Raw genomic sequence first — 121,896 nt, 5'->3', positions numbered from 1 at the left:
TTTGCTACTTTGTTTTTTATTAGTATCTGGATGAATTATAAAAGACAATTACAACTACTTTTCTTCATGCCTGTTTTGACAATTTAATCAGTCATTTATTTGAATTATACAAGGTACAACTCTGGAATGTGACCATGAACTTGTGCACCTTCATTTAGTGCTTTTTTTTGCAGCTTCTTACATCATTGGCTGCTGTATTATAATTGTCTGTGTTTCTTGATGGTTCTGCTCATCCATTATTTCTGGTTGTGGAGTAATTTAACTGTCCACACATCCTGTCCCCAACAAGATAGACTTATGGGTGCTCCTCCTGAACACAGGCAGCACCGTACTGCAGCCACCTCTAAACAGCGTATAGCAGTGATCCACAGCAGGAACAGGACAGCACCTCACATTGTCACTGTCACACCAGTCCTTATTCACCGTAAAGCCCACGCTTCCACTGTCTACTCAGTCCTCTGCTCTGTCAGATTGTGATGCAGAAAAAGAGTCACCTGGCTAGATGGCGCTGACCAGGATTTAGCAAAGTTTGCAAGCCAAGATGAATCAAAGCATATTACAGTTCCAGATATCCCGCTGGAAACTGATGGAGGTCATCTTGTTTAGTTTCCAACACTTTTACAAATGCAAGCAGTTTGCTTTTTTAGCTGATGCCCATTCTTTGCTGCAATGTTTAGTAATGTTTACATTTGAAAAACCTGGCTAACTAGTAGACGTCAATAGGAGGAGAGTTTACAGACCTGATGAGTGACTCGCAGATTAAACACAAATTTCAGACAAATTTAGGAAAGCTGACAGAGAGAAGACTGGAGACGTCTGGACTTACATCAATGTCCATGCCTATGTTGATTATACAGTATATCATTTCAAAATCAAATGCTCAAAGGAAAGGATTTAAAAACAAAAAACAAAAAAGGTTCAGATCAAGTCTCACAATATTCCTCATCAAGACGGCCATCTCTATTATGCATTATCAAGACAAAAATATCTATCAGGAAAGCAATCCATCTCTATTATCTATATTTTACTTCACTTTTCTTTTACTGTCTCAAAGTCACATTGACAAATTGAATCCCAAATAAAGAGAAAGGAAATAAAGAAATTAAGTGAATAAATCACACTTTTTCTTGTTACTTGTTATATTGTTCACAACATAATAAAATGTCCAAATGAAAAGTTCCCTCCCCATTGGCTGCACTTGACAGGTATTAACTGCTGGTGCCAAACAAAGCTGTTAAGTGCAGAGCGCTTGAAAGGAATCATAGTATTCACATTATGCATGTGTCTCACTGTTAAGCCCATTCCTTGGACAACAACACTCGACCACTGACCCCAAAAAAACACATAAGACACCTTAAAATATATGAGATTTAGTAACATAAGTTGTGCAAACAAGACAAACATAAGTTGTGCAAACAAGACTTCCCAGACCAGCTGCACCTCGCTGAGCAGTGCACTGCGTTAGGTAATGCAGCACACCTGTGCAGAGCCACAGGGGGGAGAAAGGGGACAAACACATACAGCCATCCGTAATTTTCCTACAAAAATGTATGTACTTAAATCAAACAAAGTTTATTTCTTAATCCAAGATGATCCATCTTTCACGCACACATCTTTCCATCACAGCAGCCTAAAAACCATCTAAAATGTAAAGACAACAGAATAGATATTTAACATACATTGTCTGAAAACATGGCTCTATCTGGCAGAAATGTCACCTGTGAAAAGACTGTGTCTCATATCAAGTGGGATGACACATTTTGATTATAAATTATACAAATATACTTGGTTTGAGTTTTGCAGTGTAAAATCGTGTGTGTGTGTATGTGTCAGTGCACCTTGACCATATATTGTTGAATTCATCTTAGTGTACTCTGAAGGAATATTTCAATTTCTCCTTTGTATATATGACTTTTTCACATATTCATCTGAATAACAATGCTCATTTGTCCTATTAGTCTACAGTTGCTATAACACAGTATAGTTCAGAAGCAACTTTGTTTAAAATCCCGAGTGCTGAGGAGATCTTTCCTGGGAAAAATTCTCCATTGCACCAGAAATTTTGTATTTAAAGTTTCCTGCAGCAGCAGCAGGAGTTTATTTGCAGCTCTTTGTACTGGCATTCCAGGAAAGAAAAGAAACACGTGTCAATTATACAGAGAAAAAAAATGTATTGACTGAAAAATCAATGCATAAAATATTACAGTTTGCCAGGTGAGGAAAAACATCACAGGTATCACAGTTTGGATTCGCAGTTGTCACCATAATCAAGAAATTTAATACCTTGGGTTTTACCAGTTTAAACGACACCTGTTCAACATTTAATGTGCCAAACAAGATAAAGAGAACACTTTAATAAACACAGTGTGAAACTGCAAGTAGATCACTACTCTCATTGAAACTGTATTGTAGTAAAAACGATTCAATTAGGAGAGACTCAGTCTGAATTAAGGAATATTTATTGTTATATTTATTATTATGTGCACAAACATATGAAAAATGCAAACAGTCCTTAGTGATTAGACCCCATCAAGACGTCGTATTTTTAAAGAGGGGTGGTGAAACTGTAGTAGAATAGAGAATACCCCCATGGAGTGTAGATGCTGCTGTTGGAGGTGATGAGATGAAGAAAGTGTCGAGGATGCGGATGGGATGAGTGGACTTTTGATGAGCTTGACCTGGGTGCTGGATGATGATTGAAAATGGATGGGGTGGAGGAGAGCGCGATTATTCTGCCTAAAATGAAAGCAGACACAAGCAGAGAGGGGAATATATTTTAAGTTTGACAGCAACATGATTGGCTGGTAAAGATTGTGGCAAAATGTGTTAAAAACTTCCAAACAGAATTTTCGCTGAGCTTCATAGGAGAAAGATGTTTTGAAAATGAGCGACACTGTCCTTTAAAGGGATACCTTGCTGATTTTCAATCAGCTTTGTATCAAAACAAGGTTGGTAGTATGTTTTGATGAACTGTGGTGAACATCTTCATATAACCAGTGCCTACATATCTCTCCTCCTGCCTGGTGAAAGTCCGACAGATGATGCAAAACATGTCATGCAGCGGAGATTCTCTGGCTCTCCTGGGCTTTTACTCAAACTGTACTTCCACATATTCTAATGGCCCACCGCACATGCCGAAACAGCAGACACAAAGGCACCGTGTAGACCTGGTATTAGCATGCGTTTCTGTGATCTGAATGCGAGCGGACAAGCAAGACACATCACCGCTCATACCTGTCCCTTTCATGTGTCTCTAGATGACCACTTGTGTTCGGATTTCATTACTGCCCCGCACACAGTTAATACGTTTACACTTTTTCTCGCTTCTCTGTAGCATGCTTGCTTCTCACATTAGCAGTTGTGACAGTGCAGCTGGAGATATCGCTGTCGGCAGTTAAAAACACGTCTCCTTCCACAGGACAAAATGAGGGATGATCTTGCAGTATTTAAAATGGATATGTTACAGCACATTAGCACACTGTCACCATAGCAACCATCACATCCTGCACTTCGGCAAGTGGTTTGAGTGATCGATTGGAAATGTGCAGCCATTTAGACCTGTATTTAGCGCTATCCAGTTATGATCAGATCATGCGAGACGCATGCTGATGCCAGGTCTAAACAGAAGTATAGTAAGAGTATAGAAGTGGATCAACAGACAGACCCGCCTCTCTCTCTCTCTGTCAAACTCGGACTGAAATCTGATCAAACTAAAAAACTAGGCAGTGCTGATCAAATATAAACCAAGATTATGTTACTGCACTGCCTATTTCACAACGAAAATGATTTTAGGAACACATTTTAGTAATGTGTTGTTAGGACAAGAGTTTGTGAGCAGGAGAAATCCTGTAGCTTACAGTTTAACTTTAATATGAGTGTTTGTTTCCAGCTGGCCGCCATTGTTTCACACATATGAGTTTGCATTACGTGACCATCCAGCAGGAGCGTTTATTGGTCTGGTGCGGTGCAGTGCATTCTGCCATTTGTGGGTTTTCTACCTCTTGATCAAAAGTATCCTCTTTCTCTGTTTTCTCTGGACATGGAGCATAAATTCTATGTATTTCTAGCATTTCTAGTATTTGCATATTTCTACTGCATAAACATCTTAGTTTTATTAAAAGGCCATCTTTTCAGCAGGGAAATACTTCTTGAATGGTAGCAATTAGCTTTTACTTATAAGTGCATGCTGGGAAAAATTGTTTTAAAAAAGGAATGTTAAATCAAATTTTAAAAGGTTGTACGACACTAAAATGTGTTGACAGGCATATTTATGCAGACTGAGAAATTTAATTTTCACTTTGAATGAATTATACTGTTGTGAAGACTAAGGCACAAGTAGTTTTTATCCATCTTTGCGCATCATTACATGTATCAGAGGAACCTGTGAAATCATTAAATTCTGTTAACTGGCTTCAAGCTCTATCTTATACTGTTGTTAGTGCATACACCTTTAACTTTTAAATTCACATTCATCACATTTGAAACAAGGATGAATTTACAATGAAATAAGCCTAAAACACTTCCATATGTTCAGTTTGGAGACTTTACGGAACTTTAAAATTCTACTTTTTTGCTCTCAAACAGCCAGTGAGTCAGAGGTGGAACATTGTGCCTCTCTTGTTGCATCTAAGCTGTCACCAGAGGAGTGCGGCTCAAACCTCTGAGAAGTAGCAGGAGATATTTACCCATACTGCAGAGAGCGGCGCTAACAATCCTGTGACAGGTTGTGTTCCTCCCTGCTGGGTACATTACATTAGCTGAGATGAGTGAGGGAGTAGGGAGGCACCGGTCCGATCAGGCACAATTTACAGGAATTATCCGCCACTGTTTTACTTTCATTACCACACCTCTATCGCCAGTGTTTGCCAGTGAGCGTTGTGTGCTGCTCAGTGGTGTTGGCTTATTCAAATAAATGTGCAGCTGGGGCAGACAGTGCTGCAGCTCTGCTGAAAATTAACTGCCTCCTGTAGTCTGCAGTCTAACCTAATCACAGAGTATAATGCACTATGCCGCATCGTTCGTCATCTCTCCTATGGGGGTCTTTCTATATATAGGTCACACTTTGGCTGCCCACAGGTCTTCAGGATGTTGTAGGTTTAATGAGACTGATCAAATTGAACATTTGATATTGTGCTGACCAGCGGAACAAAAGCAAAAAATAACAATAATAATACTGAAACACTGATTCATCTGAAGTTTTACTTGAGTAAAAGAAGAAATATTCCATCAGAAAATGTACTTAAAGCTGTGGTGATGAATATTCTTACAGGTGTAATGTGTGCTTGCCTTCTGGTCCTTGTCAACACACAAGCAGCTGAGTTTTGTATGAGTTGAAGTTGATTAATGGGTTTTTTGGTGGACCAGAAAGCACAGCATTAAAATAATCCAGCCCATAGTGACAAGGTGTGCACCAGGCACTCAGTATTGGGCTGAATGGTTTAGAAGGTAGAACAACTCTGGGGTTTTCATTCAGTCTCATTTTCAGAAGAGGTCCGCTGTCGCTAACAGACAGGCTTTGATAAGAATTGCCATACGGTACATTTCCCACACCAAATGCCACACAGACAGATAGCAACAACAGTAACACAAGCTAAAAGGAGTTGGAGAAAACTATATTCATATATCATAGATGTTATGCCTATCACTCACGTGGCTAGAAAAATTACTCAGATTTAATGCTAATGAGTCTTTGTCTGCTGCATGTGTAAATTGTTTGCTCATCTTCATCATAACAACTTTATAAGGTGATAATATGTTAGTGCTGTGTTTACTGATTGCGCTGTAAGGCAGATAAAAAAACAACAACAAACGCACACACACACACACACACACAAGAATGCAACCATGTATGATGAAATAAATGTACAAATCGCATGAAACGTCTCATTTCAGAGTGTTACATTACCCAAAGGTATACAAAGTAATTTTGACGGTAGAATTTTAATCAGCAATGTACCTAATAACCTCAGCTGTTGAATGAATGGAGTGGGGGGAAAACTACAATATATCCTTCTGAAATGCAATAGTGTATGAAGTGGCATAAAAGGTGCTTTAAAATGCACTTTATTGAGGTCTTGACTTTACTTTCCACCAGAATTGACATAGTGAATGATCACTATAATTACAGCCACCCTTTGTCAGACTTGGGTGTGTAAACATGCAGAATTAGCAAACTACTTTTGCTTTTAAAGTTAACAGTTTAACATCAACATTTTAAGATTCAACATTTGGACATCTAATTTTGTATGTATTACTTAATTTGCAGTTTTTACAATGCAAAATGTATGCAGGCTGTCAGGGGCGGATTATCAGACAATGGGCTCCTGGGTACAGATATGCAAAAGCCTCCCCCACCTCTCCGAAATAGGAGCAAGACACACATTTTTTAGTTGTTTAGCTTTGTTTCATGTTTTTTTGTGCCCCTTTGTACTTGTAATGCATCTTTTTGTTATCTTGTGTCTCACTGGGGTATATTTGTGTCACTTGTAGTCAGTTTGTGTCTCTTTGTGGTTGTTTTGCCCCCCCCCCCCTTTTTTTTTTAAATACTTATTTTGTGTCTCTTTACGTCTTTTTGTGTTCATTTTGAATCTCTTGCTGGTCAGTTCATTTTAATTCTAGTGACATTTTGCTGGCGTGGCCCAGACACTGGGCTAGTACCCAGAAGGGCATTTCAGAAATCCTTCCATGAGGCTGCGCACTTAGGACTGCATTACCTGAAACATGTTTTTTTCTTGCTTCTTATTCTTATATTTACATGCAGATTTTATTATGTCCTCTATGACTTTTCATGTGAAGCACTTGGTGCATGTGATTTCTTTGTTGTAAAGCACATTGGGTTGCATTTCTTGAAAAGTGCTATACAAATAAAATGTATTATTATTATTGTTATTATTTATTACTCTTTGCATATTCAATTAATAAATTCACAATTAATAAGAACTCCAAATCATCTGAAAACTCTTCATTTTGAGTTTACTCCTATTTGGAGCTTGCCAGAGACAGACAGGTCTGCAAAATAATTAGTTTAACAGATCACTCAGACATTCAGTGGTGGGTCTATAATAGGAGTCAGGGTTATTATCAAATACAAGGAGTTTGGGTACAAAGATGAGGAGTCGGGGCTTGCACCATTTCTTTTGTAGTGTTTCAGTAATATCATCATTAGTGTCAGCGGTTATTTGCCCCCGAGTCAGACAAAAAAAAAAAAAAGAACACTTTCCCAAAAGAACACTCTCTTCACTTCACGTAACAGCAAACGGAGACGACAGCACAACACACCCGACTGCCGGAGTGTTACTTCCCTTAAGCAAAGTTTGCACTGAACTCCATTCATCTCAGCTACATGCTCCAAGAGGCTCCTTGCAACCAAATCTATTAGGACAGGTTAGCATCATAGTCAAAGCATTTTTCAGTCCCCTGGAGTGAGAGTCATTATGCTGTAACGCCACTGAATCATGTATCCTCGATGAGTGCTAAGAAAGGCGTTTCTTATTTTGGGACAGCGCATTCCTCAAGGCTAGCTGAAACTGCAATTTACCAGGATCTTAACAGGATTCCCCTCAACTTTCAGTGAATTCTCAGGGGAGCCACAAGTCTTGGGAGCCTGATCTATCTCTTTAGAATGTCTGCATTTTTCTATAGCGGCCATGACTCAGTGGAATTAAACAACCTCTGCAACACTTGTCGTCCATCTATCTGGGTCACGCTGATGAGCTCAATCTGCTCTTTATGCATCTCAGGAAGGGGGAAGTGGAGATTTGTCATGTGCTCACAGACCAACAACGGGAATTTCGCAGCCTATATGCACTCTTGTTTGAATAAGCAAACAACCCAATAAAGAAATAAATAACCCGCTGAGCATCTCATTTATCTTATTCATTTTCAGAGCGGTAGATGCTCTCTTCAGGCTCCCATTCACCCCTGAAATGCTCCATATGGAGGCAAGAGCTCAGCAGCACTGCGTCGCTTGATGTGAACGCCCTTCTGGGGGAAACCTCTCGAGGTATTCATTTTTCATAGCAGCATTATGCTACCACCCTAATCCAATATTAGCAAATTAGATGACTAATGATTCATATTGGAAGTAATTGAAAATCAGCACTTTCTCTTGCCTCTTTCTTGAAATCTAATTAGCAGAGCCTTCATTTGAGTGATTGAACAAGTGTGTTTGCCTGAAACAAAAGCTCTCACTCTCCAGAGGCAGGTTTTTACAGCATGCTGTCTTCTCTGACCTGAGAGGCTGACACTGGGGATGATCAGAGAGAAGCATTATGGGCCACTGCAGGAGATAAAACTGTATATGCATGATTACAACCCAGAATAAAATGTTGGCACTGTGCATTTCTGCAAACCTTGAATATGTTACATTTGTATGGTTAATATGTATGTATGTATATATATATATGTAAAAAAATTCTTAAGTAATGTTGTATATGAGCTTACTTTGTCATTGGGGTGGGGTGGGGGGGTGTAGCTTGGCGCCTGACGCTGGCCAAGCAGCAGCCCAATGGTACAATGCAACCAATGTTATGTTTTAGTAACATTTTCAGCAGCAACTTTTCTTTCAGTTCCCAACGTTCTTCTTCAGTTAAGATGAGATTCTCTATAAACATAAAAAAATGTTAAAAATGTTTTTTTTAATTGTTCACATATTTAATTTTCATTAAAAAATGGTCTGCAATCTTAGTCCTTAATAACATGTTCTGAATGTTGGTTTAAAAATGTTCTTCCTTTGTTCTCATGTAACATTGTAGGAGCGTTTTCTGCCACTTGTCAACGTCACCAAAAGCAAAGCAAAATTATTAAAGCAAAGTTATTTGATGTAATAAACATCAATGACACATTCCTTGAACATTAGATTAAAATGTTTTCTTTAAAACATTATCGCAACTTGTAGGTAGCATTAGCCAATGTTGTGGGAATGTTCCCTGCTACCTGAGAAACCACTGTTCCAGACTAACAATAAAACTGTCTTTTAAACACCCCCCAGCTGTTTTTTTCCCATAGCGATGGTGCCACAATAAACATTTTTTTTTTTTTTACTGAGACATCACTGTGTTCCATGACAGAATAGTGCCCAGAAAAATATAATTTTTAGAAGAGACATTTCTATGTTTTCAGCTGGGATAGTGAGGGAGAAAAGGAAACGCCTGCACACTTACTCCATCCCACACAAGTTTATCAAGACATTTCGATCCTGCTTGGATCTTTGTCAGGTCAAATGTTTTGAAAAGCCTTGCATCTTCACAATATGCGTATAGCTATCCTTTTTCAATTCAGCTGGGATAGTGCCATGAAAAAGCATTCTTTTACGGAAACATTGCTGCATTTCTAGCTGAGAGTGCCATGAAAAACAGTTATTTTTTACCAAGACATCGCAGCATTTTCTGTTGGAAGAGTACCATGAAAAGTGGGTGCTTTTTACCGAGACATTGCTGTGTTTCAAGCCAGGATTATTCCATGAAAAACGGTTGTTTTTCACCAAGACACTGCTGCATTTTCTGTCAGTTGAGTGTCAGGAAAAAACACATTTTTTAACCAAGACATTGCAGTGTTGTCTGCCAGGATCCTGCTGTGGAAAAGGCTCATTTTCTTCTAAGAAATTGCTGTGTTGTCCTGCTGGGATAGCGCCACAAAAAAATGCTGTATTTTAAGAGGTTGTTGCATTTCCAGCCTTGATTGTGCCACCAAAACTGTATTTTTAAAACCCAAACATGATCTTTTCCTGACTATAGCTATGTGTTTTTGGTGCCTAAACCTAACATGATGTTGGGTATGTGGATTATTAAGAAGCACACATGTCCAAAAGGCTACATTTTCAGCACTGTGTGAATCATATAGGGTACCAGGTAAGATGGAAATTAACCTTGGGAGTTGCAGGATAACAGGCAGAATGAGGCAGAGGAGAAAAAATTGTACAGGAGCTCAGAAAGGCGAAGAAAGGAAACAAAGCAAGAGCAAACACCGGGGAGAGACTGCAGCACAAGCTGCTCCTGAGGGAGCCACCGAGATGGGTTGGAAGACAAATCAGGGCCACAGAGGTGATTCTGCAGCTGCACTTCTTCCCCCTCTCCTCCAGCCACGGACATCTAACGCGCTAGATTCCAGCTATGCAGCCTGTGACTGGAATTAACAGAGTTCACTTGTTTATTTACAGAATTCTTAACATACCCAGAGGGCCGGGTAGGCTGCAACTTTATTCCTGCATATCTTGATGAAGGGCAGAATCAGTGAGCCTTGGCTCATTCTTCACAGAGTTGATCGAACAATGACAAGAAGCTGTGCCGGATAAATTGGAATCCTACTGGGTCTATGCTGGAGACCAGCTCACACAGCGTTAGGAGAAAAAACACACGACCTCACAACTAGGCCGGTATCTCGTTAGGGTATGTCCATCACAAGGCTATTCTGGGAACAATAGTTAGGCTCAGTTGTGGCTAAAAATACACACAATTACCTCAGGGAATCGTGCATGTGGTGCTTTTACTTTGCAGAATTAAAAATGGTACAAAAGCGTTTGAGAATTGAAGCTGATGAAAGGTAAACTCAGAGCAGTTAATCTATCCTGATGCCACAGTGAGAGGAATTACACGGTTCACTCTGAGGCGTCCTCTCCCTCTGCAGAGGATGACATGCTGCAGTTGTCAGTAATCAGAACAGGAACTGGTGGCGCAGGAGCGGAGAGGCTAAGCAAACAATGAGATGGAAGACACTGTTAGCAAAAGGATCGTGACCTTGACTTTTGTGATCAGGTCATTTTGAAAGACGGCATTGACGCAGTGTGGACAGAAAAATGCTGCTACGTCCCAGCGTTTGTGTGAAAGTTCAGATGTCGCTGTGAATCTTTGTGGGCGTACCCCAAAGTTGCCTCACTGCTGGTGAAATCCTCACAGCAACTTCTACCCTCCTTTTCTCGGGGTATGATACATCACTAACAAGAAACACAGAGCCGTGGCGTCCGCATCAACAACAAAGGCGACATCAAGTCAAAGACCTAAGTTACATCATTTTGAAGCCTTTGTATGAAAACCGGTCTGATCATGTGTGCTTTTTTTTCGCTCTGGAAAATAAAGAAAAGTGTTAGCGGGCCTCAGCTCCCAGCACAAGTTGAAAGGGTGGGGAAGGCAAGAGACAGAGAGAGAGAGAGAGGGTGCAGAGTGAAGACAAGGCTCTCACTAGTGCAGCGTCGGGAAGGATACTGGCCCTCAGGGAGAGATATGGTGGTGCCGCGATGACATTTTTAGGGCAGCTGTGAGAGTTATAGATGAGTATCAGATGTTATCCATTACTCCCTGGGAAAACTTGATGAAACCAAAAAACACAACAACAAAGGACAGTGTAGAAATAAGAGGAAGGGAAAAAATCAAAGAGATTTAATCAAGGATCAAAACAAAATATTGAGTACAATCAGCTCCCTCTCCGAGCGCCGCTCACTGTAAATGTGGCTGCTCTGCAATTATGTTTGTGATTGTAATCAAAATAAATGTGTTAATAAAATTACAGATAGAAAAAAATTACATATTCAGCACTGAATGTTAAGGCACTGTGAGATGTTTTTCTTTTCCCGTCTTGTTGTTTTTTTTACAGCCCCCTCAATATCCGTGAGGCTTGCTCTCTTGCATGAATAAACAATAGAGGTGAACGAGCAAACATTTTGGTTGCACCCTGCTGTTAAAAGTTGAAAATGAATGCAGATGCAGACAGGCTGTCTTGTTTTGTGTGCTACATGCTCTTTCACCCTTAAAACTCTTCAGCGCATAACCTCCTTTGCAGCTTTTTGGCTCTGCGTAACATGTAAACTGATAATGTGCATTCACCCGTGTTATTATTTTATGACTCAGGGATATGAGACCCATTTTCACTTTTTAATGTGTATTAGTGCTGAAGAATGACCTGCTCGTGGCTGTCATAATCACTGCATGTTTGGCAAACTAAACTTTTTGCAGAAATGTTGTGGCATATATGTGAGTCACGCAGATTAACATTTTCTATCCCTCAGACCTGCTCAAACAGCTTTATGTTCTCAGTTGTTTGCAGCAAATCAGCTGTCACCGATACAGAGACGCAGCACAGCAATATCTTTGTAATATTCATGCTCAAACATGAACTTCAATAAAGTCCAAAACCCAGTGGGAGAGGGGGAAAAAAAAGCATCATTCTCTTAAGAAAAGCAACTAATTCTCACGTCTCACATCTGATGTAGTTGACTTCAGTCCCTTCGCCATGTCATCGCCATTTCACCACGTTTCTGGCAGGAAACTGACTCAAACTGTTGCTGTGCAACAATATTGAGCTGAGAGACAGTGAGTTCTCCAGCGTCAACCTTTAACTCCCTCGGCTCTCGGTCGCAAAGGCAGGAGACATGACCGCCAAGACGATGGACAGTTTTAATACAGCAGCACATGCCCTCTGGGGAGTCGAGTGGTTACCCCTGCAGATATTATGGGCGGTGAAATGAAGCACATCCATTTCCCGCAGCCTAAACGATGACATGTGGCAACTGGGGCCTCTGATGGGGTTTGGTTGTTGCCTTGTCTGTCGTGCTGATTAACAGAGCAAAATGAATGCTTGGAACCTCGTCCCCTGCATTCTAGTGAGTGAGGAGTATCGATTTTATCCTTACAATCATCGTGACTTTGATTATTTTTGCTTACAGCGCAGCAGACAATGCCATAACTATCCGAGAAGAGAGCGCTGCTGTTAAACTGAAATAATGGTTGCTATGGGAGAGGTGTTATGACTGCTACTGTATGTCATTACAGCCTGCCGCTGTGTTTACACGCTGAACAGAGAGGATGGAGATTTGGACAGGTAACTGATAGAAATTAGTTGCTGGAGGAGTAGTGGCAAACATCAGTGGTGACACAGAGAGTGCACCTCACAAGGCACGATCATAATGAGTCTTTCCAAAAACCGGTCTTCAGTCCCGAGGCTGATTCTGTCATTGCATGGCAGTGCTCCTGTTTCTCCTGTGTGTTTCCCAATTGCTCTTTTGTCTTCCATGTCCCTGGTTTGTCTCTGTGTGTTTGAGTCTTATTCATGTCTGGCTGTTAACCTGGACCCAGCCTTCCAACCACAAACTGTATAAAAATAATGGTCAGCCATTATTTTTACTGGTTTGTGCTCTCCCATTTTGAAGCCTTAAGTTTGGTATTTTGGCTGTCTATTTTTGGAGCCGGAAACATGGATGGATTGTGGAACGTAAAGGTGTCAGGGAGCCAACTGGCCTTCACCTGCAAAATGTCACTCAAGTTAACATGTATCATCCAGGAAGAGACTTAAAATGACTACAAATAGATGCAGAGCTGCAAAGAGGCACAAAATAACCACCCCTGCTCGAAAATGAGCCTAAAATCAGCTTATGCTTGTAACTGATAGCATTGGGCCTCATGTAAGAAACTACATATGAACACGTTTTTTTTATTTTGCTTGTATTTAGGATTTGTTTTTATTTTGTTAGTACCCATTGATTGTTGGGATGCACCAATGTTTTCTTATTATTGCTTTTCTCTTAGGTAAGAGAAAATTTTATGAGTGGCCCAGAGCACTCGTACCAAGATAAGAGAAACACATCTCGCTTTCACAGGCTACAAATTGTTGTCGAACATAATGAAGGCAATATAATATAGAAATGAGGAACACTTAAAAATGCATTAATAATGTTTAATCAAATTTAGACAGGGTTTTAGAGGAATAATAATGACTGAATTATTATATCTCAGGGATTGTAAAATTGATCCAGTTCACTGTAATTTCAGTTACTATGTGTTCCTTTGCTGACCAGAGCTGAACTGTAATTAAGTACATTTACTCAAATGCTGTACTTGAGTACAAATCTGAGGTTACTTTTATCTACTTGATTATCTTAATCTCATGCCACTTTCCACTTCTGTCCCACTACACTTCGGACCAAAATGTTGTACTTTTTACTCCAATACTATTATTAGATAATTACCTTTCAAATTAAGATTTTTTTTCACACAAACCAAAAATATGAAAATATACAAGTACAGCTTTAACAATTAGTTGATTAATTTGAAAATTAATTGGCAACTATTTCTTTTGTGTAAGTCATTTTTAATGCAAAAAAACCCCCCAAAACATTTCATGGTTCCAGAAATCATGCATTTACTTTATTTAGGCCTAGGAGGGATTTCTACTTTTTCTTGAGGTTGGTACTTGCTACCAACACACTTGTTTGCAATCAGCTCATCGGCTCTCCTGACTCCAGGCTCACCACACACACCTGGCTACAATCAGTGTATCAACCCTGGCTTTCCTTCCACTCATCACCAGATCATTTTTACAGTCTCCGTGGCAGCTACACTCAGGCACTACTCCAGTGACTCTACTAGTAGATTCTACTCATGTATTTGTTACCTCATCTAATGCCTGGTTGTTCCCTGTGCTCCTGGAATCGTGTTCTCTCGCCTGCCTACCTGCTTGCCAACTCATTCCCACTGCTTCCTCCGCCGCCATGCTGCCAAGCCAAGCAGCCACTTTCCATTCCCCTCCTCCCTCCTGCTGCTCTCCAGCCATTCACTCACCTTGGTCATCCTCTGCTTCAGTAACTCCTGCAAAAACCTGGAAAACTTTATCTGCCTCCTGCTCCGCGTTCTGCGTTTGAGCTCACTTTCCAACAACTCCTCACAGATCCTTCAGGGTCAGCGGAAAACTGTGCACGCACACACGCAGCCATGCACGCACAAGACATACAAACACAGCGCCACCCACATAAAACAGGTTGGGATTACATTCAAAGCATTTCTTTAAACACACCCTCTATCCTGCTGCAGCCGCTGTCTCCCCCAGGATCAGACGATGCATAATCAATGCCCCGCTGCGGTCCACAGCCGTCACATCGCCACTGCTCCTCCTGCGGCAGCGGCTCTCTGGCTCTAACACTCCAGAGAGAGGAAAAGCAGTACACAGATGTATCCAATTAACACCTGCTCTGACGGTTTGCCGCCTTTATCTCTGTCACGCTTTTACATCTCCCCCTTTGCATATTCCACCTCCAAGCCTAATCTGCGACTTGCCAACACCTCGCCCATTTCTGCCGACCCTTTAGCTGAAGGGTTCGGTTATCTCGGTGGATTTGGGGTAAGTGTGGGAGGAAAGTGTGCTGCGGTGCATCATGGGTTCAGGTGTGCCTAAGAATAAATACAGAGGGGGAATGGAGGCCTTTGCAGGGTGAGATCTCCTCAGTGGGTACTTCAGTAATCTTTTCACCATCTTTGTCCAGGTAAGACAGTGTTAAATACCTATTTTGTCAATTATTTTAGCCCACATGCAAGTCTGGTGTGACTGATGTTGAGCTGCAGCCCTCTTTGAATCAGTATAGATTCTTTCAAAGGGTGCTCTCACACCTACGCTGTTTGGTTCGATTAAAACAAACTCAGGTTTGTTTGCACGATTAGTACAGTTTGTTTGGGTCGGTCTGAATGCTGTCAGTCGAACTCTGGTGCGGTCCAAACAACCAAACAGACTCTGGTGCGATTTGTTTGTGTTGAGTAAGAAACACAACAGTCACAGGATTTTATGAAAGCAGATATTTTAGCATGTTTTTAACAGCTAAACCCATTATAAACTAATCTACTTATCGTAAAATCTGTCTGTGAATTATAATTGATCCTGATAAAATCCAGCACTGCTGCTAGAGGCACGCACATCAGCGCAGCAGCATCGCAAGTGTGCTTTTGTGTTAACACGGTTATTAATACAGTCTATTGAACTTGCTGAGTAAAGTTTTTCAAACTTCAAAACGTTTATTTAGACATAACTGTGTTCAACAATGGGAGGGGGGGTCTAACTGGTCTTTCTGTCATCAGTATCAATGCAGAACTGACTGAGAAGCTGTCATATAATGACCTCATCAATGACCTTGCAGCGGGTAATGCAGATGTGTGCCTCTGTAGAGCCTCCAGCAGCTGCTGGAAATGTCTGTTCTGTAGTTCCTCTGTCGTAAAAAATATATGCAGAGTTAATAAAGGTTTGTGATTTTTTTTCTGCTACGTGCGAGCATCACAACTTTAGAACATGCTATCAATTTGTAGTCTAATAATAAACTAATGCTCAATAAGTAATTTCTCTGTGAGTACTTTATGAAAGAACATAAATATAAACACTAAAATCATTAAAGTGCCATTGTATAAACTTCTGTTAGTCAGCTGAATTTGATTTCCCCTCGTAAAACTGCCCGCTTTTCTTTATCTCCTCCAAATCAATAACGGACAACTTTTTGCTGGGTTCACCTCATTAGTGCAATTCATAAAACGAGACATTTACCATCACTGTAGATCTTTGTCGCACAACAAACTGAAATGCAGCATCTTCTTCTGCGAAGAAAGCCTTAGGTGAACAGACAAGTTTCAGTAAGTGATGCATGGTGCACACCTACATCAGTCAGCGTTTGCATCACGTTGCCTCTCATGTGCTCCGCTACCACACAGTGACATTGGCACATTGGCGTTCCTTCACCAACGGCAAACCTTTTACAGTAGAGCAGTCTTACGTAACTGCAACAAAAGGGCTTTGTGCTCCTTTTGTTGTTATCTCGGATCACTGAGAATGTCAAGGCAGATCTTCTTAATAAGGCAACGGGAAATGCGGTTTTGTTGGTCTTTGCTTTTTAATCTGCACACAACTGACTCAGAAACAATTCACGTCTGCTTGGTGAACAACACTTAATTTGAAGTTGAAGTGAAGGGCAACATTGCTAAGTGAATGTCACGACAGTTAGAACTTTAAATATTTAATGTGGCCAGTGTCAAGGTCATTTGGTATACGTATGAGATATGGAACTACTGATTATTGACATTAATTATTAACCAAGCCATATTTTTTTCAATTTCTCAATTAATCTTTTAACCTGTCAGATGTCAAGAAACAGTGAAAAATGTCTATCATCAAGGGCGTAGGTTTCATTTTAACATGTGTGGGGGATGACACATGAAACTGAGGGTTTGGGGTCCTCTCCATTACATTTTAAGCATCAAACACCTAATTTCTTGAATCATGCTGATTTTTTGCATCAATTTTTGCCCTTTCTGCATCAAATTATATTGGAAATGTCTGTATTTCATCAAAATAAAATTGTTCTGCTACTTCATGTGTGTTCAAATGCACATGTTCTACTGCACATGGAGGATATCCCAACTGACTTTGAGCGAAAGGCAGCAGCCAATTTAGTCACCAATGAGTCACCAATTAATAATCTGTCATACAAGAAATGCAGCCCAATGTGCTTTACAACAAAGAAATTACATGCACCAAGTGCTTCACATGAAAAAACATAGAAGACATAAAACATGAAAGTAAAAAAATAAGCTAAAATACATAGAATGCATTTTCACATGGATAAAACCCACTTGATAATACTCGTAGTAGTAATATTAAAATACGAATACAAATAGAATGCACAGAATGCATAACATAAGATGGAAAATAAAGCCCATTGAGATAATATTAATAAAAATAAAGCTAAATTCAGTGTATGAAATGTATAAAATTAAGGAAAATACAACATTTTAAAGCATTACAGCAATTAACCAATTAACATCAACCTGCATGTCTCTGGACTTTGTGAGGAAGCTGGAGAAAACACACACACAGACATGGAGAGACCATGCAAATTCCACACAGAAGGACCTGAGCTGCTCAGCTGTTTCAAACCCACAACCCCTTGCTGTGAAGAGACAGTGCTAACCACTGAACCGACATGCCACCATGGTGCATTTACAGCTTTTGTGTCGGCCTGTTTGGATTTTACACATCGCCTTTTTACTACCTGATTTACTATACAGTCTGATTAAATTCATTAAGTGACTCAGTGAAAATGGGGTCTGACTGCTGATAATGACTGTAAGATGGGGTTCAAAGCTCTGTTAAGTTATTATCTCAAAGGCCAAGAATGAACCTTTACACTCAAGATTAATTGACCATTTTCCTGATGAATTGTTTTTGCACTCATACTAAAGCCCTCCATAGCCTACTAATACTAGTATGTTGTTTAACATATTTCCCCCCACATAATAGTTAAAAATATGGAAAAGGGCTTGAAGCAGATTTGTCCCTAACAAGAAAAAAAAAAAAAAAAAGTTCAGGCTCTGGCCTCTATGCTGCCCCCCTCTGGTTGCTGTAAGTTTTGATTTTGCTTTATCCAGCACCACTCACAGAGGTTTACTGGTGAAAGCCCAGATGACTAGCACAGTGTAAGGTAACTTTGGAGAGATTAAGCCATTTTTTGAGCCCCAGTCAGACTCAGATTCAGCTGAGGAGTCTCTTTTGCACCAAAACCGACAGCTGACATATGAGAATGGTAAGACTTAGCGTCTTTTATTTGTTTATGTTGTGTTGCTAGCTTGTTAGCTAGCTTGTTAGCTAGCTTGTTAGCTAACTTGTTAGCTAGCTTGTTAGCTAACTTGTTAGCTAGCTGTTAGCTGGCAGTGGCTGTTGACCGCCTTAGTCGTTGTGAAACATACAATAATATCCGTTATGATGTTTTTTGCATTGGTAAGTAGTGGTAGGAAGTTTCAGGGTCCGATTTACATCCAAAGAACATGTAGGCTACACTCTACCATGTTTGTTGTCAAAACTTTCACCATGCTAATGCTAACTCTGATCTCTGTAGCCTACTGACAAGTCTGCTCTTTGCTGGAGGTTTCTTCTTTCTTCCTTTTAATTTTTTTTATTTGCAATAACAAAAACAAACAAAAAAAAAAAAATCACAGTGATGACATACAGATGGGGTAGGTGTGGTTACAGGTTAAATACATACAGCTAATCAAAGCATTGGGATTAACTGTAGTTGTGCATGATCAAGATTTGAATGATTATTGTAGCAAAGTTGTGGATAAATTTGGGGCTTTTTTTGTTACTTTTTTTCTGAGAAAGAAAAAAAGGAACTAATAGGAACATATTTGGAGGAATGAGCAAAAACTGAGGTGTGTCTGCACTTCTATGATTGTGTGTCTGTCTCTAATTTGTATATTTTGTTTCTTGTTTCTTTTCTGGTGCTGCGTGTCCCACGCTGTTGGCAATTTAAGGCCCTTGACAGCTTTTTTTGGGCCTGTTCAGCACATTGAATGGGAGATGGCAGAGCCAGCGAACCAGTGAGGCAAGCAAAGAAACTTTTTATGTGAGGTAAGATTATTTTATTTAGCAGTTGAGCTCTTTAAAAATGGTTTGTATTTGTTGTTCACTAGCACACAATATTATCGTATGTTCTTTCAACATGGGGATGTGTTGTTTATGTGCTAACGAGGTAACAATCGTCCAGGTTCATTGTTTTAATGTTGAATACAGACTACCACAGACTACCTGCTGGAATTAAGTTATTTCCTCTCTAACATGGATGCTAGTTAACTGTAGTATTTGCGGGGTATTCAGGTGCCAACTTTTTGGCTGAGACACAGGTGACCCTACGGTAATGCAACAGTTGTGGGCTTGCATCGGCTTTTTTTTTTTCTCCTGAACTAGTTTGCCTTGAATACCTCTGAATCTCAAATTTTAGGGAAATGCACATAAATTGCCCCTCCAGTAGAGGAATATGAAAATGCCTCTCTGGAGACAAACTTTGCACAAATACAAGTCAGTATGATTAAGGTCAGACATTTTAGGGGACATAAACATAAGAAAAACACATATTTGAATGGAGGGGGACTTTAAATTGTTGTTGAATATATATTAAATAAATTACAATTGTGTCTGTTGAACAATATTTTGAAGTTTCATTCTTGAGGCTTGACAGTCTCAGTCTTGTCCTCCTCTTTCATACTGGCTTTCAATTATATTACTCGAGCTTCATGACTTGAATGAACAAAGTGAAAAAACATTCAGTGAGAGCACAGAACTGTGAATTCGCATGCTGCCAATGCCCTGTCATTTTCCCTCATGCTGCTTTTCAATTAAGAACTGTCAATGACTCATATCAGCAGTAATCCCTTTAACATCCAATTGACTGAATATGCCCCGTCGATACCTTCATCCTAAGTCATTGCATCTATTCTAAGGACAGCAAAAGTCTCCTGTGTTTACCTCTCACAGCAGATTGGCCTCTGATCTCCAAATCCCTTGTTTAGCTTAAGTGGCCCTCTTGGGACTGCGGCAGTCGGGGATGAGGAGACAGAGAGTGATGGAGCGACCGAGGGAGGCCGCGCGTGAGGTTGTAAAGATGGGGAAAGATAGATAAATGAGAAAAAGGGACGAAAGGATTGAGAAAAAGAGATATCCAGCGAGGAGAGAACAGGAGAGGCAGGAGGGAGGAAACCTTTCAGGATGAGACGGCCTTGCTTCCCTCTCCTCCACCACCACCTCTCCTTCTCCTCTCCCAGGCCTGATTGAACTGCCTTGGTTGAACTCATCAGGTATTCACAAAGCCCCCTCTCCTACGCCCACCTCTCCTGCGCTCTCTGTCATGGATGGAATGAGAGGCTTAGGTCCTTTGTGGATCACTATCCCTGTCATATTTTGTGAAGACACCGCCTTCCACTTCAGCTGGGGGTGGTTGAAATAAACTGGGAGGAGGAAGGAGGGCGTGGTTTGATCCTCGTTTCTCCCTTTATCTCCCCCTGTAATGCATGTTTTCTTGTGGCAGAGGTAAGTCAGCTGGATACACACCTGAGTTGCAGTGATGTGGGAAGACGGCAGCGGAGTGACAAGGATTTGAGGTTCGGTCGTGAGCAAACAAGCACACGCACAGAGCGAGGTGCGATGAGACTTGACAGCATCTCTTCTTTGTTTTTTGATGGATGAATATTGTTTTTGTTTGTATTTCATCTGCTTATCTGCGGCTATGCCAACTGTTTCCTCGACGCTTCACACACAACACACGACACACACACACTCACACACACACACACACCCTCCATCCTCCCTTCGTTCTCTTTTTGCTGTATTTTATGTGTTTTTGATCGCCAAGGAGATAGCAGCACCTGCACATCATTTCTGTTTCTAAATGAAAAGCAATGGTATCGACAGGCACTATCGTACACGGACACCGCTGCGACAGAGCAGGCAGGGGAGCATGAGGGGAAAAAAAAGCAACGGGGGCGATCAATAAGCCAGTAATGAGGGCCCAGAGCAGGATGATCATGTGAGGGGAAATAACGTGTTGTGTGAGAGAAAGGGGAGAAAAAGAGATAGGGAGGGGAAGAGAAAAACAAGGAGGAGGAAGAGACCAGGCCATGCATGATACATGGTGGGAAAAAAATATGCTCATTCATACGTGCGTGTGCATGAGTCCCACCAGTGACGCATTATAGTCAGATTATTGATTGTTGTTTTCACTGTGACCCCACAGCACCTGGCAGTCACCACAGATGTACTGTACAGCACAGTTGTCACCGCTCTTCCATGCCCCGAGGTACAGCAACACACACACACACATCGACACAATGAAACCCTCATGGGCTTTGCAGGATAGTCCAACCGAGTCTCTGCTATCGACCTGAACAGGGAAGTCAATGGCCTTCTCCTAAATTATCTTTAAGTTTTAATGTCTCTGCAGCCACATCACAAAGTAACTCGTAACCTGTCCTACAAACCTATGAACAGATTTAAGTGAAGTCATTTTATTTACACAGGTTTTGAAAACGATTTTCACTATTTTCTTCCAGAGAATTTGCCCTTAACCTGTGCATTTGAGAAAACGGTTCTTGTGGAGCATGATCCAGAGTTTTGCAGAATTGTCCATCTCCAAAGATTATATACCCTTGTCCTTGATTACATTATATTATGCAAGGCTGTGACTCAGGTGGTAGAGCAGGTCATCCATTGAAGGTCGGCAGTTGGTTTTACAACTAGGAAAGCACTATACAAGTGCAAGCCCATTTTAACATTATATGTAAAGATACATAAAAATGTGGGCACACGTCTACCTACATGGCCAAATGCCACTCGAAGTAATTAAAGAAGTACGTCCTTATACTTTAGTTGAACCAATCCCTTTAACAAATGACAATAAAGTCATTGTTGTCATTGGTTGGTCACTGTGATGCTGCAGCACCTGAGGCACCTGAGGGAGAGTGCCCTCATTGAGTCCTTTCACCACAAAAGAAATTAACTGAGAAGAAATTTCCATGTGAGCTAATTACAGAGGACACAGATTAAGCATTTTTCCATTTAACACCACTGTAGTAATTGGTTATTCACTGTGTGTTCATAAAATGTGTGTATGTACACATATGTGGGGATAGTCATTGTTGTTATAAAGCCAAGGTTTAGTCACATTTATAAATCAACCTGTTTCAAGTTTTTATTCTATTAAGCTCGTCAAGCACAATCAAATCATGTTTACGATAAGGGGACACAAATTAACTGTAACTCTGGGTCGATATCAGTCACTGGTGTCAGAGCTGAGTGACAGTTTAGTGTAAGAGTTCAGAATTACATTCCAGGCATGCAGCTAAGGTAAACAAAAATACAAGTGTGTGTCTTAAATTGGTCCTTGGTCCAGTAGGTCATGAATCAGTCTGTGGTGAATTGGATTTCAGGCACTAATTAGGTTCCTGTTTCATTAAACATCGGGACACTGATGAGTCACAGTAGCAAGGTAATGTGGTAACGATGTGACATAAACAAAACTCCCCATAGTTAGGTAGACTGCAGTGTTAAAAAAACAAAAAAACAGTCCGTGACTGTAAAAACACCTACATTTGTTTCTCGAGAGAACCATGCGGGCTTGTCACAAAGGTGACAGAGCATGGAAAACACATCTGCAGCTAATAAAATTAATAGATAAGCTTGATTTACATGAGCTAATGAGCAAACTTATAGTTATACTTCAGACAGAAGATGACACTTCAGTCATACTGGCTTCATCAGGCTCCTGAAGAAGTGCTCAGTCCTCGGAAACAGGCTGAATAGAATAGACTGAATAGAAAGTAAGAAGGTTTAGGAAATCACCTTAATTCCTTTAGGGGGATTCTGAACCTCTGTTGGTCAAAGAGTCAAATGTAATTCATTCACTCAGAGACTCGCTTTTCTTTGGGCACTGTAGGTGTCAGTGGCAGTCTCCAGGAGTATGTTAATGAGGGTAATAACGACACCTCAGCACACCTATACAGGCCACCTCGACATCTCTGGAGGGTAGGTTAAAAATAAATCACTGGCCTTATCCCGTCTGAGAGGCTCCCTTATGGTCCACTAGGCCTACTTATAGTACCTGACTCTTCTAAAGTCAGCACCAGTGTGAAGCACAGTGGTTTTAATGTGATGATTAAACTGTATATATTGAATGTATATATTGAAGGTACCTCATTCATTTATCAAGCAAAAGTTAGTTTGGTTTGGGAACTGAGGGTGGAGGGAAGTGGCTGGCCTCCAACAAAACAGATGGTTGGTTGTTTCTCTGCTTTGGTCCAGACTTAAATATCTCTATAATTATTGGATGAACTGCCATGAGGTATTGTTCAGACATTTGTGGTCCCAAGTGGATGAGACCTGCTGACTTAGGTGATCTCCTGACTTGAACCTCTAGTGCCACTAGCAGCATTTACAACGTGATTTCTCAGAAATACATGAAATGACCAGGACCTCTTAACACTGCATTGAATGGGTGTGGCACGCAATGTGGGGAATTTCATGGTGGCAGCATGGTTGGGTTCGACACCAAAACTACTTGGTTAGGTTTAGAAAAAAAATATGTTTTGGGTCAAAATGACTGTTTGTTATATACTGGACCAGTAGGTACATCTAAAAGTGATGTAAGTACATCATGTAATATGTTGTAACCGCATAAAGGTCATAAGTACTGTATGTAGATTAAAAAAAGTTAACATTGACCGACTCCCAAAGCAGACTTTCCTGCTCTTCAAACTACTTCTGTAGTTCTAACAGTAACTACCACCCATTGCATGGTGTAGTTGAACCAGGAAATACATGTGTTTGTCACAAAAAAGGATCCTGATTTATTTTTCGTCAGCATTGTTTTTATGATGCTGGCATGCAGTTTTAACACATTATGTACCACCATCATGTAATGGCATTTATGAACAAATCTGTGCAACACTGATGACATTCTCATCAGCTATACTATTCTTAATGCTGCGTCTGCTGCTCTCAGTGTCAAGTATCGCCCGTATTGGTTTTTACCGTAGTTAGTTGAAAACCCAGTGAGTCTCATGAAGACACCAGGAGGGTTTGATATCACTTTAGTTTGATATCGAAAGCAAAGGGCATTGACACATTGTTGGTATTTGACCCGCTGGCAATAACAACAGGCTGAGGTTAGCTTCATCTGCTGTATAATGTGTTTGGAGTTGTTTGTCAACCACTGAAACCAATACAATAAAAACTGTGTTTACTGGTAGCCCCTTATATAAAATGACCATCTAATTTAGTGTTAATATTGAAGTTTATTTAGATGTAACTGGGAATAATGGTAGCTTTACTGGCAATTTGCCACAGCTGTGTTGAGCTCTTTTGGAGTTCTTTTCAGCATTCCAACTCAGAGTGGCAACGTTTTTTCAGACTCGGTTGCCTATAATTACAACTGAATGATAAGATGTGAAAGCGACATGCAGCCTCACAGGGCTGCTACAGTGGCTGTAGACTCTCAGTCTTGTTAATGAGTTATGACACTTTCCAGAAAACTCGCCCAAAACTGGCACTAAGAACTATCCACCTTTTCCCCTTCACAAGCATTGCAGCACTGTTACATCTTAAAGAATACAGTACAGAAAAACAAAACGTACATTATAAACTCTGGCCTGAACATCACAAAATTCATAAAAGGGACCATTTGTCACAGAGCTGTTGTGTTGGATTGCATTGGGTTGGACAGGTGGCCATGATGTTGTGTCCACCCCCGTATCTTCCACATGATGTTTTGCAAATAACTGTTGTTTAGTTAAAAGCCAGTCTCCTGAAAGATTGTGAAGTCCACACAGGCAGCACTGTCACAATAATGGACCCTGACAGGCATAAAACACAAGCTTGTCTCATTCAAATGAGGCAAACCTGCGTAGTAAAGGAAAGCAGGGTGTCAGTTCAAATGCTCAAATGACTCTTGGATGCATTTTAGCAATTGTTTGTGTTTTTTAACAGCTTGATAGAGGGTTTTTGAACATTAAAAGAAAGTACAATACTTTTACATGCAGTCAAGCATACTGTCACTCTAAAATAAGCCTGCATGAAACATCTTTCACTATATGCCAGATGTATATTAGATTTTATAAAATGGAACCTCTTACTCTTCTCGCACACAAGTTGAGTGTTTCACCTTCTTATCTCCAACGATCAGTTTTAATAAAGTAGGGACATGTTGTCGGTGAAGTGGAAAACGTTAACAGCTAGAGTTTAAAAAAAATCTATACTCATACCTTGAGGAGCTGTGTATTGCATCTGTCATTTAAGATCAAGTTCAAGTTCATTTATTTATTAAGTATAAGTCTTGTCTTGACAAGCAGTTTGCACAAGACAGAAAAATAGAAACTGGCTTAATTTAAGTAACTGACACCCACAGCTCTGTTGTATTGAAGGGTTTGAGACTAGACAGAGTGGCACAAAGCCAACTTTATACACACCGCCACATGAGTATACTGAAAGAAAATCAGCTCAAAGAAATAGGGATGACAACAATTAATGTACTATCAAAAATGTGTCCGACACGTGAACTGTAATGGATCAATCAATAGGCGATGCAGTGCTGTCAAAGTATATGCAATGTGTCGCTTATGTTGAGCAATGTTTAATGTTTTTTTTTTAAATGTTTTTTTCAAATAACAATCAATTCATTAATTGCCTTACCAATAATTGATTAAGGAAAGTACTTACGATTTGCAGCCCTACAAAGCTACGTTTTAGAAAACACAAAATAAACAACAACACAAACACCAAAAAAGAAAAGGACAAACAAAAAAACCCTCTGCCTTTTCAAAAATGCCTCAGTGAATGCATGCTATTTAAATTTTTCAAGAATTAGGTCAAAAATATGTTCTAAATCACATGGGTTACATCTGATTTTGAACGCAGTAGGTGTGACTTTAATTGAATTCTGTATTTCCAATGCATGTTATGATAATTTTGTGTATGCAACAAATGCCTGTATGTGTACTTGTTACCTGCGAGGCTCTGTTATGTATTACTGCTGTGTAACCTCTCTAGCAGTATGTCACCAGAATAGCATACCAGATTTCAGAGGACAACAATTATTTCATGAACATAATGTGCACATGATAAAGTATTTCCACAATGTATGCATTATATTACTGACCCAAATATGCTACATTACACTGTAGGGGTGTGCTGGCTTTTCAGATAATAATTACCATGATAGAAACACAAATACTGTAATTGTAAGGATTCATAAATGATAATATAAAAAATAATAATAAACTTGATTTTTTTAATAGCAGCTTTTGTGCAGGAAAAATAAAAAAACAACTTTGATCAAGATTTCTCAACCAATATGTCAGAGCAAATATAGATGTATAATCAGCAGCAATTACTGTAACAATAGCATGTTCATTTTCTCTGTGCGAGGTCTAATGAGTCATTAGCTTTCTGTCTTTTTAAAAATGCTGAGTTTATTTTGAGGGGAATATGAAGATCTCATGGCAATAGCAATCAAGGCATTTCACTCAAGACAACACATCTTGCTGGCACCAGTGGGGAAGTTGGGGGCTCAGTAAAGTAAGTGAGATCCATTCTCCGGGGATCATGAATGTGTGCATAACATCTTATAACAGTAGTTCTTATAAATGTTGAATTATTTCTCTAGATAAGTAAAAACTCAGCTCAATGAAGTCATATATTGAGCACCATGTAGGTATACCACATGTGGTGGCAATTCATACAAAAGCTGTTGCAACCCAACTACCAGCGTGAACGTTGGCAATGTACGTTTCTCAGATCACAGAAATATTACATTTGTACTTTCATATCTTGTGGATATGCTTAAGCATCATGATTATTTATGTTCCAATTTTTTGTGACAATACTATGGTGAACATGTGGTTGTAGTTTCAGGAGCAGAACTACTTGGTTAGGGTTAGGAGAAGATCATATTTTGGCTTGAAATACCCAATTTTGTCACTAAAAAAAAAGATGGAACTGACCCAGCCTCTCACAAAAAAAAAGAAAAAAAGGCTTTTGTGGCTGTAAACATGGCTGTATATGTCCTGACCCTTATTAAAAATATACTTGCTTTGGATGCTACAAACATGGTTGGAAATGTCTCAACCTTTTGCCAAAAAATACATGTTTTTGTTACTACAAACATGGCTGGAAATGTCCTGACCTCTTGTTAAAAAAACCTGATTTTGTTGCCATAAACACGAATAGAAAACATATACACACTTACAAGCTGTGAATTTAATCTCATGCTCTTTTCTGTTTGTGACAGGGAAGTATAATTTATTTTTAAAGACTTTTTTGGTACAGTGATAAGCTTTGGGTTTAAAAAAAATAATGAATTTCTGTTAAATTTACCAGATGTTTTGATTGGATGGCAAGTAAGTAAATGAAGATTAAATGAGGAACAGCATGCTCAAGGAAAAAGCGTGTAATGAGCAATTAATAACCATAAAATACCAAATGTGTAAAGTGATAAATTGAATGATGGGTTGACTAAGTGTCACCCAAAAAAATTATGGCCATAATTATATCCATTATTATCCATCATTATTCTCTGTGGCTTGTTGCAGTGTGGTCATGTTTGAATTGTGTGAGTGTATTTCAGTTAATTGTTGAAATGCATTAATGTGTTCTGTGTGGTCCTGTTTTGCACCGCATGTGTTGTTCTTTGAAGGCCTGTTTCTGCTGTCATGTCTGCCTCTGTTGTTTCTTCTGCTGTTTTGATGGAGCCACATACAGAGATTTGAAAAACAAGAGTCAATCGTCCATGGAAGTTATAAAAGATACAAAATGCAGGACTGCTACGCTTGATGCTACTTAACAGTCTAAAGAGTAGAACTCAGCGACCACAAATTATTATTTAAAAAATATAAATTGCCTTCCTACCAGCAGAGACACAATCACAGCTAATCTCCCACCGAATCCTCTCTCCGGTCCTAATAGCGTGGCATATCGACTTTTCATTCCCACCCTGCTGTCTCTAGCTCCAGCAAGATGAGTCACATCAAATCAAACCCCATCAAACGTCAAGCTCATAAATGAATGGAGGTGTCATGAGTCAGATTCTTTATTATCAGGAAAGTATTACGTTTTTCCACCTTTCACACACATCTGCCCAATTTCTCTTCCACCGGCTGCCTAACTGGCATTCAGTGGTTTACTTCAGAGCAACAGAGAGACACCGTCAGGGGTCATTCAATCATCAGGTGCAAAAAATGTCTGCTGCTGCTTTCTTCACAAGCACAGATTTGATAGTTTTGGGCAATCTGAAGGAGGGTGGAGTGTTTGGATTTGAACCATGCTGTTGATCAAGAGAAATTGAGCGCCTACAATTGCTTAGATAAATGTCTTCTAAGACTTCAGGCATCGTTGACTCTCTCTCTGTATCCTCTCATTAACTGTGTTCTTCACTTTCCAGTTCATTTCTCCCTCCTCTTAAACCACTTTTCTCCATTCTGAGACGTTATGAAGCTCCCAAAGAGATAGTAACCGAGCTGCCACCAGCTGAAGGGAGTCACTTTATGCTTCCGTTTACAGATCACTGAGCGGGGAACACAGGAGAAATTACAGCCATTGAAACGGATTGAAAAACATTCATAATGTATCCCTGGAAATTCACATAGTAACAAGTAAACATCGGAGGGAGGATCCCCTTCAGGGTTAAAAGTTTCAAACACAGATGTTGGTATGTTCAACTGTACATAAGCCAAAGTCTCTAGTGTCTAATTGACATGCTTTGTACACACAGTCATACAACCCAACCACCTCAAAAAGATTGTTTTGCTGAACTATAACAATCCCATGCTACGTGTGCTTTTACTAATGACAGAATAGAGTCCGCCAAAGGTTGCTTGTCAAGAAATGCAAACATTTAATATGTCAAGCGTTTGAACACACATCCACTGTTTCTGGTAAAGACTTTTTCTTCTAGTGGCCACAGCGTTAAAAGTTTAAGAGGAGCCAGAAGTCAAAATCACAGAGCTTATGTCTAAGATATAGATTAGCGTTGATATAGCTAATTGCTAATTGTCTGCAGCCATGACTTGCTTTAAGCACAATGCAAATCATACAATTTATGTAGTATTGTATTGTCTGATGCATGTATACTGTATTTATGTCTATATTATCAATTTTTCACTAAAATTAGAGAATGCACGCAAGTTTTTAGGGTTCAGGTTAGGGTAGGGTAGGATGAGATTCAACTTTATGCGTTTGAGTCCGTCCACCTTGATGCGCCTGGCTCACAAAACTTGAACCAAGCTGTCACAAACTGGGCAGTGTAGTTCTTAGTTTTTAGAAATAGGTTTTGGCTAACTGTTCAAATGGATTAACAGAAAGTTTATGAGCCGGCCAACGCCCATTCAGGTGCATTCCATAAAAGGGTTTGTCACCAGTGGGAAACCCATCAAGCTGCCAGTTGGGTGGAGCAGCGTGTCCCCCAGTGTCCTTGCCAGATCTGGGTTGAAATATAGTGTTAAGTACACACAGTGGCTGCATCTTGCAGAAAGCAGTAATCATAGAACGGCTGGGATGTGCTGTTCCAGGGACTACATGTGATGAAATTACTTTTCCGGAAAGTTGATACGTGTCAGCTCTAAATGATGTTCACCAAGATGCTTTTGGTGTCCAAGCTAACACAGAAAACTATAGGTACAGATATTTTGATGCACAGTTACAGTTAGGGACATTTGCAGTGTAGTTATGACTCTTGTAACACAAACTTTGCTCAAATACACACATGAATGAATTAATGACTGAATAAATAGTTGCCAATATTACCAATGCCACAAGTTGACCTGGTTTGAGGACATTGGAATTGGAAAGTTACACAATTGTTCTAAAGTGTCTGAATAATGTTTTTGTTTCAGTGCCAGGATGCATAGCTAATCAAAATAGGATCAGATGCACTTTATTGTCAGTAATACATTGCTGACTTGTGCTGTTTTGTTGCATATTGCCAGTAGATATGTAGATAGAGTCACAAATTTAGATGTTGTTTCATGCACATATGACACTGTTGTTCTAATTACAGAGGCCAGCATGCAGAAACAGGTCTGAGATCTGATCTTACAACAGTAAGTCAAATAAATGTAGTTCAGCTGTGTTAGTCTACATAAACATTGAACCTTATCATTTATTAACTGGCTTACAAGCATTTTGTGCTTTAGAAATATGGAAGAATGAGGGCACTGAGATTTTTCTCTTTCAAACGGATCCCTCCGTCTGAGTTATTAAACCACAGAGCATTGATTTCCCTTCGGAGTATGTGCAGTATTTAGTGCCCAGAGAAAGAAAGGGGTGAGTTCTTGACATTATTAACAAATGTGCATTGTGCACAGGAACTGACTGATAAATTGTTACCTGACAGGTCAGTTCAAGCTATTTGAAAAGAAGTGGGAGGCACAGGAAATATTGGAGAAAAATATATCAGGAAAGCGTGACCCAAATTCTAACAGCTTAGAATCCCGAATCAGAGCCAAATAATTCACAGAGTGCAATGAATGTGAAGGGGTTTCTCTCAATGACTTTCTGGCAATACAAAACAACAATTCACAGAGGAGCAAAAATACATGTTGGCACAGGGACACCAGGATTTATTCATGGAAATTCTGCAGCTTACAAATTTTTACTACATATTCACCATTCAGCGATAAGTTCAGGGCCTGACGTTTTTACAGTACGGTGCACCTCCACTAATGTGATTTCCTACAGAGGGCGAGGGAACGACACCTCAAGGTTACATATGGAAACTTTCACAGTTTGCATGTTTTCAAAGAAGTAAAATAATAATGGTAATTTAAAGCTGCACACTAACTTCTTTGGCCCGTTGGGGTCAGCAAAAATGAGCTGAAGACAGTGTAAAAAACAATGAACCAAAAGTCTTTAATGTTCTGTAGAAATACAGAGGAAACACAGATGAAAAATAGCCTCCTGGCTAATTCTGGCATTTTTAGACCTTGTGTATTTATTAATTTGCACTGTCCCCCCTTAAATACATAAATAAAAAAAATAAACAAAAGGCTGTTTATTGCTTTACTTCTCAGTTGAGCTGTAACTTTACTTAGCTCAGTGGTGCCAGTTGAGCTAGCATTAGATGCCTCCTTCAGCACGGTGATCCCATTGGCGGTTGCAGTTACATAGAGAGAAAATAGTTCCATTTATTTCCATTATATTCAAGACAAGGCAAAAATCTCTACAGCAGATATCTCCGACACTCTACAACTTACACCAAAACAATCTAGATTGATAAATAGCACCATGAAGAGGAAAAATATGTTTTTGATTTGGGGTTGAACTGTCCCTTTATGTAAATATAATAATTACAGTGCCACGCAAATATTTTTTTTAATGTCACAGCTCTGTATTGATTTATGCGGCTTATTAACAAAATTTTAGCCTTGTTGGCAGAGTGTTTTGTACTTTCCAGAGCACACAGTGAGTGTGAAACCACGCACTCCTCTGGCACTGTTGTTTCAATTTAAATGTAAATTAACTTCTCATAAGCCCTTTTTAAAGCAAATTTTTGAAAAACTGTGTTGGTGTTTACAAAGGCAACATAATAACATGATCTTGCCATATACAAGAGCAGCAGCTAATTGAAACTATGAATCAAAGTGTGACTGAATGACATTCCCGTTTTACGGCGCTGCAGCACAGAAGGATGAATGCCCTGCACAAAGTCAAAAGGTAATGTGATACAGTTAATAATGACCTCATTATTATTCAATTTTTGCATTATTAGTAACACAGAAACTGTGCCAAAATAGTCAAGGCTTATTGGCTCTGTCGAAGTATTACAGTTGAAGTGACAGCTGGAATAGAAAAAAGAGCATTACACAGCGTGCTTGTTTTTTGCATGTTGGAAAGTAAATGGCTGGTTCCTCCTGGTAGTTCCACTCTCTTATTCTTCATACTTTGTATTGACTCATGCTCTGTGGCATGCTAATGCTGCGCTAAGTTTCTTCTGCAAGCTGCTGGGGGGTTGTGATAAAGAGGCTCGGCTGTATGAGGGGTGCTTGGCTTTTTCTGGTTGGTTGACTTACCAGAATGTTGTTCTGTTAACTAACCTCAAGTAAATGGCAAGCGTTCTCTTGTGCCCTCTTTTGCTGTACTCTCTTGCTGAGAATAATCCGCTATTATACATCTGTAAAAAATGCAAGCCATGTGCCAAGCTGGAGGCTCTCAGAAGCGGCTGTCATCATATCCCACTTGATCTAAGGGGGTAATTCACCTAAATTTGCAATTTACATTGGCAAATAGTCTCACTGATTGACATTTAGAAACATTTTGTTTGAGACAAAGTATTTTAAAGTCCCATTTGGTCAACCATTAAGGATATGGAACTCAATGAATCGATTTTATGAAGTCTGATTTGCTTAAAAAATTATATGGGCTGAGTATTAGTGTTAATGGGATGCTGAATTACATAGTCAAGAGTTTAATTCACTCAAATGCTGCTTTGTCAGATTTGTGAAGTTTCTAATTCAGACTTTAAACTCGCTATAGTTTCTTAAAGCTGCACTCATCTGATGTTTTTCACATTAGTAACCCCCAGAGGAGTATCACCCATCTCTACATTTTCCCCTCAGCTCTAAAGGAGCCTTTTAGTCTGTGATTTTATCATTGTTTTGGTTGACCCAGATTCAGAATTAAAGCAGCTGTATGTAACATTCAGAGCATATCCAGGACTGCACATGGTTCTCAAAAAATGGAGTTAGCTGAGCTGCAGAGAGCTGTGCCTGCAGCTAATGGTGCTAACTCAATAAACCATGCTAATAACAGCAACAGTGCTGGCAGAGCTAATGTTGTTAACTGGCAAAAAAACAGGAGGGTGGGTGTCACGGTTCCTCGATAATGACGCTCAGATATCGGTGGTAACTGTTGTATCAGGACAGTACAGAGCAGAGGGGATTTTTTTAGCCAGGGGCTGACACATATACACTAACATACACTTTCAGCTGGTGTGGCTGCCACAACAACCCATTTCAGATTTAACAACACACAAAGAGGGAGTATGACTTCATTCTCTGCTCAGAATGTCATTACTTGACTATACCTTTACATACCAAATAGTTGTTTACGTTTATGCTCTGAATGTCGCATACACTGCCATTAGAGCTTTAAATGTTTGAGCTGTTGAAGCTAAAAGAAAATATATTGTTTGGTTTGGTGGGAACAAAACAGAGCTTAAAGGATAATGGACTTTGAACTTGTATTTATTAGGTGACCAGGACTACTGGCAAGTGTTTGCTAATTTGTTTACCTTAATAATGTGGTAATACATTAATATAAGGGGATATTTTGTAATTGGCTAAAATGCAATCATAAAACCAACTGGCTATCATTTGATGACAGTTTAGATATTTACTGGCGACACTGGAACTCCAAATATATTTGCCGTCGCCTCTACCAGCTAAATCTTTGTCAGACTGATACCTGATGGCTTCTGAGGTTGCTTTAATTTTAATATTGCACTCATGGGATTGCAATTTGCTTACATACAATCAACAGTCAGTTTGTGCAATAACTCTTCTTCTTTACATAATAACAAAATCTTCATCATGCAAACATATCTTAGAGCCACGTCCAAGTCGTTGAGCATTGTGATTTTTTGTTTTGCTTTTCATTGTCCCCTTGAAGAATGATTAATTGGCCTGCAAATCATTTTAATTCTGCCAGTGGCTGCTGCTGTCCATTTCAGCCACTCAGAGAAGTGACTGCTGATTGAGGATAGAAACTGACCCCTGATTACTTGATTTGCTGCGCTTCACTGAGAAAAGCAATCTCCTCATTACTCCTAAGCTGTCAGTGACATCAAAGAGGCTTTCCAGACTCTTCCTTTAAACAGGAAAAGATTCTGGTCTGAGTAATGCGGGTTTGTACTTCTATAGGGAAAAATTAAAATTAAAATCTACTGCAAATATCTTCTGGGAGGCAAATTCAATTTCAGATTATGCACGTATCATGTCTCTCTTTGTCATTACTGAGTGTTCAAACATCTCTTTTGTCTTTGTCTGTCTCCTGTTCTTTATCAGAAGGGCAAACAGACGTCGTGTATACTTGATAAATAACCACCCCCCAAATTTACACTTCCCTGGTTTAGTGTTATTCCGATGCAAATCTCTGCAGATCTGAAAAAGTGGGGATCAATTGCATCATTGTCTGTTTTCAGGGCAGCTCAGGTGCAGCTTTGTATTCTCTGCCGGAGCCTTTCAAATTCCACAGAGGCTGAGTTAGTGTTAAAGCATAGCAGTGGCATGAAGTTGTGAGCTTTTACTTGTCATTGAACCATTCTCTGAAACTGCTGCTGCTCTCAGCAGGGGACCAGAGGTAAAAGAGGTGAGGGGAACAGTAACAGCTTTCAGTTCCACATTTGAACTATCTAGCCTTGTAAACAATCCCTCCAAGCATGGAGAGTGACATTTGAACGCCATTGAGGCACACGCAGGGCAATAAAGTATCCTGTGTTGACCCCTTGCTTATCTCCCCCTGACCATAAAGCAATGAAAAAGTCCTGTTTGTCATCCAAAAACAGCAGATATTTACTGCCCCACAGCCCAAAATGACAATATTATATCTGCAGGGGTTTGATACTCTTGTTGATCATTGACCATAAGTTAATGTTTACTTTGTTGACATTTTTGGCTTCAGAAATCAAATGTAAAACTTAATGTTCCTTGCTTTGGACAATTTGTGGATTTTGAAAATAACATGTTTTTCTTCTGTCTTGTTAAGAGTGCCCACTAACTACTACCAAAAATCAATGGGTACTAACAAAATAACCAATCGTGGATACGAGCAAAAGTAAGAGAAAATTTGTTCGAATATCATTTCTCATATGAGGCCCATTGAATTCCAGAAATCAGTGGGTACTAACAAAATAAAAACAAATTTGTGGAAATGAACAAAAGTTAAGAGAAAGTTTGTCATATATTATTTCTTGCATGAGGTCCATTGTTTTAGAAGTCACTAGTACGTTTTAAGTCTTTGCAGATCTTGACTCAAGTCTTACGGCAAGACTGTCAAGTCCCAGGTCAAGTACCAGACAGACTAATGATATGTTAAATTTACTGAAATCATGATGGTTTTTAACAGTTGTATTTTTTGTTAAAACAAGTTTTCCCAAAAACTGTTTGTATGTTATTGTACATATGTAATGATCCAGTAATTTGTGCATAACCCATGTATTTGTGCTGTGATCATGTGATCAAGGCCCTGACAGAAGTAGAAAAGAAAACGCGGTGCTTTAAGTTATTTTAAGGTATTTCCTTACCATGTTTGTCTTCCTAAACCTTGTAGCTTCACTTGACTAAACCTAACCTCCGTAACTTCACGTCAATTACGTAAATTTACATCATGGACGTAACATCAGTTATCTGCCACGAATTCATGAGATACTATACAAACAGTTGTCTGAGGATATGTTACTGCATTCAGCTTTTTGTTGACCACAGTGCAGTTTTTGTACCTGAGTACAATTATCTTAGGTACAATTTCTTCCAACTGGTGCTCGGTAATGGAACTTTTAACTTGCTGCGGATGAAGAGCACTGATGTTGGTTAATTCACGAAACGTAGGGAAATGAATTGATTAATGGCAAACTTTTGACGTGACATACCTTTTAATCATTGGACTTGGTGTCAAGTTTTTTTTTAAGTCAAAAGTCTAAGATAGGTCATGAGTCATTGCTGTTAAAGTCAGGTCTTTTGATTTTGTTAAGTTGAGCCTAATGTCATTAAATTCGTGACTCAAGTCTTACTATAGTCCAAGTCATGCGACTGAAGTCCACACCTCTGTTTCCTATCTAAAATATTTTCAGTAAGCCCAAACCCTCATACAGAAAATCCATTTCTGAGGGCTTAATGACGATGTGTCATTGCACATTTTTAAGCTGAAACAGCAAAGCGGTTTTATATGGCATTTTTGGAGACACATTATCTCTTGGTTAGACATTTTTGTTGGGTTTCCACTCTAATTAACTGGCTTATTTGCAGCAGTTGCTAAGTCATATCTGTTGAGGAAATATGACTTTAATGTTTTTGTCATTACAGGACGCTATAACTCAGGAGGTGATCAGTTTTATCAGCGCTGTCGTGAGCCACCAACAAAGGCCCATTAAGGTAATAAATTACATAATTTCCCTTTAGCCTACTACTAAAAATCCTGACAGTGGAATAACTGGACAGAAATGGATTTTCTCCTCAGAAAGTTTTTTTGTGCTCTGAAAGTTATTTCAGTTTAAAGCCCTGTGGATGTGAAGCAGTGCCTGAAATCTTTCCCGTTTAGCAACGTCACAGAGGCCATTTAAAAGTAAATCGTACTCATGAGAAATGTTGGAAGCTGTGTTTTGTTTCTGCACCTCCAGGGAATAAAAACTACAATGCAAAAAGAGCTGTCTACCCACATCTGCAAAACTGCCACTGAGCCACGGGGTGAGGTGGCAGAGGGAACAAAAGTCGGAGGTTAGCAAACAAAAAGGTCAAAATGGGTTTGTTTCAAAATAGAGGCAGAACCCGAAGCCCGAAGTTTACTTAGGCTGAATTAAAGATCTGTCATAACACTGGGTGGAAAGCACTTGAAAAGCAAGATATCCTCAGATCTCGCTGTGCTGAGCTCCAGCTATGCACATTCATAATGACACAGTAGTTTTATCTTGTGCTTTGTTGTTTTAATTAGCCTCATAGACATTTGTCTCAGTAATATCAAAGTGCACCCTATGATCTGTGTTTATTATTGTGAGACCTGTTAAATATTTTTTTCGCAAGAACTCTTCATTTTGTGTACTTGGTTAAATGCCTAGTGTTGATTTGTGAAAGGAAACAGGTGTCTAAGCAGAGGGCAAATGAAACAACCACAGTTTTCATTCCTTTTAAAAGAAGCCAGAGGTGATATTGCTTGCGTCTCTTACCATTCATCCTTTTCAACATAAAAGGTATATTTCACATAAAAGGCGCGACACACTGAAGTCTAGAGGTATCAGAGTTGTAGACAGGGTCAGGAGGAAAAAAAAATGTTTCTGTCAATTTTCACTTGTATGCAGGAATTCACTGGTAACCCTGTAATAGGGTTAACACCACAGCAAACATCAGAGGTAGTGTGCAATTTATCAACAGCTTACTTTAGAGTTGGGATTTCTTTTTGCCCTGTGTCAACTTGCCATGCCAGAGCTGAGGTGTGAAACAACAAAAATCGAATAAGTGTAAAGCCCCTGCACACCCACAAAACACCCACACAGGTGTTTTTACTTCTGTTGCATGATAAGACTGCATCTCGGGACTGTGTTGGCATATAACACCTGCGCTTAATTAACCCTCAGCCTTCTGTTGTTTTTTTTTTGTGGGGCCTGACTTGTGCGTTTATTTTGGGTTGTGTTTGAAATGTTCACAGAATCAGTCCATATGAACACCCCCTTCGTGGTATTTGTGAATTTGTAAGTGTAAATTTTCTGGATTTGTTTGCTGACGTTTTCAGAAATGGATGCTAATTATTTTCTTTAAAGTTTATGTATTATCATTTTAGTTATGGAGAGTTGGTCTTTGTAATGTAATATATCTGAGGAAAGTACTGATCTTTTTTCTCTGATACTATGCCTTTTCATTTTGTGCATTACGTGTCTCACTTGCTAGCTTGCTAAATTGTTTGCCTCTATGCCTCTAGACGTTGGCAGTACCATCTATGTCGCTGTTGCCTGGCAGCAGGACTCTCATGAAATAAACACTTGAACGCCAAGTGTGTCATGTACAAGACTTCCCATGTGGTAACTACAAACTCGAGTTCCTTTCGAACGCTGCCGAACTATCAGACACTAGTTCCAGCAGAAAAAGAGATGCAGTAGTACAATGGAGTATGAATAAAAGTCGTTGCTAGTAGGGGTAGTTCAAATCAGGGCGGGGCGGGTAATCACAAAGGCGGGAGAACACACAAGACAGGAAGTAAAATAAAACATGGCACAAGAAACGAGTGTGACAAGAAACACTAAAAATGACTAATCGAATGCAACAAGGAAAAACCCAAAACCCAGAGGACAAAATCCTTATGATAACTGAATATTAAAAACAGAGACAGATACCAACATATCTAACTGAAGATATATTCCCCAGAAGTCTACAAACTGGAGGTTTTTTAAATTTAATTTAATTTTATTTAACCTTTGTTTAACCAGAAAAAACACCTTATGTTGCTGCCAAGACTGGCAGCAACATAAGTTGCAGATAACATAGAACAAAAAAATGCAAAATCAAAAAAGCAACTCCAAAACAAGCAATATAAGAACACGAAAAACAACACAAAATGAAAATACTGCAAAGAAAGTATTTTTTAAAAAAAAAAAAATTAAAAAAATTAAAAAAGTACATTAATATATGCTATAAGTGATGCTTCAAAGCAAGAAAAGCTAAAAGATGAGCTAAAATACACCCTGACGTCAGCATAGAGTTGATGGTGTACAAAATTCCTGCAACAGTGCTTTAATACAGCCTAGAGGAACCAAAGAGTGCAACTTCAAATCCTTCTGCAGAAGATTCCACATAAAAATGAAGGTGTAGATGAAGGCTCTTTTGCCAGCTTCGTACATATCCCTAGGTATAGAAAATTAAATTCACGAAACGTAGGGAAATGACACACACATATACACATAATGGAAGTAGGCCCATAATAGTTCTGTAAATAAGATAATGCCAATGAAAAAGTCTATGAAGTTTAAAAGACAGCTACCTAATTCAAGTATAAAGGATACAGTGATAAGTAACAACTTGTAATGAATCTCAATGAACTGTAATACAGAGAACATATGCCCATGATCAAGCAAAAATGTAGTGGCGACCTGTCTTTTTACTTCATGATCTCACACAAATTTGTGAAATGACCACAAGCTTTGAACTCTGCATTATGTGGTGGTTGCATGTATTGTGTTAAAATTATGTGGTGACTGGCACAGTTGAGTTCAGGCAACAAAAACGCTTGGTTAGGTTTCAAAGAAGATCTTGTTTATTGGTTTAAATAACAAAGCCTTTAGGAAGAACATGGGAAAATGCAGGAGGTCTGACAGTGAAACAGGGAAAACACACACTAAATACAGAGGCTGTTAATGAGGGACACGTGCCAGCAAAGCTCATTTGGAATAGGTGAAATTAACCAAGGCGGGGCAGACAATCACAAAGGTGGGAAAACACACAAAGGCAGGAAGAAAGACAAGACATGACGCATGAGGAGTGATCTTCACAATAAAACATAATACGCTCCACATACTCAACACATAATGCAGTGTTGAGGTTTTGTGTTAATTTCACATATTTCTGTGTGACCTGATTTAGGATTAACAACCTTTAATATTGTTATTAGTACACAGAGTTCCTAAGTTCCCTACTCTGACCAACTCCTACCTGACTTGAGATCTAATCAGGCAAGGTGATTAAAAACACCTGTGTGAGTGTGTGGGGCCTCTAAATAAAAAGAAAAACTGCGAGGCAGCATTTTAGGCAGAATTTAATGAGTTTGAAATTGGTATATTAGATACAGAATCTTCCCAAACAAACACAAATGAAAAAAAGAAAAGTACCATTTAAATGAAACTTTTCCAATAAAAATGTGTTGTTGTTTTTTTATCCACACCCACTGGCTAGGTTGGAGTCGGTCAATGATAAAAAGTGGGTCCAACTGGGCGATCAATAAAGACCAGTGGAAATTAGTACTGTCAACACTCCAAGTCTCTCCTCAGAAGTTCTACAAAGTCACTGTATAAGCTCCAGTGGTAGCACGGAGCGCTTTTAAAGGTGTACACTGTTAATTGAGGTCACTACAAAATAAGCAAACAATATCAAAGCAAACAAATGGAAATATGCAGCAGAGGTGTGAATGCATTAGTGATTCCAGTGTCGCCTAGCTGATGTTCTTGCAGGGCACCGTCTTGCCTGGTTACCTTCCGCTTGACGACAGCTCCAACAGACACTTTATTCCAGACTTCCTCTTTATACACAGTTGGCTGTCTTAAGCCTTTCACCTATCAGTTAGAGCCCCTGAAAAAGGTTTTAAATATTTAGTATTACTCTACAATATTAATCATTCAAGACATAATGAGCAAACAATTGAAGTTAACTTAATTTAACTTTCATTTATTAAGACTTTAATACTCCAACACTCAGTTTATCTGCTTTAATCGGGGTTGTGTGGGTGTGGTTTGAACATATTTTGACAGATCTGGCACCAGAAGCAAACTGCCCTAAAACTGTCATCATTTTTTTATTCAAATGTTACTAAACTCTGAACATACAACCACTTAAAGGGATAGTTTGAATCTTTTAAAGTGGGTATGAGGTACTTATCCATAGTCAGTGTAGTACATGTCAGGTGGCATGACCCCTTTTAGAGAGGCAGGCAGCAGTACTGATGAAACATTCTGGCCTCCTTACGAAAAAGGCCCTTAAGTCTCACAATAAAACAAACAAACTGACTGAGACAGCAGTAGACCAGTAGCTCCTGCATTCTGCATGGAGTCTGGTGGCTTTGACGAGGACACAGATAAGTAAATTATGTCAATAATGACTCCCCCATGGGAACAAGCTGTCTGCTTCAAGGTAAAGCAGTGACAATATTCTCCAGAATTCCCCTAAACTGCTGTGAATTATTTTATGAGGAACTTTTCAGCCCATTCTCACTCCGAATTTGTCAAATAGCTCTGTTCTGTCAGTGCTTTTGGTGTAAGTGCGTGACGCCAAAAGGCACATTTTGCATGTGCATGGTACGCCGCGATGGCGTCAGCTGTCGATGCCACCTGCTGCATCCCCTTGATACGTGCATGGGCGGTGTCACTTGAGAACGTGGTTGGAAGAAACCTGGTGTGAGAGCATGAAACGCATCAGGACAGTGTCAGGTTGAAACGCTGCCGATCATGACATAATATAAGGAGAGCGAGGGCACTAGATAGATTGAATGAACTCTGCACCTTGAAGCGAGAGTCCGGTGATCATTTACTGTTGGAATGTGATGCCTTTTTTCTACACCTAATCATGTGCCTCTTTGCCCTAAACTAAAACATTTGTGACTTTGTTGCCTAAACCTAACCATGCGTGCTGTTGTTGCCTTAACACTCATATATTTGTTTACATAACAGTATCGGCATCCTGGAGCACAAACAGCAGACATGGGAGGATACTTGTAATATGTAGACACAGAGAACATATGATGAGTTGGGATGAGAACGTGTTGGATTTTTTGTAGGTGGCAAAAATACATTTCTGTGCTGCCCCCATCCCCAACAGTACATTGCTTAGGTTCTGTGTTGATACTCCTGCTTACTTCTTCAAACTGACATCTACTGTATATAATACACTGACTATGGATAACTACCTCATACAACCCCACTTCAAAAGATCCATCTCTTTCAGGTATTCTGGTCCACAGAACGTCTCACCCTTTGAACCTGAAGGGTTACATAACCCTGTTTCCCTAGTTGGAGTATCTCAGGTCAGGGGCTGAAGCTTCCCCAGTAGGATAGCGCCACCACCATCACTAAACACACACAATCACACAGCACCTGTCACCCCCGACACTGACACGTCCACTCCCAACCTCCCTGGCACTGTGGTTTTCTCAGTGGTGAAATGCTTGCATTGTGAAATTGCCTCCTCCTCAGGGAGCTATTCAATCACTCCAGGCTCCGGCCCACAACAAAACGGGCAGTCCACCCAGGGAGAAAACTAATGTGCGATTCCTCCTATTTGCCACGGAGGCCAGGGAAAGAAAAATCTCCCTTTCGGAGGCAATGAATGGGCTGCTTCCCAGGTTATGGGTGCTCCAATGAGTTGATTAACTTCACAAGGACGAAATGAAACTTTTTGCTGACCAATTTATGTGATTGGTGGCGAGCCAAATGATGTGTTAGAGAAGAGATGGGTTTCGGGGCACCACTCATCTCTTCAAATGAGACTTGTGAATTAAATCAAATTGAGGACATGCATAGGAATAACGGACTACCACTTTGGGAGGCCATGTACACAGACAACTCGAGTTAGTGTCTTCATTAGATGGGCTGTCTGAAAAACACTGCTGATTGGCTCTATGTGCTCTTGCATAGTGGCCCTGTCATTAATTATGTATACACTTGGTGGTGATGCCACACCATGTCTGACTGACCAGAGCTGAGATAATGACAACTGAGGTCAAAATATCAGGCTCTACCTGCCCGCATTTGTATTCTGGTCACTAACTCGAGGCCAGCCTCACAGGCATAATGCTAGGTTAATAGATGTATAGACCAGCGGGATATTTATCCAGCAACTAGTGTGTATGGTAGAATCATTTGTCTCTGTTTGTGCAAGGAATAACATTTGAGCATGCATGTTATTTTCTTTGACTCTTTTAATTACAGTTGTTTGCATTGGAAAAATGAGTTAATTGACTGTAATAAAAATGACAGACTTTGACCGAAAGCAATCTTTATCCCTGTCAGATGAAAGGAGGCATTCAGAAGACCTCAATTTAACCTAACTTTCTGACAGTATTCACAGAGTGCGATGCTGAAACAGACCTCTACATGTATTATCTGAAAACTTGGCAATCCAACATAATATTTCATTCGGCCTTTAAGTTAAAGTTTGAAAACTCTCACAAGCAACTTTGCGCCGTGTAAGATTCAGACATTCTTTCGCTTTATTTGACACTTAAAACAGCCTAAAGAGATGCGTGGCACAAATTATTAGTCAACAGAGACTTCATAGAAATCATTGAGACTCAAAAGTAATCCGTTCCAAGCTCTACTTGGATGTTGACTAATCTGGCTTGATCAAGGAAAAGCTGAGGTACGTGGTAACTGTGATCTAAAATACAAAGAGGATGATGAGTCACAGTCAGGCTGTGTCTTGTAGTTAGTGTGACCCGACATTCAAACTGTGTTAAAGCATTTACCTCACTGTAGCAGGTTGACTCCTAAATTGTTCTTAGAATTCAAACTCCAGAAAATCCAGAATATCAATTTCCTGCATAGAAAGTGTAATTGTTTGGGGATTTGTTTTCACTCAGTCACTTTGCCTGCAGTTTACTTCACACAAGATTCATTAGGCTTGATCATTTACCTTCAGTTCATGCACTGACATTTATGTTATGTGCATGCTCAACCAATTAATGAAACCTTCTTACATTTGTTTTATCAGCAATGATGGCTTCGACAGTTAGGGAAGTCTGTGTTCACCAATTCTTTCAGCCGGGTGTTTGCGCTGAAACCTGCTCGTCTCTTTTCTAGGACGATGACATGGAAGACGTGCCGCTTGGTGCTGATTAGGAGGCTTTATCATCTGTTACTCAGTCCCACCCCTCTTGTCGGTGAGTCACTACCCAAAGGTAGTAAAGAGGGTTAGGTCTGCTGCTGGCTGTCTGCCCAGCATCTCCTGAGACAGCAGGGAAATGTAGTTCTCTGGGACTAAAGAGCAGAGTTCCTCCAAAGGCCATCCCCTCTGCCCTCATCCTCTGGGACAATGGGTCGACAGTGGCAGCCTGTCACTAAGGAACAAAATTTCTACCTTAAACAGGAAAATCACTGTCTTTCTGCTCCCTGACTCTGTCGTTCATGACTGGCTGCCTTAAAAACAACTTTATTCTACAGCACAGTTTCTTTTCTGCTTTGCCCTCAAAATTTGGTGGTTAAGGAGAGGCAGGTCTCCCCCTGTAGAAGCCAAAAAAAGTTAAGCCCCCCACCCCTAACCAGACAATATTTTTTTATCGATCATTGACAATAACTGGCAAGTATCTAACAAAAAGGGATCCATGTTGAATATTATTGAAGTAAAGGGCAACCCAATCAGCATCAGCAACATGAGCAGACTCTTTTTGGTTTAAATTCTCTACATAAATCACACTGAGTCAGCTTTGAATATTTTCCCCTGGTCATCCACACCCCACCTGCAGTGGCTTGAAATTGATTGTCGTCGGGCTGAAAAGATTCCAAGATTGCCCCTTAACAGAGAGGGCATCCATCTCTTTTTAGCTTCAGCCAGAGCAGCGGGTTAGAGTTGTCCACTTTTGGCGACTTTCCAATGGCTCTTACTAGCAGGCAGATCCAAGAAAGAAACACTGTTTGCATCTTTAAATCTTTTGACTTTTACCCTCCACCTTTTGCTCTGCATCAAGGATCAGCAGGGAGTCTCACGTCTTAAACAGAAAGTTTCATGTGTTCAGGTCATTCTCCAGGTTACTGTGGTTGTATACTGTACATGTGTTTCTCACCCTCGTGGTAATATCATGTAATGTGCTGCATTGACACTAACCTTGTGTTAGACATCTGTTCAACACTGCCTTCTGTATGTCAGCTAGCATGGATAAGGTGTTTCAATCAGGCCTGAGTGGGTTATCGCTGACCTATGGCTTAAGAGATGTCGCCTTGCATATTGAAACCATGGTTCCATGGACACAGGCCGCGCCCTCTCACCTCCTCCCACTGACATTCTTATAGATGCCGAGGAATTCATGCACAAGGAATACAGAGAAGCTAGCTCTGACAGTACATGGAGCCAGCTGCAATCTCACTGGCTAGGATTTTTTTGACACATAGATAATGGCTCATTTTTAACATGCACAAAATAGTCAGTTATCAAAATGAGTATTCCACTAATACTGAATTACATTTCTATAATACTGCATACATGTAGCTGTGCATACTCTCATTAACACGACCAAACATGTTGTTTACCATATCAAAATATGGTACAACAGTTGGAGCTGATTGTCATTTTGCTTCTTTGCATCAAAATAGGATTGTTTCCACAGTTTCCTCATGACTAGTTGAATTGTTGGCCAGACTTGTTGGACTCCCTCTTTTCTCCCTTCACTTTCTTGAAAAGGTTGGTGCTGCAATATTTGTGCATATCAAAAAACTTGTTAGCATCCAAGTCTTTCATAAAGTTTAAAAGCAGTTTGCTTCTCCTTCAAACCAGAAGTGCGGGATTTTCTTTTGCTCGCATCTCTACCCCACAGCTTTGCAAACTGTTGGCAAGTTGGTTTGTGTACAACGTATCCATGACAACGCACCGAGTAGACCATAGACAGTGAGAGCCCCAGCTGATACACATAACACTGACTTGGCTGTATAAATGCTCAGTTCTCCTAAAACCTGAATAATACTGGCATATCTTAATTGGAAAATGCTAAATTCGGAACACAGCCTAATTTGGAATATTTAAATGGAATATGCTGTTAAAATGACCATATTAAATTCAGAATATTGTCAGTTAAAATGTTAAAAAAAAAAAAATTGGCGTGCATGTAACCTTATTATTTGCTTGCTTTAAATCCTGATCTTTGTAATGATTCCATTGCTTTAGGTCCTCTCCTACAAATGTAACTTTCAATACTGATAGCAAAATAACAGTAAATGGCTAATAAAGGTTAGATGAGCTGCAGATGCTATCTGTGATTGTATATCTACCACCAATCCAGAATACCTTTATCATTTGCATCTTGAGCATGCTGTTTGGATGTGATGGTGTATATGTTGACTCCTACGATATTGTCAGGCCAGCAATCGCAGCCAATTAGTGTTTCATTCAGATACACTAACAACTGTCTTATTACGAGGAAATATCAAGAATGAAAATCTGAGCAAATAGTTCAGATTTCTAGTGTGTTATGAAAGACAAAGGCCCTCTGTCACCTCGACAAATGCATAAACTTTTGGCAACCCTATAAGCTTGTTGTTGTTCCACAGCCCCAGCCTGTCCAAAAAATGTTTAAATAGGAAATCGGGGTAGAGGGAGGGGAAGAGAGAGAGAGAGAGAGAGGATGGACTAATCCGCCTCAGCGACTTTGGGACAGGCTTGCTTCTCCTTCAGGGGTGGTGAACATGGCTGAGAGCTGCCAGCCTGCATGCACAAACACAGACTGATCCCACATGAGCAGAAGAGACAAAAATGAGAGGAAAAGCAGAGCAGTGATAGTGACAGTGTAGTACAGCACCGTGTCAGAGCTGAAAGGTCATACGAGCAGAGTAGGCCTAGTTATGTAGTCGGAACAGATGCGGCTTCCAAATAGGACATTCCATAAAGCATTGTAACAGCCGAATGTGACTTATCCTTTTTATTCTCCACAAGCATCCACAAAAGCTGACATAGATACCTTATTTTTGTGACGATCTGAAGTTTAATCAAAGCTAAAGTAACTGTAAAAGCTTAATTAGTGTTGACTCCTCACATCTCATCAGTATAAAAAACTTAACACTTTGAGGCACAGGGACAAAACTTAGAAATCTTCAATCATCGTTGTTGCTTTGACTCAAACTTATGCTTATTAGTCGTTCTCTTATAGAGGAACTAGTTATTCCCTTGGTCTAAGACAGACAAAAAAATATTAGAAATTAACAACTCTCCCGAATTTAAAAACTAGAGCTTTAAAACTAAAATTTGGGCTGTTATGAAGTATAAAGTCTGGAACTGCGCCACAAAAAATTAATTCACAAAGATGTTAGATGATGCTGAGGGTGCCTAGGGGAATGTTCGGAGTATATGGGTACATTTTCTGTTTCAGAGCTGAGGACATCAAAATAGTTGAAGGCCAAATCCCATTTCCTATTTGTACCCCTACCCCTTGCTTTCTTGTGCCCCTTTGGAATCGAGTTGTAAGTGGTAGTGGATGAAATGTTTCCCTATCAAATGGGACAATCCTTGAAGATCCTGATACTTAGTTTTCAATAGTGTCGACGTAAGGAGACACCACTGTAGCGATGATGGTATTATCACAATGACATAAGCCATTTATCTGATGACAGAGACGGAAAAGCATGGACGCTTGAGATACGTTTACAAAGTTCAGGTGATCAGTCCATCAAACAAACTATCAAATAAAAAAATAACACTGTGCTTCCTTGCCATCCTACTAGTGGTACTCTGTAGGCTAACATTAGCAACCTGTGTTCCTACCCTGTCAGTCTGCACAGATATTAGAGGAGTGGTTACAAGAGCAGCAACTTAGCTGCTGGACTTAGTTAAAATTTTGGGTGTCATATGACATCAGAAGTGGGGGTTTGTGATGTGGAAATATGTCAAAATGCAAGTGTCATGCAAAATCCTGCAATAACAATGTTGGCTAGCCAGCTCTGAAACTACGACATAGGCACAGGACTAGTGATTTTTTTGTTATGTATTTTATAAAGAAAAGAACCATAATATATTTAAATGATATCTCATTGAGAGGAAACAACAACAACAACAACAAAAATTGGTTACTTTTATTGCTTATGTAGCCATGGAGTGTGCCGCTGCAAAGCCTCCGCTGTGTAGCCCTAACACTGCCCTTTATCCCAACAAGAATTGGGACACTCTACCTGTATACGAGAATACACAAAACAGAGGGTGTGGGCTAAGTGGTAGTGTCCAGCAGTTTACTAGGATTGGGCCTGAGGCTCATTTGGGTATTAAAAAAGTAAACAAACATCCTGTTGGTCCACAAAATTAGTCTCCCATTGATTGTCTGTGGAGCAGCTCCGGACTTTATACTTCTTTGAGACTTACTAATCTGGTTTCTGGCTTTGAGAGAGAGCAGCTTATGTACACAAGTACTGATTGATCTTTCCAAGGCCTTAAAAATAACATACTGGTATTCCAAATTTAAGTGGGATTTATTTTTGCCCTGTTAGATTCTCTTTTGGCTGAGCCCCGAAAGTTTTTTTAAAAGAAAAAAGACATTTTCCTCAGGGTCCCATGAGTTGTTACTCAGCCATAGGCTGTTAATGAGAAAGCGGACATCACTGCAGCACATGCTCCTTCTGATTCAGACATTGAGAGTGATTAGTTGGTGCAGAGTCCTTATAAACAGCCTCAAGTGCAATTCAGAGAACAGGAGCTCTTAACGTGTAAGCAGAAGGCTATAAGAATATTAGTCATGCAATTTTTTGGGAAGTTGAAGGACACTGCAGCCAATTAATGTATGAAAATAGTCAATTAGATGTTTTGCAACTCTTCAGATTTTTTACTTTCTAAACAGCAACAAGAGCCTCAGTCATGGTCTTGCATGTCAAATACCTGTTACCTCAATTTGCATTTAAAGCCTTCAAAACAGCCCATTAAATTTATTAGTTTTTGAGCTTAGGTCACCAATACAATGTATTTTTCACAGCTGTCAACTGCTGAATCATATTTATTCAGATGACATTTGACATTTATCAAGCTATCATCAACCCAATCATCCGAAAGAGTGTTGGCCTCGATTTTTTAAATAACATTCTCTACATTTGCATGCTGTGGTTTTTGTTATGTAGCATATACATTGAAATTTGACATCTTAACAAGGCTGTGGTTAATGTGTGGTTAGATTTAGGCCCAAATACCATTTGGTTATTGTAAGAGAAGATGTTTTGGCTTTAAATACCCAGTTTTGGGGCATGATAGCAGCAGGAAAAGCCGCAAAGTCTCAAAAAAAAACAAGTTTTTGGTGCTACTGTCCTGTCAGGAAAAGCAGCATTGTCTTTATAAAAAAAAACAACTGCTTTTTGTTCAGCTGTTGTGGCAGGAAAACCAATGATGTCTTCATAAAAACAACCCATTTTGTGCCATTATTTGGTGGAAAAACTAGCCCCTGTCCTGGCAGGGTAAACAGTGATGTTTTGATAAAAAAAAACTGGCAGCAAAAGCAGTGACGCCTTGATTAAAACAACCACTTTTTGTGCAACTATCCCATCACGAAAAGCAGTGATGTCTTCATAAAAAAACAACCACTTTTCGTGAAACTATCCTGTCAGGAAAAGCAGTGACATCTCGGTGAAAAACAACAGCTTTTCGTGGCACTGTGCCCACAGGAAAAACAGCAATGTCTCGACAAAGAACAACCGTTTTTCATGCAACTATCCTGGCAGGACAAGCAGTGACATCTCTGCAAAAAATAACCACTTTTTGTGGCTAAAAGGCCAATGAAAACACAACGAGTGGTTGCTATAAAAACACAAGCACTTAGAGCCTAAAAAGTCATACAAATGTAATGCATTTGGGACATTTTTGACATTTTCGCCGTTTCTTCTGGCAACTAGTGTCAACATTATTCAAAATTTGAAATTATAGGAGCAATTGGATTTGTGATCTAGATGGAACTGGAGTAATATCTAGGGTCATACTGGATAAATCCAGGTAGAAGAAAAAGAATGAGGGGGCATGTTTTGCATTTCAGCTCAGCCGTGAAATAAGATTAAAAAGAAAAGAAACAGGTGTGATCAGATTAGCAGTCATCCATGTATTCACTCATCATTTTTGCACTATGAGGAAATAATTCGACAATTAGCCCTGCCAGAGTTTCCAATTAGAGGTCGACTAGCAACGCTTTCGCTCACAGCTGAGCTCTCTCTTTATGATCGTCATTATTTTTCACTGGTTATATTCAGTGTTTTAATCTCAGTGTAATATCTCATGACAGGTTCGTTCAGTTTATGCTAAATCCCATGTAAACATTGAAGGAGATGACATTTACTCCAGATGATTTGCCTGACACAGTCTTATTTTTCTTACCGTCTTCCTGTTCACATTTGGCTTCATTTAGTCTTAGATCGGTTTTGGACACTACACCTTGTTTATCTCCTCGTACTGTCTCCACTTGTGTGTGTGGGTAGCTGTATGTGCTTGTGTGTGTTCATTCATGCAGGCGCACACAAGCCATCTGTTTGGGCTAGATATGCCACCTTTTACCGATCCTGTGTGTGAACAACCCTCAGCTGAATCCAGCCTCGGCTAAGCGCTGACTGATGTGGACGACTGGGGCTATCTCACCAAACAAAAACCTAATTGCCAGTCTTATCTCATTTCAAAATGTCAAGCAGAGGATAAATCCTAATTTACCATTATGGAATTATAAGTCCTGGATCATGAATATTCAGCTTGTCACTGGGCAGAAACAAATAACAATAACTTGGTGTGATATTGCACCAATTGGCGAAAAATATGAGGTGAAAGTAAAATGTTTTTCTCTTGCACACAAAGACTCTCTTGATACTACTACGGCACCTTTCCAATAGAAAAATGTACCTGCTGTGCTCTGTGATATACAGTACATGTGCTGTGCGAGTTTTTATTGAGTCTGGTTAAGATATCTTTGCAATTCAGCCTCCCCACACTGCTGCTCGTTCTTTGAATTAATTCAAACTCACACAAAAAAAAGATGAGTTTATGCCTCAGCGGAAGGCGTTATCTTCACCTGTGTGGTAAGAGGTGCGTTTCTGCAAGCTGAGAGAACAGATCAGCGCGTTGTCATTATGGTGACGGAGGTGTCACTTGTCTGTCTGGCAAAGTCTATCCCTGAATGCACTTGTGCAGCTTTGGATGAGATTAAAAAAAACACCCTAATATTATTACAGTGCACTATACATGTCTTTGTGTGCACGAGGGAGTGTGTGTGTACCTCTCTGAATGAGATTAAAGTAATACAAACAGACTCCTCTCTTCAGACACAGAACCGAGGACTCCTCTGCTCCCCTACTCCCCTTCCTCTCCTCTTCTTCAGCTGCCAGTGTCAACGTTCTGGATCAGTGAATGGGCCAGATGGCTGCAGAACACAGTCCCCTCTCTCTCCCTTCTTTCCTCCCTCCTTCCCTTCACTACTCACAACCACCGTTCTTTTTGAGCCCCCCTAACGACACTCCTCCATCTCTCCTTTCTCATCTCTTCTCACTCTTCTATCTGTACTCGCACTCTTCTGTTTCTCTCATGGCGCTGGAGCAGAGGATACACTCCTCTCAGTTGCCCAGGGCTCTGCTGTCAAGCCTTTCCCAAGCTCAACTTCCCAAGCCTGACGGCTGTGTGTCTCCTGCGTCGTCTCCCTGAGAAATGAAAGGAAACCTATACCGACGCATTCTTCACTCTTCTGCTCCTATCATCCGCCCCCTCCTCTTCAGCCTCCTCTTCATCTTCCATACAGACAGACAAAGATGCATTAGCATTTTTAAGAAATAAAGAGGGGGAACCAATGGGACTATCAGCAAGCCAAAACCAACAAACCTCCTTTTATTTTCTTCGTAGAATCTCCCACAGTGCATCTATTACAATCATGTTTGGAGGAGTTTGCTCATAGTTAAAAAAAAAAATCACCACCTTTATGTGGATGTCCAAACAGTCTTGATTTTAACTGTAGTCGATGGAAGCATTTTTAAAATTTGTTGTACTTTCTGCGTCCAGTGCTGTCCTTTGATGTGACAGTAACGGTGCTGGAGGCAAAGACAGGTTATCCAGCCTGTTCTCATTCAGAGCTCATCAAATACTGCCACTTTGACAGTGTTTTTGGTGTATTATCCCGACGCCAAAAGGCACTTTTCATGTCCACATGATATGCCCCTGCATGGCATCAGTTGACAGACAGAACTGGTTGTGTTATTATAAACTGCCCAACAGCACCTGATACACAGACAAGTGGCATCACATGACAACACGACCACACGGAACCTGTTGCATCTCCATGAATCGCCACAGAATGGTGTCAGGTTGAAATGCTGCCGGTAACGACACAAGAATAGCAGCACAAAGGTCCCTATAGGGTAGGCAGAGGGGCAGTGGATGGGTCCAACAATCCCTGGACTTTCATGCAGTAGCCCCATGTTTGCTTCCCATTGGAATGTTAAGTTTTTTTCTGCACGTTATTATGTGTTTCCATCCCCTAAACCTAACTATCTGTGCCAACATGCGTGTTCATAATGTTCTAGTGCTGGTTGCCATGTATTGCTGTTGTCTAAACATGTGACATCTCATCCCACCATGTGCATTTGCTGACATCATGGTTAGCGGCATCCCGAAATGTAAAGAGCAGATGCAGAAGGATACTTGAAGTGTTATATGAAGACATGTGAGTCCACTGCAAAGGGACAATATTTGACAACTTGGGATGAGAACATGTTGAGGCTATCATAGCTCGCCAAGGAGTGTGATCCAGCAGTTCTGTCACTCAGAAATTGTGTTTATATACAACAAAATTGAAACAGAATATACTTTTGAGGGACAAGTAATGCAGAGCAAAAATGTTTCTAGTCAATGTAGCAATAACCTACCTGGCGAGTCACAAAAATGCTGCAACGGAACATATCAACAAAATGTTCGCTGACAATGCATTAATTAATTAACAAATTAATCATTTTTTCCAAAATAGGCAGTCTTGCAATATGCTATCCAGTCATAGTGACCATAGTGTTATTATCTCAGCTAGGTCAATGCTAGAAGGGAATCATGCATTTGGTGGTGTGCGCGTGCATGTGATTGTTTGTCTGTCGGTAAGGAATATTACATACTTCTAAAGCAATCAGCCTAACATTTAGTGAGAATAATTATGACAGTATGCTTCAGGACCTGCTCATCAGCCTGCCTGTCAACCTGCCTGCCTGCTCTCCACCAGCAGCCCACCATCCACCTCCAGCAAGCCACTTTTTTGCAGCAGACATTTTGACATTTGACTCACAGAAGGAAAGGCACAGGTGTTACCAAAAACACTTAATGATGGCTTTGTTCTATTCAAGTGTTCCAGTGAGAATGAAAGTAATAGCATGCCGGATACAAGGAACCTAAATTTAAATCCGTTAAATGGAATTTAGCCACCGTTATTTAATTCTTTACACATGTGGTTTTCCTACTGTGTCAGGTCAAAATGTCTCTTATTCCCCCTCACCCATTTGCAGAGCTCTAATCTCTCCAGCTTTTCTTCATCACTCTGACTTTGCCAGCTTCCTCCTGACTCTACCCTTTAATATTACTCTACTCCTGAGTCTGTCTTTGTGTTTGATTCAGTCTGCAGTAAGCCCAACTCTTAGGTTTGTTAGCAAATGCAATTTTTTATTTGGACACAAAGTAAAGAGAAACAGAAATTGGATTTGAGTAAAACTATATGGAGTCATAATTTTAGAACAGAAAGAGAATTATAAAAATTCAAATCTTCAATAACTGTCTTCTATTGTGGTACTTTGAAACTCTCAGAACAAAGCCATTAAGATTGTATAGTTGAAAGTTTTGCAACGCTATTGACAGACAAGAATGTCAGTATTGTCAGTATAACATTTTTTTTTCTTTCTACAATATCTGTGCATGAAAGCTCTGGTATGGAGCTCAATCTAACATGATTAAGCATTTACTTAGGCATGCGGTGATGTAGTTACGCCACCACATGAGTGTAATCCATAAACTGTGTAAAGTAATGAAATTAGCTACTGTGACATATCCCATTGGTTTGTAGACTTCCATTTTTGAAGCATTTGCCATTTCACCTATCACCATCTTGGCTTTATGGTGACAGAAGTGACCATACTTGGGCATGAGGTTGGCGCTGTACAAGGCTATTCAAAAGAGGCTGGGACAAGCTCTTTGATTCCACGGGAGCTATGTGATATGATGTATGCCCAATGTACCTGGAGTTGTGATGTTGGAGGGTTACAAGACGGTGCTATAAATATAGGGACAGTGTCCATTCAGCAGCTCTTTGGGTGCACTGGACAAGACAGAACTTTTGGTTACCATCATAATGATGGCAGCTGATATACAATAGACTGTTGGCATATAAAAAGTGCTTTTTCATGGTCTTTTAATACAGTTTTTCTTGTTCTATGATATTGTGCCAGCTATTGAGCCACTCAGCAACTAAGTTTCAGTCTTAAAAACACTTAAACCAGTGAGTTCTTCAAAGACTCACACTTTGCACAGTTGTCAGTTACTGGCGAATTAGCTATAGAGACCAAAACAGTTTTTTGTACCAGGCTGTTTATTTCTGCTGTAAAGTTGGGCAATTTAACACAGGGGTCTATGGGGATTGATTCACTTTTGGAGCCAGCCTCAAGTGACCATGTGAGGAACAGCATTATTTGGCAATTCCCAGTTGCTTAATTTTTTTGCCCCCGAAATCGACACTTTGTAAAGCCATGCATGCACCAACCATGCAGCGCATCAAACTCAGGTGTAAAGTTGCAAACATTTAACTTGAGCATAAAAGGACGGACTGTTTAATTAGCCATTTAGTCTCTTTCCCCGCTCAAATCCTAAAATTTCAAACAGAATATTTAAATTTAATCATATCTGTGGCAGGAAATCCAATCTAGTTTCCCCTCTCTGTCTGAGCTCTCACAAACTCGTTCTTACTTCTTTATCTCACAGCACTTTCCCAGACCGTCACACGTCACGTTGTGTCGACTGTCAGGATGTTTTATTAGCCCGGGCCTATGTAAAGCAATAAAAAGCAATTGCATTACGCATTACAAGGAGGCCAATCAATAAATCATAACTGATCATGTGGTGCACACTGCAGCACGATGAATTCTCCCAATCGCTGCACACACCTTAAGCAGCATGATGTATGTGTTGTTTGTTTTTTGCCCGCATTTGGCTTTAATTATCTCAATTATTACGCCTGCTTGTTCAAACCTGACCCTCCCGCGAGGTCATGGAAGAATATGAGAGTAATATTGTGTTGATGACCCTGAGGGAATTTATTATCATGGACACTGTGTAGGTAGCGCTACATAAACCGTCAAATAAATACTCATCATTTAGTGGAACACATATGTGAAAGGTGAAAATGTAATTTTCGCCTCCATTTGGCTCCTGCCGACTAAGAGCCTTGAATGAGGCTAGAACACATACAATGCGGCCATTAAAGTCATCTGTTCTCATAAAGAGTCACGGCCCTCTGAGAAAGGTATAAATATGAAGCTTGGATTACTTTCTTTTGATTTCTGTCTCCTTTCTCTGGCAGAATAGCAGCTGAAGGTGGTTTTAAATATGTGTGCGTTGTCTATACAGATATGCTCATGTCGTAAAAGGATGTGGGTGTATATAAGAAAGCCAATTACATTGTTAGAGCTCTGACAATATGACAGCTTTTCCACCATGACATTGCGAGAAAGCCACTGTTTTTTATCCATAAACTTTTTATCCAGATCAATATCCTTCAAGGTATAATAGCATATGCCCAGAATAAATAATGGAACACGTGTATGTTTGAGTGTCACAGTCCAGAGGAGTGTATCCTCGAGGCCTAGCTCTCTGGAGCTAATTACAACATAACCATTAGGCACAAGGCATGCTGGTTTCAGCTGGAATTGGCTTTTAATTGGACCGCCTTAATTGGTATATTGCACTTGGAGGTAGAATTGAATATGGTGGCAAAATCTGTCTGTGAGGCGGCAGAATGGGATCTGAAATGCAACAGCTAGAGAGGAGTTTTCAGTTCACCTCAGCCTGACAGATTGTGTATTATTAATGACCTCAGTTTTGTCGCATATGTCTTGTGGCACTCGGTGGCTTGCCGTCTTTTCACAAACACATTTCAAACAAATCTCTGCCTTGGCTCTGGAAACCAAATTAATATATTGGTGCAAAGAGCCAAAGCTGTAATTTGTTGAATAGAGGCTAATGGTAGGGGTGTGATCCCTCCTGACTGGGTTCACACTTAAGTTAAGTGGGTAATTTAAACAATTTCCACAGATAGCAATGGTTAACATGGTATTATAAACCCAGCTGCACTTCCTCCAGTGACATCTGACCTTTTCATTATCTATTACAATTAGGTTCCTAACAAAATAACCTCTATTACATTCTCCTCTTTCCAACATCCTGTTTTACCTGCTTCTGCCTCTTTACTTCGCTGTTGTTAACAGCAATCAAAGCATACAAACTGGTCTGCAATTTCATGCAGTTCTCACACAAAGATTCATTTTTAACATGGTGCGCTGCAGTAAAAAGGGGCACTCTTACATAGCTTCCTCAAGGGCATGAAACACATGCTAGCTATTATAAAAAATTGACAACATGAGAATCATCCTTTTAGATGTTTTGAAAAAGGTGCTATAGAAAGTGATAAGAGCAGCATGGTTCTGCACACAAACTTGTCACAAAAAAATCTAAAAAGGAATTTTTAAGTCATTTTTAGGGTTATATTCTGGCAAAATCTATATAATATTCATAACTTTGTTTTCAGTAGTGTATAATCACCTGAAAATAAACATCATTGTGTTTTTATGAGTCTTTTATATCTACATACGAAGTGGTTCCTCTTCGAAGGAGTCCACCATGTTGTTTCTACAGTATCCCAGAACGGACAAATCAAACACTGGCTCTAGGGTCATTGACTTGTCTAACACTGTAGTTCTCCCACATGCTTTGCAAATAGGATACGTTTCAGTTGGTTGACATCTGCAGCCTCACAGCTAAATCCTATACCTTTATGGAAAGGATCAGCCTTTAAGCTAGAAATTGGATTTTGTAATTGCACTGTAAGTTTATATTACTCCTACTTTAATTGTTGTCATAAATATATCCCAGCCCAATAACCAAAATAAGTATTGGCATTGTACATTTTTGCATAACTCAGATATTTCGAATTTGTATGTTTCATATGTCACAGATATCTTGAAACCTTTCGTTTCTTTGTAGTTTAATTTTTTAATTCTCCAACTGATTATTCTGAAAACACTGTGGTTGAGTGATTAGTTTTAGGTACAAAAAAACCCCACTTGATTATGCTTAGAAAACATTATGTTTTGGCTTAAAATACCCTATTTGGTCATCAGAAGCACGTCTAATCTGGTCTTGAACTCTGGTTTGCTGTTTGACAGTCATCTTGTCAAAGTCTCACACCGTACACTCTCCTCCTGATGAGACACATTGCTCATATACATTTTGACTATGTCAGTTTAGAAATGTTAAAATGCTAAATAAGGAACAATTCAAATGTAACATTTCTGTGGCATGCAGAAATGCAAACACTTGACTCTGGCGACTGGGCTGTATAACCAGACAGCATAAACTAAAGTTTCTGGCTGTCTGAAGTACTCACATAGAATTCATGAAATTATCCTTTGGGTTGTGGTGTTAATGGACACTTTTGCCATAATCAAATAGGCCTACACAACACAATATATTATGTAGGCTTATGTATTATACATGTATTCATTGATTCGGTGGCAGTGGCAGTTGGTAAACAAATTAATTTATTAGGTGTTTAGTTTTATTCATTGGCTCAATTATTTAATTCAGTGACTTAGCAGACCAAAGCTGGCAGTTTTGTTCTTAGAATGAAATATGATTAGGTTGGATATAATTGAAGGAAAGAGCTGGTGAAAAATGCATAAACAATTTAACATTGTTCCATCTATAACTCAATTTTATCTATTTGTTTGAACTAAAATGTGTCTTTGGCACTCTATTTGTTCCTATTTGGTGAAGATACAGCAGATCAGTTTTAACTGCTTATACAAGAGTGTAAAACTTAAGTTAAAACTCCTAGTTAGAATTACTTCATTGCTTATTGTTCAGGACGTTTTTACTGGGAGCCAAATTTTCAGCAAAGGTGATTTAAACCAGTAAACACATTAAAGAAAGAAGTTTACAAATCAGTGTTTCTCAGACGCTGTTTGGCATGTTAGAGATGGGTCGTTCGCCTAGCACCTACTAATGTGTGCTCACCTTTTTTCTCTGAAAACGTAAGATCCAAAGATTAAGAGGGTAAAAAAAAAATGGTGTTATATTTTATGCTGCTTGTCTTGGAGGGGCTTCCTTCGACTGTAGCTGATGCAAAAACCTGAATGGCCTTTTCTAGAGCAAGTGTTTTGTTTGTTCATTTTGAGCTACTGTCAATACATGGCTGTGCAACAAGGTGATCTCCATAAACTAGAACCCACTCTATATGTAGATAAAAATGTCTCATTCTAAGGTAATGAGCACACAACAATACTTATTTTCAGATGGTTATAACCTAAACCAAAGAAAACATTCAATTTCTGCCTAAATGCGACACACTAAGACAAAGAGCCTCTACAACATTTGTTGTTTAGTCAGTTAAATGAACCCTGGGCTTAAGAGACTTCAGCCTTGTAGACATATTCTGGCATTATTACACACAGTAATTGTTCTCAGTGCTGTGGATCACTAGCCAAATTTATACGACATTATGTCATGTTGGTGCAACTGTAGTGCAGCTACAATGCAATTTGATAGCAGAAACCTTTTCAAAAGGCATGGGCTTATTTTTCTCTAAAGTTACTGTGTTAGACAGAAGTAAAATAATCACTTCCTTTCCTTTGTAGAATAGTCAGAGATACTAATTTCTCCCCACACTGAGGCCCCAGTAGACCATGCTGCAATGCAGCCACAGAAAATGTGTTTATCCCAATAAGAAAACTACAAACGTGCCTTTTTTGCTATCACCTACTGTCTCTGTGCAAGCCACTGCTTAATGCATCGAGTTCATGTCCGCTCTCTGGAGGTCTTCAAAAGACACAGTAAGGAAGAAGTGGTTGAGGAAGTAGACAAAGCAGAAAGTAAGTGTACCAGAAAGTAAATTACAACAGTTAATCACAATATATCTTCTAAAACACACTGAACAACAGAGATTGATGAGGTGTAACTGTGCTGAATTTGATCCAGGGCTATTTCCCTCCTGAAACCCAAGAGTCCGAATGTCCAGATGCCTTTAAGGTTACAGTGTTTCTATACAGTTTCATCCATTTCTCATCTCACACACACACGCACGCACGCACGCACACACACACACACACACACACACACACACACACACACACACACACACCTGTATCCTCCTCAGACTTTTTCTTTTGCTTTGAAGACATCAGATACAGTACCAGTCCTGTACGTGAGCCTGCTGCTGCTGCTGCTTCTTATAGAACATCTGCATTTTTCCCCTAGGTATTTTTGCACATTATAATGAGGCTGCAGTGGCATTTCTGCATGCAGGCACATTACTGCAGCAAATACCTGCATGAGAAACCAAGAAACAGAAAATTTGTGTCTGCATATGAATGTGGAGATACATATGGAGCAAAACAAAATGATTGTAAACTGTCGGAAATGGAGCCTTGGAAGGGAATTTAACATTTTCTTTATTGTCCCATCTTAATGCTACATGTTACGTTAGGATTAGTGTGGGCAGAAATGAAAGTGCTTGGATTGTACACATATGAGTTAAACATTAGCGAATATAAAATGCTGGAGATATTACAGGGACGATCAATATGCAGAGCCTTCTGGGAGATGTGAAAGACTGCAGGATCACAAAATGTCACGACAACAGAAATGCGAAGTGAAGAGGAGTCAGGGAGGCTTTCTAAAACCAATACACGAATCAAAATGTAACTGATGTTGCAGGATTGAAATCAAAAACCAGTTTCAGTGTGGACTAACACAGTGACTCACAGAGATACAGTATGTGGGAGGTGCCCACAAGAAAGCCATATATTTTTTTAAATCCACTTCATGAACAACTTTAGAAATACACTGTGCCCTTGCAGGGGTTGTAACAAAGGAGAGAGAAAAACATAAAACCAGTGTCACTCCGCTTTTAATGGAAAAGCTATCCCTTTGGCTTTTAGGGGCGGATCCAGCTGTATTTGGAACTTCTGAAGACACAGAAGACAAGGTCACACATCAGCTTGTGAATAGACCATTAAGTTGTTTTGCTCAGGGATGCAGGCTACAGCAGACCTGCAGCTCCGCTCTCCTCTAGTGTTTCAAATCCATGTCAAGGCTAACTGGCCTCCATGAATGCACTGAAAGAGTGAGAGACAACATTCTGCTGCAAACAGTTTTCCATCATAAATACACTTTTTAGAATTAATTATATGTGCTGTAGCACTGTTGGGGTCTTTAATGTGAAAAGAACTCACTCTCTGGCCTTTGCATTTCAGCTGTAGCTGTGGCAAATCCGTGTAACGAGGAAATGTTGCTACTTACCAAACCCAGGTATCAGTATTTTAATGATTTGGGAGTGAGACTCAGCAGTCAGCTATCTTCAGAATTCCCAACACGTTCTCATACCAGGTCCTCACATGTTGAAACTTTGTCAGTGGACTTCGTAACGCACTAGCTCTCCTTGTGTGTCCGCTGTTGCTATTCCGGTTAGTTGTAGAAAAAAAACCATGACATTCAGATGGGGAGCAAACGCCGACCTCATTTTACTTAATTTCATGTAGAAGGAAAACACACATTAATTAACATTTCTGTAAATGTGCCAGTGTTAGCCATCAGGTTAATTTTCAATGGTAGTCCTTTAACAAGATGTTTTGAAACCTTTAAAATGCTAATCTTCACATGATAGCAGCAGGATACCAAAAAGACAGCAACAACTACAACAAACAAGAACTCCTAACACAAACCATACACAAACCATACAAAGTAACAAGAAACAGTAAACAACAGTAGATAAAACAAAAGCACAGCATGAAAGTCAGGGGTTTGTTGGAGGTGTGGCTGAGGTGGTTTTTGGGATTCCTTTGACCACATATCTTTTGCTGTGTTAACGCTTTTGCATCCTGATCTTCCCAAACAAAGACTTTATGTCATCAGTGCAGGATGTGATGGTTGTTTTGGTGACAGCATATTAACACATTATAACTTGGCCATTTTACTACCACGTCACTATACTTCCCTGATTGTCCCAATATCAGCTAGAACTGCTGTGTGAGTGCAGTCCAGAGCAGCAGCAGTAACTAGCCAGTGGGACAAAACGCAGGACTCACAAGTACATGAGGGACATCTACCACAACAAAGAACTAGGAAGCTCAAATTACAACACATTCACACACTGAGGGAGCATGACTTTATTCTCTGCTCAGAACGTCATTACTCCACTACATCAGTTGTGTTTCATTTCAAAAGGAGGACCCAAATTCAAATTCAAGACACCAGGCAGGTAGATTGCAGAAACAAAGAAAGGAGCTTTAATAACAGAAGCAGGTACAGTCATCAAAACTGGCAGGCTACAAAAATACTGAGGATGCAAGCAGAGGTAAATGCAGGAACAAAAGGAGAGATGCAAATGTAAACTATGACCTAACTTGAATAAGACACAGGCAGGAAGACAAACCAGGCAATAAAGTCAGGAACACAGACAAACTGACAAAAATCAAAGGAACTGGGGGGGTGTACGTAGGAAATGACTAATCTTAGAAGTGCAAACAAGTGGACAGGAGAGAAGGTGATGGCAGCACTAACGGGGTAGAGCTGACACATGAATCCAAGAATGGAACAGCATGACTTCAAGAGCAGAGGCAGGAAAGATAATGACAATATCTTTACATATATAGTCATTTGCTGCTTTATCAGTGCTCTGAATATCATATAGAGCAACTTTTAAAATAAGATAATAGATTAAGTGTGATAACTGGGTTTAGATTAAGACTATAGCTTTAAAATTTTACTCTACAGTTACACAAGGTTATTGCCAAATCATTTAGTATAAAATAAAATGCAATGTTTAACTGCCCAAAGCCACACGGGTGTACAGTCTATCATCTTAATAAGCATGCAACATTAGCAAATGAGACGGACTTTTACCTCTTATGTTTAGTAGTGTTGCAGGTCTGCATTTACACTCTATTGTAAAATAACCACTTGCATTTCCAGAATGCAAAGCAGCCACACAACATGTGGTATAAAGAGAAATACTTAACACATTCCTAACCCAACATATGATGCGCTAGGTATCATCCACTGTCTGTTGCTGACGTTCAGGAATGGCGTGTCAATTTATGCCTGCTGAATGCCTGTGTATTTTGGTTTTTTTTAACACACTTCACAATTCATTTAAAATGTTGGTTAAACACTTCGTTTTTTAACAATTATGTTGTCACTTGCAGTGTTTCTAACTAACACCATCCATTTGGTATCATACAGCTGTGACAGGCGATGTCCAGCCACGGTGTAAACTGCCCCAAGGGGTTTTATGCCACTGCAAAAGACGGCCTCTGACCCCAAAATCACTAACTAGCTAGTTTTATCTAACAACTTGGGAATGAGAACAAGTTGAAATAGGTACTATATACTGCCTGGTAGCAAGATGCAGTTTTCTACATCATAAGAATCATAAACACGTTCTCATCCCAAGTCATCACATATCGCTGCTTTGTCAGTGGACCTTTACATCATAAGAAATAATAACTTTAAAAGAACCTCAACTAAAATATTTAGAGGGAAACATGTAAAACACCAATTCTTGGTTGTTACATGGAATCAGCTATCTGTGCTTCCAGGTTTAAGTCATTTTAAATTGAATTTGATGCCATTACTTGAAACAAGTTTATGTTGGACTTGAACTTTTAACCCTCGCTGCAGTTGTTCCCAGACCTTAACCAAGTGGTTATTATCGTAACCATGGCGACGAGGATCCCCTCACCACTTACTGTTACTGTTAGAAACAAAGCATTGAGAAACCCCCTGAATGTATTGTAGCTTAATTTATCCATGATATTAATCACTCCAGTATCTGACCTTGTGCTCTTCCTATATTCATCTTTTACAAAGAAGGATTCCCAGAAAAGCATTCACTATTGTCTTTAAAGTGTGGAAGTGAAGTGCTAGTGAGTATGTGCTGCTATTTCATAATGAGAAGTGTGACTGCGGGCTCCACTGAGAGATCATTAGAGACTCGCTGCTCGGTGAAGGACACACTCCCTGCTGAATAAGAGAAATCCCTGTTCAAACCAAAGGGATAACCAAAGGAATAACAGGAGCTCTACATAGGAGCAGCTGTCTCACCACCAATCATGGTCGCTGTCTTAATTGTTATCATTTCAGAGTCAGATGAATAAAAGTGACAATTTGCTGCTTAAGACCAATATTAAACTGTTAATCACAGCTTTTTCCTGAAAACCCCAAATCTCCATTGCTAACTTATCTGGAAATATTTTTTTTTCTTTTTGATCTTGACCATCTCACTTTTCTGCTTGAGTTCATTCATCACCTTGAAAGGTTGTTGTATGACAGCGGAAGCTGCTTAAAATGTCCTAGTTTTTGTACCCAGTCCCCACCCCATGGAACTATTTTACATATAATGCTAGCAGCAAAAATCTGCAATACTGTGCTAATAGAAGTTTTTTTATTTGCATTGACAATTTAGTTTGGTTGTTTTACGAGGTCCTTTGCAAAGAAATAGTCTAAATTTTGAAATAGATTTTAGCTTGAAGCATCCTTCCTTGTTATTTAGTGGAGGGACTAAGGACCCGAGTTCTTTATCAAACCAACCCAGTTTGTCTATTTAACAATCAGAGTCACAATATGCTGAGGATTTAATGTTTCTCTTGAGGACCCCAGTGGGATTTAAGGGTTAATTGTGAGGATCCTTTTCTTAATGAGCGTCAGAATGACTAAATCTGACGCTCATTAAGAAAATTAACTGGCACAAAGACAAGCATTCAGTAAATAGCATGAAACGGCAGGGCTATTGATCCCTGTCCTCTCCCCTTTGTGGCAAACATTGCAGTATTCAAGGACAATGTCAGCAAGGAAATTAAACACGTTTATTGGGAGCACTTAGGATTTATGACAGAAGTCGTCTGGCTTCCTCTGTTGGTTGAGAGATTAGATGTGTTTGATATGTTCTGCAAAGCTTAGTGACATGGACGGGGACATTAATTTACAAGTGCAAGCTTATTTAGCACTCTAGTTGCAAAAGCATGACTTTGTTTTTCTGACACCTTACAATTAAAATATCTCTGGGCCTCCATGACTATTTTTGTCATGCTCTCAGATGAGTAAAGGCATGTTATTAAAGGAACATTGTGTCAGATTTAGGGAGATTGGTGGCATCACAGAGTGAGAATTTCTGTCTTACTTCTCCTGATTAGAATTATTTTAGTGTTCATTCTTCTAAGATTTTTTACTTGAATTATCTGCAGAGATCTCTTTCTCTCCAAAACAAAGGAACCAGGTCATTAAAATAAGTAAAAACACAGACTAAAGCACTGTCACATTACAAGTAAGTGCTTCGTCAATGCTGTTTGGTACACGCAGACAGCCATCTCACTAAGTGCATGTGTGTGCTCACTTTTTCCTCTGATAACTTAATGTGTGCTCACCTTTTTTGTTAAATTCAGACATTCGGGAGGCTTTTACTGTTAGCCAATATTATCCATAGAGGCCTCCTCTCCAACCAGTTAAAACACTGTAAAAAAGTACGTTGACATTAAAAATAAGCATTTCTCTGAAGCCTAGCACCTGCCAATGTGTGCTTGTGTTGTTTACCAGTTTATACCAGAAGCTGTGATTTAAAACCAGTAAAAACACTAAATAAAGCAGATTCATGTTTACATTGAATTTTCCAAGCCTACTTGAAGTGGAGGGCCTGCTAACTATAGTGGCTGATGTGCAAACACTATTTATCTAGAGCCAGTGTTTGGTTTGTCCCTTCTGGGCTACTGTAGAAACATGGCAGTACAACATAACAGTCTTAGTAGAGAAGGACCCACTCCCTATAAAGATATGAACGGCTCATTTTAGGGAAACAAAGAACAACGATTCCTATTTTCAGGTGATTATAAACTAAAGAAAACTTATTATATTACATTCCATTTCTGCCAATTATCCCCCTAAATCAAACATACTGGACCTTTAAATACCAAAAAAATGATCATCCAAAATTCCCAAACCAAAAGACTTTTCCTTTGCAACTGGACATCGGGTGCGTTTTTCAAGCGTGAGATGTCAAATGTTACCTAAAAATAGATGCCACTTCAAAGGGAATACAACCCCTCCTTTATGCAGCTTTTGAACCCTGTAAGTTTTGAGGATCAAAGTGCAGACGTGCTTTCTAAAAAAAATAAAAATAAAAAAATAAAAATGCTCCACTTTTTGGTTTGGGAAAACTTTGCTGGGTGAATTTAGGACTCGACGGCAAGGGGATTGCAATGTCAAGCTGTATCGGCCAAGCAATGCATTATGCTGTTGCTTTCCCTCAAAGCTGTGAGTTTGAAATATATAAATGTCACACATTTTTCTGTGAAAGGATTACTGTGGAAGAAATGGATGTTTTTAGACACCAATGACACTCAATCGTTTCTCTGGACGGTTAAAAAAAATAGACTCTATTAAAAGGTACATTGTGTAACATGGCGAAAAAAATAATGCCTCTTTTTTTATGGTGTTGTAAAACCTTTATTACTCTTTATATACATTATATCTAGGTTGTAAAAATCTGATGACAGCTTGGCAGGCATCTGATAAAAGTAAGGGGCAATGATAGAAAGTTCAAGGAAAGTGTAACTGGCTTTTTTTGCTCTGTGTTCCTTGCAAAGCCAAATTGCAGACAGTTTAAACCACTTACCAAACATCCTATAACCATTTATCCAAGGCTTTTTCAGTGTGTCCCACCATTAGCTCAAAATGCTTTAGAATAAGGGAATCAACTGTGGTGGATAAGTGCTCTACCCTGTCATGATCATCTTTTGTTGGAGCAGGAAAAAAAAAGAAAGGCTCCTGAGTAATTTAGGGCCTGTGTCCTAGAAGTGTGAGATTGGATATATGATGTCGATTACACAAACTGAGACCCTTTTATGTGACCCTCGTACAGCTGGCGAGACGCTACTTTATCACCTTGCAGCACAAACAGGGCTGGTGGGCGCTGCTGGCAAATTTACAATCAGTGCCAGTGTATGCCTTGCTATTTCATTAAGCTAATATATTCCACCACGGCTGAGATGCTGCGAGGAGCCAGCCCTGATGTGCCTCTACACAGACGCCCTGACCTGAATCTCTGCTCCACCTCTGACACATCCATTACCCTTCCCTCACTGGTTCCGCCATCAACTCTGCCAGCATATTGCGAGGTATGCATTACGGCGTTGTTTACAAGACGGCAGTCGGGTGACGCTGACGGCGTTGAGAGATGTTTGCAATCTGCCAGGATTAGCTGTTAATTTATGTGCTGCGTTTGCTTCCAGTTTCACGTAAAGAATCTGTTGTCATCAGCAAACAATTACTTTAGTGCCTTGCTGATATCAGCTTGCTAAGATAAAGTTTCTGAATATGTTTTGAGTGACTTGAAAAGCTATTTTACCACAATATTTAGACCCAGGGGTGAGATTTTTTCTTTCTTTTTTTTTTGCAGCTGGCTTTCTGGCACTTTCCCTTCTCAATCCTCCTGCGGATTGCCTCAGTCTTTTCTCACCAATTATTTATGAATTCCAATTCATAATACATTCTTAGGTGACAGTTCTCAGTTGGGATCCCACAGAGAGATGGATGCATTGGTTTACAAGCTGGTCATATTCACCAGGAAAGTCCCAGCGTTGGCTTAGATAGATAGAGAAGAGCGATGGCGGAGCAAACTGGAGCCGAGGCCGTGCAAAAGCCGTGTGCATGAATCTTGATCTGACGGATGCGCTGCATTACTGCAGATTATAATGCTTCTTGCATAACGTCCTCAGAGGTATTGAGTAATATGCAGTAAAATCCATATGAGCTGATTTAAGCTGATAAGAAGTTTGTGTGATTTATTTCAAAGATATCGGGCTTACGGCATGGTTGCCATTTGGAGCCATTAACAAGCCAGTGGCCATGCAGGTCCCACAAGTCATCAACAACATCTCTTCATATAGGAGGGATTGTCTAGCAGCCTGTTGGCTGTGTGTATGTGTTTGTGTAAGAGATGGGGCTTAGTGTAACTGATATTATTATAGTATGCCTGTTGCAATGCATCAGAGGCCCATTATGTTTGTTGTATGTCTTGTTGATTTCTCTTTGGTTATTGCAAGTTTCTGTGTATCAGAAATTATGCAGCTGTGAAGGGGGAAAAAAAGCATCTTTGATAACATTGAAATTCTAATTTCCATCTCTCAGCAAAGAGCCTCTATTACTTCAACAGCCTTGGACTTGACAATGCAGCTTCCAGAGCTTAGTGCTGTGGGTGGAATTTCTAAAATTAATTCCACACACTTACTAATGCAAAAATGGTGTAACGACAATGCATTAATGCACTTTTTGATATGGCCTGTGCAAAGCATATTTCTGAGAGTTAAGTGTTTGATTGGACTGATACAAACACAGGCCATGCCTATTTTAACACCTGCAGAACTGAAGGAGCACAATGGTGTTTAAACCCATTTAGCCCTTGGTTCAACTTCATATCAATTGTTTAAAAAACAATATATGAATCCCAACCGGATGTGGGAATGTTGCAGATGCAACAGTTAACTTAAAATTCAGCCAATCCCCATGAATTCTGCACAAGCTTGCAAGGTCATCCAAATCACCACGACTTTACCGCAACTTTTTTACTTTTTCAAATAAGTGAAGGAAAAAAACAAAGCCTGCACACTAGATTGTGCCCCCATAAATATTTAATACAATTACCAGAGAGGTGGTAAATTTTACTAGGTAAAGAAAAGTCCTCACACCACCTTGGTGGTAATTGTATTAAATATTTATGAGCGCATAATGTAATGCATAAACTTTTCTTGTATTATCTCCTTTCCAGCCCATAGTTTTTTGTTGTCTGGATGTGCATACTTTAAAAAAAAAAACTTTTTGTACTATTTAAACAAGTAAAATTTAATTTCATTGTAGAGCTGCGCACAGCATATAAGTCCTTAAGCCCCTCACTTTTGAGACGACGACGAGACGACAACATGAGACTGTTGCTGTGGCATTGCAAGAGTCACATACACAATGACAGGGCTAACTGTTATCAGCACATGGCTAACAGTACCCAATGGGTTTTAACATGTTTAACAACAAAGTCAAGTAATTTTGGTGTGGTGATAGATTGTTGGGACAGTTTAATGGCTCTGTGTAAGATGTTTGTTACTGCTGCAAGGTTTCTGCCCAAGTGGCAAAATATGAAGAGTCGGGATGAGATCATGTGCTGTGTTAGCTAAAGCTAACTGTGCAAAGAGAACAGGAGGTGAGCAGCTCATCGAGATGGCCTTTCAGCACTGTCTATAACAGCTGCCCCCAACCTTCCCAACATCTGTAGACGCCATTTCTGTAGGAAACAGTGAATGCTCATGATAATAAACCCAGAATTAGTGACAGCATCACAGTTGTTTTTGCCATCTTCACTTGCTGCAACAATTTCATAGTTAAAAAAAGCAAAACAAACAAAAACAAGCAAACATTCAAACAAACAAACAAAATGCATGCAAACACTGCAAGATGTATATGTATAAATTTATATATAAATTTATAAATAAATTTTCTTTTATAGAAAAGCTGCTGTTAAATCGGCCTATCAGGCTGCAACAATCCCTAACTAAAAACATCCATGTAATCCTGACGGTACTGACTTTACTCAAAACTTGCTTTAGATAGGCAATTTAAGGTTAACCATTACAGTAAATAACTCTTAAAAAAAAAAAAAAGGATCAAACTATTACGGCACATTCTGCTTATGATTTGTCTGGAGAACCTCATTGGATTCAACAAAGAAAAACAGACATTTGGAAAAAGGACTGTGCTTAAAAGGTTATTGTTCATCATGTTATTGCAGCAGTTAGTTCTGAACATTGCTGCTTCATTTCCCCTGTTGTCAGTTTGCAATTCACTAACTCGTCATAGTAGCCAAAGCACAGGTGTAACTAATAATATTGATAATATGCCATTCTATTTAAAAGTCCCGGTAAATGACACTCATGAGACAGTGAGTCAGCATGCACAGTAACAGGACCCTGAAACTGAAGCAGCTGAAATTCAGCCGTCATTAATTTCATTATTCACACTTGAGCTTTTCCTGCTGCAACATGTCAAAAAGGCTTGTTTGAGAGTCTGCTATTCCCTCCCTGCTCTGTTCTTGGTGCTTTCCAACTACAACCCATCACCTGACCTGCACACCCACCTGCACACCTGTTCCCAATCCCCTAATCAGCTCCCCAGATGGCCTTGTTGTCTAAGTTAAAAAATCTATCAGGAAAAAAAAGAGAGGGTATTGCAGTACACCGAGCAAAAAAAAAAAAGGAACACATTTAAGATTTTTAAAGGTTTAAATTAAAAATTTAAGATGAGCTTCTCTGAGATGGTTTCTGACTGCAAAAATTATTTGGTTGTGCACACCAATTCTTGATTCATGTGTTGCTCAACTCAGACAGTCTTGCAGGTTAGAACATGAGATGTGAAAGTCCTGAGCTGTTTAGGTTACATGTGTGCAGTTGTGGATGTACTGCCAAATTCACAAAAGGACACTGAACAGAGCTTATGGTGTTGAAATTAACATTCAGTGCATGTGCAACAGCTCTGGTGGACACTGCGACATCTTGTGCTTTTTAAAGCTACATTTTAGAGTGGCGCTATATCGTGATCAGCCACAGGCACGCATGTGTACTAATGGTGCTGTTTAATCAGCAGCTTGAAATGCCACACCTGTCAGGTGGAGGGATTATTTTAAGGAGAAGTGCTCACTTGAAGGGATTTTAACAAATTTGTGACCATTTGAGTTTTTTGTATATAAAAAAGTCTTGGATCTTAAACCAGCATTGTTGCATTTAAAGTCTTGTTCACTCTTGTTATGCCAAGCATATTTAAAGTCTCTGCAATTTAATTTCGATGCTGCATGTTTGAACAAAGGGAGACATGTTCTGGGGAGGTGGAAAAACCTCATTAATGAATCAGAAAAATGCTTCAGAGAATGGCTGGCAGTGATGTTAAGCATACACAATTTATAGTAGCAGGAGTAAAAAATGCAGAACCACGGACCATAAATTGTCGCAGACATTCGACTTTGTGGAGGTAAAAGCTGTTTTCATGTCTGGCATCTCTCATTTGTGATAGGTCTGCAGAGGTCAAACAACAAGAGTGCTGCTTTAATGTATTCATGAGCAAAGCATATAACATGAAGCCAATCTGTGAAAGTGACAGTGACCTATGTAGGGTCAAAACAAAAACATGCATACATCATGGATACATAACAGTATAAAACACTTAATAAGCAACCGGGTTTACGCTTATTTTCAGAGTATTTACATTGGAGAATTTTTATATTTTTAAGCCTAATGAACTGATGCAATATCTCCAGTGAGGCAGAGAAGGATACACATTTTCTCTCAGCTGGCAGAAGATATCTTTTCCGCAGATGTCTGCCACAGAAATTCCAGTAACTCAACACTGAATGTTTGATCTTGCAAAGGAATTAAAGCTACAGGAGGGTGGCGGGAGGTAAAAGTATACATTGCCAAAAACAAAGATTTTTCTTTTTTTTGTGTTTTGCAGCTCTCAGTCTGGGAGAACGTATATAATGTGTTTTCTGTATCATTTCCCACATGCAGTTTGTCTCGCAGGAATGTTCAATTTCATTTTTGCTTTTGATTTACTTTCATGTCACAAAGCACCATTGCTCACTTTTGTTGCATTTTCTTTTATTCTTATTTTTTTATTTTTTGCTTTACATAGCCCAAACACTGGTACTAACTGAACATGAAAAAAAGCCATGAAAAGAAATGTGCCGAGATGTTGATGCTCATACAGTAACACTTTGGGGAATCTTTGGCACCAGTTGACCCATTTACACACAGCCCGAGTGGCCCTGTTAAATAGAATTCTAAATGAATCTGATGAAATGGTACAGTAGTTAGCTCAAAGGAGCAGATAATATTAATGTCTATTTATAAACGGTGTTGCTTGTCCACATCCATATCCTCGCTTCACAAGTCAGCTTTTGGCAACAAGCCTCACTTGCTCTGTACTTGCTCTCTTCAGAGCTGCCTCATCACTTGTGCTCCTGTAATTGAAATGCAAAGCCAGACCTCCAGCATAATCAGATACTCCCTGATTTGTTTTTAGATTAAGTTCAGGAGTCATATGGTGTTTGTGCAGTGACTCTGTTGTTATGATTTGAATGCAGTCAAGCTGGTGATTAAGTTTCCTCCAATATTGTGTCGCACAATATGTTTAGTTCATATAACATTATGCTTATTATTTTGACACATTATGTAAAGCTAGAGTCCATTGTAACACAGTAGCAAATATTGCTGGAAAAAAAGTGAAAATCTGAAAATGAAACCTGCTTGTTTCAGCAGGGGGTTATTTTTTAAATCATGCGTGGTCACATGCACACAGGGTTTTGGAGTCTTATCCTCTTATTCTTTTCAGAATATGGTGTTTACATGAAGTATGAGAAACCTGGTGATTAAAAAAAAAAGGTATATATATATATATATATATATATATATATATATATATATATATATAGATATAGATATAGATATATATATATATATCACATGTATTCTTAAGCCAGTAATCGGTGTATAACCTACATACTTGGGAAGGCTTCCATAAAAGATAATTAAAAAAAACAATCCCTGATGGGAGTAAAGGAGGAAGTTGTCAACATAAGGTAGCAGTTTGGGGTGGTGGACGCATCACAAAACACAGGGCTGTCCTTTAGAAGACCATTGTTTGTACTTTCATAGTACACCAGCAGCAGGTTTTTTTTTCCTAAACTTAACCTCTGTAACTTTACCTTAATTAGACAACTTTACGTTAAGTACGTAACGTCAAATGTGAGGCAACAATTTGTTACATACCAAACCTAAGATATCATGCAAACCCTTGCATAAGGGTTCATTGTGTCATAACAGCTTCCAGGTCTCTGATCGTCTGTGTGCAGGTATGTCTCGATTCCTCAACATCTCAACCATCTATGTTCTGGCTGAGTAGTGGATGCACCAAGCAGCAACCTCTGGGGCTGAAAAATGATGCCAATGCTTAAAATGCCAAAAACTGCAGTTCCTCTAATGGCCACTTGAGGCTCGCTCCAAAAGTGAGTCAGTCCCCATAGACCTCCATGTTAAAATGCCTTACTTAACAGCAGACATAACATGTTTTCAGTGTCTTTATAGCTTATTTCCTGTTTCATGACAGCTGTAGTGATTTTTATACAAATCAATCTTTTACATTTTGTTTTTATATTTTGTAAAGCAAAACCATTGTGACCATTTTTTTTTTTTATCAGAGGAGAGAAATAGAGTCTGCTAGTCCCTTTCTGTGCCAAAAAACAAACAAACAAAAGGGTTTGAGCTGGCAGTCCCAACTCTCCCAGGCATAGACCTTTTGACTTGTCATAGTACATGTGTTACTAATAACACTAATGATAGCTCAGTTGAATTCAGTTGTCTCCGAAAGTGACACCAGTGGAACAGCGAGCCAGCATGTACAAAACTAGGACCCTGATAATTAAGCAGCTGAAATTCAGCCATTAGTAATTTCCTTATTCACACTTGTGCTTTTCCTGCTGTGACATATAAAAAAGCTTGTTTGAGAGTCTGCTATTCCCCTCCTGCTCTGTCCTTTGTGTTCTTCATCACAAACCCATCACATGACTCCCACATTCACCTGCACACCTGATTCCAATGACTTAATCAGCCTCCCAGTTGCCTCAGCTCAAAAATCTAGTATTAGTATACCTGAACCGGCATATTGTGATTCCTCAAATGCATGTTGAAGGTTTATATTTTATAATTTTGTGTAACCACTTTTTTCTTTTATCCCCTGAACTTGGTAAGCATCTTATGACCCTTTGATGGGTTGCAAACCCCAGAAAGCGATACTTCAGTAGTGCTTACAGTGGAGGAATTGCCATTTTTCGGTGTTGGGTTATTGTCCCTCAGTGGAACTCAAGAGGCAGAGTAATGAGGCATATTTAGTGAACTGTGTTAAAAATGGCTGCAACATATGTGGCATACAGATTGCCAATAGAGGTGTTAATTATGTGGTAAGCATGGTTTCAGAAGTTAAGATGTTTTCGCCATGAAAATTGGTTCCCATTGGAATCCACTGTAACTGACGTGAGTTCAAACTGACTGAAGTTACTGTACTTCATGAAGGACAAAACTACAAACTTTTTATCAGCCACCTCCAAAGTCAACAGAGGTTGAGTGTTTTATACTCAAAAGACAGATCACTTTAACTTTATTTAGATTGCACACAGGATGTATTCAACGTTCGTGTCATTTCTGGTTGGGTTGACCACCAGTGACCTTGGTACTTCACATGACAAGACGCAATTATTCATGTGGCAAAGTCATATTTCCCATTTTAGAGGACGAGACCTTCAGTCTTTTGCAAAACTGGCACCTCGAATGAAACAAAACAAGACCAGAGAGGCTTTACGAAATGTTTTCTGTGGCCTGACATTTCCAGTGAATGGATTCGCACACAGGCCAGTTGTTCTGAATGCCAGAATATGCCAAGAGTATTAGATCTTACAGATAAGTGAACAAAGTCAGCAGTGTTTTATATTTGCACGTTATTGCCTTCCTAGTGTGAGGGGTGATTTACTGAGAAATCAATTGTGTGGACAACCCAAAATAGCTTTCAGGAGGCAGATTACTGGAAAATAATTGCTGAGTAGTATTCCATTTCTTCCCAGGCTGACTGACAACCACTGCCCGCTAAAAGCATAAAAACATGAATGGATTACGAGCAAATACCGGTGACTGTGCATGACCTTTCTTATTGTTTATCAGCTTGTTTCACATTCATGTAAAAGTGCTACAATGAGGGACATCAGACTACAAGTATATGCGCTTTAGCAGATTCTGCCCTCATCTTTCAGTACCTCAGTGGAAGTTATTATGAGTTGTCAAACATGCTAAATGAAAGTGACAGTTTGTTGGATGTTTGCCGTTCTCACTACAGCCTGGAAGCACTCTGTCTCCTCCAGGTGAAGGTTATATTCTGCTCAGAGGAGATCAGCAGGAGAGGCTGGGGCACAGCAGGTAACAGTGCCAGGCCAGTTTATACCATTCTGAGCCATGCTCCCTAATTAGTCCACAGCTGTGATGCTCCTGGGAAACCAGACATCCATTTCCTGGTTCTCTCCTGCAGAGTACCACTGAGAGACTATTAGGGCGGACTACAGTGTTATGGCTGACCAGCTTCCTCATAAGCTGTTACTATAGAAGTCAGAATAATATGATTGAGGCTACTTTTGTTAAATATCTCATTTGAACAAACAGTCGCTGATGGAGCTGTTAGAGTTTTGAGATGCTCCTATAGTTCCCCTTGAGGCAGATATAAAGTTTGATCACAGGGGCATGAAAATAGTATGGGCGTGAAGCTGTGACCGCAGACCAGAGATGCATCAGATGGGGATCCCAGGGGCAGCCTTTTGAAAAGAGCAGTAAATCCCCGTAGCTTGGCAAATTTAGCAAAATGGGGAGAGAATTAACTTCAAGCATGAATGGTGGAGCTTAATGATTTTCAGGCACTGAGGACATCTTGCTCGGTGTGATAAGTGAGAGCTGTTGTTTGACTTTGTCAAAGCAAAGCTAAAACCCCATATCTATGCAGCTTCCATTATCCTCCTGTGTTCACAAGACAATTCATTCATCTCTGAAGGAGAGCAAAGCATCATCTTTATAAAAAGCTCATTTCAGGGTTAAAAGAAGATGGTATTCGAGTAAAGAATGAGATACTCAAGTAAAAACAATCCACTGGTAAAAAAAAAAAGTATAATGTCAAGAGTAACTTAAAAGTTCTCTGTGGATTTTTTGCCCTCTGGTAGTCAAGGTAAATTTATTTGTAGAGCACATTTAAAACATCCACATTTGACCAGTGCTTCACGTTCATAAAATACAAAACTGATAAATACAGAAGCAAATGGCAGGGACATACAGAGAGAATAAGCATAACTAATAATGAGGCACAACAAAAGAGTAAATTAGGCTCGAATCAATTGCATGCCAACGAAAAGAGGTGGGTCTTCTGTGGGGACTTAGGTGTTTCTGTTGTCGGAGCAGTTTCTACTTGTAAAGGTAAGCTGTTCCAGAGTTTAGGGGCAGCTAGTTCGGTCACCGGTGATTTTGTGCCTACTTCTGGTAACATCCAAGAGCATCTGATCAGTCTACCTCAGTGTGGTCACCTGGAGTATGAAAATACAGATACTGTAGTAGGGATATCTTTTTTTTTTGTTGTGACTGAGAAGCCAGTTCAATAGAACATGAAAGTGGTTATCATCCGTCTCTTTTAACTCAGGCTTTCTGCTTCAGGCTGCCTGTGCATTCCCATTAAACAAGTCAAATGATGAGTTCAGAGCATCATTTCGCACTTAAAAATGACCGATCGCGTGCCACCAACTTCTGACTTTTAAGGATATTAAAACGTATTACCGTAAAAATTTAACACTTTTGCTGCAACTAAGCTGAGAGAGGAATGCTGGCAGAAAATCACTAATTCTGTGAATGCACAAGTTAATATAGGCTATTTTATCACTCCGTTGTTTCTAACGTGACAGCTGCACATTCAGCAGCTCTGAAACTTTAAACTTGATGCAGTGGATTTAAACAATTTAATCAAGAGCTATTTAGGTCTGACACTGTCCCATAATGAAAGCAAAGCTTTAGTTTAAGGGCAAATCAAAGTGAAATCAGTTTACCTGTGATAAATACCATTAGATTATTAGCTGTAATAAACCAGCAGTGTAAAAATTGACTTAAAAATGGACTAAAAATGGATGGAAAGCATGTAATCCCTAGTGGTAACAATATGGTATGCTTTGAAGGAATTATACTGCATTTCATATGCAAGTAATATCATCCTAATTAATTTTCAATGCTACCTGTGATTTTATAGGAGCTTCTTTTATAGTCAATCAGGACAACTTGACCAGAGAACACCACAATCATATTCAGTAGTTTAGTGAGAGCCAGAACAACCTTGTGAATAAAAAATAACAATATTCTTGCTCAGACTTTCTGCATCACTGATTTCCTGTGTTTAAAAAAAAAAAAAGAAAAGTGACACAATGCATACAATAGCGCTACTGTAATTACGTGGCTTTATCCGGTGGCATTTATGTAATTTTACAGCTCAACAAGTTCACTCTCAGCTGACAATCTGCATTGCTTAATAGGACAGAAAAACCCTAGTCTGAGAGTCAGTATTTCTTGCTAAACCACCTATCTTGCTTTGTGGCACAGCCCCTTAATCTCAACTGAACTGACTTCACCTGCTGGCAGCTGGCTTCATGTGTGTTCAATCAAGCCCTGATGACTGACGAGGTGCACCTGAAGAGTAACCTACATACAGAGGTGCATGCCTCATTTTGCACTGAGGGAAGTCCAACAGGGAGCAGAACTTTTACACTCCATGCACCTCTTCACATTTATTGTATTGAGACTTGTTTTCTATTGACACTTGTGTGTGTGCTCTTTCGATAACATTACATTTTAAAAAACACATGCATTTTAGTTTAAATACATTTGTACATTTGTTTTTTTTTAATGTATGGATGCACTATTCTGTGTGCTCTATTACTTTATGGAAGCCTCTGTATATGATACAAGTCTAGACTATTTAAACCCAATATTGCTGTTTGCACTGTGCATCAACTTCAAAACTTTGTGCTCTTGTTTAAAATTTAAAGCCAAGGTTATGTGGATCTTGAACCCCCAACATAAGTTTTTAAAGGCTGACCTATTGGTCAGTGTGGCAGTTTTAAGCATATGAGCATAAATGCTGAAAAATGTGATAAAATGGTACTGCGTATACATATATTTGTATGTGATTCAGAAACAAAGGGCAGAGAGAGTTCAGTGAGACAACTTTTTTTTTCCCACTTGGAAAAAGTATATTGAACAAGCAAATCAAGAATTGTGACGTGTTACTGCTAGTTTCTGTACAACCCATGCCCCTTTTCTGCCCCATCACACTCAATGATTTGAGATTTACTAATCTAAATGGGAAAGATAATGGAAAGGGCTGAGTAGCTGTTTTGGATCAGATGACATTCACTGACCTTCTCTAACGTATTCATCATTTCTCTCACTCGCCAACTCCCATCTTTCCCTTACACATTTCTACCAAGCCATTAATTCTCTCTCTCGCATCATGCACCTCAGTCTTTCACTTAATCAGCCCAAAAAGGTTGCTGACGGCACAATGTATGCGTGCAGCTGTCCCCATGATGTACAGAGAGTGAAAATACAGTGTGTAATTGGTATACTGTAGGCTACTATAGAGACTGTCGTCACTTAAAGCATAGCAGTTCTTTTTGATGACATTATCAAGTGCTCACTTTTGGTTTCCTTTTTAGTGATGGCTATTTTTACATAGCGTCTGCCTTGGAATGTAACAAAGTGTGAAAACGAATATATTCTTTCAAAGAAGTCCTTCACCAAACTGCAATTAGTTATCAAAGTCAAATTAAAATAAATTAAGACAGTTATTAAAACATTGTTAGCCAATGTGTTTGAATTGTGTTTGTATTTAATCAAATAACTTAATTTAATGTGAAATGTAATGCTGTTTCTAATGCAATCTGCAAACCCAGAGTAATGGAGTCTGTTAAAAGATGGCAATGTACAACAAATGATTCAAACATTAGTAAAATTGCAGACTCCAAAATAAATATAATCAAAAGTATCAGAACTCAGTGGGTCGCTAATTCACAGCAATTATTCTGCCCATGTGCTTGTTAATCTCTGCAGTCTGCCCATGCAATAGCTTCTTTGGAACATTATATACAGCCTATTTATTATATTTTTTTATTCTGCTCAATCAAGCCTTGATGGCTGATAAGGGGCACCTGTAGAGTAACCCACAGATAGGGTGGGTCATCATGCATGCCTCATTTTGAGGAAAGTCTAACATAGACTGAAATGTTTGCACTCTATGCATTTCTGCACATTTTTCACTGTCAGCACAGCCCCGATGTGTAAAAAAAAAAAAAAAAAAGCATTTGAATGCAGACTCAGTCTCTTTAGTCCTCTGTATGCAACTTCTCTCTTGCTGGCATATAATGTGTTAAAAATATGTGCCTGCATGGCAAAAACACGTCCGTTTGACATAATAGTAGCTAGCTGGTAACAAAAGATCTCATATTACAGTGAAACGGCTTAAACATATTTTTGAAAACAGTTGAGGAGAAAAAATATGCAACTTAGTAACAGAATCTTTGTTTATATTTGATCAACGCTGCTTAGTTTTACTGAATGATCTCCATTTTTATGGCCTCTGTTTTCACTGTGCAGAAAGTAGTATGGCACCCACTTTCTGTTTACAAACTTTTGCTATTACAACTAAACAGCACATTTAATTATGTTTCTAAAAACAATTTAGGACAGAAATAGGAAGTGCAGTAACATAATCTTGGTTTATATTCGATCAGCATTGCCTAGCTTTACCCTCTACTCAGATTCCAGTTCGACTTTGAGAGGGAGAAAGAAAGAGAGAGAGTAATTCTCTTTATCCAGCTCTATATTCTTTGGGTTTGAGGTGGCGGGCAATAAAAAAAAAAAAAACTCACGCTTCACAATGGCAGTCCACAAACCAATGGGCAAATAATGTTGCTATGTCCATTGTTCATAAAGCCTATAGTTACATTTGATGTTACGTTAAGTAAGCAATTAGGTAACGTTAAAAAAAAAAAAAAAAGATCAACACTGCATATTGGTTACACACGGGACACAAACAGTGGTCTTCTGGTTGAAATTCCTGTGTTTGTTTGACCCATCCACCACTTGATGTATGCAGACTTTATCGCTTTATACTCGCTATTGCATGATGTTGCCAAGGGAATTTGAGTGTTTACCACAACAAAGGATCCTAATTGTCTTTCTGTTGGCCTCATTTTGGTGTTAGCACAATATTTTTCTATTAATTCCAGCCTATAAACAAATCAACGAACAAACAAATGAAACAGACAAATGATTACTTTTTACATAAAATAATAGAACCTAAATTTGTCCCCTTCACTTCATCCCTTGAGGTCAGGGTCTAACTTGGCCACTAAATCCCCAAATGTCAATAAAAAGGCATCTTTCATGGCTGTTAAATCCAATATGTGTGTGTCAGAGGCCAGCCAGAAATAAGTCCTGACATCAGTGGAAAGTGGAGAATAAGCCGAGCTGTCAGCATCTCTGTTAAGGATAGTCTGTGGGTGCGTAGGAACCCTGTTGTGCAGAAGCCTCCTGGATGCTCTCCAGGGATCTTTATTTGACATATGCGAGTAAAGGGTAAGAATACTGCATCCCCTGGATGAATACTGTTGTGGGAGGTCCAGAGGCTTTAAAATAGCCCCATTTGTCCTCTCCTCACCTACCTTTTAAAGCTCTATCAAACACACTCTTGTTTGGATGCTGTGTAGCTTTCTGTTTTTGGAGTACATGAGTACATAATGGTCCACCATGCAAGCAAACACGGCTCCTCTCCCATGAGTGATCATTCACAATGGTTTTTGCAGTTTAGGGGCAATGCACATTAGCATGCTATAGATGTTATTCCCAATCTTTAGAGACCACATTATGTAACAAGCATCGAGACTGTACCCATCATCAACCTTTTCCCACCCTGATAAAAAATTCATGACCCTGCTTGTTTTGCTGTGGCAACGCAACAGGAGTCGGAGCTGCAGGTGATCGACCACTGAGAGGCAAACGGTGGCCTGAATAATATACATACCTCTGTTGCCTTCCATTGCTAAATAATAAAGTAGGATTACCTCAAATGCATGAAATCTGTTCGTGTATATGGGTCTGCAATTGAGTGATAACAGTCAATTTATTCCTCCCACTTATACATAACAAGCAATCATCCATAACTGGTTTAAAGAAATTCCCTTGATAATCTGAATACACGACTGCAAAGTATTCACATAAATTGGCTGGACATTGATTCAGCAGTTATAACAGTCAGAATTGATCCACTATTGACTTTGAATTTAATGTGAAATGGCTGTAGGTTGAGAATATTACATTGTCATGTTAATTTGATGAGAATGTGACAGACCTGAAATGAAGTATAATGGAGGTGCTAAAGTCAAGCCAAAGAAAATATTACTAGCAAATTCTGCAAGGGATTTCACTTGCTGAACATAAAACAAATTTACCTAACACTTGTAAAATGATGTTAAAAGTATTGATACAGTGTCATCACTGCTGCTAACCTACTGAGGAGGGGTCACGTGTTGTGAGCTGCTGCTCTGTTCATTTTTGTGAATAAAAACAAACAAAGCAGATGTTGGGCGAAAATATATAGCATCTGAGATGATTCCAACAATCTATTTTACCTCATATGAATTATTGATCAGACTGAGACAAGAACACAGACGATTGCGAGTCAATATTTAATCAAGGACCCAGCCTTTCTCCACTGATGAGGGAAAAATATGTCTTCATTATTATTGCACCGGAGCCAGCCTCTACGTTTGGGCTGGGTTTCATCACACTTACAGCAAATGACAAAAGAGGAAACTTATTTTATTATACATCCTCTGAATTATAGATAGGGTTCGAAGTCCCTGGACAGCTGTTTGCTTCCTGTCTCCGACAGACTGCCATGCTCTTTTGTCATTTTCTGTTTCCTCCTGGGAAGATTGAGAGTAATCCCAAACAGCAGCCATGGGCTTAAAAATGAAGCCAATGTGGTGGTGCCAGAAACTGCAGTTCCTTGAATGGCCACTTGAGGCTGGCTCCAAGAGTGGGCCAATGCATAGACACCAAAGATGTATAAAGAGAACTGGACACTGTGATGTAGATGGGTCACAGTTAATTTCTAAAATGTTACTCAATGCATGAACTGACATCATGAATCAAACAGCTCATCCCTAAATGTCAATATAACTGACCATTTCATTTGTTTTTGTCTCTCCTGCATGACAAATGCTTTAGAAAAATGTATATACATTTCAACCCGATTATGTGCACTGTGAATACCGTGTTTCTTTACTTGGATAAATGGCGAAGGGTTGTTCTGCTGTGCTTCAGCAGCACTGGCTATATCCATTATTTTATTCAGCCTATGGTCAATCCTCTGAGAAGCCCCCAACCAGAAGTCTGAGATCTTAGACATGGATCTCCTGTCATGGCTGTGCGAATGATTATTCAAAAACCATTTTGTTCAGAGCAGTTACAGAAGAAACTGACAGTTTGTGAATTGTCTGTTCAGTTACTTTTGGCAGCATGGCGGAGAAATAAAACATTTTTCATGTTTCCAAGCAGGCAGTTGAAAAAAACATGATAGATGTGAGACCAACGACGGAACTATCTTGTCCAACAAACAACAAGGCATGACACCCATTTAATGGTACATGCACAAGTTGGCCTTTGGCTTTTGTGAAGCAATGCACAATTCACATGCTTAATAGGGAGCACATGCAGGAGGGCAATTACACAAGCAGCCAAAAGGAATAAGAAGTATGCTGGGATGTGTCGTACTGCCATAGCAGCAATGCACACATGACCTCCCCCGACCTGACCACAGATGTACTCTCGCTTCAAAAGAGACTGGAGGAAGTTTAAAGTGAATTAGCAGTCCACAAGCTGAGGAGAGTCCACGGTTCATTGGTTCAACCTTTACCATCCAAGAAAAAGACAAGAACAAACAGATGCCCAGCAAGATGTACTTTCTTGCTTAGAAAGTCACTATTGATTTGACTTTTTTTTCCCTCTTTTGCAAATAACTTTGTTTGGGTAATAAATGCCGTGGTCATGCAGTGTCGCACATCAAATTGATTAACAGTAATAAGTGTTTAGCACAAAGTGCTCAAGCATTTTGAGAAAATCAAACAATCATTTGTGTTTCTCATTTGATGTAGATGGAAGACAACAATTGCATTTGTTTCCTGTTTTGGAGTATCATTAGAATATTTTATCAGATAGATTTGCCTCAGGTCAACTTTGTCCTCTTTTTATTAAAAAATGTCGATGGTGTTCCATTTTCCTCTTTATTAAAGGGCTGCATACCAAGAAATAATCATAAGTCTACTTAGAAACCAGCTCACAGTTTCTGAAAGATTTCGGCTTCACAGGCTGCACATTTTCATGCTGGGTGATGCCGTGACCTTCTGTGTATTCCCGTAGTCACGATCGCACACAAATCTCCAGGCTAACACCATCTTATTGTTTCAGTCCACTACTTACATTCAACTCACTGCTCCGAGTTTTGTATATTCTGGTGAGGCTTCAAATATCCAAGATGGCATCGACCAAAATGCCAAAGCCGTTTTAAAGGTAATGTAACCACTGTTTCTATGGCCACAAGTTTACAGCTATTACTATAAAATTAGGACATCTTTTTTAGTTTTTACTACTATTCTATATCCTCCAGCATTCACACTGTCATGAAATACCTGTAAAAGTTCTGAAGTTAGAAAAAACATTTTCTAGGCCTGGAAATGGTTTGGAATTAACAGAGGGTCTTAGAAAAGTTTTGACTATTGTTTAAATTATGTTGATAAAATTCCTAAAACATGTCTAGCATTACACAAAATACGTTTGCATTGTTTATTGAATCTTTGGTTCGCTGTCCCCCAAAATGAGGTGTGGCCTTTGCGTTTTGCAAAGTTCTCTTATGTGCCAGTCTGCTCTTTTGGCATGTGCATCTCGTTTTCAGCAGGAATGTCTAACTTGCGAGAGGAGAGAGGAAGCGGTTGCAGTTTGTGTATTTGCAAATGCATAGGAAGGGTGTTTTTGTAGACCTACCCATTTTAAACTACTTGAATAAAGTAATCAAATTGGGGTAAAATGTGATGGGTAAGTTTTGAAAAGTCATTTTTAAAAATGTGTTGGAACCCTGATCCTCACTTGAAGAGAACTAAAGAACCAACTGATAGTTCCCAGTTTTGAAAGATTTCGGCTTCACAGGCTGCACAGTTTCATGCTGGGTGATGCCGTGACCTTCTGTGTATTCCCGTAGTCATGGTTGCACACAAATCTCCAGGCTTACACTATATTAATGTTTCCCTTCACTACTTACATTCAACTCACTGCTCCCAGTTTTGTATAATCTGGTGAGGCCTCAAATATTAAAGATGTTGCAAAACGCCAAACTTGTAGCTTGTTGCAAAGATTAAGCAACCACTGTTCCTATGGTGGCAAGTTTATATACATGAGTCAACTTTTACTATAAAATGTGGACTTTCTTTGCTGCCTTTTCATCTTTACATGTTACTACCATTACTACTATTCTATTTCCTGACTTTAAAAGAACTTAGGAACCAACTGTGACAGCACACAGTTTTGAAAAATTACGGCTTCACAGGGTGCACATTTTCAAGCTGGGTGATGCCGTGACCTTCTACGTATTCTCGTAGCCAGGATTGCACACAAATCTCCAAGCTAACACCATCTTAATGTTTCACTCCACTACTTACATTCAACTCACTGCTCCCACTTTTGTATATGATGGTGAGGCTCATGAAAATGGCTGCACAGATTTGGAACTTCTGTGAATTTTTGAAGATTTAAGGGGAGTTATTTTCCCAGTAATGGCACAAATAACTCAGGAGTGTAATGTCTGGAGGTCTCAAAAATGCCACTCTTTTTGCAGTTTTTAAATCATGACTCTTTTCTGTTCTGCTGTAGCACTTTGACACAGGAAGCTGTTTTTTTTTTTGTTTTGTTTGTCCCAGAAGCTGTTTCCTGTGGCTTGCACACTTGGGGCAGGCATGTCAGCGAGTCTGGTTTGCAGTGTGCTCATCCCGTTTTCTGGTCTTGTATTTGGTCCACATGAATAATAAAGCTCATGGCAAGGCTGGCAGGGGTTACATTTGTGGTTGTGAGCAGGAGGGGTTTGAGCCAGCCCTGAGCGACAGCAGCTATTGATCAGATACAGACAGGAGACGGTACGGAATACAATAAAGGCCTGTGTTCATGCTCTTTCTTTCTATACCACCCACTCTCTTTTTAGTTTGCCTCCTCTATTCCAGGCCTTTACTCTCTTCTAATTTTTTTCTTTCACACACTCTGCAAACCTTACATCCATACACACACTTTCCATTTGTCTCTTATTCTCTTTACAGCCTCTCTTGCTTCTCGCCTCCCTTCGTCTCCCCTCCTCTCTTCATCTTCTCTCTCCTGCACATTCATCTCTTTTTTTCTCCCCATATTTATTTTACCACCTTGATTGAATCACAGATGATCCAAAATCCACACCTACGTCGCATGCTGTCGCGCACAAACATCTGTACAGACTATATTTAAACTGCGTCTTATAACATCTGCGCCACCAGGGGGAAGAGGAAAAGGTAAAAGTAGGCCATATTTGGGCCTGCAGCAGCATCTCAAATGAAACAAGAAAGACACCCTGTTTTCATACAACATGCTGTCTCGACAAAAACACATCAATGTTGTACGAGGGATGTACAGAGACTGGCCTTCTTATCTTTGCCTGTTCAGTCGTGAATCATCTCAAACTTGCAGAACGTGTTTGTTTTAACAAACAAAGGGCAGTATTGATTAAATGAGATCTACAGTGCTGTTCTGCCAGTTGTAAAAAGTTTCCTCTTTAGGCGGCTCAAAGAGCTGACATATTGTGATGAGTTGTCTGGGATTTATTAGTCGCTGCAGTACATTAAGGAAAACATGTAAACCACATTTCATAGAGATTACACAATTATTGATACACAAATGACTTGTTTTCATTCATTATGTAGATGGATACTTTAATTTAAAGGCCTTATGTTCCATGAAGGCAACCTCCACCTCCCAGTTGGGACTCGCTGTCATAATTAGAACAACAGATACACACTTATGGCAGCCCCACAATCGAAAACATATTTCAAATGAGCTTGGAAATCTAGGGCTGAGGGCATAATTCCTGACATTGTAGGGTTTTGCTGTTTGATTTGTATGCAGCTGCACTCCCACTCCCATAATGTCACACTAAAACTATGGAATTAAAGTATTTTGTAGCAAGAAATTCCCTCAGGCTGGTCCCTCGGAACAGCTTTCAGGCGACGGCGCTGCTCTCTTTTGTGTGTCTCAGTCTATTGATGCTAATGAGATGGTAATCTGAATGAGGGTCAGCTGTGCTAAATGCCACTCACAGACATCAATCACGTCCCTTGAGTAACTGGCGGGCACAGTGCCGCATTTTCAAAACTCTATTCCTTTCCTAATTGAATTCCCTCAACCGTTTAGGAGTCCATCAAATGACATAGTGTTTAGAGGGCAGTGTTCATAAATTTGGAATTCACTCTGTTTTCTTTGCAATCTGAGTGGCAGAAGTAATGACTGTGATCCGGAGAAGCTGTTGTTGTGTTACAAATGGACACGGCGAGTTGCAGTACGGCCCGTAGACATCGAGGAGGCTCTCTATCCATGATGATAAACTCACCCTGCCACGGAGAACCAATACCCAAGGATACAACAGGAGGTATCCACCACTGGTGTCACCCAAGATTGATCCCTTCTCCCAGTGGGGCAGACACCGGTAATTATACTGCGGAGCGCCAACATGGCATCCATTCCCTGCAAACAACCAGGAACAATGCAGCTGGCAGTTCAATTAGGGGGAGCTCTGTTTATTAGCTACAAGTTTGGGCTGTTAATTAACAGCGGCAGAGGAATGCCACTGACGCTGCCCTGTTGTCTTCTTGTGGTGTTGAATTAATGAAAGTGAATAGTGGAAATATGCAAGGTTCTTAAAGGGCCACATTGGCACAAAGAGATGCAAAAATGAAGAGCTTGTCTTCATTGTAAAAACAATATCAGTTGTTAAATTGGATAATCTTAGTTATGTTTATGGTTCCCTGGGAAATGAGCTATGGCGGTTATGCAGACAATGATATTCCTGTCTCTGAAGAAAAGACACAAGGGACATAACATTGTTATCTAGTTGCAAAAACTTTTAAGGACAGTATGGTCACGCATTAGTAGGGCTGCGTCGACGCGTCGACGTAATCGACATAATCGATTACATAAATACGTCAATTCACGTAACATGCATCGACGCATTGAACCGTTTCACACGGTGTGCGTCATGAGAGTGTGAGCAGCGCCGAGCGTGTTGTTTTTTGTTTTGGCACCCATGTTATCAAGTTATAGTGTGCACACTGCTCGCCCGAACAGCGCTTGTCAGGCGCGTCTGAGCTGTGTCAGCTGCAGCACATTTAGAGAGGCTTTCATTCCAAAATCGTAATAGCACTGCTTTGTCAGTGCTTTTGACAAATGCACTGAGACAATGCCAAAAGGCACCTTCCACGTGCGTGTGGAACGCCACTGGACGTTGCTTTGGTTTAATTAGGCTCTTTGATGGATATTTGAACAAAAAAACTATAAGGTACAGTATGCAAGAATTGCAAACTGTACACAAACAGTTTCACTGCACCAACCCCAAATTCTCTCTGCTTTGTATTTAGCCTTGCCATATTTTCATATTTTTCTGAGCTGTAGCCGCAAGTTTCATGGCTTCCTCTGGGATGTGGGCTGGCACCTGGGCGCTACCTTTATATAAAGTCCGCACCTCACCTGCATGCCGTGCGAATTCAAAGATCTGGACGTAAAAGTGACAACTGGGAGGGATAACCTTTGAGTAAGTCTAAACATTGTTTTTTAAGAAATTCCTGAATTGTACAGCAAAGATTCTAATTCTTCTTGTCTGTCTGCTTCCAACAGTTTACATTGATTTTATTTTATCCATGAAAGCAATCATTCCTAAGGAGCTTTAGTTGCCTTAACCAGACTTTAACCAAAGAAGCAGTAGGAACAGTTATATGGATTATTTTGGAAGATATGACAAAAAACACATGCACATATTTTTTGCTGTTTTCAAGATGAAAAAAATGGACAGATTAAAAATAAAAAATACAATAAATCCCAAAAATAAATGGTACATGTAGTTATTCTCAAAATAATCAGATATCCATGTGCTCATAATATACTGACTCGTGGCTTTTGAGCCTCTCTGAGCCATATACGCACACCAGTCTTAAACTGTAATCAGGATGTTTTGGTGAGCAACTTTCCCATGTTGCCTCTCAAATTCTGACTGGCTTTTGGCGGGGATTACAATTCAGTGTGCAAGATGTGCCAACTGACAGTGTCCATGGATTTGGCAAAGATGTGCGTTACATGATGTTCTTTGTCAGGGCTGCAAACACAGAGCCATGATTTGAACCATGGCTGTGTTTGTAGAGAGCAGCTTGCAAAAGCTTGATAAATCCTATAAGTATCCGATCACAGCTAAATCCAGAGCAATCTATTGCTAGCCCCAGCAAGGATCAAAGCGAAATACGTTGGCGTCCTGGAACCCCTTGAAACAGCGGAAAGCCTGAGCATATCAACACATGGTCTGGATGGTATTTTAAATGAGGAGAGTGATGCATTTAAATGTATTTTGGCTTGGACATTGAAATGGACATGAGTGGGAGAATGAATGGCAGGCTTACAGAGATAAACGGTTGAGTTCTGATATGGTGACACAGTTGGGTGTTTCTTGCTACAATGAGTTCCTGAACTACTGTGTCTGAGCCGTTATTTCATAGCTGAAATGTCCCAAAGCAAAACAGCATCAAGTGACTGCCTCAGCTGGAGAACTGAGACTAGCTGCAAAGACTTAAACATCAAGGTCTTCAGATCCCTTTCTCTGACTTTAAGAGAATTTCAAATAAGAGAATTGGTTTGTCAAAGTTGTGCGAGCGAGAGAAAGACTCCAAAAGAAGCCGCATAAGACTTTATATGTGGACTCCAGCGCAAAGAACAAACATCCACAAAGGAATCCGCCAGCAGCAGACGCTATTTTTCATGTTATACTTTGGACAATGCCAAAATTCTCGAGAGGGAACAGAGAAAGAGAGATAAAATGCGAGGCATGATCCTGAAAACATGCCAAGAAGCAGAGCCCATTAAGCAGAGCTCAGCAAGCGTCCCTGTCTCAGCGCTTGATTTTGTGCTACAGTATCTCCACTGTTAATCTCCTCCGCAGAGGTACAAGTGATCAAGGCCACTTTTTTTGTATACACACACACAGAAATCTGTTTTCCCCCATGAGAGGTCAGACACTTTTTATCTGGTGCCCTTTAAAGTACATATACTCAGCGTCCATTAATCTCAACCTACAGCACCACGGTGTCAAACGTTACGCAAGTGCCGCCTTGTCACTACTGCGAGGCCTAAGGAGGACTGGTATCCTTCACATTGGCTGTGACTTTGCTCATGATTGATTGCATGTCTGTTTCTTGACAGCCAATATTCTGCAGGACTGCAAGGCGGGAATGGTACCCCCCCTCATGGATGTTCACCATTGACTGCTGAAGCAAGAGGAGGGAGGGAGGGAGGGAGCGGAGTTTATATTTTAACCTTCACAAAGTCGAGCTGAATTATTGTTAAATTACCCCATGTGGATTAGCACAGTACTACTCTATTGTTCTAATTTGCAAACATGTATTCCGCAGTGACTTCCTGTTACGGATGGTTCTGCATACATTATGTATGACTGTATAGCTTGAATTAAAGTGGATATACAGCGCAAAGGAATGTGGAGGGTAAATGAAGATATTAAAACAGATGATTTGCCGCAGCAATTAGGGGACAAATGGGAGTTTGATTTTCAGAACATGCGGCCCATGAGATGGAGACAACAGCTGGTGAGTAGCATATGTCAGAAAAGAATACCTTTTTGAGGGGTGAGTTTGAGGATAGCGTGTGTGTATTAAGTTCTTGGTATTGTCAACACAGTTGTTAATCCCCTAATCAAACCAGCCCCTGCTGGAACACATTGACGCTTTGTTAGCAAATACTCCTGATCGTATTTATCTTTATTAGTTTTCTCAACTGTACAAGTCGGATTCTTTTTAGCACAAATGCTGAATGAAAAGTAACTTAGTAACTAAAAAGTAACTTATATTATCTGGTATATTAACTCCACGAGCAAATTAAATACCCAGAATATGTGTTCCTGGCTTGTGAAAATCCATCTACTGAGTGTCCACACCAACACAATGATGCACAGTTATTTGAGGTAAAAGTATAATTATTTGTTTTGGCTGTTTTTTGCAGAGTGTATAAGGTCAGTTTTTGTACAGTTAAACACAATAATAGTGTGTGCACATTGTAATGTTCTTAAAGTGTTAAAATGGCATTAAACATTCTAATACATCCACAAACAACTCTTATTCACATTTAATTCTTTATCAGATCTTCCATCCATAGATTTAGTGTACTGTAGAGTGTAAATGACTCAATTCAGCAATATTTATATAGCTCTTCAAAAGAGAATTTTTCATCAATGCAACTCAGTTCACCTGTTCCTGATTACACACAGCCAGTATATACCACAGCCATTACACACACCCATCCCAGGGGCCGACTGTGGCCCTCAGACTGATTTTAAATGTCCCTTAGCTTTACTTTATAATACACTATATGATTTACACAATGTTGGTTAATCAAGCAAAATAGCTTTAATTTCATTCACCTCACGATGGCATGACAATCACAGGTTACAGTTTGTAGACATGTACCAGGTAGGACCTGCATAAGCAAAAGTAATGTCTTTTCATAAACTGACAACAAAAAAGCAAACTAACACTTTCCTATTACCCGATATTTCCTGCAAAGTAGCAGACATGACCACGGCGAAGAAGCATAAAGTTGACAGTGAGGCCTGCCACTTTCAGGAGCAGCGGAAAGTTAAATAATTTTTCACTGGGTTAGGGACTATCTCTGACTGACTTGACTTAGGGTCTAACTCAACCTTCTGCGAGGATTTTTTTTCATCAGTAGACTATTCAGCCTGCAGAAACAGCTGTGTGTGAATATTTAATGTTTTCTGTGGCTCTGGAGCAGCTTTGCTAGGTCTGAGAAACTAACCTCAGATGATGTCATAAGAATTATGTGGGCTTGGATTCTAAGGCTACAATCTATAAAACAAAGCCTGTTTTACAAACAGGAGGTATTTGTATTTTCCAGGCAGTTTCTATGAAAAGCTGCTGCTGGGTGCACAATGGGAATTATTGGAATCAGCATTATTGGTGCTTGACTTATACCTCCAAAATGTCAAGATGATGCAGCCTTGGCTGCTTTTATATTGACCTTTTTTCATTATTTGTCTGATGACTCCACCAATGGAAGAATTAAAATGTTGGAGTGTGCCTTTAAAGGTCTGATGTGTTGGAGTTAGGGACATCTATTGGCAGAAATGGTACAAAATATTTATTACTATGTTTTGAATGACCCATTTATATCTTCATACATAGTGGGTCCTCTTTCACAGAGTCCACCATGTTGCTTCTACAGTAGCCCAGAACTGACAAATAAGACACTGGCTCTAGATAGGGCCATTCGTGTTATTGTATTGACAGCTGTAGCTCTCCTAAATGCTTTGCAATCTGCAACCTCACCACTAGATAGCACTACATCCTACACGATGGACCTTTAAATCCCTCAAAAAAGTGTCTTCCATTGTTAGTATTTCTTTATAACATTGAATATTCATGAGTTTAATAGGCACTAATTGAAGTCTAAAAAGGTGTAATTGTTGAGGTGCTATTTTTCAGTAGTTTAATGCCCAAATGCGTGGGTGTGGTTTGATCACATTTGATTGACAGTGACCAAGCAACCCACCAAATGTCATCAAGATAAATGCTGCTAAATTCTGACTGGTGCATGTGACTTTTTCCAGATCAGTCCAGCTTACCTCAAACCAGTGAGAAAAGCACAAACAAAAACACCAAGACAGAAATACCCCATATGAAATAAAAGGAACCTTTTTGGCAAAAAAAAAAACTGTGTGTTTCTGTCAAATACCATCACTCATAGTTTCACAGTTAAAACTCATGAAAAAGAAAGGGTTCCAGGGCATTACAGACAACACAATTGATCCATTGTGTTTTACAATGCAAAGAGTAAGAAATCAATGAGCAGAAAAAAGAAACAGACAGTGCACAGAAGAGTAGAATAAGGCAGTGATTTAGCTCAGAGATACAGCACATATGCTATTTTAAAAAAATAAAACACTGTAATAATAAAAAAATTATAAAACCAAATTATAATTGACTTTTTTGGCTCCATAACAACCTTTGAAATAAAAAAAAGTGAGCTGCAAAACAACACATTTTAGAGACACTTTCTTTTCATCAGGGACCATTTAAAATCCCCAAAATAAAACTGAAAACTTGGCAGTGTAATCACTGAGTCATTGGTATTGATCAACAAGCCATTGTTGATGATATATTTCGGTCAATATGGAGCAGTAAAATTGCCCTTATACTCCTGATATTAATACACCTTAATACAGCAATTACAAATTGTAAAGGACAGACATTTTTAGTACCACTGAGAAACGGGCTAGAAAATGTAGACATCCACACCACTCTCTTTTTCCCCCTCCTCTTTGAAATCCTCCATCAACACTTCCTCTGCAGTAGGGGGCAGAAGAGACGAAGCTGTCAGCACTCCTCACAACACAACAACTCTTTCCCTGATATCCAGCCCTTCCCCGAGAGATTACAGACACAAGCGGTGGGTGGGAGGCTTTGGCACACTGCATTCCCGCTTTCTCTCTCCTCCCTCCACCTAACTTACCGACTCTCTCTCTCCTCATGCATTCTTATTTCCTTTACATCTCTCCTACATCAACTCCCCAGGGAACTGGCTCTGCTGAGGGGGACATCCCTCTAAGTTCCTACACAGGCCCTGCAGCAGTTAATTGCGGCGAGAAGATATATTATGTGCAGAGCCACCAAAGGGACAGCGATCACACTAACAAGCAGGGGATGGCGGAGTCGAGATGGTGGAAGCGGTGGCGGTGGTGGTGGGCATCCTCTTGTGACTACAGACCCTCTTTTAACACCTTTCAAAAACAAAAAAAGGGGCCTGTCATGGGTATTTCTGAACGTTCCTTTAAAGAAATAGACAGCGAGACAGATGTGGTCCAATATTGCTCTTAAATTCATAGTCTTCAAAGTGCTGCATAGGAAGAAAAGACGCCTCTGCACGTCCTCTTGAAGGTGCACTGCTCCTCTAAGAGCTTTCCATTGCAAACACTTTTTTTTTTTTATCTACGCCACTTATCTCCCTATCTCTTTCTCCATCTCCCCCTTCCTCCCTCCCTTGCAGAGACACAGAGCGTTCTCTCTCACGTGTTTCTGGCTCATGTTGGGTGGTGGAGGAAAGGCTGCTGCTGCTGCTAACTCTGGCCTGGCGCCACTCCGCTCTGCTGCTGGGGCTCTTGATACTGCTTCTGCTGCCCCGGTGGCCCGGTGGTGGGAAGAGAGGCCGGGGATCACTGAGCTGCCTCGAAGACCTTTGGTGTGTCCTTTTTTGTTGACTGCTCAGACCCCTGTGTGGAGTGTTATCAGCTGGCTGCCGAAAAACACCCGCCTACCTGTCAGCACCCCCTGCCACCTCTCCGCGCTGCTTCCCTGGCGTTAATTAAAGAGGGATATGGCACAAGCACCACAGTAAATACCGTCCTCTCTGAGAGGGGTCCTTTTCCCTGTGCTGTGTGTCTCCGGATCCATGATGTGAATCTATATGTTGGTTTAAAGGATTAGTGTGCATTTTAATTGACTAGAGGAGGTCGGCTGCTTAGATGACTTAATGAGTATTAGGATATGATCAAAACACAAGGAGCAAATTCGGATTTAAATCTTTTAATTTATGTGGCCAAACAAATTTTAATGAGGATTTTAATGCAGTGGAGCTTGTGCCACACTTCAGGACGCTATTAGTCACGACAGAACTCGAACCTTGGAGATTTTTTTGAAATGTATTACAGGCGGATATTTCTTTGATATTCAACCAGCTTTGCATCAAAACAATGTGAGTATTTTGTGTAGATATACCGTGGTAAACCTCCCTCCACCTAACCAGTGCTGAGACATCCCATCTCCCCCCACAGCGAAATTCCTCCAAATGACATAAAACACTGGTTTGTGGGTCTATTCTGAATAGACAAGTGGCAAGCTATTTAAAAAACACTTTTTTTTTCAAAGCACAGTGAATTTTCAACGAAGAACTTTTATTTTGAAGTGCTTCTGTTAATTCTTGCATTATGTTGTAATTCTTTGTTTTCTAAGCCAACATGTTCTTTCCATTTTGTGAAATAAAACTAAAAGTGTGGTATTGTATCTAATGCAAGGACCTGAATCTAGACCACCTGTTTGGAACCACTGACATAAAAGACTAAAAGACAGTGGCTCTCAGGGTTGTTGCTCAAACTGAACTGAAACTGAAACTGACTCAAGCTGATCAAGAGACTTACCCCCCCCCCCCACCCCGGTCTCAAACTCAGACAAAAATCTGATCAAACAGTATAACTAGGCAAGGCTGATTTAAAATCAGGATGATGTTACTGCACTGCTTATTTCTCTCCTAAAATGTTATTAGAAAAATGTTTTAGCTCATTGTTTACCTGTAATTCCAACACGTTCTCATTCCAACTTGCCACATGTTGCAGCTCTGTGAGTTGACTAATGCATCTACATATCACGAGTTAGGTATTCTGCTGTTTAGTGGAGATCCTCTCTGGGTCTGCTGCGTTCAGTCCAAAACCCACACAACTTTTCCTGGTGTTGATAAGTACATCTCTGTGGTAGAAAAGCCGTGCTTAGGCTGAAAATCAGCCAAAATCACTGAAAGAGAGGTGCTTTTTGACAACTTTTGAATGAGAACAGGCTGGTAACTCAAGATCACATGCCGCCATTGTTTCACACGGACGGTCCACATTACCTATTTAGCAAAAGCGTTCTGTTTTTCTCTGGAAATGTATCACCAATTTTAAAAGTATTTGTGTCTGTCTGCTGCAGAGGAGGCCTAGTTTTATGTCTTTATGTCGGCAAGATGCTTCTTTAAGTGCAAACATTCATGTACCATATACAAACATAAACTACGTCTCTCTCTCATCAGGCTGAAAGCTCTATGAAACCACCTATCAACCCATTATGCACACGGCAGGGTAAAGCAATTCAGAATGAATGCATTGATCTTCCCCAGACTCATTCAGCCTGATGAAGACCCGGGCCGAGTGATAGCATTTCACAGTCAGACACGCTGCTGCTATAATACAGCGCACAGCTCAATGGACAGTAAGGAGCTGACTCAAACAGCGTCGGTAGCGAAAAACAGCAGATCATGGTCTGATTGAGCCGAACATCTGAAGGCAATTGTAAAGAGCTTCAATGGGCTCTTAAAGAAATGTTACCATATAGCAAACCCACTGTTTCTCTTGGAGATGATTACAGGCTTGGCTGCATTGTGAAGTGCATTAAGCCACACAAAGTGGTAATCTTGGCATCTCTTGATACGTCTAAAACTCACATCGAGGAACACGCTCCGGATTCAAGGGGTACAAGAGCGTGAGATTGAAAATGGTACGGATACCCAGCGAAGGTGTCTGGAGGCAAGGCCCGAGTAAATCTGGATGATGTTTGCCTTTTATCAAAGTTGACTTTTTACTAACGCCACAGGGAGGCGGCTACATCAAAATGCCTCTATTCTTAGGGGAAATGTGCAATGAACTTGTCTGGCATCTCACCATAGGAAGTTATGCTGCCCTTTGAAGGAGCCACATTTATATAGTTTTTAAAAAACCCACGGCTAAGAAGATGTAAATAGCCAAGCAGGACCTAGCTGCTGTCACACTGCCCTTGGATGAAGAATATCTGTCTGGCAGACAGTGGCCCCTGGGTGAACCTGGCATTTGATGCAATTTGTCTGGTCCCAGGGCTGAATACACAATAAAGGCGGCCTGTTTCTTGGTCAGCTCTCCGTCAGAGTGTCAGATTTTTATTCTTTTTGTATGTGTTAGTTTTCTCCGGAAAATGCATAGCACTGAATGATTTTGTTTGGGTTTTAAGGCAGCTCAATATGAAAAAGAATCTCAAGTGCGTTAGTGAAACAACTTTCAAAAGGTTTTTTTTTTTTTTTAAATGTACAGTCTGTGGATTGGTATGCACCATATGAACTACTGTAAAATGCCGTCAGGGGTTTTATACATCAGGCTATGGAGGTGTTTTTATCTTCAAAGCCTAGGAACTTGCTTCCCCTGCAGTGCATGTTAAACTTCATAGGTTTTTTTCTCCTGCACCAACATACATTAGTAATATGCAAAAAGGGAACAGCTTGTACAGAACGACTATCATGCTGAAAAGGTTTTATTAAGAGAATATCTTAAATGATAAACCACAAATTTGCCAATCACCAGGACTTTTCCATGACTTTGAGGCAAGTGTTAAAGACCATACATTCTCTGAAATGACCATCAATACTCCTTGTCAGTTCTTTTTTATGACTTTGTAATAGCTGTTTAAAATATATATATATATATATATATATATATATTTTTTAAATGAATTTGAAGAAAATATTCTGTAAGTATTTTCTTGCTATGAACTTCTGACCATTTTAAAGCATACACTTGGTGCTTTCTAAAAAAAAAAAAAAGAAAAAAAAGAAAAGAAAGCTTTTTTTATTTTGCCGATTTTTTTGAAAAAAACATTTGGGCAATTTTTCTTTCTTTAAAACATGCCTACAGGTTTGAAAAGCAGAAATTATCATTGGATTTTTCTATTTCCAAAGGTCCTTGAACACATCATGCATTACTATACAGTTTTGTGAAATAGATTTCCGTGACTTTTCCAAAACTTTCAGGGTATATTTAGTTTTCCAAAATCTCAACAACAGCTGGAAATCGCTATTTGCAAAGTCCGTGACTGTTCCAGGTTTTTCATGACTGCACGAACCCAATATATATGCTTGCTGATGTACAGAAAAATTATACAACACTTTATACATACTGCTAAACAGAGCTGTGGGTGCAATTTTAAGTTCAAAATCTTATTTGAATGATCTAATAATGTTTTTCCCCCTCACCATTTTCCAGAGCTTCTCTGTGACATTATTCCCCTGTGATCAAAGGTGCTTTGTCAGCAGTGTAGACAGCTGACACCAGGTCAGTGTGAATCAGAGTATGAAGGTAGCAATAATACATAACACATGTCTCAGTAGACATCACTCCCCCAAAGTTCCCGCACGCCAATTAGATTAAAGCTGTATATTACTTGTGGAAGGAGCACAGGGAGGAAATCAATACCAAGTCTCCAAGCAGGAACCCTGAAACAACAGCCACTGTCAGTTTGAGACTTATGTCATGAGGGCCCAGTAAAGTGGGCTGCAGTGTCCATATAGGCTGTCCTGTCTCAGCCAATGTAGGGTTTTGAAGAAGCAATTACAGCAGGACTGTGGGGGAATATAATCATTTATGAGACCCTTTGGTTTTCAAGGGGGCAATGAGAGTTATTGCATTGGATCCAGTCTTCTGATATCTTTTTTTGAGCCACACTGAGATTCAGCAAAGAAAAATTCCACATAAAAGGAACATTTAGATGCTTTGGGATTATTTGCGTTCTTGTTGAATGTTTGATTAGAAGATCGATACCACTCTCATATCTGTCCCATGCCGATCTTAGACTCTGGAGGTCCTCAGGCAAAGAAGCCGACTGAGGTCCTGACAGTTCTGTCCTAAATTACAGTACCTGGCTGTACAGTGCCTTAATGGGAGGTTTAAGGGAATTTATAGTTGTGATGGCAAAATGTGCCAATATGATTGGCCATCAAGGGCCCCTTTCAATGATTTCAATGATTATGAGCCCGTTTATCTGTCCACTAAATATGAAGGTACAACAAGAAGCTAATTGCCTTAGCTTAGCATAAAGACTGCAAAGAGAAAATAGCTAGCCAGGCTCTGTTTTGCCAGTCAGCACATTGAAGGCTCACTCATGAACAAATATTTGGGTTGTTTAAGTAGTGCAAAAAAACATTAACAAAAAGACAAAATATAAAAGCCATTATTTGTGGATTCATGGCAGATTTTGTTACTTTTGCAGGAAAAAAATAATGTTTCAACAATGCTGTGTTTAATGTTCAGTAAAGGCGTTACAAGTAACATCAGGTGTGTTACAGTAAAAACTGGCCTCACTCAGTTAAACTGGTTTCCAAACAAAAACACATCACAACACAAAATAAATCAATTGACTAAGACAGGACAACAACGAAACGTACGCAGCATATAGACATTACAGAGTTGAGGTCTCTTGGTGTGAGCAAGATATGAGTTTTGGATCAGTGGCTGCAGGTATGTCCTTCTTTCAAATAGTGTTTATATGTATGTTTGACATAACTTATAGAGGCAATTGTTCAAATTTAGTAAGGGCTATTTTTTTTTGAGATTATAGTGTAGGTGTGAAAAAAAGATCTCTAACCAAAACTGAAACGGTGCTGATTGTAGAGATCTTCAGTGCTGCCGGGTTGAAGACGTGTATGGGGCGTCCATGTTTTAAAATATGTAGCTTCTTTGCAGCAACATTTGAAGCATGAGTCTGGACAGTCATGGATTTAAACTTAAACTACAACTTGATCGGTTTGCAGAGGCATAGAGCTGCGAGGCGGTGATTCGTATTTCTTCTTGGTAATAATCAGTGGTCTGAAGCTTGGTAATGATTTTGCTGAGGTATCACCCCGTCATGATCTTTTGATGACAAAGTCAGCTCATATACATCGCATTAGAAAATGTATTGCTATACACATGAAACGCACAAATGTAATTTATCAGTGGTTTGCAGGAATGTACAATGACAACATGTTTTATCTGGTGACTGGGTAAAGAAGCAAATAAATGCATTTCCCATTGTGGTGAATAATTATATTATTTCAGCTGAGAATAAGTAAAGCTATAGTACTGCAAAACACAAATGTGATTTAGCATAAAAGGGAAACTGGACAGCAATGGAGACCATTAAGTTAGATAATGGGCTCCGAATACAACAGCATCATAATTTAAACAGTAAATTGTGTGGATACATGGCTATATTCAGGGTAAACAATGTAAATATCTGATTAATAAAGACCTAATGTTATGCAAGATTAATAACGCTAACCCAATGCAATTACTCACCCTTCCTTTGCAGGCTTTGGAGCATGTGACACATAATCAACTACAAGGTCAATGGAGAGCTCAGGTCAGGAAACGGCGCGGGCATAATAGGTCTTTTATACACAGAGATTAATCAGAAACGAAGATGTGGTGACATCGCTTTATGAGTGTGTCTGCACTCAAGGAGCAGCATGGAAACACATCTGTAGTCCTCAAAGGTCGACTGCAGTTTAAGGAATCTTTCACCGTTGCCCATAAATTATCCTGATGAGCACTGTGATGGTCTGAGCCAAAGGGGTGGCTCTAGGAACCTTATCAAATCTATTATGCACAATGAAACAGGTAGGGGCCATCATTAAAAACAGAACGAGCCAAGTCAGGCTGCAGGAAAATTATAACATGATTAGGTCTTCGGGTATGAAAAAACAGAGAGATCAACATCAGTCGCAAAAGCTGAGCCATGATGCATCACAGAAGGGGGTAGAATTAGATTTAATCAGCTCGAGACAGAGAGAGGAAGTGAAAAAAACACAAGTGCAATCACTCATGTAGGCGCAGACAAGATGAGTTGCATGAGCTCTGTTTTACATGGCAAAGGTAAACAGCTTCTTTAAGCGACGTTATTGAAGATAGATTTGATAAAAAAGAGAAGTACACTTCCTTGATAGATTGCACAACAGCCTCTTTGTCTGCATAATGTATAATAAATAAGGCAGACAATTAGCATGCTAAAGATAAGAACAGGAAATGACTGGGCTGGTGGGCAGACAAGGAAGTTCATAAGGGGAGGATGTTATGGAGACAGTGACGGTAAATGGCAGAAAGCAGATTGACCGAGGTTGATGGAAGTTCGTCTCAGAGGCTTTCGAGAGTGAGAATACAGGATGTGGTGCGTGTCTTTGATTGGTGGCATGAAATGGTTAAATTGCCAATAAACCTAGTTTGATAGGAGGAAATCAAATATATCCCTCCCACTGTTTCCCAAAATTCATTACAAGTTAGGCCTTGTGGCATCCCTTACTTGGGAGTGAAAAATCTCAATTGTACAAGTGAAGAGGCGTTTTAGCACTCAATTGGGTGAAATAAACTCCCTCGCTTTCATGACTGAATCCTCTTTTATTGGATTTTGCCTAGAGAAGAAAAAACAAATTCTAGCCAAAAAAAAAAAAGGGGGTGGGGGGGCGGATTCTGTGCCCCGTCTTGGTGGACCTGCTGCACTTAAACACATATGCAACAAACAAAGGACAAATGCAGACAGAGGTGGTAGTGCTTATTATCATCCGGACAGCTTCGCAGAATCTGCCCTGGATAAACAATTGAGCATATTCACTGATTCAGTTGTGCCGCTCCACAGAACGCCTTGTCAGGTCATTTCTGCCATTAACAACAACAATCAGCCTCTTCAACAAGTCTGTGAACCACACTAATCCCGTTTAATTACCACATCTTTACACCCGATTTACTTTTTCTCTTTACTGTTCTCTTAAAGTTTAATTTAAAGCCCCACTGTGAAAGATTTGTGGGGGGATTGCAGATTGCAACCAGCTGAAACTTTAACTCTCAGTTAGAATTCAATTTCAATTTTATTGTTCTGGAGGTTTTGACAGGGAGCCGAATTGTCCAGAGTTATGCTGGAGTTATATCGGAGATGTGCAGTTAGCCTGGCACCTGCAAATGTGTGCTTGCTTTTTTCGCTGAAAACTTAAGTTCAGACGTTTGGAGGTTTATTACAAGGAGACAAATTAAATGCAGAGATCTTCTCTTCTCCAAAACAAACAGACCTGGTGATTAAAACCACTAAAAACACAGAATTAAGCAGTTTCATGTTACAAATAAATGTTTCTCCAATGCTGTGTGGCATTTCAGAGAGGCGCCACTAGCCCAGCACCTGAGACACAACATCACACTCAGACAGGAAGTGAACACCAGTCTTCCATATGAAAGTCCTGATGGACTCATCCTCTTATGGGCGGCCTTGTGCTTCTTATGTTACATACTTACCAGCAGCGTTTCAACCTGACGGCATCCTGATAAGTTTCATGCGGACATGACAGGTTATGTCCAGCTGTGTTCTTAAGTGACGCCACCTGAGTATGTATCCTTTCGGACGTGGCAGGGGCTGTCTGGCGTCCTCCACGAATAACAACACCACAACCGGTTCTGTCTATCTAAGCCAACTTTTGGCATTGTGATTTTATGCCAAAAGTACTGTAAAAGTGGCTTTATTTCCAAATGAGCTGCACTTGCAGGTAATTATACACTTAAGACGACATACTTCTGATGTTATATCACATTTCTGACAATATATTCCCCTGAATCTACACGGTGGACCTAAAAGCCAAATTCCTCTGTATACTCTACATTCAATGTCATATGTAAGCTGTAACAAGGGGCCAGGGTTTGGATTCAGTGTTCTAGATGTTTAGGATACAGAAGGTTTGGGTATTTGGGTTAGCATTAGGTATCAAACATTTCATTTCCTGCGTGAATTTCTTTGCACAAATCTGTTCAGTTTGTGCAGCGATTTATGGTGTTTATGTCTTTTTTCTGCCACTATTTTCATGTTTTTATTAGGGAAGGAACAAATGCACGTTTGAAATACAAAGTGGCATGTGTCCTCTGTGTCCCCCCTGAAAACTACACCTATACCTGTAACAGTAGCTCGCACCTCAAAAGTACACATTTATATAGAAAATGTCAATATATACTGTGTGTACCATCTGGCTGCTACGTTCTCCCTCTGGGAAAAAACAAAGCTCTCCTCTCTTACATCAAAAGCTTGTGTTTAAATGCACTGCCCTCCATCATCTGTCTGTAAGTTCTGGTTGACATCAACGGCAGAACCACTGCACCATGTCGATTTGCCAAATCCTTCACGTGGCTGCAGCTTTAGAGAGGGTTTGTTATTCTGTCTGGGGCAGACACAAACTTGGATACAGCCTCCAGACATCACACTTCTTTTCAGCATCACGTGCTGTAAAATCAGCTACTTTCTATGCAATGAATCAACAGCACACAAGGACACGAGTCTGATGGTGAAACAAAAAGCCAGCCAGCCGTCCCACATGACAATGAAACAGATCAAAGCTGCAGAGAAAGAGTGTTGCTCATCAAATGGTAGGTGTAATGAAACTTTAAGGATTGGGGCCTATCAGCATACCCTGACCTGATTATCTTGAATGCACTGCATCTGGTGGGTAGATCTCAATGCTCCGGCGTTGTTGAAAATTTATATGCAGAGAGGAACAGTGCGACTATTCCCAGCAGCATGTCTAGAGTCTGAAATTTATTTCAGATCCACCAGAACTGTAATGTGCTTCAATGGGATTACAAGTGATTTGCAGCCATGAAATATTTTAGTGTGGCACACTCAAACAGTTCAGGCTGTGTTAAAACAAATGTTCACAATTCTCTTGCCAGAAGCGAGACAGGGGTTTTGCATTTCAAAAGCAACTTTTGACATTAGATATTTACAGGACATGTTGGAGACACGTTTGAACACTCACAGATTGGGTTTTGTACAGACAAGATGAGAAATTATCCAAATGAGTGTCAGATCTTTAACAGCAGATATAGAAGGGATTAGCATTTATTGTCATTGGAATGGAAACTGGCCATGCACTAATCTGAGAAATACAAAGAGATTAAGATAGAAAAAAAGCTAGAGATAATGGTGTAATGAAGATTTAAAAAAGGAAAAATAGCTGACATGCTTACTTACTTTGATATCTTTGAGAATTAATTAAATCATTTTATGTAAAAAAGAAATAGGAACCCCACCCCCCCAAAATAAAGACTAATGCTGTGTCTAATATCGAATACTTGCTGTTCTCATCCCAAGTCTGCAAATATTGCAGCTTTTCAGTAAACTTCAGTGTCTAAATAGTAAGTTTTAGGTAACCCTCTGTGTCTACTTTTGATGTTTCAGGATGCCGCTATTGTGCACATGGTGGGATGATGATGCAAATGGTTATGTTTAGACAACACAAACACATGGCCGCTAATGCTGGGATGTCAACAAACTCACAAGCTGGCATGGATGGTTAGGCAAAAGATACACAAGGTAGATGGGAAGCGAACACCTGACTCCACAAGTAAGTCCAGGGTTTGTTGGATCCATCTTCTGCCCCTCATGCCTGCCCTAAAGGGACCTTTATTCTTCTTGTATTAAGTCGTTACTAGCAGTGTTTCATCGTGATGCCGTCGCCAAAGTCATGAAAGCACAATCATTTTTATTACAATTAAACACAGAGGAAGTCAAGTGAGCAAACAAGCAGATATAGCTAGAATGTATTTTGGCAAGTGACGATTGTTTGTCAGATGTTGGCGATAATGCTCCACTCAGCTGAAATTCGCTGAGCAGAAGAAGAAAAGCTGCCAGATTACGATTGTCATTTCTGTTAAGTGCGTGACAGCCATAAATTTGATTTTGATAAAACACTACCTTGTCAAAATTTCACACCTCACATTTAAGAAGCCTATAAAGTTGATGCAGTGTAGCCTATTACATTTAAGTGTACTGACTGAAGTATCTGATTTTAAACACAGCATTTGCATCTTTAAGGAGTCCTAGGTAGATTTATTTTTAAATTATCACAGCCAGGCAGAATTATTACTAAAACTGATGTGTAGCAAAATCTATTAAACATACAGATCTATTGTCTTGTATTTCAGTTAAAAAGTACCGTGTAGATTCTCCTAGGTATATGTGATCATTCTGAATATAGTGTGGTATGCTTTTGAATCAGCGTTCTGCAGCATTGTATTTTTGAGCTGCGGGCCATTGTGTAATATTTATGTGTCAAACATATCTCTAGGTGAGGAATTATTTATTCTGTGTAGTGAATGTTGCTGGGGTCATTGAGCTTTTGTTGTCAGCAGGTTACACCATGATGCTGTGTTCAGTGAAGCTGACATGACTTTTTGTCCATTGGCAAGGTTGTCAGTTGTCAGTAGGCGCTTAGATTCTCATGCAAGATCAAATTAGTTGTTATCAAGTCTTTGTTTTCATGTTATTGTCAACAGTAAGTGGTTTTTGTTGCCCTTCTGTTCTCAATTTTGTGTAAGAGATGGGTTTAAGACTCCATAAATGACTCAATATGTAGTTTCAGTGATGCGCAAACTAACCCCACTGCCAGTATAACAGTAGATGCACTTTATTTGTTCATCATGCACCTTTGGTAGTATAGTCGTGGTCATATTCTGGAAGAAATTGTACTAAAATATCCATGAGATGGATAGTCATGGTCAGACATGGCCTCTCAAGATCGGCCGGGATGGAGCATCAATAATATATCATCAGTCATCAACGTTGCATATTAGATGGAAGATTGGAGACAGGCTACACTACAGAGGTGATTACCAGCTGTAACCCTGCCCTGCTCTTAAACTGGACCTTGAATGGAAATATGATTTTTCTTGGCAGGGCACAACACTGACGGGAAGGTTTGGGAGTTTTAAGAGTCCTCTGTTATCCATCACTAAGCTGAAATCTTTAAAAGGTTTCACTCCAGTGATTTTGCTGCTGAGAAAGTGGAAGCAGCCTCCTGTAACAATTTGTTAACAAGCAGTGCAGTCAATATGATATGAATCATTAGTCTGAACAGCATATGACATTCCATATTGAGGCGCTCTCAGAGGAATGGGATTGAGAACACCTTGAATTTGAGTTCATGTCACTGCACTGCAAATATCTTTAGATATAAACACAGATCCTCAAAAATTTAATGAGACATCAAAGTGACAAAATGTTTATAGTTGTGAAGCTTTTAAAATTCAAGAAGAAAAGACAGTGTTGTGCCAAAAACCCATTCTTGGTTTCCTCATGAGTACAACCTAGTTGCCAGAAGAAAATGTTTGCATTGTATATTTTGGCAAACCCCAAACTTGTTACATTTGCACATTTTATACTCATCATATCAATACTTTATAGTGACATAATATGGAAACTGACTTTGTTGGAGGTGGAGGGGATAGTGGATGGCCTGATAGGCTGCTGACTACTGTTGGAGATGGTTAAACAACACCAGTTGTCGTTTCCAGTGGTTTTTGTGCCACCAAACTTTTGTGTTTTAAGCCAAAACATTGTCTCTTGCTAACCATTATCAGGTGGTTTTCATGCCTAAATCTACCGGTTGTCTTTTGGCAACTCTTCATAGTGTTTCCTCCTCTTTTTTTCTTGTTTTTTTTAGAGGCACAGTGCAGCATTTCCCAATAGTGTTTGAGCAATGGAACCTGCGTGTTTTTCATCAACCCATTACTGCTTTTCCAGCAGCTTTTGTGTCAACAAACTTGGGTATTTTAAGCCAAAACAGTGTCTTTTCCTAACCAATTGAGAAAAGTGTATCTGCTATAAAGTAATGTATACATTTAATTTATTTGTGATTTGCAGAAACATCAATGCAAACATTTTTTGGGTTGCCAACTGATGTCACCTTAGGTAAAGAGGCTATATTTAAATACATCTCAATGGAACTATGTCTTTAAAATCTGAAATATTGAACATCTATCTGCCACTGACAACATGTACATGAATATTGAATATATATATATATGAATATTTTAGTTTTACCCATTTTGATTTGTCATTTGAAAAAAAATGGTGCCTTCTGCTGATCTCACACAAGTCTTAGGTAATTGCTCTTTTAAATAATTAAAAATGCTGGACTAGTCTGGTATCAGCTTGTCATAAAAATAAGATTAAGTACTGACATGTTGCCCTAAACTAATTTTTGATTAGCGATCAATAGCATAAGACATCAGAGTTCCCAGAGCTCAAGGTGTAAGATTTACTGTTGAGGATGCAGGATGTGAACACCTATTCATGAGGGCGGACGATGACATTAAGAATCAGACATACGTGGGAGTTCTTGCAAAGCTTTGAATTCAAACATAAAAGAGAAAACTTGATGTAAGAAAGGCTGAAGACGAAGAAGTTGTTTGATCTTGTGATTTATTCACCCTGTCCACGGATTATTTGGCGGTAATTTAAGTGTATTCCTCATATCAAGGTTTTGTTCCGAACGCTTGCGTTTGTGTCTTTAAGTTATATAAGTGGCTCATTTTATGAAACATGTGAGCAGAGTGGATGATATTTCTGCCCACCCACCCCTCAACCCACTGACAGCAGGAAACGCATTGTCTAGGTCCAAGTAAAATCCCCCTTTATATGGACCCACAAATGTATTCGGGGTAATCAGTCTGTGCACTTGAGAAAAGTTTTTGTGCATGTGGGTGTTTTTCTGCACAGTCCACTGCAGTTAAGCCAGCGATAGACTGCACCCAGAGGAAGGAATTAAGTGCCGTGGCTGGTGACTGCCACTAACACCTTAAATGCATTCTGTTTTATAAAGGCACAACGGGCTACAGCAGTGAATGACTCCCATTAAGCAGAACTCCTATAAACTGAGCCCCGTGTTTGAATGTTTATGACAATGGGAGATTGAGGACGGATACGAGGAGCTTGTCGTGCCCTCTCAGATGCCCTTAACTGAAACCTCTTTGGCAAATAGTTTTATGGATGAATGCTTATCCATATCCCGGCGAGGTAAGTGACGCGATTTCACTGCTGATTACCTCTGCTGATCAGTGTGATTGGTTTAGTGTTAGATAAATATAGGAGACTGGTGAATGGAATGATAAATACATACGGACTCTGTGTCAAAACAAACAATGCATGGATTATGGCAGTAGGAATAACAAGGATAAACCAAGAGGCTGATTTTAATAATCCTGATGAGCTCTCAAACAACTGACCCTGCAAGGTCAGTGTGTGACATTAATTGAAGCTAATCTCGAGTTGGTTCTGTGTAAAGTTTGACCTCAGCCGGCGGGTTATTTGAAGCATGTAATTTTGCAGGATTAACATGATACCAATCTCCTGCCTTTAATCTCCCAGTAATTTAAACCCCAAAATTGATCCACATGCCTAAATGGACATTTTTTTAAAAAGTCAGCAGCGTATCAGATGTATTACCTCAGTGAGGCTCTTCATCAGAACAACTCGGAGTCAAAGTGACATTTTGGGCAGCATTGCATTTCCCTGCCTGCCCTGAAAGGCTCTTTTGCGTCTCAGTGTTTCAGGGGCACTGACAGGGCAACCCTTCTCGAGCAAGGCTAGTGGCCAGGCAGTCTAGGCCGTGATACATAAAGCATCAGATTGCACATGAGCACCAATCCAAACAACTTGTCAAGAAAAGATATTTACTCCTCAGTTCAGACATTATTCACACACAACTATGCCCTTGGTGGATAAGGAGCCGTCTTGGGCTGAAAGAAGAGTAGTCCTGTTCACCTCATCTGTCCTGGAGAGAAGGAGAGACAGACAAAGGCGGTGAGGGAGAGGAGAGTGCAGTAAGAATACAGTGGTGGAGTGGAGAGAGCGAGGATGTGGAGGCAGAGAAGCTGAGATGGAAAAAGTAAGTGAAATGAGGAAATAGATGGACACATGGAGCGAGGCAGGCGAAGATGAAATTGAGTTGAAGGAAAACTCTGGTTTATAAGAACTTGTCTTATTTTGAACTTTTTGGCATCATTTTTTAGCGTTATGATATCATACTCACCAAAATAATTATAGGGATCTGTAAACAAAGCAGCATTGCCACAGTGTAGTTTTCGAGAAGGCAATGGGCAACAAAAGCAGACCCCCCCCAAAAAAAAAGAGTACAGGAAAAGTAAGTAAAAATAAAAATTAGTCAGAAAATAAATAAATAAAGTAAGAAAATAAGGAAAAAAGACAAGAAAAAAAGAAAATTATAATTTATAATAATTCTGTAACATAAATTTATTTATGTGATTATGATAGTTTTACCTGGGATTTTTTCTTAAAAAAAAATCAGATTTCTTGCAATTTGTGGACCATTTTTTATCGAGTTGCTTGTTGCCTTTTTTTGAAAGAAATCACACCAATGTGTCTAGGGTTTAAAGGTTTAAATACTTGTTTAAGGCATCTGAAAGCAGCACAAGAAAAGTGATGTCGCTCCAGGTTTCAAAGACCTGCACTAAGCACAATTGTCATTAACAATGGATCAAATGACTACATGTAATGTGAAAGGGGTTATTTGTAGTGACAAACTCAGAGAATTATCCCCAGACTGCAGTTCCTGGAGTAATTTAGTGTCTTTCAACTCACTGTTTTGGTTTTATGCAACCTATACTCTTTGGGTTAACTCTCACTGCTCCAATCAACCTTTTTTTCATCCATTGCTGGCAGCTGTTTTCAGGTGAAACACATTATTAATCAACATTGCTACCTGCTGAGCACCAAACAGACAGAACAGCAGACAGAAAAAGTCTCTGGTGAACATAGTAGAACATTTTGTGACTACAGAGCCAGATATTTTCAAGTTTGCGGAGACCAGACCAGAGCTGAAAGCAGCCCCATTGGAAAAAAAGAAAATGTTGGTATTTTATTTTTCTTTGTATATTTGTATAGTTCAACATTTATATAGCACAGTGCCCTATGTTTTATTTCTTATTCATTTTCCTTTCCCCAGTTTACTCCAGATGGATGTCACAGTTCCCCTGAGTTGATTAGGAGGTGATTCAGATCACCTGTTGCACACAGTGTGGAGTCTGACTCCTTATCCTCCACTGAATGCAGACCATATGTTAGTGAATACTCTCAGCCAGAAACTCTGAGACAACTTTGCCCTCTTTGCTGTCCTGTTGAGGGTGATTTTGTGCAGTTTGAAACCAAAGTGAAGGTAATATTAAAGAACACATGACACTAGGTCACCTGCATCTGATGTTGGTGATTGTTAGTCAGTTAAAAACTACAGTGATTTTGTTTGATTTATTTTATTGAGAGCCAGTATAACCACTACCCCGATACATAAACACAATTGTTTTATCAAAGAGGCACTCATTTATTATTAAAGAAAGCTCTTTGTTACTACAAATGAACATGTTCTGTGTATAATATGTGGTTAGGAAATGGTTCTCGCGCTTCTTTCCGACCAGCTGAAATCTGAGGAAACAGTGCCTTCACAGTAGTACACGAGCCGATTTTGTCACCTAGGTGAGATACCACTGTGCGAGACCAACAAACAACAAAGGCTGTTTCCAGCTGATTTTTTTAGTCACCAAACATGTTTTTTTAGCAACATGTGGCTTTCTGCCAGGATAATTCCACAAAGTGGTTGTTTTTTTTACGGAGACATCACTTCATTTTCAGCCTTGATTGTGCCACCAACAGCAAATATTTTAAGCCAAAAGATGATGTTTTTCTAACCATATCAAGTGGTTTTTGTGCCTAAACTTAACTCCATGTAAACCACGGCATTGCTGAATTGTAAAGAAACATAACGTTTTAACCCATCTGCTATAGCCAAATGTAATGTGTAATGCCAACATTTATTCTGACATTTTGGTTGGTAAATATTGGATTCTAATGTCTCTTGTGCCCAAAAACATTTCAAACACACTGATGCTGATGCTGCATGTTTTCTGCAGGCACAAATATACAAAGCAAATGTTCAACAGTTTTATAAGGTGATGTTTAGTTTGTTGCAAAGCAAAGATAAAATGAAAATGATTTATCACAAATTGTGCAGGAAAACTGTTGTTTTATCTACAAGTTTGTGTTTATTTGGACTTGTTTTGAACAGTGTCACAGCATTCTCAGATTTCAACAATTAACTTGGTCTGTAAAATGCATTTGTTAACAACAGGAATCATGGCGCAAAGAACAAATATAAAACCCATGTTGCCTGAAGCCAGAATTTCCCTTTGAGGCTGAAAGTGCCTGACATATCAATGCAGTCAGCTTTAAAGACTTAGAGCAGGTCCAGCTCCATTGATAATGCAGGAGAGACCTTCAGTTATGCTAAAACCCCTTTTAACACTCAACCAACCACTGCTGCGGTCAGTTTGCTTTTAGACTTTTAACATGGTCTATAGTGATCCTATAGAACTGTTGATTGTGAGACCAAGACTGTGAGAGTGTATCTACCACTCTGTGTGTGTGTTTGACATGCATACATGCTCTCCGCCTGTGTGTCTGTGACAGCGGCTCAGTGGTAAGACGAATGTTTCCTCCCAGTTGACCATCCATCCTGCTGGCGTAAATCATCTCTGTCACTCAACAGCAATCCTCTATGCAGAGCCTCATTAGTCTAACCACACAAGAGCTCCCTCTCACATGCAGCCAGGCATCTCAGCTATCTGCGGTGCAAAACTCCCAGCAGATGCTGCCGGTTTTGCCCCCACATAGACAAAAATATCCACACTCGGGCACTTAAGCAAACGGTTGCACACACACAGTAGAGTGTAGAGTAATCTACAAATGTGCAATACACTGTAAATGTGCCTGTGGGGGCAAAAGAAAAACATAAGAACATAGATGTTAGGCCACTGAGGTGTAGCCACATACCCAACTTTACTTTGGTCTTCTGTATAAGAACCACTGTAAAAAGCTTTAAAATGCAAAGTCCAATACAGGATGGCCTCACCTAATGCGCATGTAATGGGGCCCATTAAAGGACCCATAAACATTGCCTGGCATGTGGAAAAAGAGTTTAGTGGTTTAGAGGGTCTTATTATTTGTGGAACTTAAGAGGAAGAGGCAGCATTATGAGCCAGTTTGGCTGCCTGGTCTCCAGATAATGTTATGTGGAGATGTTGTGTTTTTAGGCATTGCGCCCTCATCTCCCCAACAGCATTTGCAGCTCTCTTTATTTTACACACACTTTTGCATTAGTCGAGTGGACAGGCAAAGAGCAAAGTGTGTGTGAGCCGAGGAGCTTTGGAAAGTGCCCAGAGAGCCTGTGAATGCCAGTTACTTTTGGCGAACTTGGGCTGCCGACTGTTACTTCGTTTAGCATCAACTCGCTAATTGGCGATGCCAGAGACTTCCGCTCTAACTTTAGAAGCGTATAGTTTGGTTGTGATGCTGAAAATAATATAGCTCAGAGAGCCAAGACAGACCTTCTGCTATGAGACTCATCTCGGGGACTGGAAGGGAGGGGATGCCAAAAGAGCACGAAAGAAAAAGTGTGTTGTGCTTCATTTCTCAACCTCACCTGCTCTCACCAGAGATAGCAGATTGAGGTATAAACTAAGCCCCTTTTTTTATTTTTGTAGGTGTTCTGATATTTGAGTGTCACATTTAATATGTTCCGACGTGAGGATAATATCTGAATGTGTGCCAAAATGTACACACATTCATGATCATTAGTTTGCATTTGTGTGTGTGTGTGTGTGTGTGTGTGTGTGTGTGTGTGTGTGTGTGTGTGCGTGCGTGCCTTCCTGTCTGTGTGGATTCTACATCTGCCCTCAGCCATGCAGCCAGCTTGGGGAAACTCCCATTTCACCAGCTCTGCTATTCCCCGCAGCCTTCGCTCCGTACAGCAGACAATGTGAGGAGGAGATGTGACTCATCCTGGGATGAAGCCTCTCCTCTCTTCCGCCTCCCACTTTCCCTCTTTCCTTCCTTCTCTCTCTCTGTATACCAGTTATCTGTTTGTGCTCCTGGTTTTCTAGCCTTGACTGGCTGACTTGAGAGTCACAGTGGCACTGTTGCCCCCAGGCCAAAACAAGACTTGATGAGCAAAGACACACTTTTTTCCCCCTCTTTTCCTTCCCAGATGGGTACCACCTCCCTGTGTGTGGTCATATCTCTGTCTACCTTTCACCAGAGATGCTGATTGGGTGTCTGCGAGCGAAGGATTGTTTATACAGTTAGATCATGCAAAGACACCTTTACAACCTTCATCAGTTTCTTTCTAGAGCCTGAAAACCCACCTGAGATCTGTTTTTCATTTGAGGGAAGCTTTCAACCTCAGATGCTCCGGCACTATAATGCATCACCACTGATGTTTAAAGCAAAGCGGGAGTTGTTTTGTGCTCATATTGTAATATACCTCCTTGTTATGCATACTTTTTCTCAGTCTGCTCCTTCTGCTATACCTAGTGATTTTCTGCATTTCCCAGAATGCTGTCAAAGAGGCCCAAGGGTTGTTTGACTCCCCTGCATGGTGCCTCTGCCCATAGCTGTGGATGGCTTTGACAACTGACTTACTTGACACACGGCTCTCTAAAGACCTCACTGGAGACTTGAATGCAACAACATGTCTGGAAAAATCTTGAACCGTAAAAAACAAGTACGACAGGTTGACCTTGCAAAACCACACCACTTGAATAATTAATTTTTAGGATTATTGCCCTAAGAGACAGCTTGATATTAAGAATAAAAGTCTGCAGTCAGGCTAGCACCTCAGTGCTTTGAGCTAAATGCTAACTTCATCATGCTGTTCAAGAATACTAGGTGCTGGTGTTTAGCAGGTTTCTATGTGTGAAATTTTCACTATTTGAGTTAACGTGTTTGCCTGCAAATATTTGCAAATGAGCACTAAACAAGCTGATACTAAGGAGAATCATGTCATTAGTTTTGCAGGTGATTGGTGATACACCAAAATAATGACATATTTTGACCAAGCAGCAACCTCCAGGGGTGGAAAATGAAACTAATGCAGAAGTGCAAAAGCTGCAGTTCCTCGAATGGCCAATTGGGGCTGGCTCCAAAAGTGAGTTAATCCCCATGGACATGCATGTTACAATGCCCCACTTTACAGCAGAAATAAACACATTAAACACATACCTGGCCATGCTGAGTGACAAGTGGTCTGAGGATAGTTCCTCCACAGCTCCACCTTGTCCAAATAGTGCTACTTCTTTATCCAAAAATCCATAGACGAAATGGTGTATAATATTCATAACTATGTTTTCATTTTTATAGTTAAACGACTCACATGAATCATTGCATTTGCATTACTTTAAAATGAGCCATTTATACCCCCATGAAGTTCACCAGCATTGTTTCTACAGAGGCCCAGAACAGACAAATCAACACTTACTTGAGAAATGGCTGTTTGCATTTTTGTGTGTGCCATCATAGTTCTTAGTTTCAGTTTTGCAACCCTACCTATGGATGCCAGTTCATTCATCAACCAGTATAATTTAAAAGATTGTAGATGCCTATCTACAACAACCATTTAGCTTTTGAGTATGGATTCTTGGTAACTTTCAATGAAGGTACATTAAGGTTTCCAGCTCTGTCTTTATTATTATAATATCTGTCATATCTAGGCATATCTGGCAGTAGTTTTGGTTAGATGGGAAACACTGGCACATTTTCCCACTATTTCTGGCCAGGAGTTGGTAGTAGAAATAAGCAAAAGACAATACTGAATAAAGTATAATAATTAAAAATCACCTTCATTAATTACCGCAATGAGAGAGAGGGAGAATTTATGCCTGCAGTTTTTAATCTCCATCATTTAGGAGGTGAAAATCATCAAAACACGTGTACTGTACATCAAATACCTTTGTTATTTCCAAGCTACAATTAAACACGTCAGGTCACAGAGGTGCCAAAGCTGCCACATCAACAGCGCTTATAGTGTCAAGTTAAATTATCTGAACCCTGGAGGAGATGAAAGGCTATGGCCATTACATGTCAATGGACTATGTAATGTTGGGCTAGGTAATTGGCCTTTAAGGACATGGGATTGACAGTTTAATTGTTTAATGGTCAGTCATTGAGGCCTCTCACATGTTTGTGTCTCACAGAGACAATTCAGTCTATTACGCCATGACACGAGTGGCGAGATTGTTATCACGCCAGAGCTGTTGGTCACATAAAGCATCCGCTGCGCCTGTGTGCTGCAGAGGGGCCTCATGCAGGATGGCACTCCTCGCCACTAATTCTCTCCATTAAGAGCCTCCAGCACATTGCTGCTCTTTGTACACAAATCCCCTTTAATTATGGGATTTATACACAAGCAGAGTGCGAACATGAATAAATAACTATAGAGCAGCAGAGGCAAACACAGCCAGTTAATGCTTCCATGGAGCGTGAGATTCTGCAAGGTCACCACAGATAAGGTGCACAGTTTATGACATGCATCTCAAGTAGAGCTAAATATTTCCTCCCAAGAGGCAGTTAAGTGTATAGAGTATCCTTCACTGGGAAAAGAGATGCAGCAGCAAAATTGCTATTGTGATTATAAAAAACCCTCATACATATACTGTATATACTGCAGCCAAGGTTGAGTCGTTTCTGAGTGGTGATGCGGGCCAAACTAGCACACAATGAATAGAATAAATTTGTCACATTATTATGTCTAATAAGAGCAGCTTGAGGTAAGCAGACGATGAAGGACACTGGCTGTACTGTACTGTCTGTGAGTCACATAACTTGCCTCCCTGTGCATTGTGCCACTGGGGAAGACTATTTAAGATTCGAGGAGTGTGTTAGACAGAGAATAGGAAAAGCCTTTTTGTGTCCATGAATACCCAGGCAATCAAGGCATCAATTATTCAAGCTGCATGCAGAGAGAAACCATCGCAAGCTGTCCATCGGTGCTCCGTCCCAAGACTCCTAATGTTGCTCAGACAGCAGAGGAACAATACAAATGCAACAGAGCTATAGCAAACAAGGCGATGCAGGAGGACTGCTGCAAAATTAGAGATAAGACGGCCCAAACATGTTAATGGGATAATCAATTATGACAAGCTTTAATCACAGGATGTAAACAAGCAGGCATTGAATACATATATAACCTTTATTTAACTAGGAAGTCACATTGAGATTCAAACCTCCTCTACAAATGAGACCAAGCCCAGACTGGCATCGAGCAACATCAAGTCACAACAGTAACAGAATGGACAAACGTGCTGAGGAAATTAATGTTGACTTCAAGCCCAGTTACACTATAAATTCCTCCACAGTTTAATAAATAGCTACAGTTATGAGCCTAAACACTGGAACCTTCACTCAGTAATGAAAAACTGTGTCTGGTATGAAATAGGAATTTCAGTTAGATGTGTTTCTGGAATATTATGCTCGTTACTGATGTCTCACAAACTAAAATTAGTGTTTAAATCTTTGTTTCAAACCTTTGAACTCCGCAATAGAAATGGCCCCACAGTGCTTCTTATTTCATTTCTTGAAATACTTCATAACCTTAAAATCTGTACAACCTCAGTTGAAAGGTTCTGTAACTCATAACCATGATATAATAATTGAAAGTACTGAAATTGCTTACAAAAAAACATTTTTTTTACTTCATAAGTTATTTGAACTACGTATAAAATTGAGTTTTTGAGATATGCTCATTTTTATGAGCAGAGTGCAAAGGCATTGTGATGGATTCACACATTTTTTGGGCACGACTGCATATTTTTGCACCAAAAATAATGCAGCGCAATGACATTTTGAGCGTACAACATAAGGAGACACACTCTGAGCATAAAGAACAAGTACATTCTGAAAATGTCAGTCTATTTACAAAACAGATGAACAAGCTGAGATATCTTCAATAATGTCTGTCTCTTCACATGCAGTCAGTCTACAGCTCACTGTCACTGAATGTACATTTTGAGACTTTTCCACTCCTGTGCAGTAATGCTGACATTACCAGACCACTAAAGATGTAGCTTTTGAGAAAGAAGGGGAAGTTATTCTACTTACAAATGAATATAAAGTTTTGACAGTGCCTTAGCAAAACTGTTTCACAAATATAGCTTTAGAAGTCTGATACAGAAGCTGCTGATTGACAATTTGCCAACACGCTCTCATACCAACTCGTCAAATGTTACCACTCTGTCAGTGACCTTCTGTATCTACTTATGAAATTTTAGGTAGCCGTCTGCGTCAGCTGTTTACACTCCGGGATGCCGTTAGGGTGATGTCAACAAATGCACATGGTGGCATGATGCAGCACACACGCGGAAGGTGGCTTTTGGAGTCACACTCGTATGCTTAAACCCTGTTAGAGCGGCGCTATATGATGAGTTTGAGAACGAGCAGACTTCACACATTGTTCAGAATCTTTAAACATGACCACAATAAGTATTGTTACTTTAGATAACTGTGTTGTAGTCAGGGTGGAAGAGCCTCTGAAGTAGCATTCTATGAAGTGGGCTACTACTACTGTTTGACATTTCTCTAACTTTATTGATATTAGATGTGCAAAGTCATTCAGTGGACCGGATGGGTCCCTTTGGCAGGCCAGTTGTGGCCTGCGGGCCATGTGTTTGACACCTCTGGTCTAGATCCAAGAGAAGAATGACCAGTGTGCTAATTTTTATAGTCAAGCCCTCATACCCAGGATATTCTATAATTGCAGGTCACGATATGAAAATCAATGCAGTGTCGATATGCAAATGGTTGTTGTTACCTGCAGTTGGCTATTAGAGTTACTCTGCATATAAATGCCGTGCTGAATATAGTCAGAGATGAAATGCTGTGTCCAGAATCAGACAAGAACATGAACGTTTATTGTGCTTTCTTGAGGTTAAATTATACTTACTGGGTGTGGGTATATTTTTGCCATCTGTCCATGTTGTTTAAGGCCCAAATGGACACTGTGCAGTCATTTCCATCCTGCACATGTAGACTTTTCAATAGATACAAGCAATTAATGAAGTATATGCAGAATGGTGCTTACACCTCATTCGTAACCAACTAAACAATGTGGGATCTCTGAGCTGCATCAGCTTTCAGCCAGGGAATAATCATTGGGTTCAGATGGATCATAATGTTCCTCGGAATCAATAATCTGCTTTTACTTTGTTTTTGTCTGCTTGCTTGCATTTTTCACTTTTTACTTTATTTTAGCATTTCTGTGAAAATGTGTCGCTCTCACAAGCAGCTGGTGAGTTTGGGGATTTTTTTCTCAACAGATTCATTAAGGTGAATTATTCTGCAGATCCTTATGTCTGCTAGTCTTTTATCTCTCTCTCTCTGGTTGTTCATCAGCAGTGGAGATAGTCTAATGTTAAAGCACACTGCAGAAGAACGCTGGACAAAAATGGAAAAGTGGAATCAATTCCCAGAGAAGATTAAGTTACGCGCACACACACACACACACACACACACACACACACACACACACACACACACACACACACACACACACACACACACACACAGGTGAATGCTTCCTCTCAGAGGGGACCCAAAAACAAAAACAGGTAGGAGAAAGACAGGTGTGATTTCTTGCAAACAACTACTGAAAGTGTTAAAAAAAAGTCTGCAGGCAACACCACACAAAAAATATCCAAACTTTGTGATCTTCCTACTGTTACATTGCATCAGACCTTGTGAACACAGAGATCCCATTGTACGTTCTATTTTTTGTTTGGCCTTGGACCACTGTAATTTTCTCCCAAACAGTAACTGATAAATCTTTCATTTCCCTATATTCACCCCATTGTGTAACCTCCAAACCTGAAGCACCCTTCAGAGCTGCACACAAAAGACGACATCAAGGCACGTTGCCCACACCGTTGCTGTATTCCACTCTGCAGACTGTATGTTAAGAACAAGCCAATTATTTATTTACAACGTTCCCTTTCTGTCACACTTTTTGGTGCTGCCTTCAGGAGACAAACAGCATGTGAGACAGATCTCCGGGGATCCTTGCTCAGGTTCCGCCCCCACCCCTTTCCATGTGATATTAGGCTGCAAAAATGTCAACATGATTTTATATCCATGCCTTAAGGTTAATTCTCCGTCTTGACTGCCTGGTGGCATTTTTTGAATCCTCACTGTGATGCTGTGCAACAACTTTTCATATTTACAGCAAAGTTGTCCCATAAAATTGGGCTGTAAATGTCTAAAAGATGATTTGAATTGTACAGTCATTTAAAGTGTTCTCTGTCTCCACCTGGGGCCACAGAACCTCCAGACTGGGAGTTCATTTGGCAAGCTGGCAAGATGATTTATGCAAATGGAGAACACATTTCCAGCGCTCGGTTATGACGTGATAAATTCCTTTTCTTGTGAAAAAGATTTAAAATGATAGAACACATTTTTGATGATCTTTTCTTAGTAGTTTTGCTGATGTTTTTTGTGCTATTGTTATATAATGTATTTCAGTATGGTACTTTATGTACCACATTTCTGAAGCCTCCTGCAGACTGAGATTTCAGCAATCTCACAAGTTCGATGCAAGCTAAACTCTGAAAGATGGATCTTGATAATCTTGGGTACAACATCAAGTTTCATGTATGCAGACTGCAGACTGCAGCCTGTGTCCTATGTCCATCGACATCAGTACGCAAGAACAAAACATCATCAGGGCTTCATCCATCTGTGCTGCTGTAGTGGTAAGTATGAGTATGTATGGGAGTTGTCATCATGTAAGAACAAGCTTAAATGGTCAAAAGGAAAATTGTACTGACTGAACAAAGCCACCACTTTGTATTCACTATGTCACCGTGTTGCTGTTTTGACTCCTCATCCCTCATATACGATGACATTTGGGCAGTGTGCCCCGGTAAGTAAAAAAAATGCCCAAGTAATTTTCTCTTTTAGATTTATCTGTGCCGCTGTGATGCACTAAGCTGGCACTCTAACCTGATATCTCCGGTCAGCCCAAAATATATCCGGCATGCAAACAAATCTGCAGAAATAAACATCAGAGTTCACGACTATTTGAATTGAATGAGGAGAGTTTAGTGATTTGCACCTGTGGCCTGAAGTCACCTTACACACTGCAAACACCAGTCACAAAACTACAGGCCTACAAAGGTTTCTACAACCTCTCTAAAACATAACCTAGTATTAACTACAAAATATGCTGTAATTATCAACAGGCTAAATATGGCACTTAGGTAATCACACTTACAGAACAACTCACCATGGTGTCTGTTGTTGACGATGATTACTAAAGACTTACAGACAAAAAGTGTATCTTTATATCTATTAGGCTTTTCCCAGTTGTGGATGAAGTTTTATAGCCTCAATAGAAAAAACTTGTCATAAAAATATGATGTATTATGGGTATTATAAGGGGCCATAACAAAGCAAAACAGGAAAAATACAAGGCCATGGGAGGTAGGTGGCATTCAGAGAAAAAAATGTAAATGTAATATGTAAACTTTCTGCCAAATAGCTGAATAGACCCAATCATGTTAACGTCATATTTTTACGCTGCTAGGATAGCCAGGAAGGAAATAGTCAGGTAACATTCTGGATGCTGGCAGGCCTTTCATTTTGTAACTACCTTGAAACAAAATAGGATATCTTGATTGGATGTTTAAAACATTCAAAATCAATATTTGATGTGATTACCTGTTTACTAGTGGTGTCTGTGGTGTGATGATTTAACCTTGCAAAGTGAAGCAATGTGGTTCCTAGACAAGGAAATACTATATTCCTGTTTTTTTCCCCCTCGCAAAGGGATTTACAATGTCTGAGAATAACTGAATTTATTTTGTTGTAAGTTTGTGAGTTTTTATCACAAATTTATGGCTTTAATCTTGAAAATTCAGTGTTTTCTCTCAGAATATTATCCCCCTCCTGTTCTGTATTATTTTTTAATTCTTCCACGCCAGCAATAGCTTTGGCCGGAGGCACTATGTTTTTTGGCTGTCTGCCCATAGGTCCATACATTCCACTCTGGCGAATGTGATATCTCAAGTATACATAAAGGAAACATCATTAAATTTGGCACAAACACCCTCTTTGACTAAACAATGAGTTGATTTCATTTTAGTGGTCAAAGGTCAATATCTCAAGCAGGCCATGGGAGAAATTCCCCAAATGTGGTGCAAATCTCCACCTGGACTCAAAGATGAACTGATTAGATTTTGGAGGTCAAACGTTAATGTCACAGAAAATGTTTTGGGCCTAACTCAATATTCCATATGCTTGTAATTACATTTGGCACAAACGTCCAGTTGGACTCAGTGATGAACTAATCAGATTTTGGTGATCAAAGGTCAACATCAGTCTGACCTCACAGAACGTGTTTTGACTTTAAAATACACAAAATGTCACATAAATGACTAATACATAAATGACTAAAAGGATAAAATGATAAAATGATGGCATTTTATATCCTTCTCTGTGACATCATGTTGATCACCAAAAACTCTTCTTACCATTATCCAATGCCATAGCTTCAGAACAGAAAGGGAGACATTTGGTCAGATTCTGAATTTGTGACACTAATCTTGGGTGTCCACCTTGAAACTATATCGATTGTTTACATCTTCTGTGCTGACGTGTTGAAGACGTTTGTAAGGCATCCATGTTTTAGAATATGCAAATGACATATTCAATTAATCAATATCCACTCTGACTGCACTCCATTGAATAAGCTGCAATAGGCTATTACAACTTCGATGAGTCATATAATACTCTATATTTCACAGCATTGTGCCGTGATTAACTTTTCCCAGGTGTAATAATCTGTCTTGATTAAAACTGCAGTGCTGCAGTAGACGGGAGCATCACCACCTATTGCTCACACTTTGACGTGCTGCACCACTTCATTCTGATGAACAAGATGGGCTCGGAAGAAAAAAATTTTTTTTTAAACTGCCAGGCTCTCAAAATGCCTGACAAATATCACTGAACCAATTAAAGTGCACATCTGTTTCATTAGGGGGCCTCATATCCATCCATCTTATCTGTCAATCTTATCTCTCAGTACCTCCATGCACCTCATCAGATGTCTTCATGCATGCGTGACTGTGGAGATTAATTGAGCCAATCTGACTCATTTTCTGGGAAGGGAAAATCTTCACGCTTTGGATTCCTAAGTTGATACTCAGTTTTATTACATCTTAAAGTCACATTTTCTGCACAAATTCATATCCAATTATATAAAATATGAAATAAAACTGGGGCAACTGAGTGTACAGTGATCTGCATCCACAGACTTACAATGAGTCAATGAATTGAGTATTTCAGTGTCATGCAGCTGAAATGAAGTCTGGAAAAGCAATGCTGCTTTACAAATTAAATTTCAGGAGACACAGGATTCAACAACTCAACTATAAAATAGCATAATGGTGCATGTCAGCATTAAACACATGCAGAGTAAATGTGTATTCAGAGTTACAAAAGCATTGTGTTTTCTTTCCTGCAAGTCGGATTTTAACACAAACACTAATGCTACGCTGAGGGCAGATAATGAACGTGAACCCAATATAGTCACTTCTCCCTCCCTGCAGGACTATCAGACACAAAGACACTTTATATGTCTTTTAATGTTTGTTTTAAATTGGATTTTGTCGGTTCACAAGTTTACATGAATATCAGGTAAAGAAACTATTACCGGGGGATTGTTTCTGTGTCTTTTTTAAGTCAACTGACAGTGATGTAAGGGGAATTGTGTGGGGTTGACTCTGTCAGCTGTCAGTCTCAGGGAGGCTTGTTTTTCGTCTTTTTGAGCAGACTGGCTTCAGGTGATTATTCAGTCCCGCTTTATTTAATCTGACTATTAAATCAGCAGCGCTCACAAAAAAACAGTTTCCTATGCTAAGCAGTTGCCAGCAATATTAATTGCTTGACTCCAAAGAGAAGTTAACAGCCGCACTAAGCCATTTTTAACTTTAATGAAAGATTATTCACTTTCTATATACATATATTGCAGCTAATCAAGACAATGAGACTAAAGTTGTATTTTTTTGGTCTAAAGTTTGGCGTTTTGCCACTAAAGGTTGGAAATCTTTAGCAAAGTCCACTTTTGAACCATAAAACTGCTTGTATTAACAAAAAAAAAAAAACAGACATCAGGTGAGAGTGTAATCTTAGTGCATCAAATTGGCTTTTATCCATTTGAAACTAAGTTAGCTGTGTTACAGAGTGTGTGTTCATCTTCGGTGTTGCTTTACCGTGGCATCATCCTTCCAAACTACATCTTCAAAACAATGTACAAGAGTACTTTGACAAAGGTCACAGGAGTAAAATAAAGATGGAGGAAAACTTTTTGCACTCAAGGCCATTTTCATACTATGTTATCAAAAGTGTCCATCATATATTCGCCAGTGGAGCTGAGTAGCACCACTAGTGGCTCTGATGGAGTGACACACAATCAGCACAGTCGCCAAGACAGAACAGTGGCATTTCTGCAAACCACAAATTTACATGTTTCATATCATATGTTTCATATCATAAACATTTGAATGAATTAGTGTATGCAAGCTGCTTTTTAGACAGCAAATATAGCTGTTTTTCAGTGACCTGTCACTTTTTCCTAATGCCCTTTAAGGCACACAATGAGTGTTTTATTGACACCTGTCGCTGTTTTTACAGCGGCCTTTTAATGGGTGTTTTATAGAAGCATATTGCTGTTTGTCCAGTGGCCTTTCATCACCGTTTTTTCCAATGCTCTTTAAATAACAAATCAGGTGTTTTTTAGAAACTTATTACCATTTTTCCCAGCAGCTTTTTAGGCACCAAATGAGTGTTCAATAGAGTCCTGTCGCTGTTTGTTCAGCGGCATTCCATCCCTCAAATGTGGATATTTAGTTGAGACCTGTTGTATTTTTTCCACTGACAAAAGTTGCTTGAAAAGCGCTTGTTTTTACTTCACACATCATTGCTTTTCCATGGGACTGTCTCTGTCCTCATCAGAGTCAAACAGAGAAAGACAAATGGGGAGACCCACACCAGGTTAACAGTTCACATTAGATCATTTGTTGGACAAATCTATTGGACAGTCCACAAGTTGCCGTTGTCAGTGTCACATCCTAAGCACCAAAATCTCATCAGCAACAAAGAGACATAGATATCTCTAAAAATTACAAAAAGTACAAAACACAAAGATAAAAAGTACAAAATATTAACTCCTTGAAACCTGGAGCAGCATCACTTTTTTGTGCTGCTTTTATATATCTTTCACAAGTAATATAAAATAATTATAACAAAGAAAATTGGTAAGGTTTTTTTGTAAAAAAAAAAAAAAAGGGAAAAAGGCAATGAGCAACTTGGTTAAAAGTGGTTGGATTGGAGGTTCATTCAGATCACCTGTTGCACAAGATGTGGAGACTGAGTCCTAATTAGGAACTGACAACAGCTTGGTGCATTTCCCCTTTGGCTGATCAGGGTGTGACACCGCCCTTTTTGAGGGCATAAAGGAGGTGAAGAACTGCACACTCAAGGCATTCTGTTCCTTCCTCCACCGAATGCAGACCTCATGTTAACAGACATTGTCAGCCAGAAACTCTGCTCTCTAGGTCCTTTTGAGACTTTAAATGGCCATTTGAGACACCTTTGTCTTCTCCTGCTGCCCTGTTTGAGAGTGATTTTGTACACTCTAAAACCTAAATGCTATGAATATTTAAAAAAAAAAAACCTTAACACGAGGTCACCTGCCTCAGGTTAATTGTTAGGTGATCATGAGGCAAGCAAACTTTTGCACAAGGACACCAACATCCGCAGGCATTGTATAGTAATTTTTATTATTGGTTTATTTTACTCGAGACCCAGTTATAACCCCTACCCGCAAATATAGCAAACACATTTGGTTATTATTGAAGACACAGTTAATTATTGAAGAGGCATTTGTTTATCATTATTATTAAAGGGGCACTTTCCATGATGAAAGCTCTTATGAGATTTGTTTCTACAAGTCAATATATATATTTTTTTATTATGTGGTTGAAAGCTAGCTCTCATGCTTAATCCCGCCCAGCTAAAATCTGGGGAATAAAAACTACAACGGCACATTATCAAAAATACTTTGATTCCAACATCAGTTTTAGTGCATGTTTTTGCTGATGATGG

At 39.7% G+C, this 121,896-nt stretch overlaps 1 long non-coding RNA gene across 7 annotated transcripts; it reads left to right on the top strand.

The window, feature by feature from the left end:
- Window positions 1-18,170: 18,170 nt before the first annotated feature.
- Window positions 18,171-97,126, top strand: LOC121944973 (uncharacterized). Of its 7 annotated transcripts, none has more exons than XR_015776377.1 (7): window positions 18,171-18,319; window positions 19,047-19,143; window positions 21,302-21,364; window positions 36,129-36,197; window positions 43,313-43,392; window positions 85,886-86,030; window positions 91,556-97,126. It is a non-coding gene; the product is annotated as an uncharacterized LOC121944973 (long non-coding RNA). The 7 variants fall into 7 exon arrangements; XR_015776376.1 differs by lacking the exon at window positions 91,556-97,126 and adding an exon at window positions 87,683-91,547; XR_015776378.1 differs by lacking the exon at window positions 85,886-86,030.
- Window positions 97,127-121,896: the final 24,770 nt, after the last annotated feature.

This window comes from Plectropomus leopardus, chromosome 4, assembly GCF_026936395.1.
Source record: "Plectropomus leopardus strain MGB_pleo_1.0 chromosome 4, ASM2693639v1, whole genome shotgun sequence".
NCBI classification, from domain to species: Eukaryota; Metazoa; Chordata; class Actinopteri; order Perciformes; family Serranidae; genus Plectropomus; species Plectropomus leopardus.
Note: the sequence above shows the minus strand (reverse complement) of the source record. Positions and strands in the feature narration are given on the sequence as shown.